At 45.2% G+C, this 106,535-nt stretch overlaps 3 protein-coding genes, 1 long non-coding RNA gene and 2 other non-coding genes across 9 annotated transcripts; 4 read left to right on the forward strand and 2 right to left on the reverse strand.

Moving 5' to 3' along the window:
* Positions 1–497: 497 nt before the first annotated feature.
* Positions 498–6,799, forward strand: RAB29 (RAB29, member RAS oncogene family). Of its 2 annotated transcripts, none has more exons than XM_074351953.1 (6): positions 498–613; positions 924–1,166; positions 3,124–3,195; positions 4,013–4,194; positions 4,483–4,604; positions 4,898–6,799. In XM_074351953.1, exons 2-6 carry the CDS (start codon positions 1,043–1,045, stop codon positions 5,007–5,009), a joined length of 612 nt encoding a protein of 203 aa, XP_074208054.1. In that variant the 5' UTR covers positions 498–613; positions 924–1,042; the 3' UTR covers positions 5,010–6,799. The 2 variants fall into 2 exon arrangements, with proteins under 2 accessions (XP_074208054.1, XP_074208053.1); XM_074351952.1 differs by having other exon boundaries at positions 512–613; positions 919–1,166.
* A 3,244-nt stretch (positions 6,800–10,043) lies between these two features.
* Positions 10,044–10,116, reverse strand: TRNAA-GGC (transfer RNA alanine (anticodon GGC)). The gene has a single exon. It is a non-coding gene; the product is annotated as a tRNA-Ala (tRNA).
* A 7,051-nt stretch (positions 10,117–17,167) lies between these two features.
* Positions 17,168–46,415, forward strand: NUCKS1 (nuclear casein kinase and cyclin dependent kinase substrate 1). 2 transcript variants are annotated; one of them, XM_074351955.1, is made up of 7 exons: positions 17,168–17,359; positions 30,610–30,659; positions 32,297–32,402; positions 35,162–35,217; positions 38,792–38,944; positions 39,875–40,021; positions 40,938–46,415. In XM_074351955.1, exons 1-7 carry the CDS (start codon positions 17,343–17,345, stop codon positions 41,135–41,137), a joined length of 729 nt encoding a protein of 242 aa, XP_074208056.1. In that variant the 5' UTR covers positions 17,168–17,342; the 3' UTR covers positions 41,138–46,415. The 2 variants fall into 2 exon arrangements, with proteins under 2 accessions (XP_074208056.1, XP_074208055.1); XM_074351954.1 differs by having other exon boundaries at positions 17,175–17,359; positions 39,872–40,021.
* TRNAG-ACC (transfer RNA glycine (anticodon ACC)) lies at positions 28,333–28,402 on the reverse strand. The gene has a single exon. It is a non-coding gene; the product is annotated as a tRNA-Gly (tRNA).
* A 10,262-nt stretch (positions 46,416–56,677) lies between the features above and the next one.
* LOC141574868 (uncharacterized) lies at positions 56,678–59,307 on the forward strand. The gene is made up of 3 exons (XR_012501996.1): positions 56,678–57,411; positions 58,502–58,602; positions 59,173–59,307. It is a non-coding gene; the product is annotated as an uncharacterized LOC141574868 (long non-coding RNA).
* Positions 59,308–68,821: 9,514 nt separating this feature from the next.
* On the forward strand, positions 68,822–88,297 carry SLC45A3 (solute carrier family 45 member 3). Of its 2 annotated transcripts, XM_074351957.1 has the most exons (6): positions 68,840–68,976; positions 70,554–70,690; positions 81,530–81,925; positions 82,698–83,486; positions 84,186–84,451; positions 86,532–88,297. In XM_074351957.1, exons 3-6 carry the CDS (start codon positions 81,754–81,756, stop codon positions 86,967–86,969), a joined length of 1,665 nt encoding a protein of 554 aa, XP_074208058.1. In that variant the 5' UTR covers positions 68,840–68,976; positions 70,554–70,690; positions 81,530–81,753; the 3' UTR covers positions 86,970–88,297. The 2 variants fall into 2 exon arrangements, with proteins under 2 accessions (XP_074208057.1, XP_074208058.1); XM_074351956.1 differs by lacking the exon at positions 70,554–70,690 and having other exon boundaries at positions 68,822–68,976.
* Positions 88,298–106,535: the final 18,238 nt, after the last annotated feature.

Here is a 106,535-nt window from a genome sequence, read left to right on the forward strand (position 1 = left end):
ATCTAGTTATGGTAATACCTAACATTTAACGACACGAGTTTTTCTAACAGCCAGTCTCTTAATCGAGTCCCTGAATTTGACTAATACTGGGTTATCTGAGAAAAATGTAAGAGCTAGCCTTCATTATGTTCACGAGATCCTAGAGTTGTCTATCTGATTGAAAGAATAGTAAATGGACTTCACTTGGAGCATGAGGGACGAGGCTTGAGCTTTTATTAGTGGAGTAAGGTATGGAATCTGTGGCATAATTTTTAATCTTAGCTCCGTAACACTTTTAGAGATAATGAGAAATCTATCTAAGGACGGATTTAGGCAAGTTAGATCATGGTCAAATAAATCGCTTCTTAAGGATCTTTCCCGGAATCATTTAAAAATAAGATTCCAAAGGGTTGAAGGAGTTTGAAACTTTGTGTAGGTTTTTAAAAGCAAGAACAGTGCATAAACTACACCTCCCAGGAGGCCACGCGGGCGAGTCTCCACACACGGCTAGTTCTCTTCACCGCGAGGTCAGCTGGGAAATGTAGTGTCCTAAGCAACCCTGCACGTGACGCACGCGGAGGAAGGCGAGAGGGAGCGCGCCGCCTGGGGTGGTAACTGGGTCCAGCTACTCAAGGTGTGAGCGGCTCTTTCCCCAAAGTTGGTTTGTGCGGTGGAGGGAGGGCCCCATCTTCTCCCCAACCGTAAAATGAGCTGGCCCGGTTCAGATGCTCGCTGGAGCAACTCTGGGGAAGTCCCGGTGGGTGAGGCACCCACCGTGGTGCTTCATCCCATTTCTCGGCAGCGGGGCCGCGAGGGGGAGAAGGTGAGAGCAGCCGGGGGCTCGGAACTTGCGCCCTGCGCCCCACCCAGGCTGCGGCCGCGCGGGGAGGAAGCGCGTATAGGTTGAGTACAAAGTTTCCTTTTTTGCTTTCTCGTCAGAGCAGCCCCAGCGGGCGGTGGGCAGGAATGCCGAACTTCAGTTTGAACGAGGTCTGGAGCCAAAGGGGTTAAAATAAGCGACTCCCCCACTTCCCGCCTCCCTAAAACGTCTGTCCCGCTAGCCATGGGCAGCCGCGATCACCTGTTCAAAGTGCTGGTGGTGGGGGACGCCGCAGTGGGCAAGACGTCGCTGGTGCAGCGATATTCCCAGGACAGCTTCAGCAAACACTACAAGTCCACGGTGGGAGGTGAGACGTCGCTGCGGGGACGGGGTAGACAAGAGGCCGGGACCACGAATTCGAGCTGTGGACTCGAGTTGGATGGGGGAACGGGGAGTTTGGTGTCCTTGGGTCCTTCCTCGGGTCAGGAAGTAGATGTCTGGGATCCTGAAGGGGGTCATCGCTGGGTGTTGGATTTGCATTCCTCTCTTGGATTTCCCCAGTTAGGTTTTCCCAGCCTGCGCTGACTGCCAGGAAAGAAATAGAGCAAGGGTGTGACGATGAGAATGGGGAAGGGAGGATGAGAAGATGACTAGTTGCTGCCTTTCGCTAGGGAACTGTGAGCCGCAGTCTCCTCCTGCAGCCTAGCCTTCCAAGCGGTCACGGGCAAATCTCTGCGATCAGCAGAGGCAGCAGAAACCCTCCGGGAGGGCCTAGTTAGGTGCCAGCTGGGGCTGTTGTCCTGCCCCTCAAGGGAGTTCCAGGCACCTGTTGAGGGAATAGAAGGGTGTTTAACCTGGCCTCAGGGAGCCCAGCTTTGTTTAGGGGAGGTGGGAGTGATCGCGTGGGAGAGCCACTTGGCCACACGATCAGATGCTTATGAGGGCTGATGAGCTGTGTGTTTTTTGTCCATTGATTGCTTAAATAAAGACAACCTAGGAGTTCTTCGTAGAATGTGAAATATGCCACTGCTCTGACCTATCTCCACCGCCTTTTCTCTCTCCCTGAGGAGGGGAAGAATGAAAGGAACACCAAGAGTTAATTCATTTCTTCCCAGGGGTGTGGCCTTTGGACTCAATGTCTTTTCTGAAGGAGAAATGCCTTTTAATTAGAAGTTTAGATGGGGAGAGCTGGTGAAGAGGGAGAGTAACAAACATTTATTTATCTCCATTAAAAGAACTTTTTTAAGGTTAAATAAAACTTTACAGTAATGTAAGTTTTGAAAATGTGTGCTGGTGTTCATTGTGGAATTTTTAAAAATTAACATGCCTTTGCATTGCAATGAAAACATTCTCCTTAAGAACATCCAGCAAAATTAAGGGTTTAAAGTTTCAAAGATTGTTTCCTGACTACTCTGCCCCTGCCCCCCAATAATATGAGGGTCCCTGTTTCATGAATTTGGTTTAATAGTGTCCCATTAATTTTTAGCAATTGCTCTAGCTTTCCTTTAGGGAAGAATATAATTGACTGGCTAATTTTTTTCTAGTTTTCCCCTAAATTTTCATTTAGTTTTCATTTCCCCTAGCTAAATTTCCCCTAGTTTTCATTTCTGTCACAGATGTGGAAAAATATGTTTCCAAACCTTGGAAATGATCCTATTTCGGTCCATATCAGAAAGCTCTTTCCTCAGCCTTGACTCATGGGCTCTCAGCATCTATAAACACAGCAATAGATTCCAGCACAGCTCTTAAGCATCAGCTTCTTCCTGGGAATCCCTCTGAGACCTTTGCGCTTTATCCCATTCCTGTCCAAGCACCTGCCTTATGGAGGGTGTAGCATTTCCCCAAGGGTGTGTTTTTCTCATAGTGTGAGTGGATTAGAAACCAGCAGTAAAATTGAATGTGGAAGATGCGAGTCACCACATTTACCTCATTTCCCCCTTCTACTCCATCATCCCCTCTCTGAGAAAACCCCCTAAATCTCCCAGAAACTGTTTAACCTGAGATGAGGAGTAGTTTTCATAATTACTCCCACCTTCCTATCCCCAGTCTTAGAGACAAGTAGTATCAAATAAGTTGGTTTGACCGGAGAGTAAAAGCTGGAGACGCCTTGGGAGAGTGCATGTGTGTGAGCTCATCCCCACAATTAATACATGAACTCAGCTCATCTCAAGTCTGCTGAGGGGTTACAAATAAATAAACAAATAATAAATGAATGGGATTGGAGTTGTGTCCCCCTAGGGTTGTAATTGCATGTTTGATATGAATTTATCTGTGGATTTGTTAACAGTAAATTTTATCCGAGTATATCTTACGTATATTTCCAGTGGATTTTGCCCTGAAGGTTCTCCAGTGGTCTGACTCGGAGATGGTGCGGCTCCAGCTGTGGGATATTGCAGGTAGGCTGGGAAGACTGGGCAAGTACAAGGGAAGAAATTTTGGTTTGACCAGCAGGCTTTCAGAGAATAAGTGTTCTGCAAAACCAGGTGGGTTTTTTTGGGAGGGGTGGTTTGAGGGCGAACAGGGTGTATAGCTCAGTGGAAGGGCACGTGCTTAGCATGCAGGAAGTCCTGGGTTCAATCCCCAGCACCTCCATACAGAAAAACAAAATAGAACAAAAAAAGGTTTTTTTAAAAAAGGAGGTTTTCTGAAGCTGGAATGATTAAGCTGCTCTGAGGATATATAAGCTGGAGATGTTGTAGGTGTTTTTCCCTGAATAAACGTAGAGCAGTCTCTGTGGGTGGAGGGGCTGGTGAGGTGGTGAACCCTCCAGAACTCTCCAGGTGGACGCTCCCACAGCAGGAGAACGGTGCGCTTTCTAGGTTTCCAGCTGACCATGGTGAGAAACAAGAAAATAGAAACAATAATAATAAAAGCTGACCCTTATCTATTTTGTGCCAAGTACTTTTCTAAGCATTTTAGAATCTCTGACCCATTAATCCTCACGGTAACCCTATGGTAAAAGCTACAGCCTTTCCCCCCACTTTACAGATGAGAGATTTGAAGCACTGAAAGCTTGACTTGTCCAAAGTCACATAAATAGTAAATGACAGAGCAGGGATTTGGAATTAGGCCTCTGGGTGCAGAATCTGGGCTCACCCACTATGCCTCCTGCCCTCTTTCCCACAACGAAGGTGGAAAGGGCAGGGTGTCAGAGAGTGTCCTGAGACTGGTTCTCAGGATGACCTTCTCAAGAACTGTCTGCTGTCTTCCCAGGGCAGGAACGCTTCACCTCTATGACACGACTTTACTATCGGGACGCCTCTGCCTGTGTTATTATGTTTGATGTTACCAACGCCACTACCTTCAGCAACAGCCAGAGATGGAAACAGGACCTGGACAGCAAGCTCACGCTGCCTAATGGAGAGCCCGTGCCCTGCCTGCTCTTGGCCAACAAGGTATGTGGTTAGTCTTGGAAAATGGCCTCTGGTCTCAATCTGTGGTCAGAGAGTAAGCGTATCTAAGATGCACTCTGATCCTGGGTATCCACCTCCCCTTCTCAAGTTGGCAAAATCTCTGCCTCCTTTCAAGAGATGTTGGGACTCTTTGGGAAGAATGTTGATTGTGGATTTTGGATGGTGCTGTTCTAGCCACTGGGGGAACTGTTTCCAGTCCACAGGTATCCGAGAAATGTTCCTATCCTGAGGAATTTTATGGTATTACCTTTTATTTATTTTCTTTGCCAGTGCGATCTGTCCCCTTGGGCTGTGAGCAGAGACCAGGTTGACCGGTTCAGTAGAGAAAATGGTTTCACAGGCTGGACAGAAACATCAGTCAAGGAGAACAAAAACATTAATGAGGCCATGAGGTGAGTAGCTCATGCTGTTTGGGGGATAGGCACGCAGATTTACCCATCTTCCAATACAGCCTCTTGGACCTTCTTTTCCTGTTTCTGAGCAAGCAGGAACAGACCGAGCCACTGAAATGCCAGCTTCCGAAGGTCAGGGATGATGTCTTCTCTCCTGAGATAACTGGGGACAAACGGGCATTTAAACCATGTGGCTTTACTGAATGCCATCTGGTGATAAGAAGAGACAGCGTCTGCCATTTCTCCCTTTTCTCCACCCACCTTCTCAGACTTATTGTTTATTTGCTTTTTAGAGTCCTCATTGAAAAGATGATGAGCAATTCCAGAGAAGATATGTCTTTGTCCACCCAAGGGAACTATATCAACCTGCAAACCAAGCCCTCCTCCAGCTGGGCCTGCTGCTAAGAGCGTTTGGCTTGTTTTCCCTCCCAGTTCTACGAGGTCTTTCTCGTCCCTTCGGCTGCCCACCCAGCAGTTTTACTAAGTACATTTCAGCTGCCCCCTCCCGACTGTCCAGAAAGGAGGGCCATCATCACTCAGTAAAGACACCTGGGACCGATGTGCATTTCTGCCTCTTGTGCAAGTTGCCTCTCACTTGCTGTGGCCCAGTTAGTGCCTTCTGTACAAGAAAGTTTGTCTCATCCCTCAGTTTGTGATCTGGGATTTCGTGGGAAGGATTAGAAGTCAGCAGCTCTGGGTTTTGTTTGTTTTTAAAAGAGGTACTGGGGATTGAACCCAGGACCTCATGCATGCTAAGCATGTGCTCTACCACTGAGCTCTACCCACCGCCCTGCCACCAGCAGTTATGTTTTAAGGATCATACTTCTCACCTGCCTTTGAGCATATTTTTCTGTTTGATGTACATTGATATCTCAGTCTAATAGGCCTTCAGGTTGCAAGGAAAATGAGATCAAAGGTCATTTCCCAAATTCCTTGTAACTCATTGCTTGGACTTTGAATTTAAACATCTGATTCTTAGATGCAGAAGGAGTGGGACTGGATATCTATGGGTTTGGGGCCACTGGAGGTAAACCAAAAAGTCACTGCATTCTTTTAAGCTTCTAAAGTCATAATTAGCTTTCTCGTCTTGGTTTAAGAATAGTCAGCCTTTTAAACTGTATATCTTGTGTGATGAGGACATTTCTTTCCCCAAAGAAATTAATTCTCACATTAAGGTTTCCTAGTGTTGCTCTCCCAGTGGGATGGGGGTGGAGTTTGCAGGTTTCTGGGTTGAGGTCTTGCTGCCTAATGCCCTGAAATAGGTCTGTTCTTCGCAGCTCCCAGAGTCTGAATGGAAGAAGAGAGAGAGGTTAGCAGAACAAAATCCTGTGGGGCAACTTGCTTAAGAGCACTTTGGGTAGCTAGCACTTAACAGCCATAGGAAATAAACATTGTGTTTATACCTTTGCCTGGAAGTGGAGAGTAGACAGAAAATCATTAGGTAATTTAAGTGCTAAATTGGGTGGAGTTTTTAGTATCAAATCACTTCTAGACAGTTTAATTCGTTAAATTCTCACAGGATGGTGATTTATAACCAACCCAAAGTTATGACTATTCTTAGTGCCCTCAGAGGTATAGAGTTCTTTGAGAGACACTTATTTATATAAGTGTCCTAAGTCTGTGGTTCCCAAATCTGACTGATCAGAACCACCTGGGAAGTTTGTTTAAAATTTAAAAAATAAAATGCTTTAAAATTTCTGTTTCCCAGCCTCAAACCTACTGAATCAAAATGTCCAGGGGTGAAGCATGGGAACTTGGTGGTGGTGGTTTTCAAAGCTCCCCAGGTGATTCTGATCAGCTTGGTTTGGAAGCCATTGCTGGAGAACTTGGTAAGGATACAGAGACCCAGGCTTTCTCTGTGGAAATGATCTGGGCTTCCATAGGCTCTGTTAGCCCTCCAAATGGTTTTGATACACACCAGACTTTGAAACCCACTGTCCTAAGAGAGAGCAGAGGCCAGACATCAAAAAGAGCCTTCAGTGGCTGGTTGGTTTTTAATGCCAGTTATAAATTTTGCACAGTCTTTTGAGACATTCAGGTTCTTTTTTGTATTACCCTTTCCAGGTAGAGTTTTTATTACAACGATTCTGCAAATAATAGTGGAGTAACAAGTTCTCTGTGAAAAGAAAATTGATTTTATATTCATTGGTTTGAACTCTTGCAAAATCACAAATAAATGGGAAATGCATATTATAGTCATGGTCGTTACTGGCCTTTAGTGTGAGTTTGTTAAAGTATTACTTTATACTGAGAGTATTGTGAAAATGGAAACTTTATTTTTTAAAATAACTTCTTTAAAAATGAACGTAAATGTTACTCTGTTTATCTGTAAATTTACTAGTACCAATTGCACCATTCAAATTCAGTACTTGGTGTAACTCCCCAAATACTGCTTGTTAGTGTGACCATTTTAAAAAACTGAAAATGCTTTCTTTTCCCACTTGCTGACTAGGATATTCCTGCTTTTTCAAGCATTGCTGGAGGCTGGCCTGCTAGCCCTTCTGGATTTTCTCTCCCAATTGGTGAACATTATGGGCCTGAAACTAATTAAAGAAGAAATTGAAATATAACTAATTTCTCTCCATGTCCCCATTCATAAAGAAAAGGGAAAGCAATTAAGATAAGGAAGAAGAAAATATTTACATGATTAGAAGTGTGATTATACTAAAAATAATTAGATCCTATCATTTGGATGCAACCTCTTGGGTAAAATTGTTTGGAACATGGATATCATTGTAACCTTTCCTTAGAAAAATGTCCATATTTGAGACAAGGTGCCCCTCCAATCATTCAACTGGTTTATGGCCGAAAAGAAAACATAAGCACTCCCTGCAGAGTGTTCTGAGAGACCCAAGGAAGGGCCGAGAACAGAGCTGTGGGATGGTGACTGCCCTGGCTTGCTACTTTGAACAGAATAACTGAGTGATCAAGCCGGGAAGGGGACCACAGGTCAAGGAAGGCCCCAGCAGTGAGGGATGGTTTGCTCTTTTGCACCACTGATGAGCTGGAATTACTCCAAGATGACTTCCCTAATTCATTTTCCTTCGCTATTGCTAAGGAATATTTAGGTTCCTCATTTTTTCCTTTTCTTTCCAGATTTAACTCTTTTCCTTTGGTGGTTTTTCTTCTGTCCTCAGGACACTGTCCCATCTAACATGAGGCTTTTCCTGCCTGTCATCCTTTTGTAGGCAGTGGCCTGCTTTTGACATGATCTAAGGCCATGGTTAGAAGATGAAAAAATCTCCATGGTAGCTATTCCATAAAACCCAGTGATCAGATGCTCAAGGAAACAAACCTATGTCCTTTTCTCCTTCACCCCACTTGGTTTATTCTGTATAGGAAGAGTCCTCAGCTTAATAAGTGAGTCATTTATTAAAGCCAAATAATCCCCCAAAGCTGCAAGTTGGAATAGGTAGGAAGCCACTAGGAAATGCGTGTTGGTAAGAATGCTACATACATTTTTGATTAAGCCATAAATACTAGACACTTGAGAATATATCTGCATGTGACCTCTGTGGTCATTAGAAAAACCTGCTTCTCTTTGGCTTTCAAGCATAATCTGAATTCTCTCCAGTTTTATCTGCAGAGTTTCAGTGTAATAATGGTATTTCTCTCCCTTAGGGTGCTCTAGGGAAACAGATCTAGTAAGATGTCTGTGTGTGTGTGTGTGGGGGGGGTGTTTATATACACATACACAAAGGGATTTATTATAAGAATTTTGCCAGTGTGATTACGGAGGTTGGCAAGCCCAAAACCTGTGGAGCTGATGTCCCAGTTCAACTCCTAAGGCTGGCAGACTGGAAGAGCTGGTATTGCAGTTTAGAGGCCACCAGGCAAGATAATTGTTTCTTACGCAGGACAGGGTCAACTTTTTGTTCTATTATGGCCTTCAACTGATGGGGTGAGGCCCACCCACATTAGGGAGAACAATCTGCTTTACTCCATGTACTGATTTAAATGTTGATCTCCTCCAAAAACACCCTCACAGAAGCACGCAGAGTAATGTTTGACCAAATATCACTCCATGGCCTAGTCAAGTGATGCACAAAATTTACCACTGCATTCATTTAATATTACGTTATGCTGTGGTGGTGCTGTTTTGATACCTTTTCTTCACATTCTAATTTGATTTACACCCCAAGTCCATCCGATTAGAAACTAACTACATATTAATGGGAGTAAAGAGGAGAAAGCAGACAGGAAAGGAAGATTTTATGATTTATCCTGATATGAGAAGGGCAATGCAGTAGTCCTGGATACCAATATCTGATTTGGTACAAACTCTTCCCTCAGATATGCGAGTTGTGTGTGCTTCTTACACTATCTTGGAAATAAGAAAGCAAATATTTCTTCCTACTTTATGTTTGAGGGAACAAGTATCTCAAAATTTGACTGACTGAAAAGCAGCCGGTTGAATTTGTAATAAAGCCAAGACATAACTGCAGATCTTCTAATTTCCCCGTCGCCATTCTGTCATTTACTTTCTGGGAAGCATCTGACCTGAAAAACCTATTTTAGAAAACTAAGCCCAGACATTTAGAGAAACAGAACTGTCCCCTTCTGGGTTTGAAACTCTTGGTCTGTGTTACATAGATTTTGAGACCATGTTCATGTGTGGAATAAAGACATGGGCAATTAAATTTGGGACCAAATTATGTGTGGCTTGAATAGCATGCAGTGCAGGTATGTCCTGAGATGTTTGACATGTTCCACTTACTAAGATATGCCACCCAAATGCAATGAGTGTCTTTTAATTTTGATTATCCGCTTTCTTGTTTGCAAGTACAGAGATTTTTTAAATCTATTTTTTATTCTTATCCCTTATAGTTTATTACAAGATACTGAATATAGTTCCTGTGCTGTGCTGTAGGACCTTGTTTATTTTATATATGCAAGTACAGGGATTTTGACAGTCATTCCATTTTCAACTGTTGCTGCCAGTAGTAACATCTGAGTGTTTTTGGAAGCCAAGTACATATTCTCCTAAGCACTTCACATGGATTTATTTTTATTTTCACGATGACCCTATGATTCTACATATATAGAGACTTAAGTCACAAAAATTAAGACTTTGCTCAAGGTTAGACAGCTAGTGAGTGGCAAACTGACTTTTAACCTTAAGCAGGATGACTCCAGAAACTCCCTTTACTACATACAATACACTGCCTCCCATTTTGTATGTGTGTGTTTTGGTGGTGGCATCCTTAAAGTTTACCCACATAATAAACTTTCAGTATGGTGAAAATAAAGAGTAATTTATTAAATGGGCATACAGGTTTTCAAATACTTTTATAATGAAAATTTTCAATCTACTCATTAAGGAAAATGGAGAAAAGAAGGAAAATCCAAACCACCTATAGCCCCACAACCCAAACAGAACCTATTTACATTTTGATAAATTTGTGTTCAGTTCACTTTTTTAACTTTTTTTTTTTTTAATGGAGGTACTGGGGATTGAACCCAGGACCTCCTGCATGCCAGGCATGTGCTCTACCACTGAGCTATATCCTCCCCCATCAATTCATTTTTTAATGCATGGATTTTTTTCATATAATTGTATTCACACTTAAATCATTTTTGATTACATACCTTTTATGTATCCAGTTTACAGTGGGGGGTATAAAGATCTATGCCATAGAAGTCCAAAGAAGGAGGTCAAAAAAGATTTCTTAAAGGGAAGTGAGACATGAGATGGATATAAATCAAGAAAGAAGTGGAAAAGGATTTCAGGTTGGGAGGAAAGGAGGTTTAGAATTTTTTACACAGGTTTAGGAAGTAGCCATGACCAAAGAGCTCCTGTTGTACAGCAGTGGGAAATAAGGTTAGAACGAGCATGGATAGGTTGTATAGGTCATTAATTTAACCAGTAGTGACATACTTACCATGTACCAGGTACTTAATTAGATGCATGGGATGAAGGCCTGGGGAAGAGAAGCTTTCTGTCCAGGAAGGGCGGTCCAGAACGGGGCCAGAATGTAAAAGGACAGCATCTCGCTGCAGGAGGCTACTTCTTACAGTGATGGAGGACAAGGAGGAAGGTCAGGAAAAGCCTCATGGAAGAGAGGGCAGTCCAGCTGGAGGAGAGCTGCCAGCTGGAGAACAAGAAGAGACGCAATTTTAGACAGAATAAAGTGAATAAAGGTATGAGGCCACGCAATAAACAGCAGAGCTTGCTTGAAGGCCATGCCAAGGCATTGAACTTCACCTTGTAGTGGAGAACTATTAAGGGTTTAATTGCTTTTTTAATATTTTTTTCTTATTGAAAAATACATAAACATTATTAGTTTTGTTTAATGGCTTAAAACAATAGAAATTTATTTTAGAATTCTAGAAATCTAAAATGGGTCACAGTGGGCTAAAATTAAGTTGTTGGCAGGGCCGCATTCCTTTCTAGAGGCTACAGGGAAGAATCATTTTCTTACCTTTTCTGTCTTCTCGAGGCCATCCACGTTCCTTGGCCCACGGTCCCTTTCTTCTGTCTTCAAAGCCAGCAAAGGTTGGTCAAGTCATTCTCACATCTTGTCTTTCTGACCTTTCCCGTCCCCATCTGCCACTTTTTAAGGATCCTTGTGATTACATGGGGTCCACCCAGATAATCCAAGTTAATTTCACATTAAGATCAGCTGATTAGGAACCCAATTCCCCTCCCCACATTCACAGGTTCCAGAGATTAGGTCATGCACCTTTTTTCAGGGACCATTATTGTGCCTACCACAGATGGGAAAACTGAGGAATAGTGGGTTAAAGAACTTGTCTGGGGGTCACACAACTAGCTGGTAGTAGAGCCAAGAATAAACATTATTTTTAAGATTCAAACGATGCAGATATTTTGTTAGAAGGAGATAGAAGTCTTTTGTAACCTGACTTCTGAAGACAACCTGATTAAGAGTTTGAATATTCTTCCAGGTTTTTCTCCACATATGCAGTCTCAACTATACCACCACTTCCCCTTAAAAAAGAGAAAAAAGTCTCATATGAGGCTCTCCGCAACTTGCTTTTTTTCTTTTTAATGTATCTTGGTCATCTCTCCATGGAAGAACATACAGTTCTACCTCATTCCTTTTCATTGCTGCATAGGATTGTTTGGATGTATTACAATTTACATGACCAGTTATCTACTAATGGATGTTTGGGTTCTTTCTTTTTACTCTCTTACAAATAATGCCACAAACTAACATCTTTATATATTTTTAAACTTAAATGAAATCTTCTTTAGGAGCTCCTAAAAGTGAGTCAAAGAGTATACACAGTTTAAATTTAAATATAGTGCCAAATTTTCCTCCAAAATGTTGATACCAACATATACACCCACCAAAAGGATCTCAGGGGCTAGTTTTTACCTATATCTCCTTAACAAGACTATATTCAACTTTTACCAACCTGAGAAGTAAAAAAACAAAACAAAAAAACTTTTGTTTTTTTTTTTTTTGTCATGGGTGAGCGTATATTGGAATGTGTTCGTCATTTGTTTTGTTAGTCACCTGTTTGTATCCTGTGTCTGTTTTTATTTTGTTGTCTTTTTCTTAGTGCTTTTGTAAAAGCTCTTTGTATTTTAAGGATATTAACCTTTTGTCACACATATGGCAAATGTTTTCCCCAGTTCATGGAGAGATTTTAAGCAGAGTAATATTAGATTTGTGCTTAAGAAATCTCTCTGGTAGTAGCTTAAATGCTAATATAAAGCGTTCATACTTTATTATGGGAGCTATAAGGATGTATTGAAAATTTCAGTATAGAAATGACATGAACGCTGTGCTTTGTCTGTTACATCTACCACAGATTACAAAAAGAGAAGAGAAGGGAGAAACAGTAGTTTAAGCATGAATGATTAGCAATGGAAATGGTGAGTGAAAAGTGAATTTGAGGAAAGCAGTGAAGAGAGAATCAAGAGGTTTCCACTAAGAGTGAGATGTCAGGACAGAGTCAGTAGTACCAAGGATTTGAGCTTCGGTGATTAAGGATGCCGCTGACAGAAATAGAGGAGTCAGGAGGAGAATGTGAGTAGGGGGGATAATTGGTTTGGCAGAGATAAATTGAGCTTGTGGATATCCAAGTGGAAATGTGTGTTAGGCAGTCAGGATACTGGGCTGGAACTCAGAGAGAGGCAGAGAGGCTGGCAGTAGTTGGTGGAATCATGCCCACACTGGGTGTGCTTGGAATAGATCAGTTCTCCTTGGAACGGATAGGAGATAGTGGAGGAAGAGCGACAACACCTTGGACGTTCACGGTGGTGAAGGATGACTGTCATCACTTCTCACCGCCACCTTTTCTCCATCTGTAAGCTGTGGGCAGCCTTTGTTAACTCTGTTCCCAGGGCTCAAGGTTTGTTGTATTCTGTTGGAGGAATAAACCAGCTGTTGGATTTGGGATTTTTCTTTCAGAGAAGACAATATGAGTCATTCTATCTCCCACAGTGCTTCACAGTGTACAAACTGCTTTCACAAGGGAGCCCTTTTTGTTATTGTTGTTTTGCCAATCTTATGAAGTAGGTAAGGACCAATAATAATTATTCCTATTGTACAGATGAAGAAGCAGAGGTGCAGTTTAAAATTTGCTGAAGGTCACCGAGGTAGTAAATCACTGTGCTCAGGGCCTATATTCTTGATTACAATTTCAGTGCTTGAGGCCTCCCCTTTCAGCAATGTTCACTTAACAGTATTTGTTAGTGGTTTAGATGGATAAGTCCTCAATGTTACAAGGGTAAATTTTCTATAGATTTTACTGGTGTTGAGCAAAACAGCAAGTATTAGTCTATTGGGTTTTTCTTCCCTTCAATTTAAACTGGATGTCAAGATTTACATCCTTTTTGTTTTAGTAGCAGAAATCCCCCTAAACTTACCTCTTAATATTCTTAAAAGTAGAGAGGAAGATGGAAGTCTGGAGCAGAAAAAATATACACTTGAGAAATTAATTAAATTTAAATTGACTTTGGGTCCAGTCAATGTGACCCGAGGCAAGGGATCATCCTCCTTAACCATGAACCTATCTCCAAGCCAGTTATTTGGCTTCTGCGGTTGCAGAAGAACTAACCAGACACATGGCTCTTCTGTCCCATCCTTTCTTCTGAGTGTTGTGATAGGTCAGAGAGTCAACAGGTTGGAGGTAGAAGATTGAAAAAAAAAAGTCCAGAGAATCTGTCTTTAACTTCCTGGCAGGGTCTTCAAAGCAGATGCCTTTCCTAACTATGTAAAGTGATAGATGGGTTAATTACCTTGATTGCAGTAGTCATTTCACAAAGTATATGTGTATCAAATCATCACATTGTACACTTTAAATTCATACAATTTTATTTGTCAATTATACCTCAATAAACCTAGAAGGGGAAAAAAAAAAAAGGACAGGTACCTTTCTGAGTTCCTGTGGTCAGTAGAAGCAGTGTCTATGTTTAGAGCTGGTTGGCTGTCTTTCATGAGGACACAGAACTGTGAGTGCCCAGCACAGAGTAAGTGCTCAAAATTTTTTACAATGCTCCCAGCTACTATAACATAGCCTTGAAGGAAATGGGTCTTTGTTAGGGGAAGAGTCATGAGTCCCAGCCACCCAGCATCACCACTTCTCATCATCTTTAACATCTGCAGAGGGGAAGGAAAAGTCTACTTTTCAAAATATAACTAAAATCATAGGGGAAATTAAGCATTGGGTTTAAAAGACCATTAAATCTCATTTCCAGGGAAAAGGAATAATTGTCTTTCCATCTCTTGAGCTTTTTTTGTTTTCATAATTTCTCACAGTTTTATTACATATATTATCCCTTCAAAGTTAACCGATGGTACTTCTAAGATCTAACTTAGTGTATGATCAGTGTCTTTCTTCAGCTTCCTACAAACTAGTTGTGGTTGAACAGGTGACCAGGGCAGATTTGGGGGGAATGCACTGAAGGGAACTGAGTTGGAGATTGTATTCCAGGTCCTCTTAACAGCCAGGGAGACAGTGCTAGGGTTCTTGTTGGCATAATTTTGTACTTGTCCACTAAAAAGTAAATTCGAAGTTCAAGTCTTAAGTTACTTCCTTCCTGAGAGACAGTGTTTGTTGAAATACCAAAAGAATAAACAATTTGTTTCCTTCAATTTAAACTGGATGTCAAGATATACATCCTTTTTGTTTCAGTAGCAAAAATCACCCTAAATGGAGGGAAAATGTTAGCTGAAGCTGAGGTGAGGAGAGAGAGAGGATATGACCCTCACCTTGGAAGAGGAAAAGCCTTCATGCAGTGGCCATCTGAATACTGGCCTTGAAGTAAACTATAGTGCCAAGGTCTGGAAGACCTGCTCTGAACTTTCCACCTGTCTGGACATGTAGACTCTGGCCAGTTCTTTTCATTACTTAATAAATGAGTAACAAGGATTCCTCTGTCTCGTCTCACAATAACAAATAATGGTACTTGCTAAAATAATAGCAACCTGACCTAATAAAACAGCTTCCAATAAAGTCACTGGTGATCACTGCACTACACCAGTCTCTGCAATGGCATTTTGACAATAATATGGATGACAGTACATTTAGTCAAAACATACTTGGATACCCATTAGAATGACTACTATCAAAAAAACAAAATAAGTGTTGGCAAGATGTGGAGAAACTGGAACCCCTTTGCACTGTTGGTAGGAATGTTAAATGGTGCACCTGCTGTGGAAAATAGTATGGAGATTCTTCAAAAGATTTAAAATAGAATTACTATATGATCTAGCAATTCCACTTCTGAGTACATACCCCAGAGAACTGAAAACGGGCTTGAAGAGATACTTGTACACCCCGTTCATAGGAGCAGTTATTCACAAAAGCCAAAATGTGGAAGCAATCCAAGTGTGCACTGGCAGTTGAATGGGTAAACAAAATGTGATACATACATACAATAAAATAGTATTCGGCCTTTGAAAGGTAGAAAATGTTGATACCTGCTACCACATGGTTGAACCTGGAGGACATTATGCTAAGTGAAATAGGCCAATCACAAAAGGACAAACACGGTATGATTCCAGTTAAAAGGTTCCTAGAGTAGTCAAATTCATGAAAACAGAAAGTAGAATGGTACCAGAGGCTAGGGAGAGGGAATGGGGAATTAGTGTTTAATGAGTAGAGTACAGTTGGGGAGGAAGAAAAATTTCCAGTGATGGATGGTGGTGATGTGAACGTACTTAATGCCACTGAACTACACACTTAAAAACGGTTAAAATGGTGAATTTTACATTATGCATTTTTTTTTTTTTTTTATTACCAACAACATCAGGGGAGAAAGGATGGAGTGACATGGAAGAGGAAATAAAACTAACGCTTTACTGGCAGACTGTGCTACTCTCTTCCAGTAGGGAAGCCGGATTTTACAAGAGCCTTTCAGGAGGTGATAGTGGTGGGTTGGTTGGTTGGTTTCTTTATGGAGTGTATCTTCAGTTGGTTATTAACAGGCTCCCTGCGGCAGTGATTGAAGTCTATTTTACAAAGGTGGGGTAAACTCTGGCCTTTACTATAGGGGTTCTGAGCTCTGCCTCTGAGAGTTTTATGCATCCAACAAATGTTCATTCATTTAAATGGAATGATCTAAGTTACCCTCAGTTATTTGATGGGAGTCTAGGGCCAGCCCCACCCATCCCCTCTCCAGGGATCAGGGATTGAATTTAACAAATACTTACATGGCATTTACTGTATGCCAGAGACTGTCCCAAAGCCTTTCGATAATAATCAACTCATTTAATCCTAATAATCCTATGAGTTAAGAACTGTCGTTTCCCATTCTACACATGAGAAAACTGAGGCACAGAGAGGTAAGGTTAGACAACTATTAAGTGATTAAGTGGTAGACCTGAGGTTCAGACCAAAACACTTTCTGGCCCAGAGCTCGTGCTCCTAATCATCAGGCCCATAAAGTAATGACTGTGAGTGGGACTTTAACAACCCTGGAGTGATCTCAAGGTCCAGAATGGAGAATGGAAATTGGTGGTGAAGTTATTCCTTAATTATGATCCTGGCTCTCTGCACCAGCAGCGGTTGGGCTCTTGAGGACTAATGATGAAGCCAAGAGAAAGGGGTTGTGGGTTTAAGGTCAAAAATTTTGAACCTATGGAATTTCCCTCCAATTGAGAAGCAGCCCATTACTGACGAATCAGCTGCCTATCCCACAGGTTTTGCTATTCGTACAGTTTCCAGATGATCAAAGCAGGCGAAATGATACATCATTAAACTAACCCTAAACGACACTGAACCCTTCATAAAGCGTTTTTCCTAGTCATCCTAAGATGCAACACAAGACGAATCTGCAACTCTGGAGTGGAAACCAGGGGGCGGGCCGAGCAGCGACCATTTTTGTTTTGCGGCCGTGCGCTCTCAGAGCATCTTGACTAACAGGACCTCAAGGAGGAGGCGGGGCCTATCAGTGAGCGGGGCGGAGCCTGGGAGACGTGATGATTCAAACGGACTAATGAGCTCGGCGCATCTGGCAGAAGCCGCCAATGACCGGTCGTGTTGGGGCGGAGCCCACAGGCCCTAGCGGGTTTGGGTGTAGGGCGGCTTTGGCGCATTTTCGGCTGGTTTGATTCATCCATTTTGAAGAGACGGGGGAGCGGGGGGCTCGTCTGATTAAGGGGCCCTGAACCAAGGAGCGGCGGAGTTTGAGAAGCCAGCAGCTCGGGGTTCGGCGGCAGCAGCCCCATCGGCCGAAGTTGGGGGGGGTGGGGCGCCGAGCGCGCGGGGTGGGGGGGGTCCTGGTCTTTGGCTTCTCGACTCGGTCCTGTTTCGACAGCGAACATGTCTCGGCCTGTCAGGTCAGTGCGGAGTCCGAGGCCTGGAAAGGGTTGGAGCGGGTTGGGGTGAGCGGTGAGGGAGTGGGGGACAGAAGCCTAGAGTCGGCCCTCTCCCGTGCCACGCGCGGCCTCCTCCCTTTCGGGGCCCGCGCGCGCCCTTGAGCGTGGGGGGCCTTGCTGGCGCGCGGGGCTGCGCGGGGGGTGGCGGCCGCGCGCCCTTGCGCGCGCTCCTCCCCGCCGCGCGCCGCTGCAGGGCTCTGGGCTGCTCTGCTGCCTCCCCCACTCGCCGCACTGAAGCGGGCGGGGTGTTCCTGAACCGCCAGCAGCCGGAGGGGGAGGGGTGTGAAGTCAGCGCCCCCACCCAGGCCCCACCTCCTCCGGGCCGGCCCCTTGGAGCCCGCCGCGGGGACCGGCGGACTCGGCTCGGCCCCCACCCTAATTGAGGAGGGGCGGAGACGCCGTGTTGCCTCTTCCCTCCTCTGCTTGCGTGGGGGTGGAGGGGACTCTGCCCTCTTTCTCTAGCGGACGGGGGTGTTCCATGGAAGGGGGGAGGGGCAGCACTGCCTCCGGGCCACGCCTCCGTCCTCCAGGGTCGCTGCCGGGCCCCGCCTCCCGAATCGGGCCGGGCGTGGGCGGGACCCGTTCTTTCCCCCTCCGGCGAAAGTGAGAGTTCGGGAGTAGGCCCTGGAAAATGACTGCTGCCTATCCCCTAAGTCGGAGTTTCAAGCTGGTTAACCCTTCCCCACCTCCCCCACCCCCGCCTTGAGTTCGCACTTTCCCTCCGACTAGAAATGTCCTTCCTCGGGGAAATGTCCCTACTCAGGGAGGTGCGGGTTAACAGCACGACCCAAATCCCGTGTGGTTCTCGTTCCCGCTACTTCTCTCTACTCCCACCCGGCGTACACGGCTTGGATGTTTTTGTAACCCTCTCTTTACCCCCGAATAACTCTAATAATAAAGGGGCTAGTTTCGGTTAACCGTTAGACTTCATTCTGAGAATTTCAACAAGTTTGTTGTTCCCCAGCGGCCGGTGGAATCGCCCTTTGCCGTCCTGGCTATTGTATGGAATGTGCCATTTATGGAGGGGTGTGGCTTACTCCAATCTGTTAAGGCCTTAAGGAGGAGAGCTGTTGCAAATAAATGTGATTTTTAATGTAATGTCTTGACGCTTTCAATGTAAGGAATTGGCTACTTTGCATAGTGTTTTCTGGATAAATAGGTAAAGGTTTAGTTTTTTAATGTTTTTAACAGTTGTTGCTTCCCCTTCTTCATTCCAAGTTTTGTGAGAAACGGAAGTATTTTGACCTAGACCTCTAAAGGGAGGTTTGGAACCCAGGAGAGGGTTTTTGTTCCACACCGTTCTGTCTCCTGACTAGATCATCCGTCTCCAACTGGTGGTGGTATGGGACTGCACACTCCTACGCTCGGGGTGGGCAGGAGAGTGCTAACTAACTACCTGACTGCTTTTCTGCCTCCTAATTTCAACCCGCATCGCCAATAACTCACCATCGCCACCGAAGAGTTTTGCCGACTTTATGGCACGGAGTCTTAATATTTCAGATGATAGTATGCATTCTTTTTTGGGGGCATAATTGACCACTGTATTCCATCAGTTTATGTAGAGTATTTTCTTTAGGATCAGGACGAATAGACTATCATAATAAAGATTTGTTTCATCTGGATTGGATCTTCTGTCTTCTGGGAGTAAATTACTGTGTGGTGAAATTGGACTATTATTTTTCTCTACCTTTTAACTGCAGTTTACTAGGTTTTGATAACTTTTAATTTTATTATTGTAACTTTCTTACACACCTACCTGAGTTTGTGTTCCCAGATATAGATGTTGGAACACGAACAGAACTTTTTTTACTTGAAAGCTTGGATTTTTTAATATCACCAGGTGGGGATAAATACACTAAGCGCATTCTATTCGCTTTTTGAAGGCATTGGGATTTGTGCACAACTTTTTTCTTAATCAGTATGTTAAAAGTAATTTTAACTCTGTTTATTTGCCCCTACTTGAAGAATGAAGTTAATATATTGTGAGCTTTTTGGGTCGCTTTCAAATTATTAATTTCAAAGCAACTTGGTTTCTGATTATATATTTTAGTGATGAAGTCTCTTTGTAATTTTTTTTAAAGTCTTTAACATACTCTTGACCAATAATAAAGCAGAAATAATTAAACTTGAGTTTGGTGGTTTGTTAAATTTTGCAATAAAAAAGTTCTGTCTTAGGGAAGTGCTTTTGTTTCCAGGTGTAATTTAAGAATCTGTGTGCTTGAAGGAATTGAACAAAAAAAAGATAGATATTGATCCAATATCAGGATGATCAACCTTGTATAAAAACAAACCAAAAAAAAAAAAAAGCACGTGTTGGAGATTAAGTGTCCACTCACCTTCTTTTGGGATGTTTCTGCCCTTAGGCCTGTATAAAATTTTGAGGGTTTTCTGGTTTTCATTTTTACTGTAACTAGTATTCATTTTTATTTTAATATTAAGCATGTAAAGAAAATTTAGAAATGTACTAAATGGCTGCTTGACACCAATTTCCAAATGAAGGGAATGATGAACTGATAGCTACAGCAGGGTTTTCTATAGACATTGCGCAACACATACCGAAGTGGTTTTGTTCATACGGTATTGGCTACCTTCACCTTTTACAGTATCTGCCTCATGTATAAATGACAGCTCAAATATTTTAGGCCTTGGATTCAAATTTATAGCATAAAATTATAGTGTTAGAGCCAGAAAAAAACTTAGGCAAATTCATTTTACAAGTGACTTAATGTGGGGACCTGGACAAGTGCAGTACCTTGCATCACACCCTAGTAGGTTCCAAGATTGGGCCTATAACCTAGATTTCTTAATTCCCAGTCCTGCTTATCCTCGCCTTCCCCCTTTCCACGTAATAATCGATTTACCTTCTGCCAGATAAGTATTGATGTTACTGTAGCATATGGCATTTCTAACTTTTCATAGTGCTTTCATGTTACCTCTTGAGATAGGAAAATGCCATTACTTGTAAAAGGTGAGAAAGAAAGCGCAGAGATTTACTTACTGACTTGCCCAGACTAGAAACTAGGTTTTTTGGAATTCAGCTTGGTATATTCTCCATAGATCCTCCTCCCTTCCTGAAAATGGTCCAAGTCACTTAGATCAATCCGTTTACTCCTTTCTTTGTAACATAAGTGTACTTGATATCTTGTCTTCTGTTTAGTACTTGAGATTGCAAGGAACTTCTAACATGAAAGTGTATATGTGAAAGCGTAGGCTCTTACTGGTTGATAATAGAATTTTTTCAGCCATGTTTATAATTATGTTGAGAATATAGCTTTCCCTAGATTCCAGATTGCTTTCTTTCAAAAAGAATTTTGTTTGGAATGTGTCTGGATTCTAAAAATCGATATCCTCTCTTACCAAAAAATTAGTTTCAAAAAGTCTTTATTAAAGGAGGAAACTTGGAAACCTGAAAGTTCGAGATAGCTTGGAATTTTTGATAACCAAGTATACACAGGAAGACACTTAAAAAATTAGTATACTAGTAAATGTGGTTTTAGGTCAGCCTGGTTCCTTGTATCTCTTCTTAGTCTCTGGTCAGGTTGTGTATGTGAGAGAGAGAAAGGGTGATTTTTATTAACCTTGGATCTGTACGTTGATTACTACTTACATGTCACTTTCCTCTAAGAAGACATAAACTCTTCTGTAGACTTTACCTTGAAAGATACCTCACATAATTTGCAAAATTAATGGAGTTAATTTTATAACAACTCTAAAGTAGTCAACATTTCCCAACATACATGTATTTAATCTGAAAATTATAATCAGACAGTGTAAAAGTTCAGTTTTTAGAGTAACTTGCTGAAACAAACATTTACTAAGAGTAAATGGAGAGTCAGGTACTATAGTAAAGGGTTTCACTTTATCGTGTTTTATCTTTATTACAACCCTGTAATAGAGGATTTTTTTAAATTCCCATATGACATATGACAAAATAAGCTTAAAGAATATGTTACTCAAGGTCACAGAACTATTAAGCAGAGTCAAGATTTGAACCCAGGTTTTCTGAATACAATACTGGTATTCTTTCTGTGGTACCATTCTTTTCCTTCCTAGTGTTTGGCATGAAGGTGGTCAAATGCTATTTCACTTAGTAATGTCTTTAGTGGCAAGTGCATTCTGTATACACGTTTTTTTTTTAGCTTTCTGTAAAAAATATTTGAAGGGAAAATATAACCAAAATGTTTTAAATTGCAAGTTTTTAAACTCAATCTTTAAAATAATTTTCAGAGATAAGTTTTAATTCAAAGTTGTTTTTTGGAGTCAAAGGAACTATGGTGTAGAAATAATGGTAAAAGCTGGATTTAGATTGTATGAGTCTTACCTATTTTCCTGTCTACTAGATTTACATCTATTATATTTGATTCCATATAGAATGTATTACAGGTCCAAAGTCCCTAGTTTGAAACCATTGGGGGCTATATGTGTTTGAAAGTTCAAAATTTTTCAAAAATTTAAAAAGAATAACAGGATGCCTATACTGTATGTGTGATGTACCATTACCAGTGAGTCTGGGTTAGTGCTCCTATAGTCAAACATAGTAGTATCTCTGTAGTAAAACTTAGGAGTTTTCACACTAAAAAAAATTCCTAAAAAGCCTTCATTGTTTACCCGTCATGCTTACCACTATATAAGTTATGAAAAAAATTGGTTTTCAGAGATTTTTGAATTTCTAAATTGTAGATCAGAGACTGTGGACCTTTAGCAGCAGCAGTCCCTTTCTCAACATCACCTGAAACTCAATAGGGCTATTGTTACCGAACAACTCATTTTGTACCAGTAATTCTGCCAGGTACTTTACACATTTTCCAAAATCTTGAGACAACTCTTCAAACAAGGTATATATTATCCCTATTTCCTATATGAGATGGCTGAGGCTTGGATAAATTAAATAACTGTCTCCATTCACCTAACCATTAAGAGATGAAGTAGGAATTTAGGTAGAAGTTGTGGCCATCCCAAAGCCAGTGTGATCTTTCCCATGAGACACACTGCCACAGGGTATTACTATTTCTCATGGTGGTAGCACACTTTGCCATCTTTGAAAGGAGTTATGTTTCATAGTAGGACCTTTGTGAGGAAGACCAACTTTAAAGTGAGGTTGAGGGGTGTGTGGATGGAGAAGAAGACAATTTTTTGGAAGGAACAGGAGACTGACAGAATTAAAGTAAGATACACCTGAATGTAGAGGAAAAAGCAATGAAGTAGTATGAGGCTTTTGTGGGAAGAAACATAAATGTTAAGTAAGTGGTGTTGCTTTAAGTGCATACATTTCATAATTCAGAAGCATTTCCCCCAATAGATTCCAAAGCCACCTAAAGGACACCAGAAGAAAATTAATGGTTTCATCTTACATATACCTATAGACGCAAAAATGCCAAACAGAGTATTAGCTAACTGAATCCAGTATGTGTTTAAAATACAGATGATCAAGTAGGATTTGTCCCAGGAACAAAACTTAGTCTGTCCCTGATTGATCATATTAAAAGACCAAAGGAGAAAAACCATAGGATTTGAAGTTTCAGCACTTACAAAGCTCACTAGTACTTTACAATTAGAAGGAAATTAAGATTAATTAGAAATTAGAGTTGATTTAACTTGACAAAAGTTATAAACCAAGGTAAGTGGTTGAGTTTTTAGTGTTTTAAAGCATATACCAATAAAACTAATGAGAAAGTAATTTTGAGTAAGGAAAGGGAGATTGGTTTTCATCTGTTTTACCAAAAATATATAAAAGCAAGGCCACCTTCTGTGTAACTGGCACCATCATGTTACATCTACATTGTAGTCCATGTGAATGGCGCCCCTCTGGAGTTAATAATATTTTAGAGTCTGCACAGCCAGATTTAGAGTTTGCAAACTTTGATCACCTAAACTTCATAATGATGAAGTTATTGAGCATGCTGAGAAGTGTTAACTTCTATTTGCATTTTAAAATTCTTAGCTGCCAAGATAGAAATAAATGTGATCTCATTACCCTGGATTATGAAGAAGTCGCTTCTTGGATTGTTGAGACTGGAGATAACACTGAAGAGACTGTCATGTTGTGGACAATGGGAGAAAACATTTGATTTAGCACAGGACCACTTGGTCAAACTGGGGCATCTTTTTTTTTTTTTTTTTTTTGTCTCAAAAAATGTTACTGTCTAGGTTCAGGAAGTGGAACTGATTGTTACAGAATTGCATTGCCTTATTTTTAAATAACTGGTATCTAAATAGCCATAATTATAGGTCTGAAATATTTAAGGTAAAGAGACCACAGGTTGCCAAAGGGTGTTTCAGCTGCCTATAGTGTATTTTCAGGTGCTTCTTAGTGCATATCTGTTTGTTTTGAATTGTGCACCTGTTCGGTTACCTGCAAAGCAAGGTGATCTTCAGGAAGGTTTCATCTGTCAAGATAAAATGGCCCAGAAGATAAACTATTGAAAAACTAAAATTTGGCTCCTCTGAGAAGTAAAAATCCAGCTTGCTATTCATTAGGGTGGGATAAGATTGCCTTCCACAGATACGCTACAGCTGGAAGATTTATTGTCAGTTTACAACTTTAGAGCTTTAAATGAGAGGTTCCTGGACACAAAATTCACATCTACCTTCTTTGCCAAGAAATGGGACCCAAGGTCCACTTGGCAGTCCAGACCTTGATGCTGACTCCTTTTCACACAGGCCTACAGTGCTTTGAGCCTACCAAGACACGGCTTCATTTAAATTTCAACTATATTCTACCCTTCCTTAAATTCTTTAAGTTCTGTTTGGTGAGATTCTCTACATTTTTGATGTCCCATCACCTTTATTGTAATGAGTCAGTAAACTTGACTTTGTTGAGTTACAGATTTGTCCCTGGTGGTTGGGTTAAGACAATTAGAAGATTCCACTGAGGTTTCCAAGACCCTCTCTGCTGCAGACAGGACTTAATTTGGTAATGTGCTCATCTGAGACCCCTTTAATCTCACTTGCTTGAGGTTTTCCTAATTGCATAGGTTTTGCACTAAACTGGGAAAAATCCAGCCCATTTTATTTACCCAGTACTTTGTTATTATACTTGTTGAAATTTGTATATGTGTGGTTTTTTAAATAAAATATTCTCCTATGTGGAGAGAATAGGGTAGATCTGAATATATTTTGAGAATAAGGAGTGCCATGTGAGAGTTAATATTTATTCATCTGGACTAAAATATTAACAAATTGATTTAAAAAAGATTTAATAGGGGATTGTGACAATCTCCTATAACAGATATCCCCAGCTTATTCAGAACTCCTTTACTCAACCCTTTTGTGCAGAAATTAGAAACTTTTTCCATTTGAAAAACTTTCAGGTGCTCTTTCCTATAATGTTCTTGACTTAAATTTTTTTTTTTGAATTTTTGCTTTCTTGTATCTTGTGACTGTTTCTGAGTTTTGTTTAATTGTGAAAAGCAAAATCATATGATGCAGTCAAAGCAATACATCGTAGCCCAAAGGAGCCTGAAGCTCAAGACAAGTGAAGCAGTTGTGAGAAATTGCCCTGAACTGAGTTTAGGTATCCTGGCTCTGTGAACTAACTTTCTTACACCCTGAGAAAATCTGGCATATGAATAATGTTGAGGGATAGAAGAATGGAGAGAGGAGAGGTGAATGTCCTAAGTTTCAAGGGGAGGGAGGAATGGTTGTTGATATGCAGAAACTTTAATATTCAGCCTTGAAGGAAAAAGTGGAAGCTGTCATAAATGTTAAGGGCTGCTCTGTGGAAGAGGGTTTATTTTTATTTTGTGTGTGTTTGTGGGTTTTTTTTTTAATTGAAGTAGAGTCAGTTTACAATGTGTCAATTTCTGATGTACAGCACAATACTTCAGTCATATAGGAACATACATATATTTGTTTTCATATTCTTTTTCACCATAAGTTGCTACAAGATATTGAATCTAGTTCCCTGCACCATACAGTATAAACTTGTTGTTGGAAGAGGGTTAGATTTAGACCATGGTGATCCCAGGAACTAGACAAGGTTGAGTCAGTGAGTGGACTTCAGAAGCAGATTTCACCTCGTTGAAAAGAACTGTATCATTATTGAAGTTTTCTTAGATTAGGTTGCCTTTGAAGATCATGAGAAGTTCTCAGACATTCCCTTCTGGGGACATTTGTTGCTAGAATAACACATTAGGGTAAGATTGGATTAGATTGTCTAAGGTCCAGTAAGTAGCTCTAGTACAGCTGGTGTATCATCCTTCCCTCTGTCCTCCCACAGGCTACCGAACTGATAGATTTTATGAGTGCTTAAGCTTAAAAAAGTGATTTTCTTTAAAGGATGAATTAAAATAGAAAGAGATGTTATACTTTTGTGACCATGGATCAATAACAAGTCATTTTTTGTAAAGGTAAAACAAAAAACTACTTTGGAAATCACTTTTTTATTCTAAGGCAGTGGCTCTCGAGACTTGATGAGGTTCCAATAAGAAGTACACTTTACATTGCAGTTTGCTGCACACAAGAACACAAACACCTGAAACAAGTTCCAGGAACTTACCAGTTATTTCGGTACAGTCTTACCTGATATTTTCTGTTTGCTTCTTGTTCTTTTAAAATGCTTTTTTCTCTTAAAATGATTTGATTTCGGGACTGATAGATTGAAAAACATTGTTGTAGATGTTTACTATCTAGGTGATTAGTGAAAAGAGTTATGTTAGCTATTTTGGGTTTCTCAAAACTCAGAGTTCAACTGCACTTTTAAGTGCCTAATAAGAAACTTGCTGAATTCTAGAAAGTTAGCTAATTTTTCATCATCTCTTCATTGGCCAGAACAATATGACTTATTCAGGGTAAAAATGGAAGTATAGACAACTTGATAGAGCTCTAAATAATGCAGTAAGTTGTCTGAAAGTCTCTGATTTCCCTGAGAAAATGGTTTTGTCCCCTTTAAGTAGTATAAATCTTAGGGTGTCAATAATTTCATGTTGGTTTCTATTTTAAAGTCTTCCTCACCTGGAACTTACGTGTTTCTCCCTATTTTGATGTGGAGGTTTGTTATAAAGTAGCACTGGATTTTTGTGGTTTTAGTTGTTTCCTCATCTGCAAGAGTAAGAGGATTAGATGAGATCATCTCAAAGGTGTGGTAATTTCCATTCTCTGAAGTACTGTTGATCCTTGACTCTTCAGAAAGTTAATTTTACAGACCTCATATTTCAGGAATACCCTTGTTTTGGTCTTAGACAGTTGCTGCTATAAGGAAGAAAAGGTATTTTGGGGGTAGGCTTACCAGTATTTAGTAGAAAGAAGTTGATGATTAAGAAAGTGGAAGAAATAATGGCTGCCATGCATTGGGGAGTTGTGCATCTGTCACTTGGAGCAATCTTGAGAGAAAGGTATTGTCGCTCCTATTTTACAGGTGAGGAAGCTGAAGTTCAGGGAGGAGAAGTAACTGGCACAGCCAGGATTTAAAACCCAGTTTTAAAAACCTGTGTTTTAACCTCTATGCTATTTGGAGAAATGGGTGGTTGTCCTCCCAATTCTAGTTTTTGATACACAGAAGAGTTGGTTTAGCTTTGACATTTAAGTACTTTGAGGAAATAAGAATACTTATTTGTTTTCAGCTAGAAGTAGAACTTCCTGTGCCCTTAGACTTAAATGTTACTCTTAAGTGTTGCACTTCTGTTTCAATGTATCTTCTCAGTTTCAAGTTTGCATAGGAGTAAGTTCATCAAAAATGTATTTCAACCCTAAATAAGGCAAATCTCTAAGTAGTGGGAAATAGTATGCTTTAGACAGCAGAAAATGAACCAAATTATATAAACCATTATAATGAGTTATTGTGAATGACCCTTGTTATTACAGATCTTTTATTTAAATTATTTTTCTTTTCCCTTTTCCGCATTTATAGACACTTTCTTAAACTTTTTGATACTTTTTCCCCCCACTAGTTACTCTTAAGACAAGATTGCTTCTATAGTCATATTTTGCTTTACTCGGGTTTTACAGTTTTTGTGATAAATGACATGTATTATGTAAGATAATACTGGCCACGTTCGCATAATTGAAAGTTAAAATATTATGTTTCAAGAGGAGGAGTAGTCTTTCAATTTAATTTTGAAAATTTTAAATTTAATTGCTTTTATAATGTTAGCATGGTCTACACGGCATTTTTGTAGTTCTCCTTCGTTGGAAAACAGAATAGAAAAAAATTACTAAATAATTACCTTGTAAATTTCTTAAAGTTTTTTAGTTTGTAGAAAACTAAATTTTCCTTTGTCATCAAGGGCAGTGGGATTAAACGTCTGATAGGTTGAACACTCCAGTGGCACAGACCTCCTCTCTACTGACGCTCTTTCCCACCCGAATCCTTTGCAGATGGCAAGTCCGTTCCGTCATCAAACGCCTTTCTTGAATTTGGTGCTCCAAATTAAGGAGAGACAACCCCTGTCCTCAAAAAGCTCGCGTTTAGTAGATTATATAGTATCAAGGGATTAAAATTGCTTAAAGGAGGTGAGGTTGTATGTCGAATGAGCAAGAGTGGTATGAATAGCATTCTAAGCCAAGGAGCTGGCGGCACAACCAGGTTGTAAGCAGTGGCATGACTGGTGAGGTTACAGACCTCCTGGGTTGCTTGATCGTTAAGTGGCAAGAGATGAGATCTTAAAAGACTTGGAGGAGACTGGCTTTTATCCCCTGAAGTATTTTCTAAAACTAGGTTTCTAACAGAGCTCTTGAATTTGGCTCTAAGGGCTAAAGTTTCAGAAAACATTGGAGTGCCTACTTTTTACCTTGTTCTGCACCAGAAATGTGGACATGACATCACTGAAGAAAACAAACGGTCCAGCAATGTGTGTTAAAATGTGTGCTGTGCAAAAGGATAGTTGACCATTTCCAACTGAAAAAGTCTTCTTTTATTAAACTTGTTTTGGTTTGGTTTGGGGGTTTTTTTTGGTCGGGGAAGGTAATCAGGTTGGTTTGTTTTTTACTTATTTTGATGGTGGTACTGGGGATTGAACCCAGGACTTCATGCGTGGTAGGCAAGTGCTCTACCACTGAGCTATACCCTCCCCCCTTTTTTTTATTAAACTTTGATAATTTAATTTTATAGAGTAATTTTTTAGATCTGTCAAGCAACTTAGGTCATTAGTTCCAACAGAGGAAGAACCGAGACCCAGAGAAATGAAGTGATTTGCTTGAAGTTCTAGAAGCAGAACCCAGCATTCTTACTAACAGATTTTATACTTTTTACTATAACATAATTTCTGCAGTGTTTCTAGTGATAGACTAAGGAAGTAATTATCATTAGCAAACTATTAAAAGTTCTTTATGTTGATCCCACACTTCATCTGATCACCAAAGCTAACATGTTTTTTCTTTTGCAAGTTAAAAATCCTGGTTTATTCAGTTGTTTTTCATGTGATATACACGTCAACATTATAGTTACCCTTCTTTATGTAGTCTTGTAGGATGTATCTATTGATATTTGGTACCCAAAAATTGTACCAGTATTTTAGTTGTGATTTCCACTAGCATGGATAACCTAAAATTACCGTGCCTCCAATTTCAGAATGTGTACATTAATTATTTGAAATTAAAATTTAAAACTCCCTCTTCTGGATACCTTCCCCTGGTTCCATGTCCCATCTTCCTTGATCCTAAGTAATGCAGAAAATGGTCATCTTTGCATTGTGATCATAATACTGTTTTTCATGGCATCTGTCATTAAACACACTATTTTGCTGGAATATAATAAGCATTTGATTATCAGCCCCCAAAATAAGCTTTTTTTAGAAAAAAAATTTATTCTTTTTTTAATTGTAAGAATAACATAAAATTTACCATCTTAATCATTTTCAAATGTACAGTTCAGTAGCATTAACTACATTCACGTTTTTGTGCACCCAAATCTCCAGAACTCTCCTGTTACAAAACTGAAGCTGTAAGTACCAATGACTCTCCATTCCCACGACTCCACTCCCGGCAACCACCATCCTACGTTTTGTCTCTGAATTTGACTACTCTAGGTAACTCATAAACATGGAATAAGAGTCATATTTTAAAAATTAACTTTCCCAATAGAATGGTATCTTTGATATATAAACTCAGTTTCTTATAATAAAACATAGTTCCAACATATTTTACGGTTTTACGTCTTGACTCATTGAGGCAATAACATGAGAAGATAGTTCATTGTTGGTAGACTAAAGAAAAACAGAAGGCACAATTCCTTAAGAGCCTTTCTTTTTTTCTCTTTCTCTCTTAAATCAAGGGTGAGGCTCTACTTTCCTCCACATCTAAGCCCCAAACGTGTTCAGATTTCACCCCTACCCTGTCATTTTTGCATATTATATAGAAGTCATAACTATACTTGAATTCTGACTATCTTGTTTTTTGCATTTAAATGGTGTTTTCATCTGTAAAACCGGGAATGTTCCTCTGCTCAGGTTAAGTGCAGTTGGTGGCCTGTTTCTCTTAGTTCTTTCAGTTCACTTATTCAGTTTCCATTCAGTTACAGTGCCTCTAAGTCTCTCTTAAATGCTAGACTGTTTGGTTACTAACATGGAAGTTTTCATATCTCTCTAGGGGAGGAATTTTAAACTTCTAAGTTTAGACTATAAGGTAGGAAAATTAAGATTTGTTTGAGATATTAAAGAAGCTTTACCTAGTAAGAAGTACTTAAAAATCTTTGAATCGAGTAGATACATAAATTTGTACCTTTAATAAATGCTCATTAATAAAAAGCATGTTTTGAATGAATCAATTTTTTCCATCCCCTTCTATGTAAGACTTGACTGTCACCACAGTTTATATATTATAATTAACTGTATTATATTTGAGTCACTTTGACATGAAAAAAACTCAGTAATAACCTTGCTTATCAGGTGTAGGTGTATGTGCATGTGTAGCAGTAAAAATAACATTTACAGTTTGGGTTTGTGTGATATTGTCTCTCTATAATGAATATACATGGTAGTTTGATTTATTTTACTATCTTACGTACTCGTGGAAGGTGAAAAGTTGTTTTGTGGGAAAGGATAGTGTTTGAGCCATCCCTGAGATGAGCAATATGAGAATTGTAGTTTGAAATACTTTCGGTTTAAGCTGCACTTTCCTGTAAAAAAGTGACAGTTTTTGGCTGATGGTAGGGGCTTATTGAAAAATACTTTTCAGAGAGCTAGTTCTAATTCTGTTCATGAAGTAAATGTGGGTTCTAATATCTTATAAAAATCCTATGTTTTTGTGATCTTAATTAGAATCTCTTCTTTCTACAGAAATAGGAAGGTCGTTGATTATTCACAGTTTCAGGAATCTGATGATGCTGGTAAGTTTTGCGGTTTCAATAAAATGTAAGTTGGCCTGACTAGTGGAAGAATAGCCAGCTTATATACTTTTTCATTATTCTTTTGGAATAAGTTTTATTTTTTATTTTTAGACTATTGATGTATGTAAATTATGTCAGTCTGTGTCACCCAAAACAGAAGGTGAACTTGCATGGATTTTAACTTTTCCTTAGTAAATTATTGATAATAAACATTTGAATACTTCTTTTTTTCCTTATCTGGTTTTGGAGTTCAGAGTTGAAATGTGCAACAATTCTGCTGCAATGTTTATCAGTTGATGTATCTCCTGCTATAATCACAGTAAAACCCATACTTTGTAATAGGGAGTATATAAGTTTTTTGCATAATGAAGTAAGATGAAACTATTTTGTAAAACACCTTTGATTTGTGAACTCAGAATGAGTAGTGTATCTTAAATCTTAGCCATAAAAGTTTTCTTTAGAATATGTCCTTTCACTTTCCAGATGTATTTACTATTCTTTTTTCTTTCTTTTTTAAGCCTAATTTTATTTTATAAAAATAATATTATGCACTTTGGGAAAACTTAGAAAAGATATGTATAAATAAGAATTTAAAAAATAACATAATCCAACCTCCCAGAGTTAATACTAATATTTATTAAATGCTTGCTAAATGTTTGCATTTACCCATTTAATCCTTAGGTCAGTCCTGTTAAAATGGGACTATATGTACATATTGTTGTTTTCATTTTACAGATAAGGGAACTGAGGCAGAAATATTACTCAAGGCCCCTTAGCCAGCAAATGGCCATTTTAACCTTTTTATTTAAAAAGCCTTTTGTCCTTTTTTTCCTTTTAAAAATATAGTTGACATCTTGCTATACAATTTCGGATTTTGTGTCCCTCGTACCCCCCCCTTCCTTTCTTGTGTTACTAAAAGTTTATGGTTGCTAATGGTTGTATGATATTCCATAATTTATAATTATTCAACCATTTAATAATTGCTGAAGCTTCAAAATATTCTAGATCCTCATGATTATATATAGTGGTGTAAGAAACTAGTTTTTCACTATACCTTTTTTTTAAACTATAGTTTTTTACTACACCTTTTAAGGCAGAGTTATTTTTCTTTTGTTTCATAGAGCTTTTGAAATTGGAGGTATTTTCACCAAATGTCAGAGTATGCTATGTATAATACTTTAGTTTAAGTGTAATTTAATTGATAACTGTGTTAGGACTATAGAATTGTGGGTTCTTTACATTCTAAAATACTTGTAATATAACCATATTACTATAATAGTTTCCAAATAGATATGAAGATATGGAAACATGTAAAAATCTTTAATAAATTAAAAGGGTAAAAAAAAAGTAAAAAAAAAAATTTAAAAGGGTAGAATATAAAATAAGAGATATTTGGCTGCAGGTAGATTAAAATATACACATGAAGACTGGAGGGTAATATGCAAAAATTGGAAATGATTGAGTTATGGTAGAATGGGTAGGAAAGAATTTTTTTTTTAATGAAAAAAGTATTTAGGAAATCCTGACCTCTCACTTTTTAAATCACATGAGAAAATTATCTCAGTAAATATTGGTGGTAGTTTTGACATGTAAAAATCATAGTACAGTTCACTGAATTTGAAAAATACTCTATTTAGACGAAGATTATGGAAGAGATTCAGGCCCTCCAACTAAGAAAATTCGATCTTCTCCCCGAGAAGCTAAAAATAAGAGGCGATCTGGAAAGAATTCACAGGAAGATAGGTAAGAGGTGTCGTTAATGTGTTTCTTCTTATGCTGTCATGACTCCGAGAAGAGGGTTGTCTCTGATTTCTAAATGAGTAGAATCTCCAGTTACTTTGGGAAAGTGCTTACTGTCCACTCAGTGTTGTTCTGCATATTTCATAGCACCTCAGGCAGGGCCTCTGAGTCTCGAGGTTAGCCTCTCGGAGGTCCTGAGGCTTGCTTGGACTCAGCCTGGAATCCAAGGTGAGCTCCAAAAATGCTGGAATGCCTTTGTTGCTACATCGAACCTTTGAACAGAGACAGAAAGATTGTTTAAGTATGTGACTTGTTACCTAAGAGTAGTACTGACATTTACATTGTGTGATGGCAAAGAATAAGTGACCTTTTCTGTTCAGTCACAGATCACTGGCAGAATCATAGCTAAAGCTTAGAGTCTTAAGTTGCATTTCCTACTGGGTTTTACTGTCTGTAATCAATTCTACTTTGTTTAAATAATTATTTTAAATATTTTGGACAGTTTCTTTTCCTTTATTTCTGTAAATGAATTCAGATGACTTAAGGCCTCATGAAACCAGGATATTGTAGTTTTCATCTCTGCTCTTAACAGGTATACACGTGACACTCTCATCCTCACTGTAGCATAACTTTAAGACCTCCATGACGGTGGTGGTGGTGCTGGTGGTGGTGGTGGTGGCGGCAATGGTAGTTACTGTTTATGATTACTAAGTGCCAATATCTCTGCGCTAATTTATATTCATTATCCTATGATTCTCACAACACCTTTATTAGGATAAGTAATATTAACTAAGAGGGGTCAGTGATTTATTCAAGGACCAGCAAATGGGCCAGCAGTTCTTAAAACCATATCTGCTGGACTCCAAAGTCTGTTTTCTAACTATTAGGCAATACCACTTCCAAACAATGCTGTTAAGTATAAGCAGTTAAGAAATGATAATAATTGTTGCTAGTTCTTCTAAGATACTTACTTTCAAGCACTAAAATCACTGTCATAAAGCCCTAGGCAAAAGTCTTTCATGCTGAATTCACAGAATGCTAAATTTGTAGAAATAACAATAATAAATGCGTTTACCTAGTATTTTCTGCTTGCTTTAATCACTAACCTCTGGTATTTTCTTTCCTGAAGAATTTCAGAAATGTGGTTTTGAGGAAAAAAGTAAGACAAAATTATACTTTTGGGAGACAACTCTTCCATAGTTTCATACTATATCTCTCTAATCCAGTTTTATACAGCAGTCCAACTTAGAACTATCTTTCATTATATTCGTTTATTATATTTCTCCTAGGAATGAGCTTCTTTATGGCCTGTTATAATGTCTCATTGATGTGATTGATATCTAGCCTGAATTTTTCCCTGTCGCTTAATCATGTGGTTTTTCACTTTCTCCTAAGTGTCCAAGAATGATTGAAATAAATACAACTTTTATTGCCATTTGTATTAAGTAGCTTGTATGTTTATTCTCTCAGATCCGTATCATGTTGATTTTTCTGTTGGGCTCTACTTAAAAGTTCAGCTTTTACTTGACCTTGCTGTAACAGGGCTCAAGGATTAGTGGTCTCTATAAATTCAATAATAAAAGAACTAGAGAAAGTGGTACAGTTCTTCATCATTGTAATAGACTTGTGAATTAAATGCTTATTTTGCATAAAATATTTATATAGGATAGTCACAGGTTCAGAATTCTGGTGTGTTTGGATCACATTACTTACTAAAGAAATGTGTTTGATTTTTCGCTTTGTCTGGGAATCTTGGGTTCAATAGTTTGTTGTTTGAGTGCCGTCTAGATTATGGGAATACCAAAAGAGATTTACCAGATCTGTTGTTTGAGAAAAGAAAGCTATGAAGGCAGTTTTTAAGTATGACTGTTTTCGTTTTTGTTTGTCAAAATTTCTCATGGAATCATAAAATTTTAGCACTGAAGAATACCAAATGATCTGCCTAAGATCATACAACTAATTAATTTATGACAAAGATGGAACACTAGAACACAGATTTCCAAGTTAAGATTTGTGAGGATATAAAATGTGCATTTTTGTGACCTAAAAAGTTATTTTGTAAAATTTTCCATTGAACTTTGAATCTCCTTACCTTCTTATTTTACTTTGCAGTGACCTTTAGCTCACTTTTATTTTCTCCATGATAGTAGTCAGGTCTGTGTGTTGAGGTTTTTGATGTATAGAAATATTGGAGGCAGAAAATATTAGGCAATAATGTTAATTGATTTGTTTTCATTTTGTTTTAGATAAATTTTTTGGCATATTGTAATCTTTATAACTGAACTCCATTTTCTTTAATAATTATATTTTAGGTTTTTTGCATCTATATTTGGTGCTGTCCATGTATTTGCCTGCTTTACCACCACTGATATATTATGTGACTTACTTTCAGTATAGTTATACTCTGCCTCTTACAGCACAGACTTTTGTTCTTATTAAATTTCTTGTGAACCAGGCCTTCTCCGTAGGTGAGAAGTTTTTAACCTCTGTTGAGATATCTTATTTTTTTCCTTTGGGTCTCTGGAAGAAGCAGTGTTTTCCAAAAGTAGATAAAACTGTTCAAAAAACAGATAAATTATTCACCAGCATCCCTGTGAAGTAGGGGAATAATGGAAGCAATTTGACCCCTCAGCATCTGTTTAAACATTTTATGTATAAAAGAGGTTTTCTTTGGTGTTCTTCTACAGTCAGATGCCAGAGATCTGTGTCCTCTGAGATGTTGACCTAAGACTTTTAAACTTTTCCCCCCTCTCCCTTTATAGTGAGGACTCAGAAGAAAAAGATGTGAAGACCAAGAAGGATGATTCTCACTCAGCAGGTACAATTTTTAACATAATAATTGTAATTCTTATTTATATACTTATTATTAGACATTTTGATAAGTGGTTTATAATAATGCCAGGCACTGTCGTAAATACTGCATTACACACGTTACATGTTCCATCTTCAAAGAGCTCAAAGTGATTCTCAGTCCTGGTGGCTTATTACAGTTTCCTGTGAAGGGTTTTTTTTTTTTTTTTTTTTTTTTAAACATACTCCATCCCATCCCAGGACTTCTGATTCAGTGTGTCCAGATGGGATGTGGAGGCTTGGATTTTTAAAAGTATTTACACATTATTCTGATGCATAGTCAAGATTGAAAACCATTTACATGAACAAATAAAGGATATCAAATTAAATAGAATAATATGAACTTATATACAGTACTAAGTGAAATCGAGATATAAAAGGGGAGTGATGGCCCTGGGTTAAAAAGCAAACAACAGTTAGTGTCAGTCCTACTCTTTTTAGCTGAAAGTAATTCTTTGAAACAGTAACCATGGAGAAAGTTTTTTATAAGAATTTTAACTTAAAAGAATTAATGAGATTTCTGGTCAAAATGGTGGAGTAGTAGAACCATGAGCTCACCTCTCCTTGCGACTGCAACAAAACCACAGCTGACTGCTAAACAACCATCAGGATAAAAAGACTGGAACCTAGCAAAAAAGATCTTCAACTGGAAACCTAAAGAGGGAACCACAGCAGGATGGTAGGAGGGGCATGCTTGCAATATAATCGGGCCCCATACCCCCTGGGTGGGCAACCCACAAGCTGAGGGATAATTAAGTTGCAGAGGCCCTCCCACAGGAGTAAGAGTTCTAAGCCCCATGTCCCCAGCCCAGGATTCTAGCATTGGGAGGAGGAGGAGACCCCAGAATATCTGGTTTTGAAGGCCAGTGGGGCTTAACTCCAGGAGCCCCACGGTACTGGGACTGGCTGGACCCTGACTCTTGGGTGACAAGAGAGGAGTGTCCTGCTGGGATGCATAGGATGTCTCCCAAAGAGGGCCACCTCTCCCAGGTCGAGAAAGATAACTAACCTACCTAAAAATACAAGTAGAAGGATAGACAATATGAGGCAGCAGAGGAATATTTCCCAGGCTAAGGCACAAGGTAAAATCCCAGAAGAAGAAATAAGTGATGAGGAGATAGGCAGTTTTTCTGAGAAAAAGTTTAAAGTAATGATGGCAAAGATGTTCAGAGAACTCAAGAGGAGTATAGAAGCACAGAGTGAAGTTTTTAGCAAAGAGTTGGAAAATACAATGAAAACTCAACAGAGTTGAAGAGTAAAATCACTGAAATGAATAACACACTAGAAGGAACCAAGAATAGACTAAACGAGGCAGAAGAATGATCAGTGAGCTAAAAGACAGAATAGTGGAAATCACTACTGCACAACAGAAAAAAGAAGAAAGAATGGAAAGAAATGAGGATAGTTTAAGAGAACTCTGGGACAACATGAAGCACACTAATATTCTCATTCTAAGTGTCCCAGAAAAAGAAGAGAGAGAGAAAGAACCTGAGAAAATTTTTGGAGAGATAATAACCGAAAACTTCCCCAACTTGGGAAAGGAAACAGTCACCCAAAGTCCAGGAAGCGCAGAGAGTTCCACACAGGATCAGCCCAAAGAGGAACACATCAAGCTTGGCACATAGTCATCAAATTGACAAAAATTAAGGATAAGGAGAAAATATTAAAATTAGCAAGAAAAAAGCAACAAATAACATACAAGGGAACGAACTCCCATAAGGTTATCGGCTAATTTTTCAGCAGAAACTCTACAGGCCAGAAGGGAGTGTCAAGATGTATTTAAAATGATGAAAGGGAAAAACGTATAACCAAGAATACTCTGTCTAGCAAGGCTCTGGTTCAGATTTGATGGAGAAATCAAAAGCTTCACAGATAAACAAAAGCTAAAATAATTCAGCACCATCAAACCAACTTTAAAACAAATGTTAAAGGAATTTCTCTAGTCATCAAACTGTAAGAAAAGAGAACAAAGAGAAGAAAGAGGGGGAAAAAAGACCTTTAAAAGATTGCTTTGGCAATTTGGCATCTTTTGTGGTTCCATATAAATTTTGGAATTGTTTGTTCTGGTTCTGTGAAAAATGTCATGAGTATTTTGACAGGGGTTGCATTGGATCTGTAGATTGCTTTGGGTAGTATGGCCATCTTGATAATGTTGATTCTTCCAATCCAAGAGCACAAGATATCTTTCCATTTCTTTGTATCATCTTCAATTTCCTTCTTCAGTGTTTTACAGTTTTCAGAATATAGGTAACCTCTTTGGTTAAGTTTATTTCCAGGTATTTTGTTTTTTTTTGGTGCAATGAAAATGTTTATGCCAATTATAAAATTCTGGTTTTAGAAGTGAAACAAACAAAAAAGGTGAATGAAGGGCCACAAAAAGCAAAATACCCTTTTTTATGGGTGAGTTGTATTCCATTGCCTATATATGCTACAGCTTCTTTATCCATTCATCTATTGATGTGCACTTAGGATGCTTCCATATTTGGCAATTATAAATAATGTTGCAGTTAATAGCAGGGTGTGTGTATCTTTTTGAATTAATGTTTTTGTTTTTCTTGTATATATGCCCAGGAGTGGAATTGCTGGGCCATATGGTGGTTCTAATTTTAAGTTTTTGAGAAACCACCATATTGTTTTCCATAATGGCTGCACCAGTTTACATTCCCACCAATTATGTACAAGGGTTCCCTTTTCTCCTCATCCTTACCAACATTTGCTAGTTGTGTTCTTTTTGATAATGGCCATTCTACCAGATGTGAGATGATGTCTCGTGATTTTGATTTTCATTTCCCACAGCTAAATCTTAATACGGGAGCCCCAAAGTCCAGGAGAAGAGCTGTAGGTAGAGGCTAATACAGATGTGACTTGGTCTAGAGCCGGTTGGTTGGCAGCCTGCTCTTTAACCAGATATATTCACAAGCACAGCTGTGTGTTGAAAAGAACTTTTCATTGATAGACTATAGTATAAGAAAGTAATTTTATTTAACTTGTATTAAGATCTAATTGATCTAAATATAAATGTGTTTTAAAATTTTCCCTCAAACCCCTCTAAACTGAAATGGTCACACTTCATTCATAAAGGATAGTAGCTTGACATTATTTTAGCATCTGTATGTTTTGTATCTTAGAATAAATATCATTGGAAGATAGCCTTCCCGGTTCTACTATTTAAAAATATTTTTCTAACTTTAGTTTTTAAAAATTGTGAACGTAGATTTGACTGCAATTGAGAATTTTAGGGCAAAGGAATGATGTAAGTTTAAAGTATGTTGTAAGAAGCATGTGTTCACACCTAAATTCAGCTTTATTACTACTTAAAACTCCATGCCTAAGTTATTTTATATGTAATAGTGGGAATATAGTCTTATTTAAGTTCATTCTTTGAATTTTAGCTCTTTTGTATATTTTATAGGAATTTTTAGGGATAGAATTTACCCTTTTTGAATGAAATAAAGCTGCAGATTGTATCTTACACTGGCTTTTCTTGTCAGCTGTCAAACCCATAACTCTTTGATCACTGCATTATAACTTTGATATTGCAGAGGACAGTGAAGATGAAAAAGAAGATCATAAAAATGTGCGCCAGCAACGGCAGGCAGCCTCTAAAGCAGCCTCTAAACAGAGGGAGATGCTCATGGAAGATGTGGGCAGTGAAGAAGAACAAGAAGACGAGGATGAGGCACCATTCCAGGAGAGTACGTACCGCTGGCCTGTTACTCTGGTCGTGGTTGTAGTTGGTGACCTTGATTACTTCAGCATTTTTGTGGATGCTAAATGTTACAATCAGTCCCTTAAATTAGATCCTCACTATTAAGAGAGATGACTGTTTGATATCTATTTGTATTTTAAAAGATTCAAAGATTCCTATGATTATGATGTGCATCATTTATACTGAAATACTGAGTGAACAGTTGTTAGAGTAACAGTTACCTGGTGGGTGTTATAAGATTTATAACTTTGGCCTGGTAGAGAAGGGCGTAGACCTCTCTTGACAAACGTGTTAATAGAATTTAGATGTTTCAAGGGGGAGGGTATAGCTCAAGTGGTAGAGCACGTATTTAGGATGCACAGGGTCCTGGGTTCAATCCCCAGTACCTCCATTAAAGAAAAATTTAAATAAACCTAATTACCTCCCCATGCCAAAAAAAAAAAAGTGATTTAAAAAAAGAAAAAGAATTTAGACGTTTCACAAGTTACTTAGATTAATTAATTACATGTATTTTTGCTTCGTATGGCGTTTTCTTAGTTCATTTGTTTATAGTTGGGACAGACGCACGGAATCAGTGCAGTTTCATTTCCCTGGTCTCGTCAGGACTATATGGGAACGATGGAACTACCGAAAGTTGTTTGATGGCTTTATGTTTTATCCAGGTTGTCTTATCTCTTCCTGTTTCAACCTACTCCTAAAACAAGTCAGTCATGACCCTCATGTGCGTGCTAAACCATTTTAGAGGTGGGGCCAGTGACAACTCCAGCCAGATCAGTAGTACAGCTGCAAATAGAACCCAAGAGTGTTTGACTCCTAAATCCCATCCTGCAGTCACTCTTAGCACTCTCTTCCTTTGTTCACTTGGAAGGATGTGTACATTAAGTTGGACGTTGAAATTCTTCTTTCCTCTCAGAAGATTCCGGCAGTGATGAGGATTTCCTAATGGAAGATGATGATGATAGTGACTATGGCAGTTCAAAAAAGAAAAACAAAAAGATGGTTAAGAAGTCCAAACCTGAGAGAAAAGAAAAGAAAATGCCCAAACCCAGGCTAAAGGCCACAGGTGAGCTCTGCAGAAGTGAAATGAATTATTGCTTTGAAAAATCTCAAGAACCAATAAGCTTCTCTACAGAAATCCTTCATTAGGGCTTGGCCTTGGCCACATACTTAACAAGAATCAAGGGATCCTGCCTTCCGTAGTTGGAAGCAGCACTGACTTAGTCATGAGGACTCCAGCCCCTGCAGCGGTCCGGTGGCTTAGCCCTGTCCAGCTACTGCTCTGCGTAAGGCAAGGCTTGAGAACGACCTATGTGAATCAGGCCCAGTGGTAGAAACACCACACCAGCGTAGCTACTACTGCCCTTTTTTCCCCTTTGATACCACAGTCTCAACGTCTAGTCAACATGAAATTGTGAAAACACACACCTGTAGCAATACATCAGCGCTCTGTGTTCCGATTCCTACACCATCCTCTGTGCTGACAGACTAAAACCACAGCTGAGCACTTAGATTCATTTTTCTTTGAGCCAGACATTCTCCGGGTCGAGCTAGACTGTCACTAAATCGGAAAGCTGGATTTGCTTTTCGTTTTCATTCTGGCAGGTAGAACTTTTTACTCATTATCTCTTGCTGTTGGGAATGATGGGACTATCCAAAGTTGCTGGTGGCGTCAGTTCTACCAGATTAAGTTACATCCCTTTTTCTTCACCCAATTTTTAAACGTAACTAATTTTTATCATGAACAGGTTTTAGTTTCACAAGCCACTAAGGATGATACGCAGTTTCTTTAGCATCTTTATTATAGACATTACTGCTATAACATGACGGTGTTAGTAAAAAAGTGTTTGATACCCACGCTGATTTTTAGAAAGTTGCGGTGTTGTCTTTACAGATTTTTTTCTTACCGATTGTTTTGTTTTGTAGCTGATGTTTATTAAAGACATTTTCTTCCCTTCCCCAAATGGGTATCTTTCTTTCAGTGACGCCAAGTCCTGTGAAAGGCAAAGGGAAAGTGGGTCGCCCCACCGCTTCAAAGGCATCAAAAGAAAAGACTCCTTCTCCCAAAGAAGAAGATGAGGAACCAGAAAGCCCTCCAGAAAAGAAAGCTTCTGCAAGCCCTCCGCCCGAGAAGTCTGGGGATGAAGGGTCTGAAGATGAAGCCCAGTCTGGGGAGGATTAAAAGTGATAATGGTTTGGGGAGAGATTTTATTTAAAAAAAGAGAAAAAAAAAAGAAAAAAGAAAAAAAGAGGGAAAAAAAAGAAAACCTACTTAAGATAGAATATGGTTTTGGCTATGGCTTGACTCATGGGCTTTCAATGCTTTTTTCCTTTTGTTGAAAATAACATATTCTCTCTCTCTCTCTTTTTTTTTTTTTGTAAAGAAAACCATTGTATGTTTAATTTACCCTTTTTGTCTATTGGTCTTCTCTTTGTCACCGCCCCCACCAACCCACCCGCTTTCCCAATGAAAGCCATGTCAGATGAATCACTGGATTGACTGCTTCATCTTTTTAATTTTGATGGAAGGTATACCACAGTTGTAAAGCAATAAGATTTGAGGTGAACACTATGGAAATTTTGCTTTTTTGCTAAATGGTAGCAAGTTGAACAGTAATCAAAAAACGTAGAGGGCTTTAGTTAAAAATGATTGCTTCTTTCTCTACCTGGACTTTTTAAAAAAATTAATTGTCCTCTAATACAAGTTTATATATCTATATACAAAAATATGGATGTCTAAAAAATCATGACTAAGCTTCCACTGATGGGGCAAGTAGGAGATAAAGGTGAATTCTGAATTGTTACTAAAAGTATTCATATTTTTTACCTTGGGGCAGGGTAGGGAATTGGGTTACCTGACCTTGTTTGAGGGTGTGGGTTTTTTTTTAATTTCATCACTTGTTATCTCTAAGAGACTCGGAGCCAGTGATCCTTCTATCCTGCTACAGTCTAAGGAACTTAAAATGCAAGGGCCGCCAAAACTTAAATCATTTTTTATTTCCTATTTCATTCTCTGATGGTTCATGTTTTAAAGTATATATGTATCTATTCTGTTTCTTGGATACAATTTTACCAAGGATCAAAAAAAAAAAAAAAACAAAAAAACCCTAGAACTTAAATGGCGAGATCTATATATCACAGTGGATTTCTTCTCAAACTGACAATGTTTAGGTTTTAAGTAAATAAAGTACCAGTTAATGTGAAACTCAATCACAAAGACTTGAGATTTTTCCTTCATGAAAACAGAATTGAAATTCTTCTGTGCCATAAATGTGCATTTAGGTCCCGTGAGCCATGCTGTTTTTATTCGGGGGTAGAACGTTTTCTTTTCCATACACCTGTCTCCCCATATCTTCATGGAAATACGGCATGAAGTGCATCTCTCGGCTTCCTGCTACTGGAAGGATACGACTGCACGCCCCGCCCCCAGTGCCTGCCAGCTCTGCTCGAGGACGTGAGCTGTCCCGGCTCTAATCTCACTCCACATCCTGTGCTCCATGGGAGTGTGTTCAGTGCTGCTCTGACTCTATTCAGTTAGCTTTTGTCTTTTTACTAGGGCCCCTGCTTACTGCTCCTGTTGCTTAAAACAAAAGTTTAAGGGGCTCTGTGGGGCTGGAGAAACCATGCATTCAGGAGGCCTGTGTGCAGTTGGTAACAGACTTTTACATGCATTATGGAGGCAGGAGACAGATCTGTAGTTTTGATCCTCCACATTCTGATAACCATGAGCTCATGGGAGCAAGGTTTCGGGGTCTTAGTGCACTAATAAGTTGAAAAATTAGTGAAATTTAACCTCTGCCTTTTTCTCTAGATTTGCTTCTTCAATGTTTACTTACGTGGTTTTCCTTCTATCTTTTAAGTCACAACGTATTTTTCTCTCAAACAACCTGGCTTTCTTGCAGATGGTCATAGAACAAAGGTTATTTAAGGAATATTTTTACTCTGATTTTTAAGACATTGTAAAGAGTATCCTTACTCTGTGATTCCTTTTTTTTAAGAAAGCACCAGTGACAGAGAGTCGTTTCACTGTTACACTGTGTGTGTTAAAGAATGAATTTGGAGATTTTAGTGCTTGGCCGAAATGCAAAACTTAAACATAGGTAGCAATTGGATTATTATCTTTCATGATGGTTAACTTTACAGTTGTGAACTTTGCAATGGGAGTGTTAAAGATGATTCTACTTGCTTTCTGGGTTTGTTCAGGTATTTTAACAAGGTTTGTGTTCACATGTTAAAAAGCCTCTCAGTGTTTCCACCATGCACTTCTCTTTTTAGGGGTTTATAAATTTAAGTCTTACATTCCTAGTAACATTTGCGCTTTCCTTAGATTATGTTTCGTGAAGACTGGGGGGAAGGGTCTTTTAAAACTAGCCGTGGTATTTTATGTAACACAATCTCTATAATATATTAATCTGCACTAACATCTCTGTCATATACGCACATCCTTTAGAGGTAATCACGTCTTCTAGGTTACTTGTGTGCATTTGGTTGCGCTTTTTCTTTGGGGATCCCTTTTTAAAAGATTAACTCATGAGACTGAAAAATGTATTATATATATTTCTAATAGACTGGACAAAAGGATCTGTGTCCCCAAGAGAGACAGGCTCTGAATGAAATGAAGTGTTTTCTCCACTTCTTACTGATGATCTCAAACACCCTGGCCTTCCCTTCAAATCATGCATGCAAGTAGGACAGCTGTGGTGTCTCAACTGGAAACAGGTGCTCAACAGTCAGGCTTGGTCATGGTACCAGGACAGGTTGCAAGGCATAAGCTGATGGGGACTGGCCGTTGGCAGCGCCCTTGACTAAACGCCCCCCTTTTCTCTAGTGTGCCTGTGGTGAAATGGCGATAGCGTTCACTGTCTTGTTTGCAGTGCTCAGGAAGGGGGCCGTTCACTCGAAAAGTGCTTGTTTGTGTTATCTCAGTTCTCCAATGTTGGCCTCGTTAGGTTTACCTCTGGGATGTGGATTTCGGCAGCTTTGCTGACTGACACTACATTCTGGTTCTTTCTTTCAGACTTCCCTCCCCAACACATGCACGCATGCACGCACGCACGCACACACGCATAGCTGGAAATGGGTAGCTTCCATCTTATGAAATCTATTTGTAGCTCGCTGCTTGCTGCTAGCCTTCCCCACCTCAGGTCGGAATCAGTGGAGTGGGCCCAAAGGAGACATGTTCCTTTCAGTAACGGTAGATTTGTCCTGCTTTCTACAACATCTCCCTTTCATATCTCCACTTCCTGTTGAGTCCATGAAGGAAAATTAATGGGTGTGTCCTCGTTTAGGGAGGTCATGAGTGGAAATCTTTGAACCTGGAAGAACAGGAGTTGATTTCCCTTGATAGATTTAATACTTTTTTTTTTTCTTTTCTCCACAATACCTGGTTTGCTCCAGATTCAACCCTCAGTTCAATACTTAATTTTGGTTCTGGTTCAAATAGTATTTTCTTATATGTAACTAATCAAGGGTGGAATTTGAGGTTACAATCCAGTAAAATTTTTGACATTCTTAAGGATATGATCAACTAAACTGAACTTGACACTGTTTTTTTTTACATTAATTTTGTTTTGTTTTTTAATCCATGAACATTCAAGGAACAAATGGATTTTCGAGTACTGGTTGGGGAAAGAGCAGTGCTTTTCTTAAAAAAAAAAGTTAAGGGTGTTAGAAAGGCAGGAGCAGAATTTAATAGCAGGAGCAACAGGAAAGGCTTTATAAAAGACCGTGTGGCCACTGTGGCTGTTCTACAGAAAGGAAGTTTTGATCTGAACAGTCCTTTCTGTGCCTACATCACCAGTAGCTGCACTGAGAATAAACTATCACCTTAGGAGTTTGGAAAGGAAGAAACCTGGCCTGTTCTTAAGGGCCTTCAGACAGATACTTAAACAGAACGAGTAACATACATTCCTGTCAAGGAATGAGGAAACTGGAACAAGCTGGCTGCTCTTCAGGTTAGAGAGCTGTCCTTTTCTCTGTACCTGGAGCTGAGTTTATTTGAAAAGGGAGTTAGTTTCTTTGAATATTAGGACGTCAAGCTAGTTATAGCCGAATTTCAGTGTGCAACCCATTTCCTCTTTTTCTTGAGATAAGCTTGATACAAAAATCACTCTAAATCCTAAATCTCTAAATTACACTTTTTTTCGAGCCTACTTCACAAAATTCACAGTGGTGCTGACTGTGTATTAACCACTATTGGGAAAAGTCCTGTAAACCTGCCTGTTGCCATGCCCATGGAGCGGTGGAACTGGTGACATCTGTTTGAGCATGCTTTGTGTGGCTGGTGGAGTGCCGCCGTCGTGCATACACTTTGTACATCAGGGGTGAAGGGAGGGTTTTCTAGATTATGGGAGGGTGGGTAAAATTGGGATTTTTTTGTTGTTGTTGTTCCTTTTTTGATGGGGTGTAGGGGTGTAGTACTCAGCTTATGCCCTAAATAACTTGTATAAAAACCCCTGAAGTATTGTGTGGGTGTGTGTGTGAGTGTGTGTTTGTTATATGTCTGGCAATTAAACCTTTGTCTTCTGGAAATTAGTGAATTCTTTTCTTTTTTTCCTCCAGAAGTATTTGTTACAAGATTTGTAAATAAGAGCTCTACTTGGTTTGTTTACCATGAACATGTTGCAGCAAACCTTAGACAACTAATTCCTGCAAGATTGAAGGAAAGACTTTAAGATTTGCCAGGTTAAGCAGCAGCCAAGTTCTCAGTAATTGTTTGCCTTGATTCATCTTTCAGACTTCATTTTGCCAGCTCTAAAATTCCCCGTCTTCCTTAATTTTAGTCCTTAATCTTTTACGTTCTGAGCAGGAAAAGTAAAAGAGAAGAACCTGCTTAAATATATTTAATTGTCCATGGACTGAAACCCGGGCATCCCTTAATACTACAATGTTGCTAGATATACGTGATCAGACACCAGAGGGTTGGGCATTCTTGCAATACCTTAACAGTGCTGAAATCTGCAGCATGGTACTAAGGAAGTTAAAGTTTGAATGTAACCACTTTATTTAAAAGGTTTTTTTTTAATTTAAATGAAATGGGGTTGAAGTGAACATGATTTTGTTGACCATGTTCGTGAATTATAGACTCAACATGCATTGGTAGACTTGTGTGATGGTCTTTTGTGATACTTAATTTCTACATATCCCAGTCTCTGTATGGATCTGCATAGACAAAGAAAAAACAAACTCCTGCTTTCTTTTATTGAAGGGTTTCCAGGACTGCGTGTCTGTTCCTGAGCTCTGTTTTAAGTATGTGTATCCTTTGCTTGTATTTTGTATTAAAAAATAAGAAAAAGAATCCTTTATTGTTGAGCATGTTGGCATTGTCCCCTTTATTTTTTTTTTCTCTTTTGGGGACATATGAAGCAAGTTATTCTTTTTCTGTATCTTTTTTTCTTTTGTAAACTTTTTTTGTTTTGTTTTGTTTAAAAATGGCTTTATAAAAGGGCTTTTGTAACCCAGATGTGTGCTCTGTGTACTTCTTATAATACCCTCAAGCAAATACCCTGGCTTATTATACAGCTGATCACCTTGGCCTGTCCCATCCCAGTCCAGCCTGATTGGGGGGGAGGGGCTGCTATCTAAATGAATTCTTTAGAAACTAGCAGTGACCATCACTGTTGTTGGTAACAAGACAAGCATATCTTGTCTTAATACTTCAGAGTATGGAATCAAGAGACAGTAGGTTCACTGACTTTTGCTTAATCAAGGGAGCACTGGACTGGGTACATGAGGGTCCCTGTGAGCATTTTCCTCATGTTCATGTCCAAGGTTATGAAGTCTGATGGAGGGCAAGTTTCTTTCAACAATCCTATCATTATATATAATAAAGGATAATGTTAATACTCGTAAAACAGACATTTGCGTTCAGTTTCAAATACCTGTAAGAACCACACTATCTTGCAGTTTATCATTAAATACTACTTCTTACCTGGAGAATATGGTACAAGATACTGTAGCTATTAGGACTTGCATCCTTTTCAACCTTTTCCCTTATTTACATTCTTGCCTTGTCATCCCAATAGTGTAATTGACATAAAACTCACCTTGGCTTCGAAATTAAGTGCCTGTTTGCATGCTGTTATCCCTTAGAGACTAGCTAACTTGGCATTTATTTCTTACAGAGTGGCTTGTCCCAGGTCAAAGTTTACTTCAGAAGGCCGCTAACCAGCCACTTGTCCTCACAGTCTGTGGGTGTTTTATGATTGACATACCAAATTTCTGTTTCAGTACAATGCTGAAGAAACAGAGTCTGGTTTAAAGGACTTCGAAAACCATCAGGTAGACAGAGGCATAGAGGTTGGGTGGGTTTGGTAAAATACATTTCGAATTCCCTCAGCTTCTATCCATGAGCATTATTGCACGGTAAATTGACAGTTGTAGTTCAGCCCTTTACAGTTTATGAGGAGTTTTTATTTACATAGTATCTCATTCGGTTTTCCCAACAACTGTGAGATTGGTCAGATGTTCCTCTAATTCTGTCGAAAATAAACTGGCTCAGGTAGGATGTCTGACCTGGCTGGCACGTGGTACAAAAGTTTGAATCAGGTCGTTCTGTGTGCTTTGAATTGTCACAGCTGTTGGTTCTAAAGCCAGCTCCCGTTATCCTACATAAATGTCCCCTTGAGCCTTCCTAATAATAACCTACTGGGCATTTGGCTGTTTTTTTAGCATCACTAAGTTAACAGTGATACTTGAATCAAGTCCAGTGAATTACATCAAAGATTAAATGGGAAAAATGTCCTTTCAATGAGATATGAACATTTCTCATTAAATGCTTAAATTTACTTGAAAATCCTGCTGTGGTCCCTAGATATGAAGCTTCAACTTATGTAAAGGCTTTTATGGCCTGATTATGTTTTAAGTAGTGACTAAAAAGAGGGAAATGTGTCATCTTGACTATACCGCCCTTATCCTCTGCCAGTAGAGGGCGGTGTTGGCCTTCCATACACTTAGCTAGTGGGCCCATTGCTGGCCCCATCTCGTTTTTAGGTACTGTTCCTCGAACTCTGCGTCCACTGTATCAGGACACCCTACCACCTGCTTGGGTCAGAGATGTTCTGTGATCAGTGTGCCCACTTAACATCCTGGTGTATGCAGCAGCAGTATTTTCTGGGTTTTAAGTGCAAAATAGGATCTCTTGATTCATGCACGTGCTGTTCCCTTTTTTACAGCTCCCAGAACAGATGTGGATAACTTCCTAAAATGAAAATACATGTTGAGATTTCAAAATGCAGCTGTGAAAGCTTGGCCCTGTTTTGAAACATGTATTGCCTTTTGAAATTGCCCTCCAGTTCAAGAGGCTTGTCTCTTGCACAGACAGCACTGATACAAGTTTATGTACATACTGAGACCTCTTTTTAAGGTAACGTGGTACTTTGTGTTCCTTTATCTTGATGGCATGCTTCTCTTTCCTCCATTATCCTAATAGAATGGACAGGTACCCATTCGACATGCTTTGGCTGGGCCGCCACCTGGAGAAATCAGCGTTATCCTTGGGTGTGCCCCCTGTTTCAATATTAGACTTGGACAAATATTGTGAAATAAATGCTGTGTTGATTCTGGGGTCAGTGTATGAAAGAGGGCAGCCAGAGTTTACATCCTAGTGAAGAAAATAATCACTTAAAAATATGATAACATAAAATCTTAAGAGTAATAGCTTGCCTTGATTTAGCTCATGGCACCTAGAAATGATTTGTTTAAAAATCTAACTTTAAGGAATAAATAAATCAAGGACGATTACATGTATATATTACTGTTATTGGTAATGTTTTAGCTATTAGCTGAAGGTATGTATATAAAGAGAGATGGACACACACACAAGCCATTTTATTAGAACGTGTAAGACCATTCCTTGGCTGGTGTGGAGGTGCAGAATGTCATGTGTCTAATAGATACACTTTTTCCACCTCGTAGGAACAAGAATACGTAGTCTGTGTAGTCAGGAGAGCCCTGACTACAAGACATTAGGGTAGAAGGAGGTAGAAAGTCACTGAAACAGGAAGAATGATGGCATAAATTTTAGGATAACTACTGATTTGATAACTCTAGATGATTGGTTATGTGGAAAAAATTGATTCTCATCGATGAACTCAACATGTATGGTGATATAATTAATAAAAAGTAGATTGTGAAACACTTGTCTTTACCCAGAAAGTGTATAGAGACAGTGACACACACTGGATCCTCGCTTTGTGGACTATAAATTGGTTCTCTAATTCGATCTAATGGAATAAAGTCCTGAGCATTTAGAAAATATGGTTTTACCTCGAACGTAGTTAAGAAGAATGACACAGCAAAGCTCTTTTATGAGACACTAAATGTCTTTAGGAGTCACCGAGGACTCAGTCAACATTCTGTTTAGATCTTGGAACATAATCTGGGGCTTCAGTAACCTAACTTCATTTCTAATGCATGCAGCATCTCAGTTACAAACTTCAAGCTCCCCGTTTGGTCCTTTGCTCCTGCCTCTGACCTAATTCACCGCTATCTCTCCTCTTCTTATTTTTGTGAATGAACAGCTTCCATGGGGTTAGCAGTTTTAAGGCAAATCCACTGTTTGTACATGTGCCAGGCAGCCCTAGAAGCGGCTGGGAAACCAGCTGTCCTGTCGAGAGTCGGCCCGCAGCGGGCCCAAGGACAAGATAAACAGCATTTCCTGGTAATCCTGGAACAATGCAGAGCTTAGATTCCAAAGCTCCATTGTAGGGAACTGCGGCTGTAACTTCAGGTATACAGGACGCACAAGCACCCAGTCAGAGAGTGGTGGTTGCCCTAGACCTTGCACAAGAGGCTAGTCTTGGGCCATCGCAAAGCAGGTCACTCCTCTCATCCTCCGTTCCCTCATTCTCTTCCCACGCCTTCAAGTGAAGCAACAAGACCTGATGTTTGGGTTACTCACTCCTCAGCAGTCAGCAGCACTGGGCGGCCACTGAGAAGCGGATGCCCTGCTCTGGGAGATGTGAGTCTAAGTGGGGACACCCTCATAATGCCAGACAGTAGAAATGGGAGTTCCTAGAACATCTCTTGCTTCTAGAATTGACCTCTGAATTAGCCGGCAATAGTTATTGACGATGAAAATTATGGTGCCTCTATTCCAAACCAAAAATCGGGACCTGTAGTATGACAAAGTGTTTTGTCCTAATCCTCACTGGGAAAAAAACAGTCTAAGATACAGTATGGACCTCAGAATATTTGCATTTCTGTGATATTTTTATGGTGTAAGGAACTAAAGCATGAAATATTTAAAATTGGGTTACTCAGGAAATGCATGTGACTGGTACAAAAAAATGCAACAGGTGTTAAGCAGCAGGGTTGAGAATAGCACAAAACGCCTGCTAAAGCAAGAGCAAGAGTCTGTTTTATTGAGGCCTCCAGTCGCCTTTCCTCATTTTGCAACCTGCTTTAAGAGAAGCTTTGTGGCTGGTTGTGGATGAAGCAGAGCAGTTTACAGGGTGATCCTGGGCAAGTCACTTACTAATCCTCCCCCCATCTCTCCCCAGCCCATGCCGATTCTCCTTTTTATACAATGGAGATAATAAGGGATGACTTTCCTGGCTTCGAAGGGACACTGTGAGAGTGAGTGAGGCTGTGTGCACCTAACCCCTGGTAAGGAGGCTCTCTGGCACCCAGGCTGCTGCTGGCTCTGTAGACAGACTGGTCTGGTCTTGGCAACAGTCTCAGACAAAAGCAGCAATGTGCCTCTAGGCGAGGTACGTGGCTGGTAAATACCTCATTCCTGCAGAACTGAAATCTTTTGCTTTGTCTCTGGCATACAAACGAGTTACTTATTAATAAGAACACTCTGGCAAAAGGATAAACTTTAACCAGCCCACAAGGTGGGGTGGCTTTAGAGAAGACGGAATAGTGACAGTCAGTCCCAAGTCACCTCCTCTAGCAAAGGGCTTTTAATAGTGGAAGTACATAGAACTGATCGGCATTTGAGTGTTTCTTCAGCATCTCATATGGAAAAAAAATTCCACCCAATGATTACAAAGTGTATCCCTAGTTATGGGACATAGATTTCAAATGAAGGGAACTCATTTGAACTGGAAAACTGATTAGAAATACTTATCAGGAGTCTATTTTTGGTGTATGAAATCACCTTATTCTTGTCTCTTTGGTTTTTCAAATTTACTGCCAGAAATGAAGCCTCAAGACTATGTCTTGGAGCCATTATCAGGGATAGAACCCAGGGCCTCAACAGAACTGCTTCACTGTTGCAGTGTGATACCCTGAGTTCCTGTGATATGGAAGCCTTACTAGAATGCTTTTTGTTGGGGGGGGGGGTTGCCTATCAAGAGACCCTTTTTTAAACGAATAGCATCTTTGGAACTGAACCCCAGGGACCGAGCTACAAGACGGATGCCTTCCTCCTTCCCCGCAAATTCTCTTAAGTCTGCGGGGAAGAAAGACCCTATTTTAACAGATAGGGATGAGGCCTTTTTAAAAAAAAAAAAAATTGGTTTATGTAAGTTGAGTAACAGTCAGACTATATAAATACTGAAATTCTGGTCAGAAGCCTCTTATCTTGTAACACCCCCTTCCATCAGATTTTTAAGGACACCATTTGTGCTTCTTGTGCAGATAAGATAACTCGCAAAAGTTGAAAGTCCCTCTTGTCCTGTTATCTTGCCTAAGCAGATAGAACTGGTCACTGGGCTTCCGTAAAAATGTTCACTTTTCTTAACCCAGTTAGCATCTCTGAGTTCCGTGAATGTGCATGACACGTGCTTCCCCTCATTAGGCATTTTGGACAAGCGTCAGCATTTAAGGTCATGAGAACTGGAGTTTTGTTCCCTCTTAAGAGTATGGTATTAAGAAGACGAAGCTGTAAACTCGGATAGCTGTCTGCCCTCGGGCTTAGCTTTCACAACATTCTTGTAGAGTCAGAATGCGGGCTTTGACGCAGACAGACAGACAGACAGACAAGGCAGGTTCTCGGTAGGAAAGCACCAGTGGTGAAGGACCAGTGTGAGGAATAAAGAGCCCGGCTTCTTGAACCCCATTTCTCCACCTACCCTGCAGGCAAGTCAACCCTCGGCGTGTGTCAACCCGACTTTCCAGAGAGATTTCTTTGTTTGGAGGTGTTTGTTTCTTCTTCTGTTTTCAACGTACAAGTCCTAATTGAGAACACGGGCATTCGTTTTCTCATCAAGGTGGTAAAGTGTAAAAGACTAATCACTAAATGCAGCTGTTACATGTATTGGAAAGGAAGGTATTAAGGGTTCTGTGATTTGATACATTTGGCTCCTCATGGAAAAGTGCTTGAAACCAGTGGTTCTCAAAATGCCATCCCTGGACCCATCAGCTGGGAACTTACTCAAAATGCAGAATCTTCATTCAGCCCCATCTCAGGGGCTGTTGAATCAGAAACTGGGAGTGGGGCCCAACTGTTTGGGTTTAACAAGCCTTCCAGTTGATTCCCGTGCACACTGAAGTTTAAGAACCCCGGCTGGTTTAAATCATGACACGGGATCAGCTGGACTAGATCCTTGCCCTTCTCATCTCATTAGAAAAGGCAATTTGGCCTCAGTGGTACTATTGAGACAGACCAGTCATTGTACCTGTCTGGGTTTGGCTCCCCAGCACCAATTAAATCCTTTAGTTACATCTTTATTTGCCTTTCCTGGAAATAATTTTCTTCACTCTTGGATGCTTCATCCCCCTGTAGGAGTCATCAGAGCTGGAACAGACTCTTTTTGAGGAATCCCACTGTCACGTGCCTCCTCTGGTACCTCTACTTTTTACCTTGTGACTTAAGAATCCTGCCTGCTGTTGGACTTCCTACGGATTCAGGACATGGTTCTGTGGTTTTCTTTTTTTTTTTTTTTTTCCCCACTCACTTTCTCAGAAGACAACTTGACCTTGAAAATGTCTTTGACAAACCACAGATGTTCCTGTTCAAGAAAACATACATAGTAACATCCTTTAATAATCTACATCTCACCCTGGAAAACTCATTTTGACTGTTAACTTGTGGGGTTTGGGGCAATTTTGGGAGGGGTGCAATTTGGTTTATTTTATTTATTTATTCGTTTATTTTAACGGAAGTACTGGGGATTGAACCCAGGACCTCGTGGATGCTAAGCACATGCTCTACTACTGAGCTACACCCTGCCCCTCTTGGCTGTTAACTTACATACTTTCTCTTCCAACATTAAGTCTTAATAACAGTAGCTCTTGTTTTTGTGTGCTTATGTTCAAGGAATATTTATCATGCCTTCTACCATTGAATCCACAAAACAGTCCCACGAGATCCAGGAAATAACACTAGCCCCAGTTTGACAGAGGAAGAACCCGAGGTCTTGAGATGGTCAAATAATGTGCCCCAGATCACACAGCCTGACAAACGCAACATTCTGCAACTTTTTTCTTGACTAAGGTTAACGCTGATCAATTGCATTTCGGTCCCCTTCACTTGCTGCCCAGAATATCCAGCCTCTAGCAGAAAACATCAGGGAGCAGTGAGTTGACAAAAATAGATGAAAAGAGAGATGTAATGAAAAAAAAAAAAAGAAAAAAGAAAAAACTTTAAATAGATAAAAGTCAAGGACCCAGGTCTGAGTTCTGGTTTTCCACTAACCAGAAACTTACCTTACCCGAGTCTCAATTTCTCAGATTGTTAACTATGTCAGTAACATCTACTTCTCAGGGTTGTTATGAGGATCATAAGTGAAACTGCCCAGCAAGAGGCCACACAGTGGTATTTCCCCCGGGGGTTGAGAAGTTAATAATGCATCAATAGCACACGAGCCAGGAGTAGCCTCAGTTGCTAAATCCCAGTGCCTTTCCTTCACCCGGCAGAGGGAAGTTATGTTTCTCTGACTGTGTGTCTCTCGAGGCTGGGATGATGGTGCAATCCAGGCAAATCAGGGGATGGGTGGAAGGGTTGGAAACCACTGAGCCAGCTTGCCTTGGGGCCCTGGCTACCTAACCCCTGAGCCTCCCCAGGTGCCTTGCTTCAGGCACTATCTGTTTATTTATATTTGTCCTGTGAAATAGCCGGCAAACAGCAGGCTTCTTCTGTACATTTTGGTACTTGTGGATGGAGCCAGATGGGGGTCTCTTTTGGAATGCCCTAAGGTTCAGGAAGGGCACAGGCCAGGTCTGCCTCAGAACAACATTCTCTTGGCCGATCAGATCACCGTGGTTAGGTGATGGGGGGCGGTGCATGGTAGAAACATTTAATACAGAGGCTCTGACTAGGAAATAGGACTATAAGGAGGCAGGCTGGGGAGGAGGGTGGGATGGCTGGGAGTGGTGTGAGCTCCCATGTAGCCCTCCCCCTCCCTCTCTGACGCTGCAGTGGATTCCTATAGAGGAGGGAGGGGCTGTGGTGATGAGGCCTGGGGTTTCATCCACACCTTGGTGGCTGGGCTGCAACTGGCAGCCTAGTGTGGGCCTGGGGGGTCTCAGTCTTGGGGGAATCGCTGGTTCTGAGTGGAAAGCGACATGAAACATGAAGTAGGGAGGAAAAGATCCCAAAGGAGCCTCTTCCTCTAGGAAGTTGCTGATGGCTGGGGTGGTCCTGCATCTGCCTGCGTCCTGAATCCATCACAGCGTGCTCCTAATTTGACAAGATTTCAAAGGCATCCCATACATTCTAGGACACCTAGTATTTCTTCTCTGGGCGTGGCCTGTGTGTGCGCATAAGAGAGAAGCTGGCAGGGCATCAGTGTTTGTGTGTTCCGGAGGGTGGGAGGTGGGAAGGGGGGCAGCTCGTCCTCTGCAGCCCCTCCTCTCTTGTCAATGTAGCCAAAGGACACGTTGACTGCTGGGTCCTCCCATTTCCCCAGGCTAATTACATGCCTCTTTATGAAAGGAAATAGTTTCTCAGCTGAGCTGGGAAACCCAAGTTCCTGGTGCCCCCTCGTCGTGGGTATCATGGGAAGGACAAGAAAGGACGCAGCTGCTCGCAGTGCTCCCTGCCTTCGCTGCCCCCTCCAGGAGCGCCCAGCCCAACCTGCAGACGCGGACCAGACTGCCTCCTTCTCCCCGCAGAAGCCTCTGAACCTGTCACTGGGCATGGCCGTGACATGGATGCTTTGAGGAAACCCAGGCAAAGGATGCGATTAGGTGATGGATACAGGCTTTGTGGCAGAAAGGATCCTGAGGAAGTCAAGCTGTTTATTCACCGCCCTTCAGCTGCTGCCTGGGAGTTAGAGGGAGTGTGGCTGTCCCCACCCCTGCTGTGTACAGCTGCTACTTCAAGCTTGGCTGGGGGGTGGGGGAGGGAGGGAAGGGAGGACGGGACACAAGGGGGAGGCAGGGGAGGTTGGCTAAGGTCCTGGGACAGGGATGTAAGACCTTCCTCTCCCCCAGCGTCTCCCTCTGTCAGCACAGTCCCTGGGAAGTGGTTTTAGAAAATCACCCCACTTGGGACCATAGGTGAGAGGAATGTGGAGGGAGCAGCCACGGGAGCAGGAAACAGCTGGGCTGCTGCTTCCCTGGGAAGGTTACACACGAAGCAGATTCCAGGATGTGAGGGTTACGGGCACCATTCCCCTTTCAACTACTGGAGAGACAGGCAGACAGACAGACACCAGGACACACAGAGAGAAAAGATCCCAGGGTCACCAGTCTCTTCGAGACCAGCAGTGACACGGAGGAGACTGGTCAGCGGGGAGGGAGCTGGGCAGCGTGGAGCCACACAAGAGACAACCTCTACGGCCACCCAATTCTCCTTTAAAAAAAAAAAAAGCCAAAATTGAGGAGATTGGGATTGCGGAAATCAGGAAGAGGAGTGACAATTAACCTGAATTTGTGGTCTTTCAATGACCATCCAGCAATTTCTTCCCTGAGGAAAATCAGCCCACTCCTTTGTTATGTCTCAACTACATTCAACCCAGAGCTGGATAAAGAGGCAGCGGAAAGAAACAGGAAAAGTGGAGACTGTCAGCCCCTGGAGGGCAGGAGATCGCTCTCTCTCTCTCCCTTCTTTGCATTTGACATTTTTATTGTAAATTCACATGCAGTTACCATAACAATATAGACAGAGCCCTTGTACATGGTGCCCAGCTTTTGCCACGTTTTGCAAAACCACAGTGCAATATCACAACCAGGAAACTGCCCCCTGATACGATCCACCAATCTTACTCAGATCTTCCATTGTACTTGTTGCTTGCGTGTGTGTGTTTAGTTTCATAGTTTTATCACCTGTGTGTGTCTGAGCCATCACAATCCAGATTCTGAAGTTACAACACTACAAGGAAAAAGAATCCTTTGTGTTGCCTTTTTATAACCATGCCCCACCCCCATTCCTGGCAACCACGATTCTCTGCTCCATTTCTAAAGTTTTATTTCAAAAATGTTTATAAAAGGAATCATATAGCACGTGTCTTTTGGGGATTGGCTTTTCTCTCGGCATAATTCCCTGAAGGTCCATCCAAGTCGTTGTGTGCGTCAATAATTCATCTCTTTTTATTGGTGAGTAGTAATCCGTGGTATGTTGGTATCAGAGTGTATTTAACCATTCACATTTCAAAGGACATTTGAGTTGGTTCTGTTACAAATTACAAATAAGGCTGCTATGGACATTCGTGACCAGGTTTTATGTGAACATGGCGTGGTTTTCCATCCAGGGACACCATCTCATGGGCACACAGCAGATCCTTAGTGCTCCTTGTGGCTGAAAACCACCTGCTACGGCACTTCCGTCCAGGAGGCAGCGAGGGAGGACACGCGAATTACGGTGCATAATGGGAACTACCATCAACAGTGAACCAAACATCAAGGCACTACCTGAACAAAGGATTGATCAAAAGATACATGGTCATCATGAGATGACAAACTGGGATAGCTGGGACAAGGTGGGCAAAGAAACCAAAGGAAAGTGTCAATCAATATACAGGTGAAGGAGAAAGAGGGCAACAGACAAGCAGCCTGTGACAGTGGGAACGATACACTAGGAAGTCGCAGGGACGCTGAGGCGGCTGTAAGAGTGAAGAGAAGAGGGGCTTGGGAAGCAGACCTGATTCAACTCCTGCCTCCACCACTTTTTAGCTGTGTGTTCTGGGCAAGTTACATGAAGCTCTCTGAGACTCTACTTCCTATTCAGTAAAATGAAGGTAAATATCTTTCTCATAAGAGTCACAGGAATAAATAAAACAGTATATATAAAGTTCTCAACTCACAGCTGCTGCTGCATGTATGTTAGTTTCCTTCCTCCCTCCACTCCTTACGGGGAAGTGAAAGGTAATAAAACCTGGAGCGGGAGAGACCGCGGGAGTCTGGTTTACGGGGAGCCTGCAGAGGGGCCCAAGCAGAACAAGGTGGATCTGAGCAAAGGCAGGGAGGCTGGACCCAGCAGTGGACTGGACTGGATGCAGGCGCCTCCCTGCTGCATCAGCGCTGACCACAGCAGAGCGGGAACGGGCAAATGGGGTTCAGCCCCAGGGGTCGCCGGTTCCGCTACCACTTGGCTGGAGACAGCATGCTGTTTTTCCTACTTTCAAGGTGAGCTTCTGTTTGCTTTATTAAAGGCGAGAGATGGACGGTGAGCATCCCTCATTGGGATGGCTAGTGATGTGGGCTAGCGAGGATGGACGCTTTCCCTGCCAAAAACATGCAGACCTTCCACCAACCGACCCCTCCTTTCAAATTCCAAACCCCAAGTTGCCGAAGCCCTTGGTGCCTCCAACGCGTTCCAGAAACCTCCTGGCCCCTGCACAGCCCTCCTCCCAGCCAGGCCTCTGATCTGACAAAAATGCTTAACTTTTTGATCCTATCATGGGACTGTCCCCAAGCCCTAGGCCACTGGAAAGGGAGAAAGAGAACCCTCCTTTCCTTGTTCCCACTCTTGTTGCTTTGGAACATGGAAGAGAAGGAGATCATAGGTTCTTGACACCATGTTCCCTGTTTCCATCTACTCATCCTGCCTCTGGTGCCTCCCAGGCCCAGGCTGGGACGAGAGGTGAGGCTGGGAAGAGCCCCTGGCCTTTGAAGCCAGTAGTTGGGGGGTGGAGGGCAACAGATCACGACCCTCCCGAGTGCCTTGGTCTTCTCACTCTGCCGGTTCTCTCTCCCATGGCCCTTTGGGTCTCAGAGGGCTTGCCTCCTCAAAGGTGGAGGTGGTGGTAAGAGAGACAGGAGAGGGAAGATGGAGGCAGAGTCCCTGTAGGTGTGGCCAGTCAAAAGGAGCCATCTCCACCCTGTTCAGTTCCCTCCAGGCCACTCCAGCGGTCACAGCAAATGTCTGGTTCTGCTCCAAACAGCTCTGGGCCCATCATCACACTTTTCACTGGCATAATTGACATTTCTCCCAGCCAAGCTTATGCCTCATACCAAGATGCTCTTTAAACACATAAATTAGATCATGTCGCTCTTCTGCTGGACTCCGTCTAGTGTCCTCCTGTTGCACAAGAATGAAATCCACACAGTCTGGTTGCTGCTCACTTATACAACCCCATCTCTGCCTCCTTTCCTTGCTCTGGCTCTCTTTCCATTCCTGGCACTCACCTGCCTCAGGGCCTTTGCATTTGCTGTTCCATTTTCCTCATCCATTCCTCTCAGATCTTCCTAAGTGGGCTCCTCCTTAATTTTCCAGATCCAGCTCAGATGTCATCTCCTCAGAGAGTCCTCTCTTCCTTGATCTCCCTCCCCAACTCTTCCCCCCAAGTCTTCTAACTCATCGGAAGTTATTTAGCTGTAAGTCTGTGTGGTTTCCCTACTGAAATGTATACTTCAGGGTGTGGGGACCTTGCCTGTCCTACCTACCAGCGTAAACCCAGCATCTAGAAGGGGCTTAACTAATATTGTACTGGATGACAGATGAATCCCCTGAGGTTGCAGGTGGGCTGGCAAAGGCCCATATATTGCCTGTGCAGCCCCAGACAAGTTGCTTTACCTCTTTGCATTTAATTTTCCTCATCTGTAAAACAGAAGTGCTACCACTTGGCTGCATAAGATTGCTGTGAAGATGAGAGAATTATGTGAAAACACAAAATAGATATGGAATAAGCACTGGTTTAAAAATAAATCCACTGGGGGAGGGATATAGCTCGGTGGTGGAGCGCGTGCTTAGCATGCACGAGGTCCTGGGTTCAATCCCCAGTGCCTCTGTTAATAATAATAATAATAGACAAAAACCTAATTACCTTTCCCCCTCAAAAATAAATAAATCCACATTATTATCCAAAGATAGTAGAATAGAGCCTAGACGCTCTGACACACTAACCCTTCACTTCTTTAATCAACTTTATCATTCTTTTTATTAAGGCAGCTGACACCACAGGATAACTCTAGTGGAGGGACAAACAGAAAACAACCACGGCTGCTTTTAATATTGGCCCATGAACGACAAAGGGTTTTTATATTTGTAAGTGATTGGAAAAAAAATCAAAAGAAGAAGAGTGTTTCCTGACACATGAAAATTGTATGAAAAATTCCAATTTCAGAGTCCATAAATAAAATGTATTCGGACACAGCCATACCCATCGGTTTACGTGTTGTCTGTGGCTGCTTTTGTGTGACAAGGGCAGAGCTGAGTTGTGACAGAGACCACTGGATGGTCCCTAAGATATTTACCACTTGGCCCTTTAGAGAAAATGTGTGTGGATCCCTGGCTGATTCTAAAAAGTGAAAGGGCTTTTCTGAGGGGCTGCCTGGCTGCGAGGAGAGGGACAGTGTGGCCTCTGGGGACCGCTCTTCTGTCAGGGCTCCCTGCTGCTTCTCAGCCTCGGCCACGGCCACGGAGGCAGTGCCGACCTCCCGGAGTCCGGAGAGACAATACTGGGAGCTGCACACCTGGAAGCCTTTTGGAGAAGGACCCCCAGAGCGGTGCCCAACCAGAGCCCATTGCTCCAGCTTCTCTTACCTCTCTGTTTTTTTTTTTTTTTCTTTTTCCTAGAAGGTGGAAGGGGGGTGGTTAAGGTACCTTAACCTCTGGGATGGCAGCTCTCAAAGACAAGGGCGACCCACCCCAGGGAGGAGCCCTAGGTACCCTCTCTCCTCCCAGAAGCTGTTCCACATACACAAGGCAGGTCCCCGTAGAGAAGGCAGCCTGCGAGAGCCCTGGTGGATTCTCCTTGGGAAAAAAAACAGGAGAGCTAGCTGCTTAGAGGATGTGGAAAGCCTGCTCCTAATGACAGGCCTCTCTCTCCTCAGAGCGTATAATCACCTTGGGAGGCTCCCCTTTCATGGCAGAGGCTCAGGGCTGATGGAGCTGCGAGACGGCAGAGGCTGCTGTGTGGCCCTGGAGGTGGGCTCTGTGTGCACATTCACGGCTGTGGAGGGAAATACCAGAGGCAAAATGCAAACGCGAAGGCTCAGGCCTGGGAAAAGGCAGGCTGTCGGGGGTGAACAGGAAGCCAAGAGCAGGAGGGATCAGGCTGCCGTCCTAAGGGCAGGGAGGGCCCGGGGAGCCCTAGTCCTTCCTCCGCCACCCCTGGGGGCTCACAAGGGCCGGGGCCAAGCCCCCACCACTGCCATGCTCCCTCTAAGGAGGAAAAGGCCTATTCTACCAAAGACATCTCAAGAGCAGAGACAGCTCTGTTCTGTCTCCCTGTGTTCACATCCCAGCACCGAGCAGCCTGCGTCCCTGGGACTCATCTTCCTTAGAAGCAGACATGGCCAGAGGACCAGAGGTCAGGCCGGGCTCCAGCATGGATGGCTGTGTGGCCCTAGCAAGTCACTTTCTACTTCTCTAAGTTTATGTTTCCACCCTTTAATAACACCTGTCTCCCGAGATCATCATGAGAACCAAATGACACGCTGCACATGAAACCACCTTGAAAACCATAAAGCCCAGGAAGGAATGTTCACAGGAACAAGCTGTGGCCTTTGTGCCCACATCACCCAACAGACAGAGTGAGCCTACCCACTGCCCTAACAGTGAGACGGGCTCTGAGTGGCTGAGTGACTTTGAAATAACCTAAGCATAGCGTGCCCTGGGCAGAGTCAGAGGGGCTGGAGGCCTCCATCAGTGAGGGGAGGAGGGCCTGTCCCAGAGCTGGGAGGCCTTGGAGATGCTATCTCAGACTCACATCACACTCAGGCCCCTGCTTGTGGTCTGGTCTCAGCATCTCTCTGGTCGGGCCCAGCCTTCCTGTGGCAGCCCCGGCAGTTAGATGGAGATACTGGTCCACTTCCTGCCAAGGCTAGTGTGACATTTGCTCCTGGCCCTTGGCTCTGCTGCCCATCTGCTCAGGGCTGGGAGGGTAAGGAGAGGTTTTGAATGTGTGGATTTCAGGCAGCACCCACCTCTCCCCTCCTTTATTCTGGGAAGGTGTTAGTAACTTTCTAGAAACCTGCAGTGTGACTGCTGGGGAGCTCAGCACAAAGGGTGTGTGGGCCTTGGGTTCCAGCCCATTCTGGCACTCTGCAGCCACCGAACCCCTGGTAAGCCACCTCTCTAGGGCTGTGTCCTCGTCCTATAAAACGCAGAACTGACGCCTTCCTGTCCCCTGCTCATATTGGTGAGGAGCACACGGGAGGTGCTTGTGCAGGTGCTTTGAACACAGTGCCATTTGCCTACAAGGACTGCCGTGGCCATGGAATGGGGTGTGGGGAAGACTGGCAGGGCAATGGGGACAGAACTGGGCTGTGACTCTGAGCCCAGGGTAGGAGACAGAGGATGGAGGCGAAAGGGACCAGGGCTGTTAATTATTTCCTGCTTTTGTGTCAAGCACTAAACTAAGTGCCCTCTCATTCTCACACAACCCCACTTACAGGGTGCCACCTAGGCTCACAAAGCTAAGTCATTTGCCCCAAGTTTACTGCTAGTGAGGCCAGCAAGCCCTAGTCTGTCTAACTCCAGAGTCTGCGATCTGTGTATCCCACCAAGTCTCCAGAGGGTCTATTCTGAATGTGGGTATAAGGTTAAAATGGAAACTGAATCACTTTGCTATACACCTGAAACTAACGTGGTAAATCAACTACACTTCAATAAACAATAAAGTTTTTTTTTAAAAAAAGATTAAAATGGGATGGGAAGAGAAGAATGAACTGGAGTGAAAGGAGGGAGAGACAGGAAGTAATCCTCAGCGTCAACCAGTACTTGATTCATCACAGGTACCAGGGCTACTGCCAGCCCATAAAGTGCTTTTATGCAAATTAGAAAAAAGTAGATGCGGCCATGACCCTTGCCTAGTTGTGCTTGCGGAGTGGATAACATGTACAACTGTACATGGGAGCCCCGGGCGGGACTCTGAAGTTAATTAATTAAAGAAAAACCAAACAAAATCCAGGCTATAGGTTTTGTGGCTCGCTCTCCCTCCATTTCCTGGCCTTGGAGCCCAGCAGAGGGGCGCTTCCTACCAGTTCCTTCTGTTCCTCTGGAGCTGCAGCGTCTGGGGGCTGGGGGCCCTGTCCAGACCCCTGAACCAGGCCTGTGCCTCTCTCTCCTGCAAGCCTGAGGATGAATTGTGCAAAAGTGGTACCATACCCTGAGGCAAGAGGTTAGTTCACAATCTAATTATTAATTACTCACTTGCTTATTATCCTGAGCATTGCATCAGGACCGTGAGAATGGCTTTATAGACACTTAAACTGGTATCAGCTCCCCTCACTCCCCAGACACAGACACAAGTCCAGGTACAGCAGTAAATCCTGCCAAAGTGACTCCAACCCTGGCCTACTAACCACAACTCCTGGCACCTTCAGGCCCTCCCCCCCAGGATGGGAAAACCTGCCCACCCAGCAGGACCCTCAACACCAGTCCCGGGAGACAGGGCCCGCTGCAGGTCATCGCACCCTGACCCCTGGACTGCACTGCACTGGGCTTGGAGAGCTTGGGGGACACTTAAGGAAGGGAGGTTAGAGACTTTACACCTTACATCAGATGCCCAGGGAAGTCCCTCTTCTGGTCTGACTCCCATCCCTCTTGCAGAAGGTCTAATGTTTTCCCTTTGTTTGGTCCTCTTGTCTCTGGTTGAGTAAAGAGTGGGAGAGCGCCTACCAGTGGGGACACCAGACTCCTTTTATTCCTGCCTCACAGCTGAAGGGTCAGCCCTCCACAGAGAATGGGAGCGAGACCTTGGGGCCTCATCCCTTGTGTCCTCTCGCCCCTCACTTGACCCCTCCATTTTTCCCACTCTGAAGACTGTGGAGACACAGCCCGCAACCAAATCCCCTTTGAGCTCCTCTGCCTCCTGATCTGGGCTCTGTCCAGGCCTGCTGCTGCTGCTGTGGGAACACATCGCTGCCAGGGTGGCAGCTGAGTGAGTGAGTGCTGAGCCCTGGCTTCTACTGCCCGGCAGGGAACCAGGGCTCCAGGCCACCAAGATCAGGGGCCCCAGGCCCTCACTTGCTTCAGCTCTGCCACCCTGGGCAAGGTACTTGACTCAGTTTCCCCATCCGTAAAAAGAGGTGGCACCTGCCTGCCTTAGAAGTACTTGTGAGAATCAAAACCTAATGTGAAAAATACTTCATAAGTCGTTTAGTACAGAAACAAGTAATTATCACTCATCGTCACCAGCATGCCAACCTTGAAAACCCAGCTCAGAACTTCTCCGCTTCCTTGATTTTTTCCACTGAACTCCGATCATGTTTGACCTCTGGAGTTGGTTTATAGCCTTGACATTTTTGCACTTGCTGACATATTGCTGAATCGTATTTTTGTACCCCTTTCTAGCTCACAGAGAAGACTGTAACCTCCACAAGGGCAGAGAAGCTACCTGGTATGTTCGTCCACATATCCTAAATCACATTTTGGATTCTGTGAGACAGAATGGACAGATATGCATTGAGATTCTCCAGGTACATTAGTTATGCAGTAGCCTTGCATTCCTCCCAACAAACTTTCTGCATAAAAATCTAGACTCTGAGGTTAAATGACGTGCTTGCAGGCATAAAGTTACTACACCCTAGCACCGAGCCTGATTTGTAATTGTGACTTAATAAACGTTTGTTGAATGAGAAATGAGTGCCTGGGTGCATAGTAAATGGTACTGGACCTGTCTGATTCCAGAGCCCACATGATGGCCCAGCGCTTCTCAGGTACTAGCTGGTGAAAGATCTCCATGGGGGCGGGGAGCAGGCGGAGTTCTGTCACCTCTGGCTGTCCCTCCCCATTCTCCAACCCCACCCTGGTAGTGAGTCCGTCTGAGCTCCGAGTAGCATCTTGGATATTCACAGCGATGAATTCACCTCCTTGCTCCAGGCATTTCAGAACCCAGCCCAGCTAATTCAGTGTCTTTCCCACTTAAGAGACTTACAGGGACGTTTTCTGTTTCACTCCCGAAAGCTTTAAGGCAAAGGCATTACCATTTTTTGCCTCTGAATGAGTCCCATCAAGTCCCAGTTTTGATCCTTCCTGTTACATTGGTTTCTAAAACTAAGCCGTTGGGGCTTCAGTTCTAGACTCCTTGACTTGAGCATTCTGCTGATGCCCCTAAAATAGGAGAGGCTTAGTGACTCAGTTCTGGCTTTTGAGAGGAGAGTGGGGTGAGTTTCACTGGCTCTCAGAGCTGGAAAGAACCACTGTGCTCATCCAGGTCCACACCATACCTGGTGCCTCGAAGCCCTGCCAATGTCCCTGCCATGCTTAATCTGCTTAAAGCTGCTTGGGTCCTGCCCCTTGGTGAACTCAGCTGAGTGATCTGGCTCCCCGTGACTCTCTCCTCTGGTCTAGGCTGGCCCTCTGAAGCCATTCCCTTTTGACATTGACTTTGCTGCCTGCCTGCTGAAAAGCCAACAGCTTTCCACAGAAGGGCTGGGCCCGTCATTTCCCCACCTCCGTGCTCTGCTCAGCTGGATCTCTGCTCTGGAAGAAGCTTTGGTCTCTCTCCTGATTCCCCATGGATCTGGGTGGGACTGGGGAGGAGGGAAGACCCAGAAGGAAATGTAAATCCAGAAGAAAGTTCTCTTTGTAGTAGGATTTCTGTTTTTCACAGTCAGAAGGAAGTTTCCTTTAAAAAGTACACTTTTTTTGAAGGTGTTTGTTGTTTTAAGAACTTCCCTGCATGGGGTGCCACTCACATTGGACTGTCCCCAGCTGCACAGTGAGGGGCTGTATTGGCCAGCAATTCTAAGGCTCTACCTTCTAGCAATGACAATGGCGGGGGGGGGGGGGGGAACGGGGTGACCTCAGGAACTAAAGGTCACCAAACTTAAGGTCATTCCCAAGCTTGAGGTTTGAGAGGGAAGATGAAGCACTCCCGTTTTCTTTCACTGGTTTCAATTTCCTCCTCTTCTGTGCTCACAGGGTGTTTGGTGATGGTGGAAATATGGCCCAGGTGCGGGGTAGAATCCCCTCCACCCTTCTCAAACTGCTCCATCTTATTTTGTCACTCAGACCTTTCTAATCCTCTCAGCTAAGGAGGCCCTGAGGGTGGTTTTCCTGCTATGGTCCCTGATCTCCCCAACCCCAGACCCTCTGAGCAGAATGGGCTGTGGGCGTCCACACTGGGGGGAGCTCAGAAGTGATATCTGATTCCTCTTTCTTCCTCCTTTCTTTGTTTTATTTTATTCCTACCCTTTTAAAAATGGCATTTATTTATTTATTTGTTTGTTTATTTATTTATTTTTTAATGGAGGTACTGGGGATTGAACCCAGGACCTCATGCATGCTAAGCATGCACTCTACCACTGAGTTTTACCCTCCCCCCCAATAATATTTATTGGTTCTTTTCTTTCTATTTCCAAAAGCAATTTATGATCCATATAGACTTGGAGACACAGAAGTTTCCCTGACCCCTCCCCAGCCCCTGCCATCAAAATTATTCTTCCTCCCCATTCATTGAAAATCAGTATTCACTGGTTTTTTCACCAGTATGTATTTTTTAAATCACTTCTTCTCTATAGATATACACCTAATTGAACAAACTTTTATTTTATTTTCCCTTCAGCCAATTTTCCCCAAAGTTAACATAACCATAGTACAATAATCAAAACTGAGAAACAAATACTGGTGGAGGACTAGTCGCTAAATTGCAGACTTTATTCAGATTCCACCAGTTTTTCCCACTAATGTCTCTTTTCTGTACCAATATCCAATCCAGGATATTAACATTGCATTGGTATGTACCTAAGTTTTAAAAAATGTATATCCTACTGTGCACACACTATTTTGTAGCCAGCTATTTTCGCTGGGACTATATCATGAATATTTCCCCAGTCTATTAAAATTCTATGTTATTAACCATTTTTAATGGCAGCATAATGTTCCATTATATGGATTTGGCATAACTTGCTTAGACAATAGCTTATTATTCTACATTTAAATTGTTTCTATTTTTTTTTTTTACTATTATAAAGAATGATAAGATGAACATCTGTACATGCTTCAAAATACATACATATCTCTGGTTATTTTGGCACAAGAGAAATCCCAGAAATGGAATTGCTGTGTCCATGGACACATCCCTCTCCCTTCAAGGTTCACAGTCAGGATTTGGACCTGTTGGTTACATTTATGCTTACAGAGACCATTCATCTGTCATCCTGAGGCAGGCAGGGGAAGAAGCAAAGAAACTTCAAAGGGAATCATAACCTTTGGGAGATGGCAAGAGAGACGGAAACATCAAGGGAACTCCAGGTTCTTCATGGCTTCTCAGCATTCTTCTAGGCTAACCAGCCCAGCTGGGTTTTTGCATCTTTGTAGAAAGAGAACGGTGCTTGCTCTGAGCCCAAGGATAATGGGAAGGGGCTGTGGGTAGGGGTGGAGCAGAAGCTGCTAATGCATTTTTGCCAGCATCTTTGGTTTCTCCAATATCCAGCCAGACTATTAGCAGTTCCCCAAGGATGGCCTTGCTCCTCACGTCATCCCCCATTTCCTATAAATGGGAAGTAGCTAGGGAGTAGGGTGTGTGTGTGTGTGTGTGTGTGTGTGTGTGTGTGTGTGTGTTTATGGTGGGGGAGGGAGAAGGGAGGAAGGTGGTTTTCCTACAGCTGATTTAATGGGGAACTGAAGCCCAGAGGAGCTGTTGTCCAGAACGACCCAGCGTCTTCATGGGGAGCAGTATGGGTGTTAGGACTTTCATTAAGGCTTGGAAGTCACTGGCAAGGATAGATGAGGGATTGCTGCCTCTGTCTTGCTTCTGGGGCTTAGAGACTGTGTGTGTGTGTGTCTGTGTGCATGCGTGTGTGTGTGTGTGTTGTAGTAGTAGTAATAGTAGTTCTAATTGGACTGAGGGATTGCCTCAGTTTCTTTATCTGAAAATGGTACCCATCTCCTGAGTTGTTGTAAAGATTGAATGAGTTAATGCATGGAATGCATTTAGAACAGTGTCTGGCGCAATCAGGAAAAGTTAGCTCTTATTACAGGAGGCTACCCCAGCAGAAAAAGGGGAGGGACCATTTCTCACAGCACAGGGCCTTACATCACCCTGTGTTGGGCCGGGACTGGAGAGCACATCCGTCAGCTTGGTAAAGAAGTGGCTGGCACCTGCCTTGGGGAGGGGTGACCCGGCACTTATTCAGGTGGCCGGACCACTGGGTGGGGCCCAGGATCGTACACCATGCTGCCTGATCAGTCTCCCGAGCCCTCCTCCTTCCTCATGCCACAAGGCATGAGGCCTGTTGGCCCCTGGCAATGCCTCAGCTGGGAAGAGGGGGCTCCTGCTCCTCTGAGGTGGGACAACTCCCTCCTGCTCTCTGTGCTCCTTCACCAAGTCTGGAAAATACCACCAACCACTCTCCTGGCTCAGTAATTTTCCAGCTGACCTGGAATTCCCCCTGACTTCTGCCCTCTTTTCTGGGTCAGAGGGGACACCAGCTCACGGATCCAGGACTCCACTGGAGTCTCTCTGCTAGCCACAAAACGAGTGTGCCAAAGGCTTCCACTGGGGCGCTGGAGGGTCACCTGCTGGGGGAGGGGGTGAGTGCTGCCAGGGAGGCAATGCTGAGACCATTTTCCAGTTAAACTTCCTCAGTGGCCCAGAAGGTAGATTCTTGGTTTTTCTCCCTCTGTTCTCTCCTGAACGCACTGCACTATGTCTTCCCCATGGCCACCAGGGCTCTGCTGTTCTTCTCACCTTTCTCGAGTTTCCTTTCTTCTCTGCCTCCAGTTGGAGGTGCCCTTAGAGATCATCTCGCCAACTCCTTCTTCCTACAGGGGCCCAGAATATGGAAAGGACTTGCTCCACATCACACCTGGTTGGTGGCCAGGCCAGCACGGGAGTCCAGTGTCCCAGTGCCCCAGTGCCCGGTCCTCGGCTACAGCCAATTAGGTCCTCTCCTTCAAACCATCTTCCTGCGATTTTGTAGTATTCAAGTCAATGATCCACATAAACTGGAGTTCTCTCCACCCTAATAAAACTCATGGAAGAAGAAAGTCCAAACTGGGCGGCACCCTCAAAGCCGTGGTCCTAGACCTCCAGTTCTCTTCCACCTGTATTGTCCCACTCTTCTCAAAGGCATGCCGGAAACAGGTATCTTTTGGGAACTTGCTCAACAGCTGACAGAGGGAACATTTTACTGTTAACGTATCATATCACCCCCCCCTTCCCCATACACACCCTTAGCGAGGAAGAAAACATTGAAATTTGGCTTTTAACTTCAGGAAGAGGGATTGAGTTAGCTATCAGGAAGCTCTTTCTGCCTCAGAGAAAAGCAAACAGTAGAAGAGTAACTGGAGAGAATGTGACATCTCCTTTCAAGGGCTGGCGCTGAGTGGGTGGGGTGCAGCTCTACCCGGGGGCAGGGGAACGGCCAGAATAGCACGTGCGGGTAATGGTCGCAGACTGGCTCCGGGGAGGGGAGGCGCCCCGCGGAGCCGGGCAGCTTTCACCTAACTGTTTCGGTGGCGAGGGCGAGGGGGCGGTGCACTGCCCTAGGTAATGACAGGGCAGTCTGGGAGCCACGCGGGGGCTGCCCGTCGCGGTCGCGGCTACAAAGACAGCTCCGAGACCTCCGGCTTTTCCTTCCTTGGGTACCAGCCCCACCCCTCCATACCCCCTCCCAACACCCCCCACCTCCGTCCCGCCCAGCCCCGCCCCCTCCTGGCCGCCCCAGCGCGCATGCTCTCTCCCCCCGCGGAGTAACCTGGAGATTTAAAAGCCGCCGGCTGGCGCGCGTTGGGGGAGGCGAGGGGGACCAGCTCGCACGCGCCGGCCCCGGGTGACAGCCGCACGCCTCGGCCAGGTAGGGGCGCGCCCGCTCTTCTCCGCGAGGACGGGGTCCGGGCGCGGGAAGGGGAGGGGCGCTGCGCGGCCAGGCTCCGCGGTTGTCGCGTGTTTTGTGCCCCGCAGGAGGGGGCCCCGCCGTGGCCGTCCCGGGCCCACGCGTCCGGCCCCACGAGTCCCCGGGGAGGTGGCGGGGCTGCGGGTGCCCGGGCGCGCCCCCTCGTCCTGCCGCGGGCGGGCTGCGGGGCGCCGGGCGCCCGCTCGGGTCCCCGCGGAGCCGCGCTTTCTTCCGCAGAGGCGGGCGGGACTGGAAGCGTCGGGTTCCCCGCGTCTCCGGCCGGGAGGCGGGGTGGGCGGGGTGCGGCCCCTCCCTGGAGCCCCGGGCCGGGCGGACGGCGGGCGCACCGGTCGCTCGCTCCTGTTGCCGCCTCCCGCGTGAGAGTTTTCTTTGGAAAGTTGCGTTTATTATCTTCCCTTGTCTCGGCTTCACCGGAAAGGGGCAGGATGAGTCACCGCGGCGCGCACAGTCCGGGACTTGGGGGAGCCGGGAAAGGGGCCGGCGACCGCGACCCCGAGGGGTCCTCGGGCGCGGGCCCACTTGCTTGGGAAAGAGTGAGGTGTTATTAAGGAGAGAAAGTTGGCTGAGCCCTTTCGGATGTTAGTCTTGGGGCTAAGCTCTGGGCAGAGTTAGGCAGGAGTGTGTGCCCCGTCCTCAACCTCCGTTATCCCTCAGGGGAGGAGGAAAAAGAGGCAACCCTTCTCCTCGCCTCCCGGGCTCAGGTAGGGATGGCAGAATCTTGAGATCAGGGAACAAGTGTGATGAGGTGGTACCAGGGCATCGGCTACAGGTTCGCAGGGCTCTGGGCTTGGGCACTGCGGGTGTGCTGGAGAAGGCGCCAGGGACGTGCAGGGTTCCTCCTGAGTGAGGGTCAGCCCTTCCCATAGTCTCCGTTTCCCCCAGGCGCTGCCGCCCTGGGAGCTACTCTTACCCTTGATCCCTGTGAATCAGCTTACATTTTCCAAGAGTGACTGACACTCTTGACCCGCTCAGCTTCCTCCTCCCCCTCCCTGGGGTCACACCTCCCTGCTTTTTGCTTTTCCCAAGGGGCCAGAGTTGAGGGTAGGGAGTGGTTTGGCATGGTGGGTACCTGGTTAGGACTTGCCCTTCAGCTGTTACACAAACCCGATTTCAGTGGAGCGGGGACTAAGAATAGCCCAGTTGCTGTCCTGCTGCCCTGGAGTCTGCAGCTGGGCACAGCCAGTGGCCCAGGGCCCAGAGTGACCCTTGCTGGGCTCCTGGAAGCACGGATCAGGGGTGCAGAGTGAGGCCCTGCGGGTTTCTGGATGCCTTTCCTGATGCACTTAGTACTTCAGAGTGGGGCAGCCTTGTTGTGGACTCACCTGCCCAAGACCTGGGGAGCAGGCAGGCATATGGGAGAGGGGAGGGCAGGGCCAGGAAGTGTAGGCTGATGGGAAGCCTGAGAAAACCAATAGAACAACTTCTTCTAGGGTTTGGTTGCAACGTTATTTGAGGTCACAAGTCCTTCTGTTGGATGGGCCCCATCCTCTCATTCCTCCCTTATCTCCTCCCCTTAGGCTTGCCTGGAGCCTGGACTGTTATTCTAAAAGTGCCCAGAAAAATGGAGCTTGAGTCAGCAGGATGAGACTGAAGATAAAAATACAATTGTGGATGAATGTACAGTTGTGGACATTCAGGCCCCACCTTAGTGGAGGTGTGTGTGTGTGAGGGGGTAGTTTTTCTATGTACTCATGGAGTGTGTGGTGAACTCCCTGGCCCCTCCTGACTGCTGCCGTATCCCGGAGGAGGAGGAAAAGGAGCTGGACAGTGATCCTTGGTGGCCCACTGAGGTCCTTCCAGGCCAGGGTGGTGGAAGGATGGTGTGGAGTCCCCTCTCTCAGTCTGGGTAGGGCTCTGGAGACAAAAGGCAGAGAGGCAGGATGCTCTGAGGACTCTGAAAGTGAAATTAAGCGCTATCATCTGGACCATTAGAGCCTGATAATACAACATTAAGGATAACAACCCAGATTGTCGGAAAATCCTGGCTGCTCCACTAGCTGTGGGATGAAGGGCAAGTTACTTGATCTCTTTTGAGCCTCAGTATCCCTGGCTGCAAATTGGGGATGATAATAGTAATGATACTGCCTACTCTGTAGCTTTGTTATTTATTAAATAATAAATGTAATGAGTATAAATATGTATTTATATATATGTATTTAAAAACCCCATAGCTTTGTTAAATCATGCGTATAGAGCACTGGATTGTGAGCCTGATAGGGAGCAAGCGCTCAGTAAATGTTAGACAGTATTATCTACATCCACTACATCTACACCTGTCACCCGGTGGGCAGCATCACCCAGCCTGGGCCTCTGTTCTTGGGTTCTGCTATAGACCTTGTTTCTCTGGGGTCAAGGTCTCCCGGACTTTGGGGAGTCAGTAAGAGTTAAGAAATTGTCTCTAACACTCAGTTGCCTGCGTTTGAATCCCATTTCCTCTTGCACAAGTTACTTCACCTCCCTGTGCTTCAGCTTCCTCCTCTGTACAATGAGGGTAACAGTACCTACCTCACATCATTATGAGGATTAAACGAGCTGATGTAGGTAAAGCTCTGGGCCCAGCAGCTGCAAGGGAAAGGAGCTTGCTAAATGCCAGCTGCTGCTATTTGGTAACAATGGAGGCAATCATTGTGGTTTACACTTAGGAACCAAAGTTTCAAAGTTTCTTAGCAAGGGAGTTACACTGTATACAACTGTATGTAAATTGTGAATGACACATTTACAGTTGAACTCATGGTTCCATGGAGAGAACACACCAGGACTTGACACCCCGGTCTCTCCCCTGTCAATATGCTATGTGACTTGTTTTTTAATTAGTCCATAAACCCCCTGCCCTACCTCTCTCCTCAGGTTGGAAGAGAGTGCCATGAGGTGATGGAGGTGAATATGTAGCCTGAAGGGTTAAGCACCTTCTCTGCAGAAAGGTTATTTGTTACGATTTTTAGAGAAACTGTATGAGAGGAGGGGAGTGTTCTGAAGTTTGGGTTCTGCACTGTCCTCCCTCCCCAACCTTTGGGATCCTTTGCAGTGCTTTCTGGTGTCCAGAAGAAAAACCCAGCCTGACTTTCTCTAAACAGTCAGTGGCCCTGTTTGCTGGAATAGCGAGGGTGGGGACTGGACCAGTTGGTACCAGGCCCAGTGTCTTGAACACTGATGCCACTTGACTCCCAGCAGTAGAGCTGGAGTGTGGAGCTTTGTCAGTGTATTAAGTGTCCCTGCTTGGGGGCAGGGGGTAGTGACAGAGCCGTCACAGGATGGTCCTGATGTCTGGCCAGAACTTACTGTTTAATCCCTTTTTTTCTGCTACACGGTCTGTGTTTCCTCCTCCATGGGAAGAAGTCCACAGTTTTGCCACTGACCCCGAAGGACTTGTGGGGCTTCTTGCTTCTGATGCTGGAGACAGGCCTACCTCACCTGTTGGCCTTGGTTTCTGTGTCTGTAAAGTGGAGATGATGATATTCAAGTTGCAAGGTCACAGTGAGGATTAAACGAGATCGCCGTATCTCACAAGGAGCCTGCGTGGACCAGGTGCTCAGTACATGTTTGTTCCTTTCCCCTTTGTTAATCCTGGGGATCACTCTCTGGGAAGCTGGGATGAGCCAGCAAGAAGGGGCTTGGAGAGCAGCCTCTGGTCCCATAGTCCACAGTCCCTTAGTCACTAGATTCAGGTCAGACTGAATGCCTAGCCAGACAGGATGCCCTTAGGGGCAGCCAGCTCGAGACAGCCCTCCTTCCCCCGTGTTCCTTGTCAGGTCCCCGCCTCTCTAATCTCAAGTGTACTTTGAGCTGGCAGATACTGTCCAAGCTAGGAGTGCCCCGCCCATCCCTAGGGACGTGGCAACCTAGCTTTCCACTCCTGGTTCCTGTCACTAGAAAGAGCTGAGCTCCTGAATACCTTGAGTGTGCCCCTGCCTGAATCCTGGGCACGCCGATCCACAGGCAGGAATCCTGGACCAGCCTCCCCTGCAAGGCCCTTGGCTGGGGACCTCCCTTCGCAGGGCCTGTGCCGGGCCTGGGCTCCCTGTTTCCTAGGAGCCGAAGGGCTAGTGCGGTGGAGGGCAGGGAAGGCCCCCAAGCCAGAGACCAGGAGGACCGCAAGTGACAGCCAACCCTGAGGGGTATCCAGTGCGTGTAGTCACAGTTTGGAAGAAAGAGATCCTTGACAGCTGTGGTCCGGGCAGCCCTGGAGGAGGTGGGGGACTTGAGCTGCACAGGGTTCACATGAAAGGGGGAAGGGGTCCAGGGGAGGTAACTGGAGGGCAGTGACTACTTTGAAAGCAAAAACAGGTCCAGTGCTGATGAATATCCCCATCTTGGGCCCATGTCCCATGATTTGGGGCCTGGTGTCCTCTCCACCACAGCTGACTGGGCGAGGCTAAGCGGAGAGGTGAGTGAAGGTGGAGAGCGCATGCTCCAGCCGCTGTGTTTTGCAGACATCTAGCCTTTTGCGCACAGTTCCTGCCTGCTCATCTGTCACGGCACAGCCTCCTCTAGGAGGCCTGGAAGCACCGAGCATGTCCCCTCTAGGGACTTCTCTCACTCAGCACCTGTACCCCCTCAGTGCGCTCTGAGTGCATCTGTCCCTTCTGCTGAGGGAGGCTGCAGTCCCATGTTTCTGAGTCCCCAGCCCCTTCACAGTGGGTTTGCATGTAACCGAGCTCAGTCCTGGTGGGCGGGTGGGTGAGCAAGCTTTCGTCTCTTTGACGTTTCTCTGGGGGCGGTGAGGTTGCACATGCTGAGGCACGCTCTCTCCAAGGGTGGGCAAACTACGGCTTTTTACCACCACCACCACCACCACCAAAACCCAACTTCTGTGGCGCCCACTTACACCCTGCCCACCACCAAGGGGCTGTTTTGGAGACCACATCCCTAGGACTGAGTCCAGCTCAGAGCCCTCTGATAAATGGGACTGGTCACAGACCCTAGGATAGCAGGGCTGAAAGGGCCTTAGAAGAACGTCAACTTTGGGATCCGAGAGGTGGGACACGGCAGAGCTGGGTCCAGCACCCTGGTCTGACTCCCAGCCCAGAGCTCTGCTCATCTGTAGGCCTGCCCAGACCCTCCACTCCTTGGCCTCTTCCCTGTATCCCGCATCTTTTAAGGGAGGCCAGGCTGCAGGGAGGGGACAGGGGTGTGCATGGATAGGGAGAGCTGCCTGGTCTGGCTGCCTGGCAAAGTTCAAAATCACTAGAATGGAGGCTGTTCAGGTTTCAGTTTGCAGGGGCTGTAGGAAGAGAAGGGAGCCAGGTGAGGGAACTTCCCAGTGGTCTGGAGACTGGGCCGAGCTCCCCATTCTCCTCCCGAGTTCCTCAACCCCCACCCTGGACCAAGGGATTTTTTGGTACCACTACCCCCACCTTGCAGGGAAGTGTTTATTGTGGCCCAAGCAGAGAAGCTAGTTACTAATTTCTGCCAGGAACAGAGTCCAGTTGCAGGAGGAAGTGGGGAAGAGGGCAGTTCTGCCCCCAGATGTCTAGGTTACTCGGTTCAGTTTCAGGTGACCGCTGACCCTTGGTGCTCTGTTGTACTTGAGCAATGTGTAGGCAGGTAAAGGATGGGGTACGTGCAGCTGGGGAGCCCTGCTCCACCTGGCTCTCCTTGTCTTTCATTGGTGGAGGGCTATGACCCACCCCCCTCCAATGCATTCAGTGGGCATCTGTCCATGGTGAGCACCCTACCTGGGGCTGGGGCGCAGGCGTGAGATCACTTAGCTGTATGGTTGGAAAGAACCTTAGACAGCATCTAGCGGAGCTCTCATTTTACAGGTGTGGAAACTGAGTCTCAGAGAGGTGAAATGCCTTATTCCAGGCCACACAGCCACAAAAATTACTGAGACTGGACTCGAGTGTCCTGGCTCCTAGTTCAGAGCACTTTCCAGAATTTTTGAATGGTTTGAGTTTTCCATTCAGTCCTTTTTATCTTTGCAGCCTTGGGTGTGTTAATGAGTTCCTCTGCAGCTCCATTGTCTTCCTTGTGAAAACAGGCCCAGTGTTGATCCTCGTGAGATAGGAATATTAAATACTGACTTTGCAGTATTGTACAAATGGTGTGAATTAGAGATAGAAGGTGTGCCAGGTACCTAGCACGTGTAAGCCCCTCCTGGACAGTTAGCAGCTGGCGGCCCCTCTGATGATTTTCCCTGTGGATGGGAACCACCCTGTCTTATAACTGGAGGTGTTTATCCCACCCTCCATCTCCCTCCGCAGCCTCCACCCCAGGCAGGGCTGCTGCAGTGACCTTTCCTCACCTGTTGGGGCCAGCACCTGGGGAGGCGCTTACATTCTTGGCATTCCTCCTGGCCCGGGAGGGCTGAAAGAGACGCTGGTCCTTGTGGGAGGCAAGCGGGTGAGGGGACGGGAAGCTGGGAAGAGAGACACTGTTGGTCCCTCTCTGCCCTCTGCTACTCCTGTTGGGAATGAGAAATCCCCTCCCAATTTCTCCACTGAGGAAGCCCAGACAACTGAAGAAGTGGCTGCCAGGAACTTCCACATACTTCCTCTCAAACACACTACACGACCATGAAGTTGGTGGTATTGATCTAAGTGTTCTTGCCTGTCAGATGGGTGTACTCACTGTACCCACCTCACCAGGCTGTTGGGAGATTAAAAGGCTTGGAAGAGTGCCTAGTGTGCAGTAAAGCTCAGTGTTAGCTACTGTCATTAACTGCACATGAGGAAACTGAGGCTTAGGGAGGCCAATGAACAAAGTCACGTCCTTACAGTAAATGGTGGCGTGGGCATGTGGGCGTGCAGACCCAGGCCGGGCTGACCGCCAGACCTAGGTCGTCCTATAGAATTGCTGGGTTTGGGGACTCTGGGCTCAGAGGCCTGTGGCCCCTGGGGCAGAAGAGAGCTCCTGGCTGAAGAAAACCGACTGTCTTGGTTTGGAGGGCACTTGGCCAAGGTGACCCCGTGTGACCTGGGGTCGCAGCCATTCACAGAAAGGGAGTCTGGTTAGGAGGCCCAGGTGCCTGGAGTCGGACGTGTGTCTGTGTTGACCATCACCATGGGATTGCCAGGTGACTCTGGGAGACTGTCCAAGGTGAGGGTCAGGCCAGCCCCAGAACCCGTGTCACTGGTTTGGAAAGGGGAGGGGGGATCAGAGCGGGCTGTGGGGACTGCCTGCTGTCCTTTCCCCTCCCCTTCCCCCAACCTCCTCTGGCATTTGTTTCCTTTCAGAAGCCGGGCTGGGGCTCTCAGACAGGGCAACAAAAGCAACTTTCCTCCAAGCCACTGCCACCTGTTGGGTTTTCACACATTGGGGGTGAGTGGTGGGGAGGGAGCCGTTGCCCTTTTCCCAGTGTCTGTGGTGTGCCCCCTCTGCCCCCCCAGGGCCTGGGATTCTCTCTGCTGCCCGAAGTGACAGGGCTCAGGAGCTGGAGGGGGTGGGGGGCCTGCAGCAGCTGGGAGGGGAATTGAGTGGGAAGGGGCTGCGCTGGCAGCCGGGAGGGAGTTTGATGGATTACTCTGCAGGCCTAGAGGTTTCTCCCTAATCCCCCTTTGTGTCCGGGCCTGCAGCCCCCTCACTCTCTCTGACAAGCTGCTAAGCAGAAGGCTTCCAGTCCAAGTGAAGAAAAGGCAGCGCAGCAGGGTGGACTCCAAATCCCTGGCCTCCGGGCCCTGGGGAGGCAGGAGCTAGGGAGCAAGTCTGGGTGGGGGTGGGACCTTCCTCTCCACTGCGGGGGGGGCCCCCTCCCCCGTTATTCCGTCTCAGGGTTCCCTCGAGGTAGGGAGGTTGCATTCTGAGTGGGGTTCTCAGGTGTCTGTGGGAGCGCTGGGAGATCTGGGCCTCAGCTATTTGTGCAAATCACTGTTGCCTGTAGTGGGGTGGGGGTAGGGGGAGCAAATCCTTGCTTCTTTGGAAGCTCCCATTGGAGCCCAGAGAATCAAAGACTGAATATGGGTGGGAAGGCATTGAAGTCGGGCATAGACTAAATCCTGCCCCTCCACCCCACCCCAGATGCCCAGGTGGGAATTCCCACAGCACAGCATCCCTGACAAGGGGTCTGTAACGATGGCCAGCTCATTGCCTCATGAGGATGTCCATTTTCCCGTCTCCTGTCTGGCCAGCGTGGGCTGTTTCTAGGGGTGTCCCAAGACTCCCTGTGCAGCTGCCCTGAGGGCAGAGCTCACTTTGGGAGTGCAGAGATACTGCTGGGCTTTGTGAGGTAAGGCCAAGGGCACTGGTCCCCTGGGACTGGGGCAGGGGGCTGGGTGAGTGCACCAGGAGGTTGTAGTAAACCCCCGGTCCTCTTCCCTGCCTCCAGCCTAGAGGATCTGGGAGAACTCAACTTGGGATGAGATTCTGGGGCCCCATCCATTGTGGAGGAACAGGGATCCCCACTCTCTCGCAGTCTTGCGGGTCGCTGCCCACCTGCAGTCCTGGCGGGACAGTCTCGGGGTCAGTGTTAGGGAGATTGGCCTGGAGTGACCCCACCCCTTTCTGCAGCTGAGTCATTATTCCTCCTGGCTAGCCTACCCCATCCCCAGTTTCCTTCCCTTCGAGGAGGGGCTTCCCAGTGGCCCCAGAGGGTTGGGGAGCGAATGAGACAGAGCACAGTCTTTGTAAGTGGGGAGGGAGGACGCAGGGTTAGGCTCTCGGGGTCAGGGTGGGGGCTGCAGCCGTTTGATGTGCCTGGGCGGGTGTGGGGACGGTGCCTGCATAAAGAGGCCATAGATTGCTGCCTGACACTGGCCGGCGGCGGCGGCTGCGGCGGCGGGGCTGCCCCCAGCCTGGCTCCCTCTGGCCTCTGTCCGTCAGCGAGGGGATCTGCTCCCCCAGCTCCACCTCAGCCGTGAGGGGTGGCAGGAGCCCCTTTGAAAGCCCTCAAAGGCCTCTTTATTCGTCCTTCTGACCCTCCCTTCCCGGAGGAGCTACCACGAGCTGCCATTCCTCCTGCCTCCTCCACTCTTGAATTTTGGAAAAAGTTCAGGCCAAGTTTGTTCCTGTTGCTCAGTTTAATTTCCCTGCACTCCCTGCCCGGGGCCCAACCTGCGGTGGGGCAAGGGGGCAGTGATGGGGCCGGCATTCCAGCCTGGAAGGCTCCGTCCCATCCATTCACCACCTTTGAGCCCTCAGGAGTTGCCCCTCTGGGGATTTCCTTGGTGTGATAGGAAGAGGCACTTAGGTCTTTCCCATCTCTTATGCCTCCCCGCCGCCCCCACTCTGCTCTCAGCCATTTATTCTCTAGATCAGCATTTCCCAGGCCCCTTCTCATGGTGGGGTGGGTGCCAAAGAGTTGCAGTGGAGCCTACAGCCTGCTCTGGGGGTGCCACGTGTTACACCTGGAGTCTCCCATATCAGTATCTGGAGTTGGGCGATGAAGTGCCTGTTCACAGAATGTGCCCAGGGCCCTTAGCCTCTCAAGGCTTGAGTTCTGCTCCCCCAGGGATGAGGAAAGATGGCCTGGGGCAGAGCTCCCTAAAGGTTCCCAGAAGTCTTGGGTTTCCTCCAGCTTTCTTGCTGTCCCGTCATCAAGGGGCCCAGAGAAGATGGGAGGTGTTTGGAACTTGAGAGGGACTTGCCCCCCTGGAGGCTTTCTGTTCCTGTCCACAAGGTCAGGCCAGACTCCCCCTTTCTGTACCTCCACTTCCCTCCTCTTCCTGCCCCCTCCCCACCAGGTGAGCACTTGGAGGCTGGCTCTCCTGGTTGATCTTCTGTTTGCCAGACTGAGTGCTCCAGGAGCAGTGGGGCAGGAGGATTTGAGTCAGAAGCATCTCTGAGGCTGTGGGGGGCGGGGGGGATTGGATCTTGTCTCCCTGTCTGTTTCCCGGAGAGGGCAGAGGAGCTCCTGAAACGAGGGGACCCAACAGGGTCTGTCACTTTCAGGCTTTGGCAAGAAGTGCCCCTGGGGCTGCGTCGCGAGGCAGCCGGGAAGGTGGTGACGAACCACTTCCTGTTCTCCTGCCTCTCTGAGCCCAGGCCCTGGCCAGGCCTGGGCTTCTGTTCGCGACCCAGGGAAGAAGGCCCTTCAGGGACTGCTGGGGACTCTGGTTAGCGCTGTGGGAGTCCTCTGGCGCTTCCTCCACCTGAGGACCCAGGAGTGCGGTGAAGGGGCGACTTGAGGGGCACTTGGGAAGGTGTAAGGAAAAGACAGGGGGGCTTTGGAAGGGAGAGTACTCTTAAGGGCTTGGAATTTTCAGGCAACTCTGGGCTGGGAAGAGTAAAATCTGGAGGTGGCAGGAGTGCCCTGGACCCCAGGGCACAGTAGGCGTCAAAAGAGGGAGGACGGGCCCAGCAACCTAAGAGCAGAGGGGTGCAGACCTGGGCTGGAGCCTGCCACTTCCTACCCAGCTCCTTTCAAGGAGTTCCTCACCTGGCCCCGCCCCTGGTTACCAGGTAAAGCACGTCTGGGACACGGGGAGAGGCACGGGGAGGGGGAGGCAGCAAAGGGCACTCTCTGGGCTGGAGGAGGGTTTTTTTTTGTCTGTGTCCATTGTGGGCTGAGGAAGGTCCTGCTCAGTCCTGGGAGTGAGGAGCTGGATTAAGGGAAGGAGGAAGATAGGTGAGGTGATTAGTGGTTGCTGGAGAGCTGCAGTTTATTTTAAACAATGGGGAGCAACCAGGGCTTGGGAATGGGTGCAGGTTGTGGGTGAGGCTGGGTCTGACAGTCTCTGTTTGCCCAGGGAGGACCTGGTCTCTTAAAAGCCCAGAGCAGGTGAGTGTCCAGGGCCTTCCCAGACTGAGGGTGGGATGGGCTGGAAGCCTTTTGACCCAGAGCCCTTCTCTCCAGGTTACATGGCACCACCCCTTGGTCCTGCAGTCCATTGCTTTCATTCTGGGGGTGTCGTGGCAGTGCAGTGCCTGGGGAGAACTCGACTCGAGCTGAACCCACAACCACACAGCTAAGGCTGATGCCTGGTCCCCTAACCCACTTTGGGACCATGTGGGCCAGTGCCTTACACTCCTGCCCATAGGAGTCCATGCCTATTCCCAGAGTGGGTGGTGTCTGAGTCTGAGCAGAACTTTGAGGAGGATGCCACTGCTATGGCCCAGCCTTGTCTGAAGTCCTTCCTTCCTGGGCTCCAAGCTGCAGAGCTCCGGAAGGTGGTTATGGGATGGACACGTCTTACCTGGGATCGATGGTGCCTGATTTCTTTGTGGCACAGCTCCGAGAGCACCTGCAACACACTGGGTGACACATAAGGCCCTGTGGGGCTTAGTGATATTTGAAACGATTAAAGAAGTTGAAGCACAGAATTATGAGACATTGAGATTGGAGGAGGGCACGAATGAGGGCTGAGGGTGCTCCAGGAAGGCCCTCGGGTTGGGGGTGGAGACTGGGGCCAAGGCCTTCACCCTGTGAACCTTGCACCAGAGTCGTGCTCTTCAGTAGCATTTATGGGAATGGCTTGGCGAGGTTAAGGAAGGTGCTCCAGCCTCCAGCCACAAGTGGGATGGATGACAAGTTAAAGGGCTCTTTTGTCTTTTCTCACCAAGGCCCGTCCTCTGTACCTCCTCTTCGTGGTGGACTTGATTTTCCCTCTTTTGAGGTCACTTTTAAACAGAGCAGACTGCAGTGGGTGCTGCTGTCAGGAAGCAAGACCTGGAGGCCGAGTGTCCGGGGCTGGGGCATGCCGGGTGGGTGCTCCCCCAGTGGGATCTGTGTGCACAGGAGGCAGGCCTAGCAGAAAGGGCTCAGGGGGCTTCTCTGGTGAGAAAGGAGCCTTTTGGGAAGCAGAGAAAGCCTGCCCGGGAAGTGGTGGGGCATCCTGCTGGCTCAGGGTCACTGGCGTCATCGTAGTGGCTGCCAGGTGGTGCGGTTTTGTGTGAGGCAGGGACCTGAGAACGGCCTCACTGTCCCCTGACAGTTGGGCAGCGCATGTGGGAATGCTTTTTCCCCATGGATGTTGAGTGTGGGGAGAAACTCAAGGGAGAGGTTTTCAGGTCTGTGTTCTTCCAGGGGAGTGCTCTTTAAATGGTTGCAGTGATAGGTTAAAACCCAACCCAACAAACCACAATCTCTCCTCCCTTCCTCCTCATCCTCCTCCTTGGGGTGGGAGTCATGGTGCAGTGTGGCTCCCGGCCAGACAGCACAGAGTAGGAAGTGTGACTCTTAACAAAGGGGAATTGAACAGCCCAGCTTTAGGAAGTGGAGCGAGAAAAGCAAACAAACTAGCAAACAAACCAGCGGAGGGTCTCCAGGGGCACCTTGATAACAGGGCCTGGGGAGCTGGGAATTCAGTTGGTTTGATTTTTTTTCCCTGCATACTAGCAGGCAAGGACAATTGTAAAGATACTCCAAAGCACAGAATTACTGGCATCTAGTTGGCTCTGGAGTGTACTGAGGTTTAAAAGTCATATTTACCTGATTAATTATGTCAACCTTAGGCTAATACTAACATGCATTTCCTGATGGAGCAGTAGTGGGTGGCACCTAGGTGGAAGGGCCAAACCATCCTGGGAGTGAACAAGATTCAGAATTCACCACAAATCCTGGAGACGCGGTTCCCAGGACTTACTACTTGTGTGTGTTTGATTGTCCCTGCTCTTTTAGGATCCGAGTGATATGTCCCCACTGAGGCACCCCTCGGCAGCAGGCGGTTAGCATGGCTGAGAAACTAGACCCGCAAGAAGGGCTGGCGGACATGGGCTCCTGGAGGCTGAGTCCCAGCCAGTCAGAGGCAGCAAGGAGGAGAGGCCTGGGCGCCCGGAACAAGGCTGAGACAGAGCGGATCTGGAGCGCGTGAACAGGCCGGAGCCCTGCCCGCCTGGCCCACCATGGTCCAGCGGCTGTGGGTGAGCCGCCTGCTGCGGCATCGGAAAGCCCAGCTCCTGCTGGTCAACCTGCTGACCTTTGGCCTGGAGGTGTGCCTGGCTGCAGGCATCACCTACGTGCCACCCCTGCTGTTGGAAGTAGGGGTAGAGGAGAAGTTCATGACCATGGTGCTGGGTGAGTCACCACATCCTCCTTCCCTCCTGCTCCAGATAGGTGCTGCCCGGGAGGTAGGGCAGTAGGGCCTCAGCCCAAAGAACTGCCTAGAGGAAGAGACGGTTACCTGCTGTCCCTGAGCCTGATGGCTTGGTGTAGTGGGGAGAGGCATGGCCCTGGGCTGAGGAGGGTCCAAGAGGAAGAAAAGAGTATAGGGACCTTCCTTGGTTACCTCTGTGTCCCTGGTGCCCATAGGAGACTGGAGAAACTGCCCTTCGTAATTTATACCTATGGTCTCATTTAATCCCTGCAGCAACCCTTTGAGGTTACCCATTTCACAGAGAAGATAATGGAGGCTAGTAAGAGGCTAGGTGACTAGCCAGGCTACACAGCTAGCTTAGCTGCTGATTAGTAGGGTTGGGTTTCCCCACCAGGGCTCTTTCTTACAGGGGCTGGGCTCCTGACTGCAGACGAATTTTGCAAAAGCCACAGAAGGCAAATGGTCACCATCGCGTGACTCCCAGGCAGGGGGCTCTCTGTCAGGACTATGGGGTCTAGAGTCAGACTGCCTGTTGAAACCCTGCCTCTTGCCCTTCCTGGCTCTGTGCCTATGCACAGGTATCACTTATCAGCTGTTCCCTGCCTCAGCTTCCCCATCTTAAAATGCGGTGTTAGTGGTCTTAGTTGTGAGGAGTAACGGGTCCTGTGAGGTACTCAGCACGGCCATCATTTCCGTCCTTCTCGGGGAGGTTGGGCCTCAGCCTCTGGCTCATACTCTTTGCCCTTCTTGCAGGCATCGGTCCAGTGCTGGGCCTGGTCTCAGTGCCACTCCTGGGCTCAGCCAGTGACCACTGGCGTGGGCGCTACGGCCGCCGGAGACCCTTCATCTGGGCCCTGTCCCTGGGCGTCCTGCTGAGCCTCTTCCTCATCCCGAGGGCCGGCCGGCTGGCGGGGCTGTTGTGCCCAGACACCAGGCCCCTGGAGCTGGCACTGCTGATCCTGGGCGTGGGGCTGCTGGATTTCTGCGGCCAGGTGTGCTTCACTCCGCTGGAGGCCCTGCTCTCTGACCTCTTCCGGGACCCAGACCACTGTCGCCAGGCCTTCTCTGTCTACGCCTTCATGATCAGCCTTGGGGGCTGCCTGGGATACCTCCTGCCCGCCATCGACTGGGACACCAGTGCCCTGGCCCCCTACCTGGGCACCCAGGAGGAGTGCCTCTTCGGCCTGCTCACTCTCATCTTCCTCACTTGTGTGGCGGCCACGCTGTTTGTGGCCGAGGAGGCGGCGCTGGGCCCGGCCGAGCCAGCGGAGGAAGGGCTGTTGGCCCCCTCCGCACCGCCCCACTGCTGCCCGTGCCGCGCCCGCCTGGCTCTCCGGAACCTGGGCGCCCTCTTTCCCCGGCTGCACCGGCTGTGCTGCCGCATGCCCCGTGCCCTGCGCCGACTCTTTGTGGCCGAGCTGTGCAGTTGGATGGCGCTCATGACCTTCACGTTGTTTTACACGGACTTCGTGGGTGAGGGGCTGTACCAGGGTGTGCCCAGGGCTGAACCAGGCACCGAGGCCCGGAAACACTATGATGAAGGTGAGGTCTTGGCAGCCTGGGGGCTGGTGTAGGAGCCGGTCTCTGTGGATGTCCAGGTGCAGGGCGATGCCCGCAGCCTATGCCTAAGCTGGTAGCTGCGCATCTGGACCCGATTTCCCCATCAGGAAAATGGGCCAGTGAGCAGGCTGCGTGCGCAGCCACTCGAGGAGCCCCGCAGCTTTGCTGCAGTCTCAGTAGAGCCTCGGACTGCTCGGACAGTCGTTGCCCCAACTGGACAGAAGAAGCTGAGCTTATTTCAGATCCAAAGGGTGGGCTGCAGGTCTGCCTGGCCCCAACCTTAGTTCCCTCTGCTCCCCTGCTGACTTTCCAAATCGCCTTGCCAGCCCCTTCCAGCTCAGGTGTTCTGGAACTCTATCTGGTAAAACTGACTCCCGTGTTCCCTCTTACCCTCTTAGCAAGCTGAGCGCAGTCAAACCTTAGAACATCTTCCTGTGACTTTAGCCAGTGGGTTTGGCCACATACCCTGAGGTCAGGGTTAGAACCTAGACTCCTGTTACTGTGTTGCTTTGGGTAGGCTGGGAGGACGCTGGAGGAGGGGCAGGTCTGGTCTGCAGCAGGTCTTGGGCAGCAAGTGCCTATGGTTCCTGATTCTGAGCACTGCCCCCCCAGATTGTACTGGGCCCTTTCCCGCAACACCTTGTCTGACCGCCTCTTCCCCCCCCACCCCTCCCTCTCCAGGGGTCCGGATGGGCAGCCTGGGGCTGTTCCTGCAGTGTGCCATCTCCCTGCTCTTCTCTCTGGTCATGGACCGGCTGGTGCAGCGATTTGGCACCCGAGCAGTCTATCTGGCCAGCGTGGTGGCTTTCCCTGTGGCTGCTGGTGCCACGTGCCTGTCCCGCAGCGTGGCTGTGGTGACCGCCTCGGCTGCCCTCACAGGGTTCACCTTCTCTGCCCTGCAGATCCTGCCGTACACGCTGGCCTCCCTCTACCACCGCGAGAAGCAGGTACTCGCACTGGCCGCTGAGTGGAGCCGGGGTGGAGGGGAGGCTGACGAGCCCAGAACCGGAGTTTGGCAAGAGAAGCTAGAGAAGGCAGCCTTTGATAGGAGAGGAAGCCCGCTGGAGCCCTAGGGCCAAAGACTTGGGCTGAGGAAGGAGGGGGTAGATTAGATTCTGGGAATGACTTCCTGGTGTCAGAACTATGAAGCACTTGAGTGGATGATTGCAGGAAATGCGAAATCCTTCTCTGGGAACCCTGACAATCAGGGCTAGCAGATGCCCTCAGTCTGGGCTGAGTTGCTGTATGCAGAGGTCAGGGGCTGGGTCAGGTGACCTCTGGGGTACCTCAGTTTAGCAGATGATGAATGGGAGTGGTCTGGTGTTGGCCACACCTCTCTTTATTCGTATAGTGACCCAAGCCTTGCTTTGGTCTCTGAGATGAGGAAGGCTCTTTACTGCTCCTCTCTTTAGGTTTTTCTTCCTTTTCTGTCTAATTCTCTCTTTTCTTGCCTCACTCCTTTGCCTCATCCCCTTCTCCCGCCCCCACGGCGGATCTCTGAGCCCGATGCACCTGGCACCGCTCACCTGGGCTCTGTGTAAGTTGGGGGGCCTCCTTTCTGCTCAGCCCCACACTGCACAGCCCCTCCAGGGTTCGCCTTCTGTGAGAAGCCTCCTGACCCAGGCTGTGTGATCACCTGTGTTGCCTCCACTGGCCTCACTGAGATCCAGCCTTGGGTGCAGAGCTCTGCCCAGAGGGCAAGAAGTTGGGGTGTCCCAAGGAAAAGGAGATGCAGCCTGCCTTCACAGAGCTCCCAGACAGGGAAGATGCATTCTGCCCCTTAGAGGACATGAGTGGGCTGGCGGAGAAACACCAAGCCGGGAGGCTGGTTAACTGAATAGGTAGCTGTGAGGGTCTTGGGGTGGGGGGCTTAGGTTGGGGGAACAGGTCCCTGAGACCCTAGTCGGCGCACTGATAACCCTCATCAGCCTCCACTCTTGTGCCCTGGCTGGAGGCTCAGGGGCTGGTGCCCAGAGGCCAGCCGTGGGCACGTGCCAGGGAGCGTGCTGGGGCTGGTCTTCCCCTCGGACTGAGGAGCATGTCTGTCCCCAGGGGCCTCTCCAGGTTCCAGCCACACTGGTCTTGTGTGGGGTGGCAGGCTTCAAGCAGCTGCTTAGGGCATGCTTGGCCCTGTACCCCATCTGCCCCTGCTTTGTCCACTTCTGGCTGCTCCTTGAGCCTTGGGCTTCCCTGGTGTCAGGTTTGAGCTCTGCCGTGGCTCCCAGCGTTGATGCAGCGGACTCTGAGAGTCAGGCACTAGCCGGCCCGGGGCAGCATCAGCTAAGTCCTGGCCTTGTCCTTAGACAGGGCGCTCTGGGGCAGTGGAGGCAGGGCAGAGGCAGGTCACGCTGATCCCAGGCAGACGGGGAGAAGGAGCAAGGAGGGCTTCAGCCTTAGCACAGCTGGGCCGTGCAAGTCGGGAAGAGCGATTCCTTCTGATCCTCACTTCCTTCATGATTCAGAAGACCCTCCCTGCCCCAGGATGGGGCCACAGACCTCACAGTAGGGCAGCAGCTGCAGCCTGGGCCTGGGCCCTCCAGCAGGAGGGAGCGGCTCTCCTTGAAGACTGACAATGATTCCCCAGTCGCAGAAGTAGGGCAGGAAGGAGGTGGGTCAGGAGAGGCCACGTGGGGTTTGGAGCCCCCCTTGGGATTTTGTTCTTCTGTTCTTAAGTGTCTCTCTTCTCGCCTGTCTTTCTTCTCCCTGTGTCTTTTCCTTTACCCTGGGGTTCTGTTCTCTTCCTAACCTGCAGTACTGAGTTTGTCTGTTACTTACCGATTCTAGGAGAGGCTAGAGGAGACCTAGACTTCTGGTTTCAGATTTGTCCTCTCCTGGCCCCGAGCCCCTTCTCCCACTCGCTAGACCCAGACCAAGCAGGTCTACTCAGTTTTCTGACCTGCTGCCCATTTTCATTAAGGCCTGTTGCCTGGTTTCTTCCAGCCCCTGGGATAAAGGCCAGGGTCTGTTCTCATAGCTGGGGGACCCCATGCCTGGGTACATACCTGTCCTTGTGTCCCTGCCTGCCAGGTTTTCCTGCCCAAATACCGTGGAGACGATGGAGGTGGTGCCAGTGAGGACAACCTGATGACCAGCTTCCCGCCGGGCCCCAAGGCCGGATCTCCCTTCCCCATCGGACACATGGGTGCTGGAGGCAGCAGCCTGCTCCCCTCTCCACCTGCGCTCTGCGGGGCCTCTGCCTGCGACGTCCCCATGCGTGTGGTGGCGGGCGAGCCCCCCGAGGCCCGGGTTGTTCCTGGCCGCGGCATCTGCCTGGACCTTGCCATCCTGGACAGTGCCTTCCTGCTGTCCCAGGTGGCCCCCTCCCTGTTTATGGGCTCCATTGTTCAGCTCAGCCAGTCTGTCACCGCCTATATGGTGTCGGCTGCAGGCCTGGGTCTGGTTGCCATTTACTTTGTCACACAGGTAGTATTTGACAAGAGCGACTTGGCCAAATACTCAGTGTAGAGTACGTCCAACCCACTGAGGGAAAGCCTGCCTTACTGGGTCCCCTATTCCAGTCTGTTAGCCCCACGGGGCTGGGAGCTGACCACCCGGTGCCTATTGCTGCCAAAGTGGTGTGGCTTTCTGCTGCCTCCCCATGGCAGTGTGGTGCATAGCTGCCCAGATAGGGGATGGGGCTTCTTCCTTCCCACCTCTCCCCAGGCTTCAGGGCTGGCAGGCTGGTGGCTCTCCATATGGCTTCAGTCTGGGCTTCTACAAGGAGAGAAGGGCAGAGAATTTAATTAACTCCGTGCACTGGAATGCAGGACACTGCAGAGGGATTACCCAGGCTCAGGGTTAACAGCTAGTGTCCAGGTCAAGACATACCCAGAGAACAGATGTGGGGGCCTGAGTAAACTCAGCCACCTGGCCTCCCACCACCAGGGCCCCTTGTCCTGTAAGTTCCCCCAGTGTCGCTGTTGCATGGGAGTTTCTAGTGTGAAACTCTTCTCCACAGGATTTGAAAGTATAGAAGATATTTGGGGGCAGAGTCCTGAGGGGAGAAAGGAAGCTGCCTGGCCCCGCAGCACCGCCTTTGTGCTGTTCCCTCACCCCTACATTTTATCAGGACTTGGCTTGTTGGCCCCTGTGTTGCCATCATAGGGACTCAGGCCTTTAAATATTTAACTTATTTATTTAAGTTGAAGAGGAATCAATTCCCAGCCCTGCTGGTATCTAGGAGTTGGGTCGGATAAGATCCCCAGCTACTGAGATGGCTGGTTATTGGGCTGAGCATTGCCAGAATCTCTCCTGGAATGATTGGTCTGGCCCCCAAACTGCCTAACCCTGAGCTTGGAAGCTCTGCTCACCCCAACTGATATCCCAAATCCTGTTACCCAAGGCAGGGAGGGCTGGGGCAAGGTGGAGGGTGGGGTTCCAGGTCTCAGCAGCCTCCCCCCACTCCCCTCCTCTCTTGGCCCAGCCTGGGCTCCCCCAACTCCCCTCTGCTCCCTCTAGGACTGGGCTGTTGAAGGAGCTGCCCAACCCTCACCTTTCCCCATTGACTCCTCTCCTTGGAGCTGTTTTGGGACCAGAAGCACAGAGTGTGGCTCCCTGAGCCTTTATCTGTCTCAGCCCCCAGGGCATATCTGTGTTTGGGAAATCTAGCACAGAAACTCAGGAGCACCCCCTGCCTGGGCTAAGGAAATCTTATCTCTGGAGAGGGGGTTTAAGTGCCGTTTGCAATAATGTTATGTCTTATTTATTTAGCGGAGTAAATATTTTATACTGTATGTGAGCAATCAGAGTATAATGTTTATGGTGATAAAAGTAAAGGCTTCTTATATGTTTAACTGGTCTGTGTATCTTTTCCGAGGAAGAAAGACCAGATCTCTCTAAAATCGTCCTCAACTTTCTTTCTCATCCAGACCTTGTTTTGGCAGCTTCAGTTCCCAGCATCACCAGCAGGTGGAGCCATACACCAGCACGCTTATGTCCTTTGGCCATTGGGTGTGGCTGTGCTACCCCAGGGTTCCGGAGGCCCTTTGGGAACTTGAGGGAGAGGGCCGGAAAGGTGCGGAGTGCAGGGGAGAGGGGGCATTTTCCCCTTCAGATGGCTCACAGTGTGGCCACGGAGATGGAGCAAGCACCTATTAATAGGAAGCACTTGGCACATATGGGCAAGGATTTTGACACCACTGTGCCTTGGTTCCCATGCTTTCCCATCTCCTTCACCCTTCCTGCCAGGCGCAGGTCAAGTTCAGCCTTCTCAGCTTCACTGCCTCCCTCACTCTTCCTGTCCCTTAAATTCAAGTGGTCAGTAAACACGCTGTGCAAGGACTAGCTTTATTTTTTCACACGTTCTCTTTTTTATTTAACTTTGTATTTTGGAAGTTTTCAAACATACACAAGTATTACGCCTGCTATAATGAGCCCAACTGCGACAGTTATTAACATTCTGCCATTTTATTTCATCTATTCTCTCCCCCTCACCCCACCCCCTTTTTTCTTCTGGGATATTTTTAAAGCATTTGGAAGATACAACCTCATTTCACCTGTAAATACTTCAGAGTGTACCTTTAGGAACTTGATCACAATACCACGTAAATATTCAACAAATAGTAATTCCTTATCATCAGTTACCCAGCCCATGTACAGTTTTCCCCAGTGGCCTTGAAAATGTCTGTTTACTATTAGTTTGTGCAAATCAAGATCCAAGTTAAAAAAAAAAATAGTAAGTTGCAGTTAGTGGCTAATGCCTCTTAGGTTTCTCTTAAACTCTTAATAGTTTCCTTCTCTTTTTTTTTTTTTTTAATTCATTGGTGAAGCAGCAGTTATTTTTCCTACAAAATTGTCCAACTTAATATTTGGCGGACTGTATCCTCAGTGATACTTAAGATGTTCTCCTCTCCCCCCAGCTTCCCCCGTAAGTGGTGGTAAGATCAGGAGGCTTGGTTAGATTCAGATTTGATTGTCCCATCATAGGGACTCAGGCCTTTAAATATTTAACTTAATACCTCCGTATACTCCTCTTAATAATTTTAAAGCAAATTTCAAACATCATATTCCATATCTAAAAACTTCAAAATGTATTTCAAAAAGATAAGCACTTTTCAAGAAACCCCACAGAGTCACATCATCATTATCAGACCAAGAAAAAAATTTCTTAATATAATCATATACCCAGTGTTCACATTTCCCTGTCTCATAAATTTTTAGGTATAGTTTCTGTTCAAATTGAAATCTAAATAAATTCCTTATGCTGCAATTGGTTGATGTGTCTCTTAAACCCCTTGTCGTCCGCGGGTACCTCCTCAATTTCAAGTGTTTTTCCTTGCAGTTTATTTGTTCAGGAAACCAGGTGGCTTGTACTGTAGACCATCACTCTGGGTTTTGCTGATTGTATTCCTGTGACGGTATTTCACCCGTTTTTGTTGCCCCTGTATTTTCTGTAAATTGGTAATGAAAGTCAGAGACCAGGTCAGATTTGTTGTTGTTTGCTTTTGCAAGAACACGTAATAGGTGTGTGCACCTCCATAGAAGGGAGTATTACTGTCTGGCTGTCTTCCTTTTTTGATGTTAGCAGCCATTGGTAGCTTTACTTTGATCCAGTTATTTCATAGGCAGTGGGAAACTACGATACTCTCTTATTTCTTTAAACAAATGCTGGCCTCCTTTCTCACATTCATGGGCTTTTGACATGGATTCCCTTGCATCCCCTGGTGATGACAGGTTTTTTTTTCCCCTTAATATCATTATAGATTCATGGATTTAAACACATGTGGTGTGTTTCAGTCCTTTCCATTTGTTACCCAAGTTCAAGTTGTCCCCGTCTTTGGCCAGTGGGAGCCTCTTCAAGTTGATTTCTGAGTCCTTTTGACGAATTCCTAAATGGCCTTTGAAAGCTTTGCTTTCCGGCCTGACTAGATGTCCCGGCTCATCGTGTGTATTCCCTGCCGCAGACCTGGAATGAGCTGTTTTCTCCAGGGGTCTCTGATTGCTTTTTGTGAGCAAAGGTATTTTCCCATAGAGACCATAAAGTCGGCATTGGGAGTGCTTGTTCTTGGGTTGATCATTGGTTTTAGGCCTTTTCAGTGCATAAAGTTAGGGGAAAATATTTTTAATGTAAATACATGGTGAGTTTATATTGTTACTTTCAATTCAAGTTCAGGGTTATAGATTTTATACACACACACACACAAACACACACATACACACACGTTTTACTTCTCTGTCTAATTTCTACCACATTGAAATAGACCTGAAGGCCTGGCCCAAGGCTTTTAGTGTGTGTGTGTGTGTGTGTGTGTGTGTGTGTACATATGTTGCAAGAAGCAAAAAGAACTACCAGTCAGTGGGGAGGATATAGCTTAGTGGTAGAGCGCGCGCTTAGCATGCATGAAGTCCTGGGTTCAATCCCCAGTACCTCCATTATGAATAAACAAATGAATAAATAAATTAAACCTAATTACTTCCCACCATCACCAAAATAACCAAAAACCAAACCAAAACAAACTCACCAGTTAGCTGTTAATCTCAGCCCGTCTGTGCCTCCAGCACATAGCTCTGGGCCCAGCGGGCATGTCCATCCCGTCTCCCCTGGGCCTCAGCCCTCCCACTCTCCTGTGCAGACTGTTTCGGAGCACACAAAATGGGACTAGGAATCAGCAGGGACCAGGAAGCTTGGGCTCAGAGGGGCTTTCCTTGCTTTTTATAAGAACTGCAATATAGTGACGTACAATATTACATTAGCTTCAAAGTACCACATTACAATTTGACATTTGCATACATTATGCAATGATCACCACAGTAAGTCTAGTAACCATCTGTCCCCGCACAAAGTTCTTACATCGTTGACCACATTCCTTATGCTGTATAGTCCATACCTATGATTTATTTTATAACTGGAGGTTTGTACGTCTTAATCCCCTTCACCTCTTTTGTCCATCTCCCAGTCCCCTGTTCCTTCTTGTAACCACTCATTTATTCTCTGCATCCGTGAGTCTGGTTTGGTTTTGTTTTGTTTTGTTTTGATTTTTAGATCCCACATATAAGTGAGATCATGCCGTATGTGTCTTTCTCTGTCTGATATTTCCCTTAGCATAATACCCTCCAGAGGCACCCATGATGTCACAAATAGCAAGATTTCTTTCTTTTTATGGCTGAGTAATATTCTGGGGTGTGTGTACACATACATACGTATATACCACATCTTCTTTATCGCTTTATCCACTCATCTATTGGTGGACACTTAGGTTGCTTCCATATCTCGACTGCTATAAATAATGCTACGGTGAACACTGGAGTGCATATATCTTCGATTTCAAAAACACTAATTCAAGTATTTTTATCTTCAGGTACTCAGAAGTGGGAGTGCTAGATCATATAGCAGTTCTATTTTTAATTTTTGAGGAACCTACACACTGTTTTCCATAGTGGCTGCACCAACTTACATTCCCACCAACAGTGCACAAGGGTTCCCTTTTCTCCACATCCTTCCCAACACTTGTTATTTGTTGTCCTTTTGATAATAGCCATTCTGACAGGTGTGAGGTGATATCTCATGATTTAATTTGCATTTCCCAGGTGATTAGTGATATTGAGCATCTTTTCATGTGTCTGTTGGCCATCTATATGTCTTCTTTGGAAAAATGTCTATTCAGGTCCTCTGTCCACTTATTAATCAGGTTGTCTGTTTTTTTTTTTTTTTATGTTGTTTGAGTTCCTTGTATATTTTGGATATTAACCCCTTATCAGATATATTGTTTGCAAATATCTTCTCCTGCTTAGCAGGTTGCCTTTTTGTTTTGTTGACACTTTCCTGTGCTGTCCCCAAGCTTTTTAGTTTGATGTAGTCTAATCCCATTTGTCTGTTTTTGCTTTTGTTTCCTTTACCTGAGGAGACATATCCAAAAAAATATTGTTAAAACCTGTATCAGAGAGTATACTGCCTGTTTCCTTCAAGGAGTTTTATGGTTTCAGGTCTTACATTTAAGTCTTTAATTTGTTTGAGTTTATTTTTATATACAGTGTGAGGAAGTCCAATTTAATTCTTTTGCATGTAGCTGTCCAGTTTCTGCAAAACCATTTATTGAAGAGGCTGTCTTTCCCCATTGTATATGCTGCCTCCTTTGTCATAGATTAATTGACTGTGTAAGTATGGGTTTACTTCTGAGCTGTCTATTCTGTTCCATTGATCTATTTGAGTGGTTTTTGTGGCAGTACCATACTGTTTTGATGACTGTAGCTTTGTAGTATAGTTTGAAACCACAGCGAATACCTCCAGCTTTGTTTTCCTTTCTCAAGATTGTTTTGGCTGTTTGGGATCTTTTGTGTTTCTATACAAATTTTAGAATTATTTGTTCTAGTTCTGTGGAAAATGCTGTTGGCATTTTGATAGGGATGGATTGAGACTGTAGATTGCCCTGGAGAGTATGGCTATTTTAACAGTATTAATTCTTCAATCCATGAGCACAATATATCTTTCCGTTTGTCTGTTGTCTTCAATTTCTTTCATTAATGTCATGGTTTTCCAAGTACAAGTCTTTTACCTCCGTGGTTAGATTTATTCTTTTTGATGCAACTATAAATGGGATTATTTTCTTAATTTCCAGCACAAGTTTTCAATGTTTGGGGCCAGCTAAAACAGCTCATAGGGAAGTGGGGCCCTTTGTTGGTAGTCCGTCAGGTTTTTTTTTTTTTTTTCAATTGAAGTATAGTTGATTTACAATGCTGTATTAGTTTCAAGTGTATGGCAAAGTGATTCAACTATACATATACATATATATATATTCTTTTTCAGATTCTTTTCCATTATAGGTTATTATAAGATACTGAATATAGTTCCCTGTGCTATATAGTGGGACCTTGTTGTTTATCTGTTTTATATATAGTAGTGTGTATATGTTAATCCCAAACTCCTAATTTATCCCTCCCCTGCCATCCTTTTCCCCTTTGGTAACTATAGTTTATTTTCTATGTCTGTGAGTCTGTTTCTGTTTTGGAAGTAAGTTCATCTGCGTGATTTTTTTTTTTTTTTTTTTTTAGATTCCACATGTAGTGATATCATATGATATTTGTCTTTCTCTGTCGAACTTACTTCACTTAATATGATGATCTCTAGCTCCGTCCATGTTGCTCCCTTGGGACAGGTGCTAACTTGCTAGAAAGTACAGAAGGGGAGGAAAGAAGCAGGAAGAAAGGGAACTCTGGGAAGGAGGAGGAAACTGCAAGTACCTCAGAGACATCACAACTAACACGGACTGAGTCCTCTCCGTGTGGGGCCTCAGACAAGTGCAGTCTGGCCAGTGCCCTTAAGAACCACTTAACTTAGGTGGAAAGGAATGGGCACATATGAATCAGATGCACAGAGATGTATCAGGCAGGATGTAAGTGGACAATGTAGAACATGAACCAAAGAGACTAATAGAATTTAGAAAAGGGAAAAATGAGATTGTTTTGTGGTGGAGAGAGGAAGGCTCAGGCTATTCCACAGCTCTCTCTGCCCTCATCATGTGGATCCCAGCGTGAGATGGACCCCGGGTCCTGGCTTGTGGTTTAAGCCCAGGAATTGGAGAAAGTAGGGGCTGGGATGAGGTTAGATGGGTGGTGACCCATCCTTTGTACATTCATGGGTCTTCTTGTCTGGCCTGGGGTGCCCCTCCCTGCAGGGCCAGTTACTGTGAGATAGGGGAGCAGGAAGGCAGGGGATGGGGGCGGAATATCCCGTGGGTGTGCAGCTTGGATGTTAGGTTACGTCTTGTGCTGCTGGGGTAAAAGCTCTAGGTTTCCAGGATCAGATTTGATTACAGCAGCCTGGCAGTTTTGTCACCATTGGCTGGAGAGCTATTCAGAGTTGGAACCTAACACTGTCACTAGATCTCCGCACACAACAGGAGGCAGCTTGGTGTGCTCTGGCGACCTGGTCACTTGACCTCAGTCTGCCCCTGACTAGCATTTGACCTTGGACAAGTCATTCTGCTGTGTGTACAAGGAGGGGGTTAATGTCTCATCTCTACAGACACAGCTCTAGACTTCCACACCCCACGGTTCTGTGTCCCCTCCCCAAGAAACTGTTTAGCACTTTCTAGTCCCCAGTTAATGCTCTCCTTCCATCCTTTTCAGGACATAATATCTGCCTACCTTCCTATGTGCTGGACCCTAGGTTAGCCCCGGGGCTGTGGCAATGAAGACACAACCTCCAGCAGCTCGGAAGGGGCTGTGAGGAGGTGGACTGGGAGCAGCCTCCCGCCTGTCTAGGGGCCCACATCCTGGAGGGGAAGCGGGCTGCAGGGAAGCCAGGTGTGGGTCTGCCAGTGAGCAGCCACCAGACCCTGAGACCACCTCTTCTCAGTGACGTGGAGAGATCATGGAGACGGGGACCCCCTGCTGTCCGTTCACCAGTGACAAAACCGAGGCTGGCTGCGGGGATGTGACATGTCAGAGGACACACCGACTCAGGGCTATTCTTGTTTCTCTATGATCACCAATTTTAACAGGTGGAGGTGAGGGGTATGTAAGAAGCCTCTACAGTATCTTTATAGCTCTTCTGTAAATCTCTTATTATTCCAAAATAAAAAGGTTTTATATATATATATATATTTTTTTTAATGTGGAGGACTTCTGACCCATCTCACCACCTTCTGATTTGCACCAATAAAGCAACTGATCAGCCCTTACTGTTCACTGAACACCCGATAGGTATGAGGCACCACGGTACCTACAACTAAGGGGCTGATGAAGATGTATCAGACGTGGGCCTTGCTCTCTGTGAGTTCTCAGACTTCCCCATGGAAAAATAAGACATGTTCAAATGAAAAGTTTTCTAACGGTACAAGGCAGTTTGCCAAGTGCCAAATACACAGGAGTACAAGGGAGCAGGGGAGAAACCACTGCCAAGAGGACGTTTTTTAAATAGGGACAAAGATTATTTCCTTCTATAAAACAAATTAAGAGTGTTCTTGACTTAATGAACACTTTTGAAATACATGAGCACTTCCATCGATTGTACATACATTTTCTCAGACTTCATGCATTAGTCATAAAGAACACCACCAAATCTTACTGACTCTACGTCCTAAATATCCCTCACATTTATTGCCTCACTGCCAGCCTCACTGCCACTGTCATGTCGTCCCTCTCCTGGACCAGTCCATTAGCCTTATCTGCCTCCCTTTCTCCAGGCGAGTCTCGACTCACCCCGACTGCAGCCGCTGTTAGGCCTGTGCTTGGACTGCAGCCTGGGTCACTTCCCAACGCACTGAGCTGGCTGCCCCGCACTTGGGTGGCAGGGAACCTCGGGAGGCTCCCCTGCACCGGCAAGCAAGCTCCTTCACACATGGCTCCGCCCACCTCTTTCTCCCCTTTACCGCCACCTCCCTGTTCCCCCAGCCCCTGCCTCAGGCACAAGGAGTTTCTTCCCACTGCTGAAGCAGACTTCACCCTCACGAGCTCGGTGCCTTTGCCCCTGCTGCCCTCTCTCCACGGAAAGCCCTCTCCCTCATCTCTGCCTGCGGTAATTGTAGTGGTCTCCAACCCTCAGCTTAAACATCTCCTTCTCTGGTTCCCCAAAGTGAATCACTTCCTCCTCTGTCTTCCCACAACGTACGGCCGCAGTGCTACTCTTGTACCCTGGGCAAAAACTTGACTTATTCATCCACAACTTCTTTCCACAAACATTTATTAAGCAACTACTATGTGCCAGAGCTGTGACAGGCTGAAAAGACAGGAGCAGTCCCTGCCCTCTTGGAGGTCCCCAACAGGTAAGGGGTTTGGAGATACGCAGAAGCAATACAGAGCGTGTGACAGTGCCTTGACAGGGGACACAGGGCTAGGGGAGTGGGTGGAGGGGCCCTCGCCCAGTCTGGGAGGTGGCCTGGTTGGCGAGGGGGTCAGAGAGGGCTTCCCAGGAGAAACGATGCTCAGTGAGATCGGAAGCCCAAGCAGCATTCGCCATCTGTTCCCCCATCAAGTTTTTCCAGAGCAAAAGCCACATCTTACTCATTGTTGTGTTGCCCCAAATCTAGATCTGTAGCTTCACATAGTAGGTGCTTAATACGTTTGCTTGCCTGGTTAAACGAACTGTTGAGCAAACAAAACGAATGGGCAAACAAAAACCATCTTACTTTTAAGCAAGTGGACAACCTCAGCCTAACGCTCCTGCTTCCAGCATCAGGTGGCTGGGCTGAACAAGGCTGTTTTGCCTTTGCATTTCATGTGGTTTATTGTAGTATTTCTCTTTGACCTTTAGATTCAGTTTAGTAAAACCGTGAGAATGATGAGTGGTTTCACTTTTTTTTTTTGGAATGAGTTTGTGGGTTTTGTTTTGGTATGCTGGGAAAGATTTAATTTATTAAAGTCTATGAATTTTATGGATAATATCTTCCTCAAAATTCTTTTAAAATATTCTTAATGTAAAAAAAGAAAAATTAAAGATGTGAAGTGGGAGTGGGAAGAAATTGTAGGGGTGGTGGGTGGGGAGGCAGGGAGAAGAGGTGGCGTTAAATACCAAGGGTGACCTTGCCCATATGTCTGGGGGTTCAAAGCACTTTCCCATCCAACTTCTCTCTGGTTCACAACCAGGGCCAGGCCTTTTGAGTGACCATCATCTACTTCTACGTGTGTGATGGTTCATCTTATGTGTTAACTAGACTGGGCCATGGGGTGCCCAGATATTTGGTCACACATTATTATGAGTGTGTCTGTGAGGATGTATGAGGGGGAGATTAACATTTAAATTGGTGGATGGAGTAAAGCAACCATGGGTGGGCCTCGTCCAATCAGTTGAAGGCCTGACCAGAACCAAAAAGCTGAACTTCCTCTGCGTAAGACAGAGTTCCTTCTTCCTGACTACCCACGAATTGGGACATCAGCTTTTTCCTGCCTTTGGAGTCAAACTGAGACAAAGGCTCTTCCTGGGACTTGAGCCTGCTGGCCTTCAGACTGGGAGCCCCACCACGGTTCTCCTGGTCCTCAGGCCTTCGCCCTTGGACTGGAATCACAGCACTGGCTCTCCTGGCTGTCCAGCTTGCCAGCTCACCCTGCAGATCCTGGGACATGTCAGCCTCCGTAATGGTGTGAGCCAATTTTTTGTAATAGATCTTTCTCTGTATATGAATCCTATTGGTTCTGTTTCTCTGTGACCTGTGACTCATACGATGAGGTTTTAAATCGTCAACTCCTAGATGCCCGAGCAGGGCATCAGACACCGCCCTCGGCTTACAGACGATGAAACTGAAGCCCAAGAAGGAAGGTTCTTCCCGTGGCATATTTCACCTGCCATGTTCACTAATCAGCTGGTGCTTGGAGTCTCCTTTACTGGAAACCATATTTAGAAATAATACTTAAAATGCAAATATCCCTGGGAAAAGAATATACTGATATGAATTCATAAGAGAATATAAATGACTTGATGAACTGTTTTCCAGAGAGCAATTTTTGATGGGGGAAGGCAAGGGTACAGGGTGAAAAGATAGATGTAGTTTCTACCCTCTTGGAGGTCCTCGATGAATGAGTTTCAGTGAGGTACAGAAGCAAGCCATGCATGATGAGCATCATCTGGCTCTTGAAAGTGAAAGGAGGAGGCATTTCGGACAGTGGGAGGTGGGGTGCAGCAGGCGCAGGGCAGGCCCACAGACCTCATCTCCTTATGACCTTGAGAGCTGGCCCAGACCACTGTCTGCGTTGCGCTGGGAAGCTTACACGTCTGGGGGGATGAATGGCTGGAGCAGGCCCAATCCTTCATCTCAGGGAGCTCGCAGGAAATTTCTGAAAATACAGACTTCGAGCAGTAACGCTTGCATCTTTTTAAAAATAACATTTTGTGTGCATGCGTCTCCCTTCCTGGCTACACTGGGATGTGTTGTGGGTAGAGTGGGCGGAGGGTGTTTGGAGCCGTGAGGCAACCAGAAGCCTATTTTCAAACCTTATGTATAACCTTTTTTTTTTTTTGCTTTCAGCTGGTATGAAGCTTCTGATTTTGTCTTTGGGCGACCAGCCTGAAAGAGAAAGCCACGTTCTGCCAATCTGGCCAGTATCGTTAATTGTCCTTCCTCTTCAGAGCAAGGGCAATGCGTGAGATGGTGAAGCTGTGTGAAATTCCATCGCCCAAGGAAGGTGTGGAGGAAATGGGGATGTGTTTAGCTTGGGGAAGAGACTCCTCAGGGGATTTGAAGTCAGTCCTCAGCTATTTAAAGAGCTGTTGTGTGGAGGCAGGAATGGAGTTGTTCTGTGTTCTCCGGAGGGCAGGGTGCTGGGAGAGGTTATGGGGATACAGATTTGGAAAGTCTAGGGTAAATGCGCTGCTTCGGGAGACAGGGAGTGCTCTGCATTGGAGGTACTGGAGCATGGGCTGGATGAGTGCTTGGTGCAGGGTTGTGGCGGAGAAGCGAGCCTTCAGGGCTGGTTGATCTACGTGATTTTTAAGCAATTTCTAACCCTGAGATTCTCTGATCTGAGGCTCTGGACAATGGTCAGGTTTTACAGATAGAAGAGTTGAAGAGGTTTAAGTGTGACCATTCATCCAATCAAAAGTGTTGATCTGTTGTATACGAAGCCCGCTATTCAGCATGAGAAACTAAACTGGGCCCTGAGGAGTACAGATGGCTGTAAGGCAAAATGGAATGCTGTCTTGGCTGTAAAGACATGTCTCCTCCTCTTCTGTTAGATACAGAACCTGGACGAGGAGGCAGAGTTAGAATCTAGGAGATTGTTTTAAGATGGCTGAGGAGAAGGTGTCAGCAGAGGGAGACGGGCAGGAGGAAACAGAGAGGAGACCGAATGAGGAAAGTGTTGGGAGCGATGGCCCCTGGTTGTTCAGAAGGGGCTTTCTTGCCTGCAGCCCTGATCGAGTTAACATCGAGTTATCATGTACTGTGGTCTGAATGTTGGTGTCCTGCCCAAATTCGTATGTTGAAATCCTCAGCCCCAAGGTGACGGCATTAGGAGGTGGGGCCTTTGGAATGTGCTTCAGTCATGAGGGTGGAGCCTTTGTGAGTGGGATTCGTGCTCTTATAAAAGATACCCCACAGAGCTCCCCCGCCCCTTCCGCCCTGCGAGGACAGAGAGAAGGTGTTGGTTTCAACCCAGGAAGCAGGCTCTCAGCAGAATGTGACCCTGCGGGGGCCCTGACCTTGGGTTTCCCACCCTTCAGAACTGTCAGAAATAAATTCCGGTTGTTGGTAAGCTGCGTGGTCTGTGGTATTTTTGTTATAACAGCCCGAACGGACTAAGACATCATGGAATGTTTGACTCATTCAACCCCGCTCCCTCTGCCCAGACGCCGAGCTCACCAATTAGCATGACGCTCATGATGTGGCTTTTCATGCTAATCTCTCCGTGGGAGAAGTGGATGAGAGAAGGACCCCTGTCACAGCACTTGTCCCAGTGTCATAATTGTTTGCTTGCCAGTCTGTCACTCTAGGCAGAAGTTTCCTGTAGCCCTCTCTCTTAGCACAATGCCTGGTACTTTGCAGGAACTCATGAAATCCTTGTTAAGTGATGAAGGCTGGAGGGGACAATCACATCTAATTAGGGTGGAAGTGCGCCGTGGTCAGGAGAAATAGAGAAGTAACTTCTGAGAGCTGGGCTTTTCTTGAAGTAGGAGTTCCTCTTTCAATGTGTACTAAGTCCCTCTTAGGTACCAGGCACTGTGGACAGAGCTGACTGACACAGAATTTGCACTCTAGGAATTCTATGGGATGGAGGTGACATTCCAGGCTGAGGGAGCTACCCGCACAAAGGCTGGAGTCCAGGCAGGGCTTGATGTGTTTGAGGGAATCTAGTGTGCGGGGCTAGAGATTGGGCTGAAATGGGCGAGACTGTAAAGGGTCACTAAACAAAATAGGAAACATGGAAGGATGATAGCGCCTTTCAACCTTGTTCTTCACAGGCCTGTCAGGCCAGAGTTTGGGCTTCATCCTGGAAGCAGTGGAGAAATCAATCACTGAGCACTCCAGAACAGATGAGTGACATAGTCAGATGTGGGTTTCAGTAATTTTCCCTGTGGTGATGTGGAGGAAGCGCTGGAGCGTCAGGATACTGGGAAGGAAGTCAGAAGGCTACTGCAATAGTCCTAGCAAGAGACAGTGAGGGCCTTTGGGACAGGCATGAGGAGGAGGGGACAGATGTCAGCTATTCCAGAGATCAGGTACAACAGATCAAGGTGACTTGTGGAAGGTGTGGAAGGAGGACTCGTTAGAGAGGACCAAAACGGCAGGGGAATGCTTTCAACTGAAATTGGGAAGGAGGATTGGGGAGGTGTGGTAGGTACAGGTAATGAATTCAAGTTGTATATTCTGAGATACAGTGAGGGTGGGGTCAGGAAGACATCCAGGTGAAAAAATCCTGTAGGAAACTGGAAACATGGATCCAGAGATTGGGGGAGAAATAAGGGCCAGAGGTAAAGGTTAGGGGTCATTACCATTTGGGTGGTGAACAAAGCCTTGGAGAGAATGAGGCCCCTCATGGGGAGTGTACTGAGGGACAACAGTTCAAAGACAGAACTCTGAGGCAAGGGTAGAGCCCATTCTTCAGAGCTGGTGGAACAGAAGCCCCAAAAAAGACAGAAACTGGCCAGAGAGATAGAAGGATCATGGAAGCCAATAGACAATTGTGTTGCAGGGAAGGTGCCAGGAAGGGACATCTAAGCCTGCTTTGGAGGTTGAGGGATATCTACCTAAGATAGGTGATGTCTGAATCGGTCTTAAGGAGGAGTAGGAGATGGTGGACAGGATACTGCCTGAAAAGGGGAGGCCGGAGCTGGCAATTAGGATGGCTGCAGCCTTCCTTAGGGAGGAGCCACGCAGAGACAGTAGACATGTTCAGCAGATTGGAGAGAGAGAGCAAGGTGAGAAAGCGTAGGTGGCAGATAAAAGCCATAACTTTTTGAAGTTTGATACTGAAGGGAAGGAAAGAGGAAAAGATAGACTGATGGTTGAAGTTTTCTTAGGATGGGTGACTTGAACAGCAGGACGCTTCTCCGAGTCAGGCATGTTCGTGCCCTTCACCCAGACGATCTAGTCATTCCATGAGCATTTACTGAGCAGCTCCTGGGGGAGGGACCATGCTGGGTTCTGGGCTGCAAAGGAGAGCAAGACTTCTCAAGGACCCAGTCCAAGGATTGAAGACATAGATAAGAAATTTCAGGTCAGTGTGGTGAGTGCCACAGACAAAGTCAGTACTGGATACAATGGGGGACATTGGAGGTCACACTCAGTCTAGGGGTTTAGGAGGACTCCCTGGAGCAGGCGACATCTGAGCTGAAAACATGTAGAAACACATAGAAAACAGCCAGGCGGGGCAGAGCAGGGGAGAAGGCATTCCAAGCAGGATGTTTCTCCTACAAATCCCCTCTCCCACATTCTCGTGGGAGTGCCCAGGTAAATACATGAGGAGCCTCCTGACTGTCCAACTACGACTCCCAGCACTTAATTTTCCCCATTTAACATGCTGTCCTGTCATAGTGGTTTTCACCCCCTTGTCTGTTAGAAACTTCCAAAGAGAAGAGACTGGTCTTAGTCATCTCTGTACCTCCTGAAGAATCCAGTGCGGTGTTCAGCACATCACTGATGCTTAAAAATTATTTTTTGATATGAAATCTTCTCAGGTCCAAGGGCCACTATCCTGGCTAATAAATTTCAAAGGGGGCCACTGGCAGGATTAAGGAATAGAAGTAAAAAGGGAAAGGAAAATTAGACATAGGAAGAAAAATAAGGCTGGGAGAGAGGACTGGGATGGGAGGTGGGGAGAAAGCAAAGAAATGAAGATAAAGTGTGCACAGCGAGGAGGGTTACAATTCCAAACCAAATCTACCCAGAACTCTCTGCTCCACGAAACCCTGCCTGTGGATTCTTTTCCATCACAGGCAGACCTTCCTATTCCCCCTCTACTTTAGGGCTCTCCTGTTGGAATCTGATCGCTAGACATATTTGATCAGTTACAAGCATCAGGAGTCGGGGAGGCTGAGAGAAAGAGGGGGAGGGGAAAAAAAGCCCTGCAGATGCAACAATGTTTCCACTTTACAGGGTGAGCCCAGACGGAATTCCAGTTTCCTTCCCTTGAGAGAAGCAAGCCGGTGGCTCTGTCACACTCTTGAATTGGGTATACAACTCACACATTGTCTTGCATAGCAAAACTAACTTTGTTTTGCAGCTGGATAAATAAAGTAAGGAAGAAAAAAGCTGGCATTACACATTTTTGAATTAGCACCAACTCTTTCAAACTCCACGCCTTTCAGGATATGTTCCTTAATGCGGCGGGAGGTGGTCATTTCACTCCTCTCCCAATCCCTCTTCACAAGCAAACCTGTTTAGAGCTACGCTTCTACCTTCCCCTGCTTGACGCTTTTCCCATCATCTCTGGCTCCTTCGCTGAATGCTTTATCCATGTCAGTAGGATCAAAAGAGACAGTGTGAAAGAATTCTAAAAACAATGGAAATTGTAGATAGCAATGATGGTCTCTGAGGGTGTCAGTGTCATCGATCCAAGACAGAAAGTTCTTAGGAAAAATAACAAAGCCTCTTTGAGTTTCTTCTACAGTAAACAGCATAGTATTACACACTGGTGATTCCTGAATTAATTGCAATTGAAAAAAAAATTTCCAGCCTGTTATAAAGTATACAAGAGAGGAAACAAAACTTCAAGCTTAAAATTCAGAGCAATATGTATCCTACAAGGAGTTGGTCAATCCACTGAGAATCTTGTACAGTTACTCACGAGGTGGATTTCATGAGCTCTTGTCTATTCAGTCACACCTTTTTTTAAAGTTCCCTTCTCTTCCTCTAGAACACACTCCATGTTGATTTTCAGAAGCCTGGAAAAAGTACATTTATCAAGGACCAATAAAATTATTTTAGGTTAAAAATAATAATGGCAGAGGAAAGAAGTAGCCTGGATGTAGATTCCCAACTTGAAAATGATATGAAGTTATTCCTGAGGTGTGTTTGTGACAGGTCATGAAATGTCTTAGAGAGTTGCTATGCCCCAGGCATGTAACTGCAATGACTCATGTCTCATCATGCCCTCTCTGGGAAAGCAGTGTGTTGTGTGAAGCTTACGGCTAGGGCTGAAAGATGCTTTCAGGAGCCTTCCTCAGTCCAGAGGCCACAAGTACCTTGTTCAAGGACCTTATCATGGGTTTTTCTCTAGACCTTGAATATCCTCTGATTTTAAGTCTTATTATTGGGGATGAAATGTCTTTGCCCAGAACAATAGTCTTGGTGAAAAGAGATTTCTAACCATCATTTCACTGGTTGTCTTCGGTGAATTTTAGCCCCTTGATAGGTAAGGGGCTTAGCAAATGCTGCACAATTCAATAGACGGCTAGTGAACATTTTATTTTCAAAGATAGCTCTTCCTCTAAGATTTCAATCCCCATGCACACTATAGGTCATTTAACAAGAGTTCAAGGCATCATTTATTTGCTCAACCGTCTTTTTCTTTTACTCTATCCACCACAGACTAGAAGTTGAAAGATAATGACTCTATTCTTTTTAAAGATGTTGAAAGTGAGGCCCAGAAAGGATAAGGATAAGGATTTCCACAAGAAGATCAGGCTTCGAGTTTTGGGAGACTGAAAGGCTAGAACTCAGAAATCCCCAATTTTTTTCTTTCAACTCAGTCATGGTGCAGTTTGCCTCCTATCTGTCCCTCCCTGGGGTTGTTGGTGCTCCTTTTGACTTAAAGGATATCTTTTCTTTATTTATGTGCTGCAAGACACTGCCTGAAAAGACTCACCAGGCAACTGGATGGCTCTGTGCTTGCGCAGTGAGTCAAGTCCATGAAATATTTCTTTAGGAAAAAGGACTACAGTCATCCCTCTGTACCACAGAGGGTTGGTTCCTGGACCCCCAAGGATCCCCAAATCTGAAGATGCTCAAGTCTCATACATATGGCATAGTATTTGCTTATAATGCACTTCCCCTCCACATACTTTAAATCATCTCTAGATTACTTACAATACTTAATACAATGTAAGTGCTATGTAAATATTTGGTGCACAGCAAATTCAACTTTGCTTTTTGGAAACTTCCGGGTTTTTAAAAAATATTTTCCATCCGCAGTTAGTTGAATCTGTGAATGTGGAAACCCTGGGTATAGACCCTGGCTGACTATACTAACATGGGGTAATGTTGAGGCAGTGAAATAAAAAAGAGGGAAAGGGAAGCTGCCTTGAGAAGAAATGGTCATAACTCGTTATTGGGATAAGAAATGTAACTAAATAGGGGAATTGGGGTGGCAAAGCTGGGATAACTGTCATGGTTAAAACACATAATCTAGGGCAGGTCAGACAGAAAAGGTATGTTTAAACACTTAATAAAATCTGCAAATTTTATGTGAGATAGTCCTGAGTAGCTAAGGCTAAGAATGGGAATCCATCTCTCTGGTAGGAAAATGACCAAACAAGATAACAAAAAAACACATTCTCTTTGGTTGACCAACAGAGCCACTATGGAGTTTGCAAAAACAGAACCATCTGTTGTGTGAGGAACCATGGACAGAGATTCTGTATTTATAGAATCCTGAGTGAGAAAACCAGGTATATTAATAAAACTATTTTTTCCAGTTCACTAATCTGAAATCCACTTTTCTTTTAGTTTCTCTGCTGTCAACATGTACTGCGTTTAAACAAACAAGAACCCTAGTCAATATAAAAACAGACAGACTTGCTATGAGTAATTTCAGAGCTCCCAAAGTAGGCTCTTTTCCAAAAATACATAGCAATTGACAATACTGTCAGCTCAGCCTACAGGGTTACAATACACCTACAGACCCTGAGGCTAAATCGTATTTTATTGCTAATTTGGAGACAGCCGGACAGTCTGCAGAGGAGCTCCACAACCCTTAGCAGGTCTTGGTATGGGGTTTTAAAATGAAACCTTCCTGTAAACAATTGTTCCCAAAGGGTGTATCTTAAACAGCCTATCTTAAAAATTCTTATTTTTTATTGGTTTCTAAAATGGTAGTTGTTACAAAGAAAAAACTCTTGTATTAGGGGTAAAGAGTGCTAGTGTATTTCAGATTTTGCATGTTCCTTTCAAAACACATACATTCTATTTATTTATTTAACTTTTTAACACCTTTATTGTGGTATGGTTCCTGTACAGGAAACTACACATATTTCAGATGTGCACTTTGATGAATTTTGATAGATCTCTAAACCAGTTAAACCACTACCACAATCAAGATAGCTAACATTTCCATCATTCCCCAAGAGGTGCAATTTCTAAATTCCCAATTTATTCCCACCCCCTTTAACCTCTGGTAACCATAAATTTGTTCTCTATGTCTGTGAGTCTGTTTCTGCTTTGTAGATAAATTTGTAAAACAAATTCTTAATGAAAAGATGTTTACATCCTTTGGTAAAACTATTTTAGAAAAGGTAACATCTTTTAGAGGCCATTGCTTTTCCAGGAATACCTCTGTGTATTATAATTACTCTGTATTAAAGTGGAGGAGGTTAAAAATTGAAGTGATTATTCTCTTCCAAAAGCCTTCAAAGGAATGATAGAACCACATTTCTCTCAGTGAGTTTAATTACCTTTACCATGAATTCAATTGTAGGGAGGAGGAGGGAAAATAAATGACATCACTATTTACTGGGTGTCTACTATGTGCCAGGTAACACCCTAAACACATTACAGCTTTTATCGTATTTATCTTCTCAGCAATGTTGCACACTGCTATCTTCGTTTTACATGATGAGAGGAGGTTCAGAGAGGTTAAGCAACTCATTGCAGGACACACAGCTAGTAGATGGCCAGGAACAACCAGTAACTAAGGCATTGAACTGTTCTTGGCTTCCTGCTGAATGGGATACACATTCTATTTATTAGAAGTTTTGTTCAGCTGTCTCTACATCCCTTCTGTTGCTAAGTTGTTCAAGTACCTTCCTGTACCAAGTATGATCAGGTTCTCTAAGAACTGTGTTTAATGAGAATCTATAGGCTGGACACTGAAATGATTTACGCATCTCATCTAATCATTACAACTCTAAGAGAACGGGTTCTCTCCGGCTTATACAGGACGCAACTGTTTTGGGAGGTAAGGAAAGTTGCTGAAGATTGCAGGGTTAGTCAGAGGTAGATTGATGAC

This window comes from Camelus bactrianus, chromosome 23 (assembly GCF_048773025.1).
Source record: "Camelus bactrianus isolate YW-2024 breed Bactrian camel chromosome 23, ASM4877302v1, whole genome shotgun sequence".
Classification (NCBI taxonomy): Eukaryota; Metazoa; Chordata; class Mammalia; order Artiodactyla; family Camelidae; genus Camelus; species Camelus bactrianus.

Bases quoted from the DNA above. Each gene is read 5' to 3' on its own strand.
- NUCKS1 (XM_074351954.1), top strand. The intron at 35,218-38,791 runs GTACAATTTTTA...TTGATATTGCAG, and splicing joins GGATGATTCTCACTCAGCAG to AGGACAGTGAAGATGAAAAA. The intron at 38,945-39,871 runs GTACGTACCGCT...CTTTCCTCTCAG, and splicing joins TGAGGCACCATTCCAGGAGA to AAGATTCCGGCAGTGATGAG.
- RAB29 (XM_074351953.1), top strand. From the start codon at position 1,043: ATGGGCAGCCGCGATCACCTGTTCAAAGTGCTGGTGGTGGGGGACGCC. The intron at 4,195-4,482 runs GTATGTGGTTAG...TTTCTTTGCCAG, and splicing joins GCCTGCTCTTGGCCAACAAG to TGCGATCTGTCCCCTTGGGC. The intron at 4,605-4,897 runs GTGAGTAGCTCA...TTTGCTTTTTAG, and splicing joins AACATTAATGAGGCCATGAG to AGTCCTCATTGAAAAGATGA.
- SLC45A3 (XM_074351956.1), top strand. From the start codon at position 81,754: ATGGTCCAGCGGCTGTGGGTGAGCCGCCTGCTGCGGCATCGGAAAGCC. The intron at 81,926-82,697 runs GTGAGTCACCAC...CCCTTCTTGCAG, and splicing joins GTTCATGACCATGGTGCTGG to GCATCGGTCCAGTGCTGGGC. The intron at 83,487-84,185 runs GTGAGGTCTTGG...CTCCCTCTCCAG, and splicing joins CCGGAAACACTATGATGAAG to GGGTCCGGATGGGCAGCCTG.